Consider the following 131,294-nt stretch of genomic DNA (forward strand, 5'->3'; position numbering starts at 1 on the left):
TTCATTTAAAAAAGTGTATATCAGTATAATGTATGCATGTATCACTACAAGGCCTAAAACAAGCAGGTTCTCATGAAAATGAAAGAATGAGGGATTGCTCTGACCTATGATTTCAACACTCATATTCCTCCAAATTTCAACTCGTTTCAAACTTCTAAATTATTAACAAATAATCTCCAATACACAATGTTGACTTAAATCTTTTTCATTTTAAAAAAGCGAGACATTTCATCAAGTTGAGTGTGTAATGTGTATTTAAATAGTTATATATACAAAATGTGATCTCCGTTAAATTGTGATCACAGTGAAATCACTAGGCCTGGTTCCTCTCTGCGCTTCTTCCAAGGTTCCTGCTTTCTAGGGAGTTTTTCGTGGCTTCTACACCTGCATTGGGGTTTTAGGGGTTTTAGGCCTGGTTTCTGTAAAGCATTTTGTGACAACGGCTGATGTAAAAGGGTTTATAAAATAAATTTGATTGACATATCATGGCCGGTGAGTCCAGTGACTAGACGCTGATTGGTGTCTAGTCACTGGAGTCAGATGTGAGGGAGTTGGTTGATTGCCACATCAGTGGGCCTCTAGGATTACGGCTGGGCTGGTGTTCACCCTTCCAGTTTGCTCGAGGGGGGGATCAGCTGTCTCCAGCCTTCCCTCCAGAAATATGCCTTCTGCTCCTTGTACTCCACAGTACCAAGATCAACCTTTTCCCACATGCTTGTCTTTGTCTCCTCAAGTTAATCACAAATGTTTTCCACATTGGTCAGAAAGTTCTCTCTTTTGTCCTTATCGGTGAACTTTCTTTCTAGATCAACATTTAGTTGTGTCACTTGATCTCTAGTCGTGCACAATGGTGCTGTCACTTCTTGTATGGTCAGTGCCATTAAATCAAACGAGCATTCATTAAGAATCTATGAGATACAGAAATAGATGGATAATCACTTAATGTCAGGGTTTAAAACAGGCAAATCTGTGGAGAGAGAGTAAAGCACACAATTCTCCATTATTAACAATGCGGCTATTTATTCACTGTAATATATTCATTTCAAAGGTTTTAGATGGGGAACGGGGGCATGTTTCTATAGTAATTAAAATACAGTACATATCTGTAACACATGTGAAAACAACAACAAACAAACAATATTATCCCTCTTATTTGATAAAACAGTTTGTCTCTGAGGTCACACCATGACCATGGACACAAATGGTTCAATTGAAGGCAAAACGTACATATTCAGACAGTCAAATACACTTGTTTCATTAAAACAGTTCTGTTATGTTATCGGTCAGATAGTGTAGCAAAGCATCAGGTAGTGTGCTGACAACCAGTTGTATCAGAAATTGTTAACAGATATGGGTCCCATACCCAGTTACTAAAGGTGGGGAAATAAATGTTTAACTTCTCTTCTCACAAACTGATATAGCACAACTGTGACTTTGGCACCAACCTCAAACAAAACCATTTTGGTAACACTTTACTTGACACCCGGCGTCATAACAAGGATCATATCCATGTCATATGTCAGAACAGCTGACATAACTTGTCATAGCCTGTCATAATATGGACATAACACTGTCATGACATATATTTAGACCTGTCGTGATATATATTGCGTTATTTTATGGCTGGTTATGACACCTACATAAGCGTGTCAAAACACACAAAACCTCCCACACAAGGCAAACATTCCATTACACCATAGCCTACGTGTCAACACTATGTTAATGTTATATATTTTTTGTTGTTGTAATTTACCATATTAAATGATCTTTGTAATTGCGCACACATTGATGCACCTACCCCATTGCTCTGTTGCTGATGACTGAGATGAATGCAGGACCAGATTTCAGGAGCAGGACAAGACACCCTCTTTTTGACTGATGACTGATAAGGGCATTTATGATTCTGATGGTCATAATGCTTCTTGACTGTGTCATAAAGTCTATATTCTTAGTCCTAATAAAGTGACACATGCTTCATGACAGTGTCATAAAGTGATTTAAAATATGATGAAAAAAACATGACTGTAAAGAATTTATTACGACAAAGGATTTAAGAAACAAACTTTCAAATGAAAGGAAACTTCTTGGCAGAAAATAATAATTTGAATAAACGTTGATTTTGACACTCTTATGTAGGTGTCATAACCAGCCATAAAATAATGCAATATATATCACAACAGGTGTAAATATATGGGTCATGACAGTGTTATGACCATATTATGACATTATTATGGGTGTCAAGTAAAGTGTTACCACCATGCAATATTCAACAGAATGATATCCAACAACGACAACAATTAGCTAAGAAATAGCACCATTCAGAAGCACCATCAGGAGAGTAATAGCAACCTAGTTACTCCAATAGAAATCAGTTCCTTCATTGAGAGCTGACATTAAGGGCTGGTTCTGAGTGTGAGCCCAGTAGATGGATGAATGTGTAAGAAGGCAGTTACTGTCCATGTAGCATATTAGAGATTGACGTAAACTGGTTGACCATTAAAGGCACAGTAGGAAGGCCATGCTATCAGAGAGAATGATCACTCAAGGCCAGGGTGCATGGGAGGGTCTCTGTTCCGATGTAATCAGAGGTGGGAGGTGGTTGACTCAGTGATGAACACTGTGTTTCCACTCACTGTATACGTGACTAATACAGACTACCATGTAGCATCGTTCACATTGAAGAGGCTACGGTAGCTTTGCCTGTATCTAAACATGCACAGTAAGTACTACAGTATGAGAGAAGTGTTGAGGTTCGCTGCTAGACGTGAACTGAACCGATCATTTACCCTCGCTGGGTCCCGTAAAATGGCAATACAGAGGCGAGTAAACTGTTATGAACATGGACCGGACCGTGGGTCGAGAGTGTTGAGTAGAGTCTTCAAGACAAGTCTCAAATAATGAACATACATTATCCCTATGACTAGTCAGACGTTGTGCAATTCAAACCCTTTTCAAAAAGATTTTGTTCTGAGACAAAGCATTGACAAGATAACTTAGAAGACCAAGTGAGTTGGCAACAGCCACCAGATAATAAACATTACATTGGGTAAGTGACAGTAAAGTAGCAGAACAGTTTCATTTGTACAGTGTAGATTTAGTGTACACATAGAACAACGTCTGTAAATATACAAGTAAAGGTCTGTATGGACATAGTGGCTCAGGGTAAGACTGAGCCACTGAATAAACAACAGAGAAACACAACTAAGCTGAACAATGTACTTTGGCCAGTCCTGTGGCCAGCATGGCAATAGTAGTAGCACCAAACCCTTAAAGGATATACACTACATTACCAAAAATATGTGGACACCTGCTTGTCGAACATCTCATTCCAAAATCACAGGCATTAATATGGTAATATGGAGTTGGTCCCCCCCTTTGCTGCTATAACAGCATCCTCTCTTCTGGGAAGGCTTTCCACTAGATGTTGGAACATTGCTGCGGGGACTTGCTTCCATTCAGCCACAAGAGCATTAGTGAGGTCGGGGACTGATGTTGGGCGATTAGGCCTGGCTTGCATTCAGCGTTACAATTCATCCCAAAGGTGTTCGATGGGGTTGAGGTCAGGGCTCTGTGCAGGCCAGTCAAGTTCTTCCACACTGACCTCGACAAACCATTTATGTACGGACCTCGCTTTGTGCACAGGGGCATTGTCATGCTGAAATAGGGCCTTCCCCAAACTGTTGCCACAAATCTGGAGGCACAGAATCCTCTAGAATGTCATTGTATGCTGTAGCGTTAAGATTTCCCTTCACTGGAACTAAGGGGCCTAGCCCGAACCATGAAAACAGCCCCAGACCATTATTCCTCCTTCACCAAACTTTACAGTTGGTTAGGTGCACTGGGGCAGGTAGGGTTCTCCTGGCATCCACCAAACCCAGATTTGTCCGTCGGACTGCGATGGTGAAGCGTGATTTATCACTCCAGAGAACGGCATTTCCACTGCTCCAGAGTCTAATGGAGGATAGCTTTACATCACTCCAGCCGACACTTGGCATTGCGCATGGGGTTCTTAGGCTTGTGTGCGGCTGCTTGGCCATGGAAACCCATTTCAAGAAGCTCCCAACAAACAGTTATTGTGCTGACGTTGCTTACAGAGGCAGTTTGGAACTCGGTAGTGAGTGTTGCAACCGAGGACAGATGATTTTTACTCGCTATGCGCTTTAGCACTTGGTGGTCCTGTTCTGTGAGCTTGTGTGGCCTACTACTTCACGGCTGAGCCGTTGTTGCTCCTAGACATTTCCACGTCACAATAAAAGCACTTACAGTTGACCGGGGCAGCTATTGCTGGGCAGAAATCTGACTAACTGACTTATTGGAAAGGTGGCATCCTATGACGGTGCCATCTTGAAAGTCACTGAGCTCTTCAGTAAGACTATTTTACTGCTGATGTTTGTCTATGGAGATTGCATGGCTGTTTGCTCGATTTTATACACCTGTCAGCAACAGGTGTGGCTGAAATAGCCGAATCCACTAATTTGAAGGGGTGTCCACATACTTTTGTATATATAGTGTACGTACATAGCAACAGAGAGATATCCCAGCAGCTCATCTGGTCTTCACAGCAGTGCCCCCAAAGCTGGTATAAGATAGGGCACTTTCAGAGTGCGGGATAAAAGTACAGTTCTCTCTCTCTCTCACCCTCCCGCCATCTACTTCTCTGTCCACGGATGTCAGGCAGGCTGCTCTGCGGTGCGTTGGCTGGGCCGTCCCTCCCCCCTGTGGAATGTGCAGCTCAGTGGGTCTGGTCTGGGCCCGCTAGGGTTGGCTCCTGGTCTGGTCTGGGCCCGCTAGGGGTTGCTCCTGGTCTGGTCTGGGCCCACTAGGGGTGGCTCCTGGTCTGGTCTGGGCCCGCTAGGAGTGGCTCCTGGTCTGGTCTGGGCCCGCTGGGGATGCCTCCTGGTCTGGCTCTCGGTCTGGTTCAGGGGTCAGTGTCCTTGGCAGGTCTTACAGCACATCTGTCTGAAGTAGGGGCGGCTGCAGAACTTAAACCTGAGCACCAGGGGGCAGTACGCCACTGTGTTCACATCTTTGCACTCTGGAAGGGAAAAATATATAAAATACTCAAATTAAAATAATGAACCACTTAGATGGATATTTAGCCTGCAGGAGAATACAGTGACAAGGTAATTAATAGAGAGTTGAACTTAGACCTTCAGGGTCACCCTCGGGGATGTCCAAGGGTAGGCTACTGAGGTCACATTTGCTCTTGCACTGTTGCATGGCTGCCGGGCGCTGGAGGTCTGGGCACTCATTGGACGGCTGGCCGGTTTGTGCGAGACACTGCACAGAGCGCTTCTCCTGACCCAGACCACACCTGGCCGAGCACTGACACACAACAGAGAGAGAGAGAGAGAGAGAGAGAGAGAGAGAGAGAGAGAGAGTCACCAAACTAGGAGTACACGCAAATAAGCCATAGCAAAGATGGATAATAGATCACTTTACAAATCTGAACAGGAATGATTAACATTGTCAAGTATTTTTTCCTCACTTCACTAGATCAAACAAGAGGACCTAGGAGGTATAGTTGAATGAGAGTAGTTCAATACATAGCAGAGCCCAAGTTAGTCCCAGCAAGCCCCCCAGCCTTACCTCTCCCCAGGGCCCTGTGACCCACATGGGTGGTGGGCAGCGCTGCAGGTTACAGCGCACCCTGGTGGTGGGACGCCCATGCTTGGGACACTGGGACTCTGGCAGTATGTCTCCACTCTCCCCACGCTTACACAGAAGGACACGGTGCCTGAACCCTGGACCACAACTGGGATTACACTGGGGGGGGGGGGGGAGAGAGAGAGAGAGAGAGAGAGAGAGAGAGAGAGAGAGAGATATGGGGCAGAGGTTATTCAAGTCTGAGAGCTCTAACCTCTACAGCCTCAGAGCACACCCGTACAGTACAAAGCCCAACCAGCAGGTGGAATTGATTACACACAGAAATGTTGCATAGGTACAGAAAGTGTTGAGGTCAGCAACTACTCACTTTTTTTCTTAAAATCTCTAGATTCCACTAGTTAGATTAAATACAAAATAGTAGGGTTAGTTTATGGGGGGTATTTTGGGTATACCTCTGACCAGTCCAGGGCCAGCCACTCGGGGGGGCAGGTGTGGTTGCTGCAGGGTTCAGTGAGAGGTGGTCGTGGAGGAGTACAGGCACTGTCGTCCTGGACCTTCTCCTCTGTAGGAGAGATCTTCCTCTTACACAACACCTCTCTGGTCCTCAAGCCCCCGTTACAGCTGCGACTGCACTCAGACCACACCCCAGACCACCAGCTGGGGGAGACAGACACCCGGACAGATCTTAGTCTAGCAGGATGCCTTACTGTCCCACTACACTACCACACACGTGCATACACACATAGACACACACACACACACACACACATACTTAAACTGCGTATATAGGTTAATTACGTTACCAGGTCAGAATTTTTAAAGTTGTAGCAACAGCCCTAGCAATGGGGGGGCTTCACACAGAGGAGCTTCACACAGGCCGTGGGACTGATACACTGACACTCACCTTGGGGAGCATGGCTCAGAGTTGCAGGCTCGCTTCTTGTCTTTGGGTTTGCTCTTCTTGTCACAGAAGTGGTTGTAGACCACGGTGTGATCCATCTGCTTCTTACACACGACCTGCTGGGTCTGACCACCTGACAGACAGAGGGAGGTTAGAACACTTTTAGAATATAGTCAGAACTCCTTTGGTCGTTCATCTGATGCAGCTCACACTGTGCCCTTCACAGTGTACAACTTGTACAAGCCCTCCTCCATTCACTTGTTTTGCTGACATAAGGTCAAGTAAATGTGCTTTTAAGCAAAGTAAATGAGTTCTTATCAGGCTAGCTGCTTTGGATCATTAACCCGCGACAGAAAGAAAGCAAAGTTTGCCTAAGACCCGCATGAACGCCTGCAGTTTCACCAACCCCACAGTACCTCTGTTCATGAACATTCCATTCCCATGTTTCCCCAGGGCCAGACCAACCCCACAGTACCTCTGTTCATGAACATTCCATTCCCATGTTTCCCCAGGGCCAGACCAACCCCACAGTACCTCTGTTCATGAACATTCCATTCCCATGTTTCCCCAGGGCCAGACCAACCCCACAGTACCTCTGTTCATGAACATTCCATTCCCATGTTTCCCCAGGGCCAGACCAACCCCACAGTACCTCTGTTCATGAACATTCCATTCCCATGTTTCCCCAGGGCCAGACCAACCCCACAGTACCTCTGTTCATGAACATTCCATTCCCATGTTTCCCCAGGGCCAGACCAACCCCACAGTACCTCTGTTCATGAACATTCCATTCCCATGTTTCCCCAGGGCCAGACCAACCCCACAGTACCTCTGTTCATGAACATTCCATTCCCATGTTTCCCCAGGGCCAGACCAACCCCACAGTACCTCTGTTCATGAACATTCCATTCCCATGTTTCCCCAGGGCCAGACCAACCCCACAGTCCCTCTGTTCATGAACATTCCATTCCCATGTTTCCCCAGGGCCAGACCAACCCCACAGTACCTCTGTTCATGAACATTCCATTCCCATGTTTCCCCAGGGCCAGACCAACCCCACAGTACCTCTGTTCATGAACATTCCATTCCCAAGTTTCCCCAGGGCCAGACCAACCCCACAGTACCTCTGTTCATGAACATTCCATTCCCATGTTTCCCCAGGGCCAGACCAACCCCACAGTACCTCTGTTCATGAACATTCCATTCCCATGTTTCCCCAGGGCCAGACCAACCCCACAGTACCTCTGTTCATGAACATTCCATTCCCAAGTTTCCCCAGGGCCAGTGTTACGTTAGGAAAACTCTGAAGCCACCATGTACCAGTGTGTGTGTGTCATGTGTATGTATGAGAGAGGGAATATGAGAGGGAATATGAGAAAGTGAGGGGTATGCACTGTGCACGTATTAGTATTTCTATTTATTATGGATCCCCATTAGCTGCTGGGGTTCAGCAGAATTAAGGCAGTTTATACCATTTTAAAACAATACACAGATTTCAGAACACACTGTGTGCCCTCAGGCTCCAACTCCACCACTACCACATATCTACAGTTCAAAAGCCCTGCACAGCAGCTAAATGGATCATTAGTCAAAAAATAATAAAAAGAATAATATGCTTATATTTGTCATGTTATACACTTGTACAAGCGTAAAAAAAAATTGTTTCTTGCTTAACCCAATTTCCCCCTGAGAATCGCGCAGGGAGTGGGTCACTGCCAGGGTTACCATTGTCCAGTGCCCCTAGAGCAATTGGGGTTAACCCTTTACACTCGTACCTGCCTACGGGTTAGAAATGGCAGATTTGGTCACTGATAAACGCCTAAATTGAACAGCATTGGCAGTACAGTAACATTCTATACACGACATCAGAGCTCTGGCTCTCCGCTTCACAGCTCTGTATGGGTTTTGACTGAAGGCCCTTCTGAACTTGAGCGCCGCACACGACAATAAATTGCCTAATCCCTCCCCCTAATTCGGCAACTTTTGAAAATGTTTTCTTGGCTGAGTGAGAGAAATGCTGTAAATGAAGAGGATTCAATTTATTTTGAAAGATGAGACGTTGAGGATTATAATAAATACTGCTTCGATATCATACAAGCTCATGGGCTCTCATGAAGTGTTTGTTTTCGATTTTGTGGCAGAACACCCTCGAGTCCAAATGTGCACTTCATATTTCCATATGATAAAACTCATGCTATATAGAGTGTCAGCGTTTATGATCACTACGTTTGATGTACAGTTACAAGATGACATGGTGTCATATCCTGTGTTGTTCTGAACAGAATGAGCCTATGTTTGTCTATTGTGAAGAAAATTTGCCACGGTGACCGATTTGCTGCTGAACACTCACCTGAACTCCATTCTATGCACACCACAATTACGATCCGTTTCTCTGAATTGCTCTTTGAAAGCCTGTAAGGTCATATTTTATAACTCAGCTTGTCATGTTGGCAATAGAACAAGCTTTCAAATTATGCCCACGGTAGGCCTGTGGCAGTCATAAAATTGTCAGTCAGTGATTGTCAAGCAAATAACTGACGGTCTCACGGTAATTGACCGTTAATTAACGTAAACACATTTAGCAACTCCTGGCTTCCACGAATAGCCTACAATCACTGATGCAGACCTTTGGAACATTAACATTTTATATGTGTGAAATTTGTTTTGATTTAGAATGGACCATTATCATGCACCTGTCTGGAAACAGGGGCAGAGGGAAAAAATACATGTCATCTATGCACTTAAATAGCGAATGGAGGACGCTTTCCCGTGGTTCATTTTCATGCCAGCCAGGTAGGCTACTCCTGTTGTAAAGAGAAGCAATGTGCTTAATATTAGGAAAGTTGAGAAATTAAATATAGTAGGCTTAGCCTGTAGAAAGCTGATAGGATCCTCCTCTTTTTAAGAGGCCATCACTCTGTTTTGTCACGTAATTGCATAGCCTATAGGAATGTTGCGCAACATAAGCACATGGGGTCTCATGAAGTGTTTGATTAGATTTTAGATGACATTTGCACTGATGTCAGAGTGATAGAGTGCTGAGTACCAGGCAGTTAGCAAGTTTGGTAGGTTACTAATAACCATCAGCAGCAACAGTTAGGAGAAGTCTAATTACCGTGACTAAACGGTCACGTGGAACTTGATTGCCTTCATGACTCATGACCGCAGGTGTGGCAGTAATACAGTCACCGTAACATTCCTATGCCCACCTAACCCAGACTGAGATTTATAAGGGCACAGCAACAGACTTGTAATTTTATTCTTCACCTGGTCAGCTACGAGATTTGAACCAGGGACATTTTGGTTACTGGCCAAACACTCTAATCTCGAGGTGACCTGCAGCTCAAGAATATGAAATTAATATTGGCTAAGAGATTTATCGGTATAAATATGGCTTTGTGTGTATTTATCAACCCTCAAAATCAAATTGAATCAAAGTTTAATGGTAGAATACACTGTTTAGCAGATGCCATAGCGGTTGCAGTGAAATGCTTATGTTACTAGCTCCTAATAATGCAGTAAAATCATCAATCAATCAATGAGTAGGGATAGAGCCAATGTATAGTACAGTAAAGAGTATTAGAGCCAGGAGTGGTTGTACCCCCAGCGCAGAGTGCAGAGCAGCGGGACCAGGATGTGTAGTGCCAGGCATATCCACTCAAAAGATTTCTGCTGACTGGAGGGTTGAAGCGGTAGTGGATCCCTGGGTTCTCTTCCCTCACCAGTACCTACACACACACACACACACACACACACACACACACACGTCACATATGTTGTCACATAGAATGATTAGCATAACAAACACAGTAACACACACAGCTAGCCCGTTACCATGACGATGATGGTCATGTTGGTGGGCCCCAGGGCCTCCAGGGTCTCAGGTTGGTCAGTGGGCCGGCGGTAGTGGAAGGTGGTCCCTGCGATGTCGAACCTACGAGGGGTGTCGATGGTCAGCTTCCCATTGATAAAGAACTGTTCTCCTTTACTCTTCAGCACTGAAGCAGAGAAGAAACGAGAGCATGTATAGGTCCACATGGAGAAGTGACGTTTTCAATTAAAATCACGGAAGCGGGGAACGGAAGCAATTTTCCCCCATTGAAAGCAATTCAGCCAAGCCTGATCTCAAGCAATAACGGCACACATAGTTTAAAATAATGTTTATAGCTCCCGTCCAAATGTTGTGAATGATATATAGTCATGTCATAGTCACCAGTCAACTCCATTACACTCAAAAATTACTTCAACTTAAACCAGTGAATGCTAGCAATGGCTAGCTATTCTACCACTCTGCCCTTATGAGTGATAGCATGCTAATAGCACACCCTGCACACAAATATGTATATATTTAAGGGGTATGCAGTAGGTTGATAAAAATATCGCCAAAGTACACTACATGGCCAAAAGTATGTAAGGCCTTACCCAAACTGTTGCTTAAAATTTGCAAGCACAGAATCATCTAGAATGTCATTGTATGCTGTAGAGTTAATATTTCCCTTCACTAGAACTAAGCCCGAACCAGGAAAAACAGCCACAGACCATTCTTCCTACTCCACCAAACTTTACAGTTGGAATGCATTTGGGTAGGTATGGTTCTCCTGGCATGCGCCAAATTTATATTTGTCCGTCGGACTGCAAGATGGTGAAGTGTGATTCATCACTCCAGAGTCCAAAGGCGGCTAGCTTTACCCCACTTCAGCTTATGCTTGGCATTGCGCATGGTGATCTTAGGCTTGTGTGTGGTTGCTCGGTCATGGAAACCCATTTCATGAAGCTCACGACGAACAGTTATTGCGCAGACATTGCTTCCAGAGGCAGTTTGGAACTCTGTAGTGAGTGTTGCAACCGAGGACAGATTATTTTTACCCGCTACGCTTTTCAGCACTTGGCGGTCCTGTTCTGTGAACTTGTGTGGCCTACCACTTCGTGGCTGAGCCGTTGTTGCTCCTAGACTTTTCTACTTCACAATAACAGCACTTATAGCTGACCTGGGCAGCTCTAGCAGGGCAGACATTTGATGAACTGACTTGTTGGGAAGGTGGCATCGTATGACGGTGCCATTTTTAAAGCCACTGAGCCCTTCATCAGCGAGGCCATTCTACTGCCAATGTTTGTCTATGGAGATTGTATGGCGGTGTGCTTGATTTGATACACCTCTCAACAACGGGTGTGGCTGAAATAGCCGAATCCACTCATTTGAAGTATGTTGCATCAGACATTTCATACAACATTCCCAGCTAATGAGAAAACAGCCATGGTATTTAATCTAAGAGACTGAACAATTCGGGCAGGTAAGTATTAGTCAATTATAATAACAGCATTGATGATGTGACGATGCACTTACATTTTAATTCCAGTTTTGAGAGTCCGAATGCACACTAGAGAATAGAACATGAGTCATAACAGTATAACACATTGCGTGACACAGAAGAGACATGAACTCTCACCTAGGAAGTTGAGGGAGACGTTGAGCTCCTGGATATGAATGAACACGGATCCTTTGGGGATTCTGACCACCTCTTCATAACCTGGGAAGGGATCACACACACACACACCCACACACACACAAAGAAAGAAGAGAAAGGCAAGAGGTGGAGGTTTTATTCACTGACATACTGGAGGGAGAATGATGTATAAGTAGTGTTTTACTCTGTGGGACTTCAATGGAATAAGCAGAGCCTTTCGGATTCCAACCAAATTCCTGGGCAACGTTCAGCTCCTCTGCTAGAGTACAGTAACCATGTTTGAAGCCAGGCTGTGCTGTCCAGCCAGCCACCACAGCCCTGTAAATAACTTCAGCCTTGCATAAAAAAAACAGAATAAATAATTTAATAATCCATTCCAATGGTGCGACCGCTGAGGAAAGGAGAGGCTTGGCTTTTGACCCCTCTCTGGAGTAGCAGTCGGTGCTGTGAGTAATTTCAGTAACCCAGCTCTGTACTTGCGGTTCCTGGCGGCCGGAGAGGGAGAGGTTTTTCTGTTAACAATCAGGGGCCTGTGTGGTAAACAGAGAGCCAAAGAGCAATAAACCCCCAGCCCTTAACCCCTGAGTAACCCTCCACCACTGCCAGAGTTACAGACTGCACAGACTGCGAGAGAGAGACAGAGAGAGAGAGAGAGAGAGAGAGAGAGAGAGAGAGAGAGACAGAGACAGAGACAGAGACAGAGACAGAGAGACAGAGAGACAGAGAGAGAGAGAGGAAGAGAGAGAGAGATATGGGGGGGTTGAGAGATGAAGAGCAGGTAGACTACACAGATGGAAAGGAGAAAGAGAAAACCTAGAAAGATAGATGAGAGAGAACAGCTGACAGAGAGATGGAGGAGGTGATAACTCAGGTGAGAATGCAGACACCAGATGGGAGTAGTAAGGTTGCAGAGGCACAGGAGAATATGGCACCATCATCACTCTTAGGTGTAAATCACTAGATAGAACAACCTGCCCAGAACACCAGCCCAGAACAACCTGCCCAGAACACCAGCCCAGAACACCAGCCCAGAACAACCTCCCCATAACACCAGCCCAGAACAACCTCCTACGAACAACCTCCCCAGAACACGAACACTTGCCCAGAACACCTGCCCAGAACACCAGCCCAGAACAACTTCCCCAGAACAACCTCCCCAGAACACCAGCCCAGAACAACCTCCCCAGAACACCAGCCCAGAACACCAGCCAAGAACAACTCCCCAGAACACCTGCCCAGAACACCAGCCCAGAACAACCTCCCCAGAACACCAGCTTTGCTGCTTGGTTAGTGCCTGACAACTAACCCTATTTAAACCCTCCTAGGAGTGAGGATTGGTCTGAGCCTCAGAGACATAAAAAAAAACCTGTAGACATGACTGAGCACTCTGTGGCTCATAAATCAGCCCAGACCCAGAATAGACCTGTCAGGCGGTCGGGCAGGCTGTAGGCCCAGGCTGAGATGGCCATTGTGGTCCCAGCCACTGAGCTGCGGCCACCTCAGGAGGGTGTGTCCACTCTGAGGGTTCCAGAGGGGGGAGGTAGATGGGTGGAGGGAGGAGAGCTGCTGCTGTCGTGGAGGGAGAGGGCCTAGAATAGACCTGTCTGGCTCCGCAGTCGCAGGGCTACCACAACCCACACTGGCTGAACTTCACCTAAAATTGTCTGCCACGTGCCCACCTGCAATCCCCCCCCCCCCCCGAGCGGGTGCAGGAAAAACCCACTCACCCCTCCCTCATGGTCCCCTTATTATTAGAGCATATTTAGCTCCCGAGTGGTGCAGCGGTCTAAGGCTTTGCATCTCAGTGCTAGAGGCATTGCTACAGACCCTGGTTCGATCCCGGGCTGTATTACAACTGGCTGTGATCGGGAGACCCATAGGGCGGTGCACAATTGGCCCAGCGTCGTCCGGGTTAGGGGAGGGTTGGCCGGGGTTAGGGGATGGTTGGCCGGGGGTAGGGGAGGGTTGGCCGGGGGTAGGCCGTCATTGTAAAATAAGAATTTGTTCTTAACTGACTTGCCAGGTTAAATAAAGGTTCAATAAAACAAAAAATAAAAGAAGGCATAAGGTTTATGCAGTATCACGTATGACCCACGGCTCTATAATTGGACAGAGGACCACAAGCCTTCCAACCGTCACTATGATGGAATGATGGAACCGAGACCTCGGGAGTGTCTCCTGATCAGAACTGAGCAGCTATAGGCTGAGCCTTCCTCAAGCCCTCGACAACCGCTTGGTTTTCTAAGAGACTCTGATGGTTAATTCTGTGTCATCTGGTTGGGCTGTATCAGTTTTCCCCTGACTTGCTTCCACAGAATTCATCACGAACCATTAATCACGGCCAAAGTGTTTAGACTGGAATAGGTACCGGAAAAAAAGGTCATTCTGCACCTACAGGAGGGAGGGAAGGGGGGCAGGGCAAGGCATGTGCACTGTAGATATTCACCAGTAACTCTATATAATTAACTGTTAGATTAAGTAGCTCATGCAACTAGAGAGCTCGCATGTGAACAGATAATTATACATTACTTTCAGAATGTCTGAGGACTCCTAACTCACATTGCAAGGCAGTAGTCCAACACATATTTAGCTTGTGTCAGAATCCAAATGCACAAATGCATGCACGCGTTGTTAGAATTTCCATAAAACAATTAGGTTGCATAATCTCTCTTGTGGATGCCTCAAACGTAACTACATCTCATTCTCAGAACGTTGCTGGAGCTCCCTGGTCCAAAACACAGGCCCTTTCTTCTTTGACGTTTTATTTGTGTTTTTCAGTCCTATTCCCCAGTCTAATTGAGGTACAGTATGTGCTATTGGCCTGTTCTAGAAGTGGTGTTGGAGGGAGTGGAGCGTGCGAGGAGAGAAACGCAGCAATCGGGGTTTTTTAAAAGGAGAGACGTGTCCTGCTACCAAGGCTTGGAAAAGAACAGTCCCCTCAGTGTCTGTCAGTCCATGCCTGCCCTGCCCGAGAGAGGGGCCCACCACCACCCCCCCAGCCCTGGGCTCTCTGAACCCCCCACTCCTCAGCCCACAACCCCCTTACTCAGAGAGTTATTGATACCTCCTGCCACTACTGTAACTGTGCTCACATACTGTTCTGTATGCTGGGGTTTATAGTGTAACTCTTACTGTAGAGACCACCATAGTGCAGTAAGCTTCAAAGAACAGGATTAAGATTTCTTCCTAGCAGTATTGTGGTGAAGGGACTCCTGCTCTGTATATCACACCGTACCTCCTTCAGGCAGGGAGTCATTGAAGAGGCCCTCGATGGCCTCACAGCTGCTCCCGTCACCCCCGCACATCCGGCAGCGGTCCTCGCGCACGTCCGAGCTCAGGATCCGGTCACAGCCCACGTGCTGCAGGGAGACAGACAGGGGTCACAGGTCAGAGGGAGCAGGCAGAAGGAAAACAAAGGGACACAGACACAACCACTAGCCTCTATAGAGAGAATAGCACACAGCACATAGTACTTTCAGCAGCAGAAGTGAGGCTGATTGCAATGTTTCCCAGGTGCCTAACTAAAACACTGACACCACAGGATGCCAGGAAACGTTCCTAAAACACAACCTGTACTACCAACAGTCGGTTCAAGCCAACATAAACACAAATGTAGGTCTAAATTGACTCCTGCGCTGTACAGTAACTCTAACATGTGAATGGATGGATAGAGCAACCCTGGGGCACTTCAAACCCTGTTGACCCAGGCAGGTCTTAGTTCCATTAACTACCAATGTGGAAGCCATTTCCCCTTAGTAATGGGAGGACAGACACTTGTTCCAAGCCGGGCCCCAGCCCTTCAGACTGCTAGACTCTGGGCTCTGGGACACGTCCCCTGGTGAGCCTGGGCCAGGCCAAGCAGCCTACTTCAGCCTGCCCATGTTAGGAACATGTGTTATTTGAGCGACCACTAAACGCCATATGTTTCCAAGCCCACATCTTTCTCTCGCTGTTCCCTCTCTGTCTCTCTTGCCTCAAATCAAACTCTCTGGATCCTGCAAACAATTCTTACATTTTTATCCTCACTGTTTTCGTCTTTTTATGTTCACAATATATATAAGAAAAAGATGGGGCAAAGAAATAGGGAGATATATAATAAACTGTGAGAAATAATGAAAGAGAGTATGATGCATCGTAACTTTACCCCTATTTACAAGTACAAATGACCTCGACTAACCTGTACCTCCGCACATTGACTCGGTACCGGTACCCCCAGTATATAGCCTTTTTATTGTTATTTTATTGTGTTACTTTTTATTTTATTTTGTACTTTAATTTATTAAGTAAATACTTTGTTAACTCTATTTCTTGAACTGCATTGTTGGTTAAGGGCTTGTAAGTAAACATTTAACGGTAAGGTCTACTACACCTGTTGAATTCGGCGCATGTGACAAATAACATTTGATTTGATTTGATAAGGAAAGAAACAGAGAGAGCTAGAAAAAGAGCCAGATAAGAGAGATGAGAAGTGAGAATTCCAGAATAGGAGAGACCCAGAGAGAGACAGAGAGAGTAAGAAACACAGAGAGAGAGAGCGAGAGCGCGAGAGAGAGAGAGAGAGAGAGAGCAACAGAGGGAGGGATAGAGGGAGAGTGGCCAGCGGCTGCTGTGAATGTGTGTAACAGCCAGCAGTGCAGACAGCTGAGCTGGTGGGTCACTGAGTTCCTGCTGCACACAGAACAGAACAGGGCAAAACAGAGGAGAGCAGGAGAAGAGAAGAGAGAACAGAGCTGAGCTGTTGATAAACAGGCTTCTCTCTGAGTCTGGACAAGCCCAGAGACTCCACTCCCAACCCCTCCATGTGCCCAGGCCCTGAGACTGCTCCAAACAAAGCACAAGAGAGCAGAGTGATGGACGTTCAACTGCCTAATGAAATCCAGCTCTGCTCCACATAGCTGCAGGAAGCCACAAAACAACAATTCAGATGTTTTGTGGTTTGGTGTCATTCACTGCAGCAAGTGTATCTTGTTTTTTCCTCCTCCCCTCGTGGCCCAAAGCCACTCCGCTTCTTGACAGGCTCTGAAGCCATCCAAACACAACAGGACGGGGGAATAATTGGCATTGTTTGTGTGAGCAGTGAGCACCACCATCTGAAAGGGACTACTACTTCAGGGAAAATCCATTTGAATTCAATCACTTTTTGACAGAATCCCTTTTGATTTAAACAAAACTTTCCAGACATGTTTGCCCATGGAAGAAGTGGTCAGAAAGTGACATTTTGGACCTGAATGACAAAACATTCAGGAGATAAAGATGCTCCAACCATACCATGAGACATCCATGTCTTCATCACTGGAAAAGATAATCAGTTGAGTTTTATATAATTTAAAAGCTTACAAACAGTGTTGTCAAGCTATTTTATTATTTCTTGAAAAACATTAGGAAAAAAATATTTTTTTTGTGTAGTATTTAAACCTTTAACGCCAATATTTAAAGTGACGTTAACCACAGATTGTATAAAATTGTTGGAGTTTAAACCCTATTTCCCATCATCTAAGTTTTTGTGTTTTGCCGGTTGAGACACAACATGCTCTTGAATACAGGTCGGGTGTCATTTCAATAATAGAAATAGAATTAATAGAATGGACCTATCCCTTTAGACCACTGCAATTTAGTTGGTACACCATTGGAATGTGAATTGAACTTTTACCTTCTAATTACTACCAGAAAGAGGACTGCTGATCCACCTACCATCAAATGTTAACTGAAATGGTTATGTATATTCTATTGTCTATATTTCTATGATTTCAATAGGTTTCCTATGGAAGATTGACAGTATAACTTAAAACAACAGATATTCCCATTCAAGTCAAGATTCTCTGTGTGGAACTCCAACCGTCTTTGTGGTACCTCTAGTCTCTGGCAGCGATTGGAACTGCTGATCTGCGGTCAAGAACAGAGTTCATCTCAGCCTATGCTGCCCTTCAGTCACTAGACTTTTTGGCCCTGATGGAGACATGGATCAACCTAGAGAACACTGCTACTCCAGCTGCTCTCTCTTCATCTGATTACGTTTTCTTTCATAGTCCGAGAGCATCTGGTCATCGCGGTGGTTGCACAGGGCTGCTCATTTCTCCCTCACTCACTTTTCCATCTTGTCATTTTCATTCTATGCTGTTGTGGTGACCGTATTACCGCCAAACCAGCACTCATGAGTCATGACCGCAGTAAAATTCTACATGACCATTGAGTCATGATAATATCCTTTTATGCAGTCAGGACACGTGTTTGTAGTATCCAACTCCTGGTACTCAGGGCTCTATTGTCCCTCCAGCAGGTCCTAATGGCCTGGTACTCAGGTCTCTATTGTCCCTCCAGCAGGTCCTAATGGCCTGGTACTCAGGGCTCTATTGTCCCTCCATCAGGTCCTAATGGCCTGGTACTCAGGGCTCTATTGTCCCTCCAGCAGGTCCTAATGGCCTGGTACTCAGGGCTCTATTGTCCTTCTAACCACTCTGACATCAATGCAATAAAAAAATCACATCAAACACTTTTCATCAAAACAGTATTGTGGTTTCAAAACTCACCTCACTGTATTCAACAACAGGTTGAAACTGAGTGGAAAACATGATCATTGTGGATGTTGTTTCAAAGCCTAACACAACAAAATGGCCAGCGCTTTGTAAGGTGAAGATTCATTCAAAACACAATACACATATTAGAGCTTATACATATGCAAAGTTCTATATGAGCCCAAGTCTGAAAAAAACAACATAATTAAAATAATGATTGTGGAGTTCGTTATACAATACATAGCCTACCGCATATTACGCCCCCTATTTATACTTTTACTTTTGATACTTACGTACATTTTAGCATTTACTTTTGATACTTAAGTATATTTAAAACCAAATACTTTTAGACTAATTTAATGAGTGATTTCACTTTAGTAATTTTCTATTAAGGTATCTTTACTTTTACTCAAGTATGACAATTGGGTACTTTTTCCACCACTGCATACAGGGCAGAATATCACCTGTCACGCAGTGAGAGGCTTGGTTGATGTGGTTGATGCACTGAGTTAAATAACCGGACTGGAGTACCTGAACTAACAGACAGGTCTTTTTTTCTCCTGCTCCTGTTCATGCCCATTTGATAATGGGCCATTCTAAATCCAAACTAATTTAACATATTAGTAAAGACAATATTGCATTGAGAATAGTTTGATGGGTGATAATATGGTCACCTGATTAGAGAACAGTGTGTGCCGCCTGAGGCAACGAACACAGCTCAAGCTTTTTTTGCAATTTTCTGAAATCATCAATAGCCTTTACTCGCATCATGCAGTCCATATACAGTATGTTTTGATTTTCTAAGTCATTCTAAGGTTTGTATCATTAACATCTAAAGTTGTCAAATAACTCTAAATCTAGTGTAGCCTTTAGGACCTGTTTCAAATCATCACTTTTACGTTCACCATTCATTCGACCTTCATATGCCTTCATTCGACCTTCATATGCCTTCATTCGACCTTCATATGCCTTCATTCGACCTTCATATGCCTTTATTCGAACTTTATATGCCTTCATTCAACTTTCATACTCGCTCCGGAATGGGAAAAACATCATTTCTATTTTATTCAGCTAAGTTAAATTATATTTTTCGTACTATAACACAATGACACAGGACTTATAAGCATATCTTGTCAGCTAAAGGACCAAGCCTACAGCCTATATCATGGTGCATAGCCAGATAACATACACAAGGCCAAATCATATTCTGTTCATCTGAAATACATCTGAAATATTTATTGTTATGGTGTATATTAAATAGATGTATTAGACTGGTCAAAATGTACATGTTCCAAAGGCACACAGCAGCAGCTTGTGTGTGTGTGTGTGGGCCTAGAGATGCTAAATGAGTTTGTTTATAAATGGTCAATTACCATGAGACATGCAGTCTTTTGCATGACAATAACTAGCCGACAAAATGTCATGACCAGCACAGCCCTATCTGTCACTGTCATTTGTCCACTTAAGCTTAACATAGCTGTCATCTACCACCCACCAGGTGCCCCATAGATAGTTCCTCAATGAGCTTGAGACCTTGATAATCTAATTTCCTGACAATGGCTCACTGCTCTTCATACTGGGTGACTTCAACCTCCCAACGTTGTTTTCCCCTCCTTGCCTCTTTTGACCCTTTCCCAGTCTCCTCCCACTCACAAGGCAGGCACTACGCTTGACCTCATCTTTACAAGAGGCTGTTCATCTACTAATCTCACGGCAACCCCCCTTCAGCTCTCTGATCACCACTTTGTTTCCTTTTCGGTCTCCCTCTCCTCCAACCACTCAGTCCCTACCCAAAATGGTAATGTACCATCACAATCTTCGGTCTTTCTCTCCCACTACTCTCTCCTCTTCTATCCTATCATCTCTCCCTTCTGCTAAATCCTTCTCCCTCCTGTCTCCTGATTCTGCCTCTTCGATCCTACTATCCTCCCTTTCTGCATCCTATGACCTCACTAATCCTGCGACTAGTGACGTCCGGCCGACCGACAACCTGCATCACGTACTCTCACTATTGGTGTCCCCCAGGGTACGGTTCTAGGCCCTCTCCTCTTCTCTCTATGCACCAAGTCACTCGGCTCTGTCATATCCTCACATGGTCTCTCCTGTTATTGCTATGCGGGTGATACTCAACTACTCAACTACCTTCTGATACCCAGCTGGAGACACAAATCTCTGTGTGCCTGGCAGATATCTCAGCTTGGATGTTGGCCCACCACTTCAAGCTCAACCCCAACAAGACAGAGCTGCGCTTCTTCCCGTGGAAGGCCTGCCCACTCCAAGACCTCTTCATTACGGTTGAAAACTCCATGGTGTCACCCTCCCAGAGTGTAAAGAACCTTGGCGTGACCCTGGACAACATCCTGCTGTTCTCTGCAAACATCAAAGCAGTGATTCGCTCCTGCAGGTTCATGCTTGTGACGTCCCTCCCCTCTGTCTGCTGGGATCTCCTGTTTGGTAGTCTGTTGTTTCAGGAGGCCAGTGGGCAGAGCTGGGAGGATTGTCAGCTGATATGGCACACCTGGGCAGGTTTGGCCTGCAGACTATAAAGGGTTGCCACATCAGCCAACACTCTCTTCCCTGACTGGCAGGCTGGCTTCCACCACCTTTTGGTTTTCTGGTCTGTTTTCACCATACAACACGGTAAACGGTAAAAGTGCTGAATTGGTTGAACTCATTGAAAGTTATTCTGCACTGTTGTCTGATACGCCCTCTCGTACTCATCTCATTGAGCATGATGTTGATGTCGGAGATGCTTAGCCAATAAGGCATCACTTCTACTGTGTTTCTCCTGACAGGCGCAAGCACTTAGACGCAGAAGTCAAGTACACGTTGGATAACGATATTGCTGAATATTCTTGTTCCAGTTGGGCTTCCCCTTGTCTGTTAGTCAAGAAGCCTGATGCATCTTTTAGGCCATGCATAAACTATCTTAAAGTTAACAACATTACGAAGCCTGATTCCTTTCCTCTTCCTCTTATGGAGGATTGTGTTGATCAAGTGGATTCTGCAAAATTTGTGAGCAAGTTTGATATTCTAAAAGGGTACTTGCAGGTCCCCTTGTCTCCTAGAGCAAGGGAGATTTGTGCTTTCATCACAACGTCTGGACTGTATTCTTATATAGTTATGCCTTTTGGTTTGCGTAATGCACCTGCAACATTTCAGCGCCTCATGAACCGTGTTGTCTCTGGTCTGGATGGATGTGCGGTGTACTTGGAAGACGTGGTAATTTATGGTGACACCCGGTCTCAGCATGTCCAACGTATTCAAGCATTGTTTGATAGGTTGGCTTGGGCGCGTTTGACAGGTAATCTGGCCAAATGTGAGTTTGCTAAGGCAGCGGTCATTTATCTGGGAAAAGTGGTCGGTCAGGGTGTGGTTCACCCAGTGCATGCCAAAGTTGAAGCTATTGAGCAGTGTCCGCCTCCCATGACTAAGAAGGAGCTTATGCGCTTTCTCGGTATGGTTGGTTATTTTTAAAGCTTCTGTAAGAACTTCTCCTCAGTGGTAGCACCCCTGACCGACTTGCTTAAGGCTCAGGTGAAGTATATTTGGTCAGACAGATGTCAAGCTGCGTTTGAGAATGTAAAGACACTTGTGCTCTTCCCCAGTGCTTGTTGCCCCTTGTTTGAATGATCCGTTCATACTCCATGTAGATTTTAGTAATGTAGGAGTTGGCGCTGTTCTGTTGCAGGCAGATGTCCAAGGGGTGGACCGTCCAATTAGTTACTTCTCTAAGAAGTTTAACTCGTACCAGCTCAATTATTCTGTGTTAGAAAAGGAACCACTTGCGTTTATTTGAGCTGTCCGACATTTCGAATTGTTTGTTGGTTCAGGTGGCACCTCTCTCATGGTGTACACAGATCATAATCCCCTGATGTTTCTGCGGACCTTGCAGAACCCTAATCAGAGGCTTATGAGGTGGGTGCTGTTTTTGCAGCTGTACAGTTTGGACATTCGCCATATTAAGGGCAAAGAAAATGTCCTTGCTGATGCTTTGTCTCACGCTCTCATGCCATAGGTCTTTGTTATTGTTTTGGGCAACTTGCCTGTCCTCTCCTGTCTCCCTCTTGCTTTCCCGACTCTGTCTCTCTTTCTCTACCTCTTAAAATGTTCCTTAGGATCAGAGGTTGCTGAGGTGGGTGAGGGAGGGTTGTTTCTGTTCTGTTTTGTTTTTGTTTCAGGTTTGTGGTGGAACACCATTCTTAAGGGGGGGGGTCATCCCTCCCACTCTATCTGCTGGGATCTCCTGTTTGGTAGTCTGTTGTTGCAGGAGGCCAGTGGGCAGAGCTGGGAGGATTGTCAGCTGATATGGCACACCTGGGCAGGTTTGGCCTGCAGACTATAAAGGGTGGCCACATCAGCCAACACTCTCTTCCCTGACTGGCAGACTGGCTTCCACCACCTTTTGGTTTTCTGGTCTGTTTTCACCATACAACACGGTAAACGGTAAAAGTGCTGAATTGGTTGAACTCATTGAAAGTTATTCTGCACTGTTGTCTGATACGCCCTCTCGTACTCATCTGCTTGAGCATGATGTTGATGTCGGAGATGCTTAGCCAATAAGGCAGCGCTTCTAACGTGTTTCTCCTGACAGGCACAAGCACTTAGACGCAGAAGTCTTGGTCTGCAGGCTATAAAGGGTGGCCACATCAGCCAACACTCTCTTCCCTGACTGGCAGGCTGGCTTTGTCCATCTTTAGTTTTTTTGGTCTGTTTTCACCAGACAACGCCCTCTCCACTCATCCACACACTACTGATCCTACAGACGTCCACAGCTTATGTCACGTTTTGTATTTATTATTTAGTTTAATAAATGTATTCCTTTTTACGTTTAAGTCATGCATGGCCTCCCTTTGTTGTTCCTCTAATGACTCAGACATCAATGCAAATGTAATCGAAAATCTAATCAAACACTTCGAGAGCCCATGAGTTCATGTTGCTCAACATTTGTATGGGCTTGAGAAAACAGTATAAAAACAGGAGGATCCCATCAGCTTCCTATAGGCTAGGCCTACTATATTCATTTCTCAACATTTCAAATATTAAGCACATTGCTTTGCTTTACAACAGGAGTAGCCTACCTGGCTGGCATGAAAAGTAACTGTGGGAAAAGCGCCCTCCATTTGCTATTAAAGTGCATAGGTGGAAATGTATGTTTTTGACAGGTGCATGATAATGGTCCAATCAAAACTAATTTCACACGTATATTATGTAGTATATGTAAAGACAAGATTAAATTGAGAACAGTCTGATGGGTGACAATATTATCACTTGTGAATGATATATTATCACTTATCATCACTAATGTTATCACTTATTATCACTGATGCCCAGCGAGTGCACTCTAAGGCAAGAATAAGCGCATGCCTTTGTGCTACTTTTTCAAATCATAGTGGTACACATCATATAGCCTAGCCCATAGACCTATATGTTTTGCCAAAGTTTGTATCACAAATAGCCAAATAGCCTACAGAACCTAGTCAAACATATATTCTTATAAGCCCTTTCAAATCAAATCAAATTTTATTGGTCACATTCACATGGTTAGCAGATGTTAATGTGAGTGTAGTGAACTGCTTGTGCTTCTAGTTCCGACCATGCAGTAATAACCAACGAGTAATCTAACCTAACAATTCCAAAACTACTACCTTATACACACAAGTGTAATGGAATGAATAAGAATATGTACATATTGTCATGCCCTGACCTTAGTTATCTTTGTTTTCTTTATTATTTTGGTTAGGTCAGGGTGTGACGAAGGTGGTATGTGTGTTTTCGTCTTGTCTAAGTTTTTTTGTACATCTATGGGGTTTTGGTTTGTCTAGGTATACAGTGGGGCAAAAAAGTATTTAGTCAGCCACCAATTGTGCAAGTTCTCTCACTTAAAAAGATGAGAGAGGCCTGTAATTTTCATCATAGGTACACTTCAACTATGACAGACAAAATGAGGGGGAAAAATCAGAAAATCACATTGTAGGATTTTTTATGAATTTATTTGCAAATTATGGTGGAAAATAAGTATTTGGTCACCTACAAACAAGCTAGATTTCTGGCTCTCACAGACCTGTGACTTTGAATTGTAGACCTGCACCAGGCTGGGAAGACTGAATCTGCAATAGGTAAGCAGCTTGGTTTGAAGAAATCAACTGTGGGAGCAATTATTAGGAAATGGAAGACATACAAGACCACTGATAATCTCCCTCGATCTGGGGCTCCACGCAAGATCTCACCCCGTGGGGTCAAAATGATCACAAGAACGGTGAGCAAAAATCCCAGAACCACATGGGGGGGACCTAGTGAATGACCTGCAGAGAGCTGGGATCAAAGTAACAAAGCCTACCATCAGTAACACACTATGCCGCCAGGGACTCAAATCCTGCAGTGACAGATGTGTCCCCCTGCTTAAGCCAGTACATGTCTAGGCCCGTCTGAATTTTGCTAGAGAGCATTTGGATGATCCAGAAGAAGATTGGGCGAATGTCATATGGTCAGATGAAACCAAAATATAACTTTTTGGTAAAAACTCAACTCGTCGTGTTTGGAGGACAATGAATGCTGAGTTGCATCCAAAGAACACCATACCTACTGTGAAGCATGGGGTGGAAACATCATGCTTTGGGGCTGTTTTTCTGCAAAGGGACCAGGACGACTGATCCGTGTAAAGGAAAGAATGAATGGGGCCATGTATCGTGAGATTTTGAGTGAAAACCTCCTTCCATCAGCAAGGGCATTGAAGATGAAACATGGCTGGGTCTTTCAGCATGACAATGATCCCAAACACACCGCCCGGGCAACGAAGGAGTGGCTTCGTAAGAAGCATTTCAAGGTCCTGGAGTGGCCTAGCCAGTCTCCAGATCTCAACCCCATAGAAAATCTTTGGAGGGAGTTGAAAGTCTGTGTTGCCCAGCAACAGCCCCAAAACATCACTGCTCTAGAGGAGATCTGCATGGAGGAATGGGCCAAAATATCAGCAACAGTGTGTGAAAACCTTGTGAAGACTTACAGAAACATTTGACCTCAGTCATTGCCAAGAAAGGGTATATAACAAAGTATTGAGATAAACTTTTGTTATTGACCAAATACTTATTTTCCACCATAATTTGCAAATAAATTCATTAAAAATCCTACAATGTGATTTTCTGGATTTTTTTTCTCATTTTGTCTGTCATAGTTGAAGTGTACCTATGATGAAAATTACAGGCCTCTCATCTTTTTAAGTGGGAGAACTTGCACAATTGGTGGCTGACTAAATACTTTTTTGCCCCACTGTATATAGGTCTATGGTGGCCTGAATTGGTTCCAATCAGAGGCAGCTGTTTGTCGTTGTCGCTGATTGGGGATCCAATCATCAACCTATTTAGGTTGCCATTTTCTCATGTTGGTTTTGTGGGTTATTGTCTATGTGTAGTTGATTGTCAGCACTCGTTGTTAGATAGCGTCACGTTTGTTTTGTTTAATGTTTTTCCCTTCATTAAAAGAAGCATGTATGGTTATCACGCCTTGGTCTCATCGATATGACACATATAAATATATGGATGAGCGATGGCCGAACGGCATAGGCAAGTAGATGCAGTAGATGTTATAGAGTACAGCATATACATATGAGATGGGTATGTAAACATCATATAAAGTGGCATTGTTTAAAGTGACTAGTGATACATTTATTACATCCAATTTTTAATTATTAAGTGGCTAGAGATTTGAGTCAGTATGTTGGCAGCAGCCACTCAATGTTACCGATGGCTGTTTAACAGTCTGATGGCCTTGAGATACAGTAGAAGCTGTTTTTCATTCTCTCGGTCCCAGCTTTGATGCACCTATACTGACCTAGTTTTGATGTCTTCACTATTATTCTACAATGTAGAAAACAGTAAAAATAAAGAAAAACCCTTGACTGTGTAGCTGACTTCACTTTATTGAAGAAAAATGTACTTATTATGACTGAGAAGTGGTTGTCCCACCTAGCTATCTTAAGTTGAACGCACTTCACTGTTAGTCGCTCTGGATCAGAGAGTCTGTTAAATGACAAACATTTCAATGTAAATTTATCAGCCAAAACATGACAAAAAAAGTAGATAATGGTCTAAGCTACAACATATGCAAACATTATTAGATAATTACACAGACAATTGACGTTAAAGGTAAAAAAAATTTTTTTTTTTTTTTTTTTGTATTAAATAACTTATTTCCAGCAATTATAAAATAGTTTGACAATCATGTCTGTAAGCTTTAAAATTATATCAATCTCAACCGTTTATCTTTTCCAGTGACGAAGGCAAGGATGGTGGTATGCAAAATGTCTTTGACCACCATTATCTCCTGATTGTTTTGGCATTCAGGTATGAAAAGTCACTTTCTGAGCACTTCTACAATGGGCAAATATGTATGGAAGGTTTCGTTCAAATTCGTTCAAAAGGGGTACTGTCAAAAAGTGATTGAATTCAAATGGATTTACCATTCAGCAAGACTAGTAGAAGGATGGGAGGGAGGAAAAGAGGGAGATAAATGAGGGCTAGAAAGGACAGAACAGTCTCACCTTGCACTCTCCGTTCACACAGACATCCAGAGAGTCGTCCCGACATGGCGTCCCGTCCACCACAGCCGGAGCACGCTCTGTGTAGAAGTTATATCCCTCCGCCAGGCAGTTCAGAGAGCAGAACTTCACTCCACCTGGTCAACAGAGAAGAGGAACATGAAACAAATCAATACAGGCAAACAGTAACAGATCCATCATTCAATTTAGATTTCTGAGGTAAGCCCAAGTGGGACTTGAACCCGCAACCTTACGTCTGTCAGTCCAATATCTAAGCCATTACAAAAAGATCTTGACAAGAGCCCATGTGTTTTGGCAAGGACTTGACAATACCATAATAAATAAGTCAGAGGTTATTAAGAGCTGTACGTTTCATTAGGTGTCATGTAATACTCTTGGTAAACAACACAATCTAGCTTTTTAATCTGGCTGAGGGCCTCCTGAGTGGCTCAGTGGTCTAAGGCACAGCATTGCAGTGCTAGAGGCATTACTACAGACCCGGGTTCATTCCCGGGCTGCGCCGGGACGGTGCACAATTGGCCAGGCATCGTCCGGGTTAGGGGAGGGTGGGGCTTTACTTGGCTCATCGCGCTCTAGCGACTTCTTGTGGCAGGCCGAGTGCCTGCAGGCTGACCCCGGTTGCCAACTGGTTGGCGTTTTCTCTGACACATAGGTGCGGCTGGCTGGCGGGTATCAAAGAGCACGGTTAGGCAGGTCATGTTTCGGGGGACTCATGACTCTACCTTCGCCTCTCCCGAGCCAGTTGCAGTGATGAGACAAGAATTAAATTGGAGAGAAAAAGGAGAGTAAATAAAAAAGCTAGCTTGCGTTGACCAGAGAAGCAGCTGTGGAGGTCCCCTATAGAATCTCATCTGCAGCAGCCAGCAGAGACAACACCGAACTCAGCCATTTATATAGTACACACACTGTTTTCCACATCATTTCTTTGCTCAAACACGTATGCTGCTCTGCTGCCGTGTCGTGTTAGCAACATTAACGCCAACACAATAACAAATTGCTTTTTTAGCACTTCCAGACCTGATACCTCCTTTCGGGTGAAGCACAATACAATGAATCCAGCCGTTCACCTTCATTACTGAGAAACCCCGCAGGCTGCTCTAATGTGTCTGATGGCCACGCATGGTATTTTAATGAGCTTTTGGGTTTTTATGTTCGATGCAGTTAATTTGTTCTCCCACAGCTGTAAGGACTCGGGTGCCAAAAGCAGAGGGGGAGGTAGAAGGGGTCTAGAGGGAGGAGAGCACAGTTTGGATTGCTAACATCAAGAGAACAAGCAGCTGAATGTGATTAAGTCCCCCCCCCCCCCACACTCACCCACAACCACACAAAAGCTCACAACAAAAAAAACAGAGGGAGCTAACAGAAATAGTGCATCTCTCAGCAGATTCCCTGTGAAAGAGGAATGTGGTTATCATGCAGACTAGCACAAAAACTGACAGGGAGAGAGGAAAGAGAGGGAGAGAGGAAAGAGAGAGAGGGGGGGGGGACTGGGGGAGGGGGGGGGACTGGGGGCGGGGTTATTTGTGCACTGACAGGTGCTCTAATTTTGCCACTTTACTGAGCATGCCAGCGACCACACTGAGCTATCTTACTGGCTGACAAGGTCAATCAATGTCTCAGCACGGAAACACACCAGCACACCTGCTCCCACATACACACACATCCACACAATGCAACACAACAGAACCACACACATGGTCTCACTTTACTCACCATCACCACCCTTTGGTCAGCATTATAACCTGGCCAGGCTCTGGTCATGTGAGAGCAGGAATAAAGTGCTAATCATGCCCTAAACAACTGGCAGTCACAACCAGGACCAGGAAGCAGACTTTCCATCAAGTCTCCCAGTAAGCCTCTCTCAGCCAGGGTGTCATAGCCCACCACAACCCCCCTCACAACCCCCCTGCAGACTGGGTGAGCAGCCGTGCACTAACATATCAGTTTATGGGCCTTAACAAGTAATCTAATACTGCCATGGCTATGCACTAGCCAAATATACCCATTTCAAGCTAGTTCCACTGTTTGAAAAGCTCACTTTGGGCTCTGTTTGTGCTGGCACTGTAGGTACAGGTACACTATTTGCTGCCTGCGAGGCTAGCGGACGATAAAGTGGTGGGATGATGGAAAACTCTAACTCCCATGGTGCTGTGCTTTGGCATGCTTGCTTCCAGTCTGAAGGGAAACAGGTTTGGATGCTGGATGGATGGATGGATGGATGGATGGATGGATGGAAGGAGGCTGGCTGACTGACTGACTTGGGGGGCCTGCTGGAGGAAGGCTGCCTGCAAAGGTTGTTGGACTGAGTGCAACAATGTGAATGGCTCAGGCCTCTCAAAAAACAAATATGACTGCTAAAACGCAGCACGCTTTATTTAATGAACTGTCCTTGGCTGCCTGAGTCAAGCCCGACGGCTTGCTAGAGGTGTCTGAGTACAGGACAGAGAGAAGGAGAGAGGAAATGAGAAAGAGAGGGGGAAGAAAGCAGGATAGAGACAGAGAAAGAAAGAGGAATGGGGAGTGAAGGAGTGAGTGAGTGAGTGAGTGAGTGAGGGGAGAGAAGGGGGCTGGGATGTGGGATCTGGCCATAACGCAGGGCAAACCATGGCACAGCTAGTATTTTAACAGTTGCAAGGGATTTCCATTGTAAAATCAGCTGACTTGATGAAAGAAGCACTTGTTGCCTGGAGTTGGAGAGGGCCTCTCTGTAAGCCATTATGTTATTGGACTGGTAGATTAAAGGCAGTTATGTCGTCGAAAGTATTTATCTTTTGCGTCCAGCGCAGCGCTCATCAAGCACAGGAATTCCAGCTGGGGATAGACTTTCCAGAACAAGCATATGGGAGCCAGACAGTAAACTTTCTTCAGCTTTCCCCTCTTCTCCTCTCTTCCCTTTCTGGGCCCACTGTCTGGCAGTACTCTGCTGGTCAGCTCTCTCTATCTACTGCTGCTCAGCTCCCTCCATCTACTGCTGCTCAGCTCCCTCCATCTGCTGCTGCTCAGCTCCCTCCATCTACTGCTGCTCAGCTCCCTCCATCTACTGCTGCTCAGCTGCCTCCATCTGCTGCTGCTCAGCTCCCTCCATCTACTGCTGCTCAGCTCCCTCCATCTACTGCTGCTCAGCTCCCTCCATCTACTGCTGCTCAGCTCCCTCTATCTACTGCTGCTCAGCTCCCTCCATCTACTGCTGCTCAGCTCCCTCCATCTACTGCTGCTCAGCTCCCTCCATCTACTGCTGCTCAGCTCCCTCTATCTACTGCTGCTCAGCTCCCTCCATCTACTGCTGCTCAGCTCCCTCTATCTACTGCTGCTCAGCTCCCTCCATCTACTGCTGCTCAGCTCCCTCCATCTACTGCTGCTCAGCTCCCTCCATCTACTGCTGCTCAGCTCCCTCTATCTACTGCTGCTCAGCTCCCTCCATCTACTGCTGCTCAGCTCCTCCATCTACTGCTGCTCAGCTCCCTCCATCTACTGCTGCTCAGCTCCCTCTATCTACTGCTGCTCAGCTCCCTCCATCTACTGCTGCTCAGCTCCCTCCATCTACTGCTGCTCAGCTCCCTCCATCTACTGCTGCTCAGCTCCCTCTATCTACTGCTGCTCAGCTCCCTCCATCTACTGCTGCTCAGCTCCTCCATCTACTGCTGCTCAGCTCCCTCCATCTACTGCTGCTCAGCTCCCTCTATCTACTGCTGCTCAGCTCCCTCCATCTACTGCTGCTCAGCTCCCTCTATCTACTGCTGCTCAGCTCCCTCCATCTACTGCTGCTCAGCTCCCTCCATCTACTGCTGCTCAGCTCCCTCCATCTACTGCTGCTCAGCTCCCTCTATCTACTGCTGCTCAGCTCCCTCCATCTACTGCTGCTCAGCTCCCTCCATCTACTGCTGCTCAGCTCCCTCCATCTACTGCTGCTCAGCTCCCTCTATCTACTGCTGCTCAGCTCCCTCCATCTACTGCTGCTCAGCTCCCTCTATCTACTGCTGCTCAGCTCCCTCCATCTACTGCTGCTCAGCTCCTCCATCTACTGCTGCTCAGCTCCCTCTATCTACTGCTGCTCAGCTCCCTCCATCTACTGCTGCTCAGCTCCCTCCATCTACTGCTGCTCAGCTCCCTCCATCTACTGCTGCTCAGCTCCCTCTATCTACTGCTGCTCAGCTCCCTCCATCTACTGCTGCTCAGCTCCCTCCATCTACTGCTGCTCAGCTCCCTCCATCTACTGCTGCTCAGCTCCCTCCATCTACTGCTGCTCAGCTCCCTCCATCTACTGCTGCTCAGCTCCCTCTATCTACTGCTGCTCAGCTCCCTCTATCTACTGCTGCTCAGCTCTCTCTATCTACTGCTGCTCAGCTCCCTCCATCTACTGCTGCTCAGCTGCCTCCATCTACTGCTGCTCAGCTCCCTCCATCTACTGCTGCTCAGCTCCCTCCATCTACTGCTGCTCAGCTCCCTCCATCTACTGCTGCTCAGCTCCCTCCATCTACTGCTGCTCAGCTCCCTCTATCTGCTGTTGCTCAGCTCCCTCCATCTACTGCTGCTCAGCTCCCTCCATCTACTGCTGCTCAGCTCCCTCCATCTACTGCTGCTCAGCTCCCTCCATCTGCTGCTGCTCAGCTCCCTCCATCTACTGCTGCTCAGCTCCCTCCCTCTATCTACTGCTGCTCAGCTCCCTCCATCTACTGCTGCTCAGCTCCCTCCATCTACTGCTGCTCAGCTCCCTCCATCTGCTGCTGCTCAGCTCCCTCCATCTACTGCTGCTCAGCTCCCTCCATCTGCTGCTGCTCTGTTCTCTATCTGGAAGCTCCAGGTGTGTCTGCTCTAATATCAGCTCCCTCTATCTACTGCTGCTCAGCTCCCTCCATCTGCTGCTGCTCTGTTCTCTATCTGGAAGCTCCAGGTGTGTCTGCTCTAATATCAGCTCCCTCTATCTACTGCTGCTCAGCTCCCTCCATCTGCTGCTGCTCTGTTCTCTATCTGGAAGCTCCAGGTGTGTCTGCTCTAATATCAGCTCCCTCTATCTACTGCTGCTCAGCTCCCTCTATCTGCTGCTGCTCTGTTCTCTATCTGGAAGCTCCAGGTGTGTCTGCTCTAATATCATCTCTCTCCATCTGCTGCTGCTCTGTTCTCTATCTGGAAGCTCCAGGTGTGCCTGCTCTAATATCAGCTCTCTCCATCTACTGCTGCTCTGTTCTCTATCTGGAAGCTCCAGGTGTGTCTGCTCTAATATCAGCTCTCTCCATCTGCTGCTGCTCTGTTCTCTATCTGGAAGCTCCAGGTGTGTCTGCTCTAATATCAGCTCTCTCCATCTGCTGCTGCTCTGTTCTCTATCTGGAAGCTCCAGGTGTGTCTGCTCTAATATCAGCTCCCTCTATCTACTGCTGCTCTGTTCTCTATCTGGAAGCTCCAGGTGTGTCTGCTCTAATATCAGCTCTCTCCATATCTACAGACGCTTTCAGCCTGCAATGACCACCGAGCAGACACCTCTGTAATGATGTAACACAGCCTGCTGTGGAGGGGGGTACACACACATACTGTACCCACCTCCCCTGTAGGGTTTCCAGGTGTAGAATTTCCCCCGGAAAGTAACGTTGTCGAAGTCGGAGCACTGAATCTCCCGGAAATCCTGAGAGCCTGCAGGGCACTCCTAAAACAGACACACACAGAGTGGCACAGAACAGCTGTATGTCAGTCAAATCTCAGACCCCCACTGTATCCCTCCCTTGTCTCTCTCGCTGCCAGCAGTCATTTACAGTAATACTCACAGTAGCCTCTACACACACACACACACACACACACACACACACACACACACACACACACACACACACACACACACACACACACACACACACACACACACACACACACACACAAAGTGAGGGCTTTAGTTCTGGGCTGGGCAGGCTGCGGTTAATTAGGTCAGTCTGAGAGCTGTAGATCTGAGTTGAGAGCTGGGCCTGGCCAGGATGAGTATGTGATGGAACTGTAGGCCTTTCAGAGAGAGCTGCTGCTTCGCTCTGCTCCACCACTCACATCAATATTGCACGATCTGAAGCGCTTCCTCTCTCCCAGACAATACTTTCCACCAATGGTTGGCCTGGAACCAGAAAAGCAGAGGCGAAACACATCTGAGTGCAATTTAACAAAAACTCCCCAATGACACTGGCATCTATTCTCCTCCCGCCTGGCTGGCCGGGCTCTACCACCCTGTTTCAATCTCAAACAGTCTGTCTTTTTATTAGTTAGCTATCCAAGCCAATCAAACTCCTCAGTAGAAACACCAGAGAGAAGTCAGTTTGCCACTATCTGTGTTAACTTTATTACGGCTGTCATTGTCGCACGTGGGTGATTATAGTGGGGTGTTAAAATGATTGGTGGTAGACTGATGTCTCTCATCCTCAACAAACAGTTGTGCTTGGAAGTTAGGAAGAGCCAGTCAGATACAATCCTATGACTTTACAGGCTGGGAATCCAATGGCAAATCCCTATAGACAGAGTTGAGATCCACATCACCCGCCATTTGCAGCACCACTCACCTAGGGCTGTCACAATGGCGGATGGAGGAGGACACTCCTCCCCCACAGGTACGGCTGCACTCTTCCCAGGGAGTCCAGAGACCCCAGCCGCCGTCCACCCCCTCTGGCCTCGTCCCGTAGACCACACACACTCTCTTATAGCACCACTAAAGTACACACACAGGGGAAGGACAAGCTGTGGAACTATTGAAATGTTTTTTTTTTCTTTCAAATTAACATTTGCACACCAAACACCCCCATTTCTGCTAGTAATGGAACATCCCAGTGCTTACCCCTTTCTCTATGGTATTGGTTTGACAGATGGTTCCTTCGGCGGCGGGTATGCTGCTGGTGATGCAGCGGTTGCTCTTGCTCATGCACCACAGCTCACTGCAGACTTCCTGCAGGCACAGAGAGAGCTGTTAGAGTGCGTCCATTTCAGCTCATATAGAGACAACAGGCCCTGAGGAGCCCAGCCAGGAGGGCCCACTGACACGGAGCAGACGGAACCAGGTTGGTTCAACTACCTCTGGTCTCTGTGGTCTTAATGTATTTAACACTTATGGCGTTGTATTTTATTGTATACATATATGCTCTGACTACGTAGTGTCAATGATAATGACACTATAAAGTGCTATTTTGTTCCAGATGTCCGCTCACTCAGCTGTCGGGCCAATAAAATAGACTGTCTAATAAAATAAAGGTAGCACAAGACTTCTTCAGAAATTCTTAACACATGGGGACAAAATCCAGTGGGACTGGATAACAAGAAGGGGGGAAAAACTCTTGCTGGGAGACAAATAAATATCAGTCCAAATCCAGGGGCTACTCTGTCTGTCATCATGCTGCCCTGGTCAGGGTGGGCAGAGAGCCAAAGATATGCCAGAGGACAATCTGCACATGGTACTAATGGATCAGACAGTTGATTGGAGCATGGCGCTTGCAGCACTAGAGTTGGGAGTTTAATTCCTACACGGGCCACACATACAGTACTGAATGTATCTGCCTGGTAAAAATGACCATACAGCCTTATCAAGCGAGTTCGAGGAGGAGGAAGAAGATGAGGAAGGTGATTAGGTACCCCATATTTACACTGCCGAGACTTCACTCCATATTGGAAGCGGCACTGCTCATCTGCATCGTAGGCCTGGCCGGGGGCCGTAGTGGGGTACAAAAAATCCTGCTTGGGGGGGACGTTGTTGAGGCAGGAACCCATGCCTGAGCTACAGGGATACAAACAGGAGAAGACATTGAAAAAGAGGTCCCAACACAACAAAGATGGACGTCACCTCACTTGGAATGCACCCAGTTAATCTACCCCACAATAAACTCATGATCAACTGTATAACTCCTTATGCTTCCACTTTGTTGTACTGTATGTGCTGTACACTCACTCCAGGAAGTTGGTGATGTAGTCTCGGCTGCAGGCGGACCAGACGAAAGGGTTGGTCTTCATGGTGATATGTGCAGCCATCAGCTTGGCTGTCTCCTGACTACGGGAGCCACAGCCGTTGCCAACTCCGTCATGGTTCATCCCAAACCTGCAGGGAGAGAGAGGTACTGTGTTGATATATCACCTGGTTAACTGAGTATGTGTGAAATATTGGGGTATTGGTATCGGGCAAAAGGCATGTTCTTTACTCATATATCATCTCTGTTAAACTCGTATTAACACCATGAGCTCTGTCTCTGAGGTCTGTGCAGATTTAACAGACAGCAAAGTATCTCTGTGCTTTCACACACACACACACACACACACACACACACACACACACACACACACACACACACACACACAGTTAAAGACTAGGCCCGCCGTCTAGACAGCCCCAGGGTATAAGCACCCCATCCAGTTCAAAGGTACCTGGACTAGCCATTAGGGGGGAGCACCAATGGGTTTGCCACCTGTGAAAATACCTCTGAGGCCTGTGTGCGCACGTAGGTAAATGGCACACTCAATTACTTAGCAGAAATTGTGGATTTTCAAAAATGATACAAAGCAATGGCTTTCGAAAGGAAAACATCAGAATCCTCTTTCATGGCAGGGAATGAAGAGGCTTGGAAATGTCTGGTGGTGCATACACCTAGATAAATATGTATGCATGAGTAAGTGAGGCAGATCGGCTGGTATGCCAGGCCAGCAAGTAAAACAAAATGTCTTGGAGGGAAGGTACAAAAGAAATGCCGACTGCCAGGCACTGTGGTAGGCCCAGAATGAAATACTGTACCGGCCACACTCCTAACTTGTTCCACTTGTTATAAATAGCACATGACTGAAAGAAAATATAAAGTTATTAACACGTTCTCAATTGATGGAAATGACTCATGGAGGTAGTTACGTAACTTCTCCTTCTGGTACGGCTCTAATCTAACAGCAATCTCGCTAGTAGGTTGGGCTTTGGATAAGTTTAGCTCAGGTCAGCCCAGCCCAGGGGTGCTTGGGTAAGGGCAGGGGGCATGGGGGTGTAAGGGAAGAAAGGCAGGACCAGAAGCCAGGTACAGGGGCAGGGTCTCCTGTGTGGGGTCACAGGTAACACCAGTGAAAGAGTGGTCTGTTGAAACAGCGCAGGTCCATAAAGCAGAAACAGAGCCTAACGCCAAAGGGTGTGTGTGTCAAAGGTGTGTTTATGATGACTGTAACGAAGGCTAGAACTGGGGCTCTGATGATTTTCCTGGTCAGGTCCCGTGGTCAGTAAAAGGGTAATATAGGTGATGTGGGCAAGCTCCTTACGTGTGTCCTATTTCATGGGCGATGGTGAAGGCTGTGGCCAGGCCAATGTCCTCGTTGATGCTGCAGCTCCTCTCTGGCTCACACATCCCTCCCACTGGTGCTAGACCTGGAACAGAGAGACACACAATACTGTCACTAACATAGCCATACATGTCCATTCACATTCATACATACAGAGATTATGCAAATGTCAAAATACATACAGTTACATGCTAACACATAACATACACAGGTAACTGACAAAATAAAGGAAACAACATAGTGTCTTACACTATATATACAAAAGCATGTGGACCCCCCTTCAAATTAGTGGATTTGGCTATTTCAGCCACACCCGTTGTTGGCAGGTGTATAACATTGAGCACACCGCCATGCAATCTCCATAGACAAACATTGACAGTAGAATGGCCTTATTGAAGAGCTCAGTGACTCTCAATGTGGCAACGTCATAGGATGCCACCTTTCCAACAAGTCAGTTCGTCAAATTTCTGCCCTGCTAGAGCTGCCCCAGTCAACTGTAAGTGCTGTTATTGTGATGTGGCGAAGTGGTAGGCCACACAAGCTCACAGAACGGAACCGCCAAGTGCTGAAGCGAATAATGCTTAACCTCTTGAACCTCTGGGGGCAGTATTTCATTTTTGGATGAAAAACGTTCCCGTTTTAAACAAGATATTTTGTCACGAAAAGATGCTCGACTATGCATATAATTGACAGCTTTGGAAAGAAAACATTCTGACGTTTCCAAAACTGCAAAGATATTGTCTGTGAGTGCCACAGAACTAATGCTACAGGCGAAACCAAGATGATATTTCATACAGGAAATGAGCCAGATTTTTAAGGCGCTGTGTTCTAATGTCTCCTTATATGGCTGTGAATGCGCAAGGAATGAGCCTACACTTTCTGTCGTTTCCCCAAGGTGTTTGCAGCATTGTGACGTATTTGTAGGCATATCATTGGAAAATTGACCATAAGAGACTACATTTACCAGGTGTCCGCTCGGTGTCCATGGTCGAAACTATTGCGTAATCTCCAGGTGCGTGCATTTTTCCATTTTGAACAGAGGAGAAACCAAACTGCCACGAGTGACTTATCATCGAATAGATATGTGAAAAACACCTTGAGGATTGATTCTAAACAACGTTTGCCATGTTTCTGTCGATATTATGGAGTTAATTTGGAAAAAAGTTTGCGGTGGAATGAGCAATTTTACATCTAACTAAGATGTTCAGTGCAGTATTTTTCCATGTAAAAAATATGCATGAAAACGAGTCATCTCTCGTTGCATGACAACAAAGACTTTATTGACGAATCACTGACAAAGGGGCGTAGACTTCGGCTGAAAACTCTGGCCTCCAGAAAAAAATGTATGTGCCGGCACAACCCCCCAAAAAACGAATCGAAGTCAAAAACTAACAACAACGTCACTAAATCTCGTTATAATATATGCACGAACTCTACCAAACTGTTTTGGCTGGGAAGCCCTAAGACTGTGCTAGTCAGTCATGCTGGTCAGATGTGGTAGTTAAGATGAGATGTGGTAGTTAAGTACTTAATAGTGAGGGAGTGCAAAGTGAAAATGAGGGCAGTTTTCTGAGTCACATCCCCTCCCCTGGCTGCTCTAGATTATATATATAGTCTGACACTGAAGCTCAGTGCTTCCCAACAAGCGACCTGTGTGCAGTGTGTGTAACCAGGGTTAGCCCTCTCCTGGGCTGGGCGGGGGCAGGTTTGACCAGATGTCCTACCTAGGGTTCCACATGGCTTGTTCTTGTAGATGCAGATGTCGTACCTGGGAACAGCAAGGAAAATAAACCAGGCCATTTACTCAAATGAATAGTCTGCCAGTCGGTGCTTCCACACCCTGACAGGTACTCACACTTAAACATACAGTACATTGAGCAAAAAGCATTCACACACATAATCACACATACAGACTCTCTCTCACACACACACACGGTAGTGCACATGCACACAGACATCCACTCTTTCTCTCCTCTCTCTTCTCTCTCTTTTGTCTCTCCCTCCCTCTCTTTCTCCTCTCTCTCTCAGAGGCAGTTATGGACACACAACAGACTTGATAAGTGACTGATACGGTCTGAACAATGGCAGGAAATAAAAGGATGGTTACTGCAGTGTCCTCTGGACATTTTCAATCCCTCTTTGATAAAAGTTTTCATATAAAGAACCTATTTTCACAGATCTAACATCCCAAGACACTCCAAGAAAAGAGAATACAAGCGAGTAGGAACAGGGGCCCATGCATGGGCAGAGCAGCGTTTTTCAGTGAATGGTGCTCTGTTGTATCTCTCTACAGTATTGTGTTACTGCTGTTGCTGTTTTCCCCCTAAATAGAGCGCCTCTCTATTTCTGAAACTATACTTTGCTTCCTTGGCCCGGCTCAGGGCTGTCAGATTCAAGGCAGCTGTACTCTGATTCCTTCTCTCTCTCTCTCTCTCTCTTTCTCTCACTACCTCTTTCGTTCTTTCTCCCTCCCTCTCCACAGCGTTCTCCCTCCAGATGCTCAGTTGAGCAGAACAGCCTAAGTTTCGTCACTCCAGACAGGACCAGACACAAACGCACACTTGGCAAAAATGAGAGGCCATGGGGCAAGAGAAAGAGCCAGTGAACTCAGAGGGCAGGATATGGAATCAGTTCTTACTAAAACCCTAATCCAAAGAAGAATAAATTGAGCACAATATATTATCTTTTCCAATAGACTCAATAGTGGATCGTTAAGGAATTAGGCTAGAGAGGGTTTAATTATGTGTATTGACAATGCTAGCTTGTACCCTTTGGTACTAAGAGCTGTATTCTGTCTTAAGATCTGTGCACTTATCTCGAATTCTTGAGCAAGTCTCCCATTGAGGTCAATGAATGACTTATGTGAAAGTCTGAGTTGTGCATGCTTATCACACTGAATCACTAAGAATGTTCCGGCGCTGGGGGTGCTGACCTGGTGATGAGCACAGCAGTGTCGTGGTGAGCGATGCCGTTGTCTGGGATGGCATTCCCGTTGCCATTCCGGTTCTGGATGGATTTCTGCCACTTACAGAAGCTGTCCAGGGACTTCCCTGCATGGTGGTTGATCTCTAGAGTCGGCTGACAGAGACAGAGAGGGAATACAAACTGAAACCAACATAATCTGGAAGTGTACAGTGAAATAATCAAATGACTGTATAATCACCTTCAGGTTTTCATAGATGTGCCACTTTTACTATCTGCAACGACCTGACAATAATTTACAGGCCTGAAGGAGTAATGAGACAGACATTCCCCATGTGGAACAATAATACATTTTTACTACATGAACAGAATTGACCAGTTCAACCATAGCTGTGCAATGAGCCTAGTATTAAGCAGCCCAGCCCTCTGCCACGGGGCTATTGGACTGAGCTGATGAGGACAGGAGCTCCCTCTGCTTTGCTTTCTCGCTGCCATTAGCCGCCTTGGCAGGGGTGAGGGAATGCTCTCCTGGCCACAGCTGGGTAAGGCTCGTAACACAGGAATGCCCATGGTGGTGACATAACTAGTAATTGTCTCATCCCACAATCCTTCATCTCTGGGCTCAGTGGGCTGGCTAGTCTATTTTCTTTTCCAGGGGCAGTTTTCAGCTGGAAATGACAGACCCGCTCCACTCTTCTCAGCGAGACTACTTTTGGTCTTACCCCAACCTCAACAGACCGAACAGCAAGAATAATAATAATACTACTGCTAATGATCATAACATTTATTTATTCATTTCTTTCTTTGTCAGATGGCATATGCCCGGGGCAAATTACAGGGGATTATTTTCAGCTGTCTAGTATGAATCATACAGGTTGTTATTAGATTGCCACGGTGTCTTCACCGCAAAACCACTAGTCTCCCTCAGATACCATTTGAATCATCCGTAGGAAGGCTTATTAGGTCCACATTACGTCAGAAAGTGTAACCCTGTCCTGGCACTCAGTCTGACCGCATGCCGTTAGCAGCACGGGGCCTGGCTGACTGGCCTGGTGGACAGGACCGGGACCAGGCACTGACATGACCTTCATGTCAATCCCCAGGCAGTAGGTGGATAAGACACTGGGCCACAGTGAGGCGTGCCTGCCTGCCTGCCCGCCCTGCCTGCCTGCCTGCCCGCCCTGCCTGCCTGCCTGCCTGCCCGCCCGGCCTGCACTTTTTCTAGAGCCCTTTTTTCTAGAGCACTAATGTGCGTCATATCAACGACCCGAGAGGTCACCAGCAACAACAAATGCAGTCATGGCTGGGCTGCTTGGCAGGTCACTCTCTCTCCACTGCCACAAACGGCTCCGCTTACAAGTTTCCACCGAGAGCAGGGGAGGAAAGACACTTAAGCCAAGAATTTGACACAAACAAGGAGCTCATAGATGCTGGCCCGGGAAACCAAGCTGGACTGGACTGGGATGCGGAGCAGAGCAGAGGCAAGGTGGATGGATGCAGACTCCACTGAGTCCATTGAAAGGCAGAGATTTTTCCAGAATGGGTCTAGAAAAGAATACCTGGTCCTCCATGAGCAGGATGAGGCGGGTCACCACGATGTTCACTGCGTTCCCCAGGCTAGAATCCTGGAACAGTTTGGCAACCTGACCTCCAGGGAAACAAGAAAAGACCAGTCTTAAAAAGAGCTGACACATCATTCATCACTATCACTTACAACCCAAGGGAAAGACACTTGTCATTATTGACACGACTCGTGTAATTTGGGTTACTTTACAATGTGCTTCTGTAGTTTCCTCTGAATGGGCTTTTGTGACAAGATGGATGCAGAACAGTAAAATAAGGCCAACCATTCATTAAAGGCATTCCAGAAATGAGTGTGTGTGTGTAGCCATCTGAGCGACAGGGTGTGAAGTGATATCCTGTAAAAGAACTACTACTGCAGATGTCATGACCTCAGGTACACTATCTGCAGGTGAAGACAGGAGAACCATTCAACACAGTAACAACAATCCTCAACACAGTCACAATAAAGTAGGACAATAGGAGATTATGGGGCTTTTTCAAAAAGAAAATCAGATTCTTCCACCCTGCAAGTTGTAGTGATCTGACTCGATGTGAAACTTACAATATTCATGACAGCCAGGATGTACTGCTCGATGTCCCGGCGGCCGTGGTACCCCACCATCATCTTGTCGGCCACCACCAGTGTTTCTACGTAGCGCTCTCTGCTCACAGACCTCTTCAGGGGCAGCTGGCCTCGGCTGATGGGATTGGGAGGAGTCTTCAGAGTCCTCTGCCACCAGGCCATGCCTTTACCTGGCTTCTCATCTGAGACACAGTCACACAGACAGAGATAGGGGCTGATGGTACTGATAGAGGAAAGGGTACACGACCCGATAAGAGCCACTCCACAACATTTTGACTGATGGTAAGAGTGATATTAAGGTGAATGTATTAAAATTAGGTTATTATTCCCTGTAAATTGAGACTGCTGTACAGAGTATCATTAACTATGTTAATACAATCGTAAGTTGGAAGTTTAAAGGGTCCTGTTGTGCCCAGTACCCAGACAGCTCTACCTACCGATGACACCACAGGACTGGTCCATGTACTGGTGGCGAAGAGATGACCTCTTGTAAACCACATGGGGGCGGCCCTTCCCCCTCTCCGCCCTAGTGAGGTTTTCGGCCGGGGTCAGAGGCTCGACGAGGTACTCTTCACCACCCGCCACGATCACCCCCTGCTGGAAAAGCCAGGGGCCCTCTGAAGGTTGGTGGTGACGGGACAAGAACTGACATGCACGGAAGTCCCTATCTCTGCTGTCTGCCAGGCCATTTACAGTAGCACTGTCTACAGCCAGCCCTGTGACACCTCATCTCCCCTCAGTGGATACACTACACTGACACGCACACAAAACCCACACACATTCACATACAGCACATACGCACACACACATAACACACACATGCATACCAACACAACACATACACGCACACGCACACACACACACTTTTACACTCATCATTTTCTGTTGCTACTCTGTTCGTTATTTTACTCTTATTATGATTTATCCTGATGCCTAGTCACTGTACCCTGCCTTCATGTACATATCTACCTCAAATACCTTATTATTATCTATCCTGATGCCTAGTCACTATACCCTGCCTTCATGTATATATCTACCTCAAATACCTTATTATTATCTATCCTGATGCCTAGTCACTATACCCTGCCTTCATGTATATATCTACCTCAAATACCTTATTATTATCTATCCTGATGCCTAGTCACTATACCCTGCCTTCATGTACATATCTACCTCAAATACCTCGTTCCTCTGCATATTGATCTGGTACTCCCTGTATATAGCTCCACATTGATCTGTTACTGGTACTCCCTGTATATAGCTCCACAATGATCTGGTACTGGTACTCCCTGTATATAGCTCCACATTGATCTGGTACTGGTACTCCCTGTATATAACTCCACATTGATCTGGTACTGGTACTCCCTGTATATAACTCCACATTGATCTGGTACTCTCTGTATATAACTCCACATTGATCTGGTACTCCCTGTATATAGCTCCACATTGATCTGGTACTGGTACTCCCTGTATATAACTCCACATTGATCTGGTACTGGTACTCCCTGTATATAACTCCACATTGATCTGGTACTCTCTGTATATAACTCCACATTGATCTGGTACTCTCTGTATATAACTCCACATTGATCTGGTACTCCCTGTATATAGCTCCACATTGATCTGGTACTGGTACTCCCTGTATATAACTCCACATTGATCTGGTACTGGTACTCCCTGTATATAACTCCACATTGATCTGGTACTCTCTGTATATAACTCCACATTGATCTGGTACTCTCTGTATATAACTCCACATTGATCTGGTACTCCCTGTATATAGCTCCACATTGATCTGGTACTGGTACTCCCTGTATATAGCTCCACATTGATCTGGTACTGGTACTCCCTGTATATAACTCCACATTGATCTGGTACTGGTACTCCCTGTATATAACTCCACATTGATCTGGTACTGGTACTCCCTGTATATAGCTCCACATTGATCTGGTACTGGTACTCCCTGTATATAACTCCACATTGATCTGGTACTGGTACTCCCTGTATATAGCTCCACATTGATCTGGTACTGGTACTCCCTGTATATAACTCCACATTGATCTGGTACTGGTACTCCCTGTATATAGCTCCACATTGATCTGGTACTGGTACTCCCTGTATATAACTCCACATTGATCTGGTACTGGTACTCCCTGTATATAGCTCCACATTGATCTGGTACTGGTACTCCCTGTATATAGCTCCACATTGATCTGGTACTGGTACTCCCTGTATATAACTCCACATTGATCTGGTACTGGTACTCCCTGTATATAGCTCCACATTGATCTGGTACTCCCTGTATATAACTCCACATTGATCTGGTACTGGTACTCCCTGTATATAGCTCCACATTGATCTGGTACTCCCTGTATATAACTCCACATTGATCTGGTACTGGTACTCCCTGTATATAGCTCCACATTGATCTGGTACTGGTACTCCCTGTATATAACTCCACATTGATCTGGTACTGGTACTCCCTGTATATAGCTCCACATTGATCTGGTACTGGTACTCCCTGTATATAGCTCTATTCGTGTGTATTTTATTTTATTCCTCTTGTGTTGCTATTTTTATTCTGATTTGTATTATAATTTTTAACTCTGCGTTGCTGGGAAGGGCTCTTAAGCATGCATTTCACAGTTAGGTCTACATCCGTTGTATCTGGCACATGTGACAAATACATTTTTACTTGATTTGATATAGTACATACTGTAACTATCCCTGGCCTGGATGATAATCATATCAGTCTCTCATCAGCCTGGGCCTAAACAAACACAGGCTCTCACCTCGCTCCTAAACTGTTCTGTAGGTCAGATACATAGGGAGAGTGATCCTATCTGAGTGGGGATTCTTTCCGCAGAGAGGAGATGGGGAGACGCTGTAACACTTCCCCTGATTAGATCTTTTGGCTGCAGCCTCCGAGGGTCACACTGAGTCTCTACAATAGCGGCACACTTTCAGAGTGCACCTAATCCTGTAATGTGTTTAGTGATGCTCTCGTGGACACACAGCGGATTCCCTGCTGAATTAAGTTACGCTAGTCTGACCACAAGTAATTATGTGTGGGGTTTATTAACACTTTGTGAGCAGATTAAATCCTTGGTTGTATTTACCCCTGTTATTATGGGCCCAATTAGTTATTAGCTGTAACGACATCACAAGAATCAATGGACAAGGAGAATGCTTTTATCTGTCAAAAGGCATATTGGAATTGTATTATTTGACTGATTTCATTCAATCAAAAAGGTCTGCCGTGGGCGGTGGTGCTAGCTGGCTACTGAATGGTCGAGACGTACAGCTGTGAACATGCCTTAGTGATGTTATGAGTTGTGACCAGCAGGGGAAATCTGGTGATAAGAATGGGCTTTGGGAATACCTTGTTTACGCAGGTGCATTACTGTTCCAGGCCTAGAATAGTATGTGGCCAGACAGATGCCCTGGTCTAGTCCAGGGTCAGAGCTAACCTGGTACACAGAATCATAATGTTACACTCAGAGGAATCCTCTGGAGCTCCATTAGCCCTGGGTCCCCTGAGGCCAAGGACAACAGCACAACAACACAACAAGACAACAGGACATCAGGACAACAAGACAAGAGACTATAGGACAACAGGCCAGTGGTGCTAGCAGTACTAGATGGGTCAGGTTCTTACCAGGCCATTACAGTTGCTGAGAGCCACCATGCTGGAGTGGGGCTGACCCTGCAGGTGGCCTACATAGAGACACTGGGGGGCATAAGGGTGGCTCCAGGCCAGACGGCCCCTCCTCCAGTACTCCACACGGAACTGGTGGGACAGCAGGCCCCCCTGCAGGGTCAAGTTGAGGAAGAAGTTAGTTTTGGTGGTGGAGAGTTGGTAGTACAGCTGGGACAGGTCCTGTTGCTGGTCCTCAGCACTGCGGTGGCTCCGCCGGTGGTGGTTGGGGCTGTCTGCACCTCCATCCTCTGTGTCCAGGGTCTCGCCCTGCGGCCCCACACGAACCGGGATGACAATTTCATACTGGCCCAGGCTGGACAGGAACGTAGCTGGACAGAGACAGAGAGAGGAGAGAGACAGCGACAGAGCACAAATGTCAAATTTGACATTTCAATTCAACTTTGGTAAAATATACAGTATGTGCATTATCATCAAGGCTTAAAGCTCTCGAGGACAGGCCAGAGTCAGTCGTGATTAGTGAGATTCTTGAGGACTTCTCAGTCTACGCTATCCCTCCCAAGGCCAAAGGATGTCTCCATGGCAACCCTGAAATCGTATACTTCCTGTCTCCGGCTTTGCGCCCGGAGATTTATTGTCCAAACACGACGCTCCAAACACTGCACTAACAGGGGAAAGGTAAACAGAAATGAGCCCAGTTTTCATCAAGGCCTTTAGCCTTGTTTTGTGGAGAAACAGCCCTCCCCACTGAGAGTAAACAGGCAGGGATTAGTGTCTGTACCTTAAGTCTATGCCCGGCCTCTCTGTATACATGGCCAGGCCAGCATAAACAAACAGCAAGCACCATTACAGCTCCCCAGACCCCTCCAACCCCTAGACCCATTTCACATCCTTCAGCACATTCTGCAACGGCCAGTTATAGGAGCTTTGAATAACTCCCCTACACCATTTTAGACAACATACACAAATTGCCCCAAATAAAAAGTAGTATTTTCATGGTATTTACATAGGAAAGCCTCATGGAGGGCTGGAGTGGACTGGGCAGCATTCAGATAAAATAGATTGTTTCAAAAGTCTACCGTACCCCCAATCTCGCCTCCTCCATCACCCCCTCCACCCCTACGTGGATCCACAGCTGTACAGCTGCTCTACGTGCCCTGATTGCCTGCCTGCCTGCTTTGCTCTGTGGCGCTCTCTCTGCAGCGCAGCAGTAATCTGTCCAGACACAGCCACCTGATAAGCCTGTCTAATTAATGAGTGTGAGGCAGCTAGTGGGCTGACTTGGCTCCACCACTGTTTTCATAAGGCTGCCATACGGCTATCGGTCCTCTCCCAATGAACTGTGCCCACATGTGCAGGGTACTTCAAAAGGGAAATATGGCTGGTACCATGGAAATGAGGGGAGCAAAGTTGTCTGTACAGTATAAGAGTACAGTAAGTCTTAGTCTGGTCTGAAGGGTCACATGGCGTCTGATCCTCTCCCAGGTCCCCTACTGGTTCAGAGGCCCAGCCATATATAGGTCATCACACAGTGCTCATGTTATCACAAGACAACATTGAGCATAAAACTGATGGTAAGCTGCTCCCAGCCCATTTTGATATATTATCTAATCCCCAGGAGGAAGAAACTATCATTACTTACCAATAAACACAACCGGTAAAACAGAGAGGCCCATAAAAGAGTGCTCACCTTTTATCAAATAAACTGCCATACGCACTACCCAGGATTTGGTTTATTTGAGCTTTTAGAAGAAAGGAACCTTTAATTAGCCTCTTTAAAAATAGAAAAGGAAACAAGAACAGTGGCCCTTTTTACTGTAACGTTCCCAGAGAGGCTACTACCTCCCTTTCTCTTTTTCTCTCTCTCTCTCTGCACCAGATGTGCTGCAGCTGTCTCTAGATTGGGCAGAGTGGTGAGAGGCTCTCTGGTCTCTCTCTCCAGTCTGTCATCCATGCCTGGCTGAAAGAGTCAATCTCAGCCTCAGTCACCATAGGGCCCTGTCAGCAGTTCCTCTACTCAATGCTCATAACTCTGCTCTCAGCTCTGTCTGCCCTGTCTGTCACCATCTCTGTCTCCCTCCATGTCTCCTTGTCTGTCAGTATTTCTGCCAGTCTGTGTCTGTCTGCCTGTCTGTATCTGTCTGTCTGTCGGCCCGTCTGTCTGTTGGCCTGTCTATCTGCCTGCCTGCCTGCCTGCCTGCCTGCCTGTCTGTCTGTCTGTCTGTCTGTCTGTCTGTCTGTCTGTCTGTCTGTCTGTCTGTCTGTCTGTCTGTCTGTCTGTCTGTCTGTCTGACACGTCTCGGCCTGGGACAGTTGACTGTCTGAGTTATAAGACTGTGGTGCGGATCCTCAGTCTGAGGGAAAAGTTATACACATATACAGTGCATTAGGAACGTATTCAGATCCCTTAACTTTTTCCACATTTTGTTACATCACAGCCTTATTCTAAAAGGGATTAAATGACATGTTTTCCTCATCAATCTACACTAGCGGTCGACCGATTAATCAGCATGGCCGATTAATTAGAGACGATAAAAACGTTTTCATAACAATCAGTAATGGGCCTTTTTGGGCGCCGATTATGGCAGATTACATTGAAATCCACGAGGAAACTGCGTGCCAGCCTGACCACCTGTTACACGAGTGCAGCGTCAAAAGGACCTTGTGGCTGAGAGGAGCCAAGGTAAGTTGCTAGCTAGCATTAAACTTATCTTATAAAAAACAATCAATCTTCACATAATCACTAGTTAAGTACACATGGTTGATGATATTACTAGGTTCACTAGCTTGTCCTGCGTTGCATATAATGAATGCGACGCCCGTTAATTTTTAATCGAATCACAGCCTACTTCAAATTCGCCAAATCGGTGATGATTTAATAGGGATAGGCGTCCCGTCAACGGGACAGTTGTAAATCATGCAGCGCCTTGTGTCACGGTTTTATAGAAATAACACGTCGGTACATATAAGAGTCTTATATCGGCTGAAATCTTACATTTTTCTTAATATAACTGCACTGTCCAATTTACAGTAGCTATTACTGTGAAAAAAATGCCATGCTATTGTTTGAGGAGAACTCCTAACAACAAGCTGGACTTTTTTCACCTCTGAAGTTGAAATGTGTACATACATTCTGAAATCTTGCTCTGATTTATCATCCAACGGGTCCCAGAGATAACATGAAGTGTCGTTTTGTTAGATAAAATCCTTTTTCATATCCTAAAAAGGTCCATATAGCATGCACGATCGATTTTGTATTTCCACTCGTTCAATTTGCAAAGAAAGGAATCTGTGAAAATCTAACCCTAAATGTTGTTTCAACCAATCAAATCACATTTGTATGTATTCCTCAGAGATCCTAGAACGTAACCAGACTTCACTATATCATTTGGGGTGCAGTATATCCTATAGGACACCAAATTTGGTCAGAGAGCGACACCTTCATGGCACGACGATGACGCGGGTGGTCTTCACTTGATCGACTGTAATTTTGTCAAATAAGCACCAATCGGGGTCAAATAAAACTAGCTAGATAGGCAATGAGCTGTGCTTTACGGGAGTATCCAGAAACCTTGTGTCTGTCGGGAAAATGTAGCTGTTAACCTTGTGCGACAGCCAGCCTTTTCGTTTTGGACAAAAATTATAAGAATATTCAGAGTTATGAAGTTATGAAAACTGGTTGTTTGCACATGTTGAACTTATAATATGGCTACTAATACTGGAAAAGCTCAAAGTTCAAGTATACAGATTTGACGATATTCTTGCAGAAAATGTAATATGAATGTAAATGTCTCCTTCACACTAAATGTTATGTAGTTTGCTCATACTTCAAGTTATGCAATATGCATATCCTAGCTTCAGGGCCTGAGCTACAGGCAGTTAGATTTGGGTATGTCATTTTAGAGAAAAAAGCACACTCGTTTCCCTAACCATAAACATCAATACCTTTCTTAAAATCAATACACAGAAGTATAATTTTTTAAACGTGAATATTTAGTTTAAATAAATTCATGTTAGCAGGCAATATTAACTAAAGGAATTGTGTCACTTCTCTTGCGTTCATATTTAGTTCACATATAGTTAAAAGAAATTCATGTTAGCAGGCCATATTAACTAAGGGAATTGTGTCACTTCTCTTGCGTTCTCTTGCATTTTACATAATTATGACATAACATTGAAGGTTGTGCAATGTAACAGCAATATTTAGACTTAGGGTTGCCACCCGTTCGAAAATATACGGAACAGTTACGTATTTCACTGAAATAATAAACGTTTTGTTTTCGAAATGATAGTTTCCGGATTAGACCATATTTATGACCAAAGGCTCGTATTTCTGTGTTTATTATATTATAATTAAGTCTATGATTTGATATTTGATAGAACAGTCTGGCTGAGCGGTGGTAGGCAGCAACAGGCTCATAAGCATTCATTCAAACAGCACTTTACTGCATTTTGCCAGCAGCTCTTAGCAATTCTAGAAACACAGCGCTGTTGATGACTTCAAGCCTAACAACTCCTGAGATTAGGCTGGCAAAAGTGCCTATAAGAACATCCAATAGCCAAAGGTATATGAAAAACAAATGGTATAGGGAGAAATAGTCGACACATCATAATTCATATAATAACTACAACCTAAAACTTCTTAACTGGGAATATTGAAGAACTGGGAATATTGAACCACCAGCAAAAACCAAGCCATGAGTAACCAAAAAAGTGTTAAACAAATCAAATCAATTTTATATTTCAGATTCTTCAAAGTTAGCCACCCTTTGCCTTGATGACAGTTTGCACATTCTTGGCATTCTCTCAACCAGCTTCATGAGGTAGTCACCTGAAATGCATTTCAATTAACAGGTGTGCCTTGTAAAAAGTTAATTTGTGGAATATCTTTCCTTTTTAATGTATTTGAGCCAATTAGTTGTGTGGTGACAAGGTAGAGGTGGTATACAGAAGATAGCCCTATTTGGTAAAAGACCAAGTCCATATTATGGCAATAACAGCTCAAATAAGCAAAGAGAAATGACAGTCCATCATTACTTTAAGACATGAAAGTCAGTCAATACGGAAAATTTGAAGAACTTTGAAAGTTTCTTCAAGTGCAGTCGCAAAAACCATTAAGCGCTATGATGAAACTGGCTCTCATGAGGACCGTCACAGGAAAGGAAGACCCAGTGTTACCTCTGCTGCAGAAGATAAGTTCATTAGAGTTAACAGCACCTCAGATTGTAGACCAAATAAATGTCTCTCAGAGTTCAAGTAACAGACACATCTCAACATCAACTGTTCAGAGAACACTGCATGAATCAGACCTTCGTGGTCGAAATGCTGCAAAGAAACCACTACTCAAAGACACCAATAAGAAGAAGAGACTTGCCTGGGCCAAGAAACATGAGCAATGGACATTAGACCGGTGGAAATCTGTCCTTAGGTCTGATGAGTCCAAATTTGAGATTTTTGGTTCCAACCGCTGTGTCTTTGTGAGACGCAGAGTAGGTGAACGGATGATCTCCACATGTGTGGTTCCCACCGTGAAGCATGGAGGAAGAGGTGTGATGGTGTGGGGGTGCTTTGCTGGTGACACTATCTGCGATTTATTTAGAATTCAAGGCACACTTAACCAGAATGTCTATCACAGCATTCTGCAGCGATACGCCGTCACATCTGGTTTGCGCTTAGTGAGACTATCATTTGTTTTTCAACAGGACAATGACCCACCACACCTCCAATCAGTGTAAGGGCTATTTTACCAAGGAGAGTGATGGAGTGCTGCATCAGATGACCTGGCCTCCACAATCACCCGACCTCAACCCAACTGAGATGGTTTGGGTTGGACCGCAGAGTGAAGGAAAAGCAGCCCACAAGTGCTAAGCATATGTGGGAACTCATTCAAGACTGTCGGAAAAGCATTCCAGGTGAAGCTGGTTGAGAGAATGACAAGAGTGTGCAAAGCTGCCATCAAGGCAAAGGGTGGCTACTTTGAAAAATCTAAAATCTAAAATATATTTTGATGTGTTTAACACTTTTTGGGTTACTGTATGATTCCATGTTTTATTTGATAGTTTTGATGTCTTCACTATTATTCTACAATGTAGAAAATAGTACAAATAAAGAAAAACCCTTGAATGAGTAGGTGTGTCCAAACCTTTGACTGGTACTGTATATATTTCATGAAATGGTTTAATAACCCTGAACTAAATGACTTAATGCCACTACCACAATGGCTTACCTCATTATTCACTTATTTCAAGGGAAAAGGGAGAGAATATTATTTATAAAATAAAACAATTCTCCAACTACGCCATGTCTGCATATTTGTCCTCTCTTTCTTTTAAATAAACACAAAGACACTAGCCAAATATAATCTGCAGCTTGTCTAGAATTGCAGCAGCAAATATAGGCAGATTTCATGCCCTCAGCAAATTTCCCATTTTCTAATTCTGTTTTTGTTGAAGGTTTTAATCTAGAATGACTTAAAGGGGTTACCATTCTGTGAGATAACAACTTACACTTGGCCAGGAGTCAATATCCATTTTGGGAGACATGACTAGCGTGGAGGAATCTAACAGTGGTGCTGTAATGTATAAGGCCAGACGTACTGCAATTGAATTTCAAACCATTAACAAATTAAGCTATGACCTACTTGTTGCATTTTCCAGTGAATACTTGTGATAAATGCTAACTAATAAAAAAATATTACCGTCAATCATCAATGAAGCTGGTTTCATTTTTGTGTTATAAAAGTGTCCTTCTGGCCTCCCGAGTGGCGCAGCGGTCTAAGGCGTCACTACAGACCCGGGTTCGATCCCGGGCTGTGTCACAACCGTCCGTGATCGGGTGTCCCATAGGGCGGCACACAATTGGCCTAGTGTCGTCCGGGTTAGGGGAGGGTTTGGCCGGGGGGGGCTGTACTTGGCTCATCGCACTCTAGCGACTCCTTGTGGCGGGCCAGGCGCCTGCAGGCTGACAGTGCTCGTCAGTTGAACGGTGTTTCCTCTGACACATTGGTGCAGCTGGCTTCCGGGTTAAGCTGGCAGGTGTTAAGAAGCGTGGTTTGGTGGGTCATGTTTCGGAGGGCACATGATTCGACCTTCACCTCTCCTGAGCCCTTTGGGGAGTTGCGGTGATGAAACAAGATCGTAATTGGATCACAATTGTACATCACAAAAAGGGGGTAAAATACAAGAACAACAAAATTATACAAAAAAGTGTCCTTCGAGAGCTCAGTTTAAACAGAGAACCTAAATGAATGGGCCTGTCACGCCCTGACCTTAGAAATCCTTTATTCTCTATTTTGGGTTAGGTCAGGGTGTGACTCGGGTGGGCATTCTAGTTTTGTTATTTCTATGTCGGCCTGGTATGGTTCCCAATCAGAGGCAGCTATCGTTGTCTCTGACTGGGGATCATATTTAAGCAGCCTTTTCCCACCTGTTTGTTGTGGGATCTTATTTTGTGTATAGTTGCTGGTTAGTACTACATAGCTTCACGTTCGTTTCTTTCTTCTTTCTTGTTTTTTGCTGGTTCACATTAAATAAAGATGATGAACCCAAACCACGCTGCACCTTGGTCTGATTCTTACAACAACGTTCGTGACATGGCCTGTGGTGGTTTTTAAGGAAGCAGTGTGGCAGACAATTGGAAACATGACGTACAGGGTGCAGAGGTTAAGCATAGGAAATACACAATCAGTGCCTTGTTCTGCATGACAAGCCATGGACACTCTGGGTATTTACGTCCGAGCCTAAATGGGATTGGTCTGGCTGAGGAGTGGTGGGGTTAGTTTTAGGGGGTTGGCGCATGGCTCTCTGTCTCTGGAGTTGATTTGTGAGAGCAGGGTTCAAGTTTAGCAGGGCCACTGCCCTGGTGTGTGGGTCAGGTTAGAAGACGCCCTCCCCACTGTATGGAACAGCTCATTGAATTGGTCCTTTACCTATTTGAGTGAGGCACCAGGACTGGAAATGTTGAAGAACTTTCACAGTTCAGGATAGAGAATAATACAATATGATAGTAATAATAACATACTGCAATCATACTGTAGATTCAGGATCAACATTTATACATTTAAACATGTCCATTTATGTCAAACAGAAGAGAAGAATGGAGTCGACCCGATCTCTGCTCACCTTGTGACTGGGTGAACTTTTCAGCAGTCTGACTTTCTGCGACCTCGGTGGCAACCATGACGATGATGACAACAATGCAGGCCAAGGTCCTCCATAGCATTTCCATGGTTACTACAGCAAGCTTCAGTGCGGTCCCCAGGCCTCTGTCCCAACATGTCTTCTGCCCTCTGATGCCCCTCGCTCACCAATGGGACGCAGTGCACTCAAGGGCCATGGTAGCAGGATAGAGCTCCAGAGACTGTACTGGAGAGCTCTGGACACACAGCCTCTCTGCTTCTGTCTCTCTGGTAGAACCACGGTCAGGAGAAGATTCTGATAGAGAGACTGTCTCTGAGTACAGCAGCAGCAACAGCGGACTCTATAATGTCCTGTGGCCTCTCTGTGGAAGAGAAACAGGTTAGTGTGAGGGGAGAGTGGGGAGGGAGAGAGAGAGGGCATGAGATCCACCTGACCCAAATGGTTCCCCTCTGACAACACAAATATATCTAGTCTGTAGTCAGTGCCTCATAAACAGCCATCTCCCACTGCGTCTTCAGCTAATCAATCATTCCTCCTGTCACAGGAAAACTGTGGCTGACAATCTGACGACTAGGGTTTGCAAGTCTCGACCTGGGGGCCACTGTGTCTATTTTAGTGATCTGAAATGAGTTAAAGCAGAATGGAAGACATTGATCTTTTAAAACGCTGTGCTTAGGCCGTGCTTTTACACCTGCATTGCTTGCTGTTTGGGGTTTTAGGCTGGGTTTCTGTACAGCACTTTGAGATATCAGCTGATGTACGAAGGGCTATATAAATAAATTTGATTTGATTTTGATTTGAGTAGGGTTGGAAGTGGGTGCTACGTCAGTGGCTGTGGAGGAAAATGACCCACACTCACTTTGGGCCTAATGTGGCCTGGCCCCATTACAGGATAGAGGCAGACACAGCGAGAATAGGCCATTAGCCACAGATCAGGCATTTGTTGGGAAATCAAAAATGGCCTTTGAAAAAGCAACATTGGTTATTATTACATTAAAACACTGAAGATGTCCTTTTCACCATTGCACTTTGAAGTGTACAGAGGAGTTAAAAGCCTATTTACAGTAACATTGTGACTTTTGTTCCTAAGCCGTTTTGGCAATGTCATTAGGAGGCCCAAACCCAATCTTTGATACCGTTCCCTGCCACACTGCCCACCTCCCTCCATTCCCCCTCTATCGCTCTCTCAGTGTGTCTGAGTAAAGAACAGAGCAGAGACACTGGCTCAGATGGGATGGCTGGCGGCAAACCAACTGTAGGCAAAGGTAATCGGAAGCAGATGGGAAATTATTTGGCGACGAGCGTGAGGGAACAAGTTGCTTGCCTCCTGACAAAAAAAATACTAACAGGGAGTTCAAAGCTCAAGGGGCTGAAAGAGAGATGGGAGAGAGTGTGCTGTTCAGTCCAGCTGGGAGAGACATTCTTGAACACTAACACACTGGTTATGAATACGTGTAGGTTAGTGTGTGTTTGTATTTGTATGTGTAGGTGTATATTTGTATTTGTGTGTTTGGTTTTACTATCCTTGTTGGGAGCAGAAGCCCTCACAAGGATAGCAAAACAAGGAAAGTAGGGACATTTTGCCGGTCGCCACAAGGAAAAAAGCTTTTTTAGGGTTAGGTGTTAGGGTTAGGTTTAGGGGTTAGGTTTAGGGTTAGGTGTTAGGGGTTAGGTTTAGGGGTTAGGGGTTAGGTTTAGGTGTTAGGGTTAGGAGTTAGGGGTTAGGTTTAGGGTTAGGGAAAATATGATTTTGAATGAAAATTAATTGTTTGGTCCCCACAAGAATAGTAAAAAGAAGTATGTGTGTGTGAGAGAGAGAGGGGGGGGGGCAGTCCCCGCCCCTCCTGACACAGAGAGGTAAGTGGAGTAGATGTAGGCTTAATGTGCCTCAGGTTCCCTGGGTCCCAGTGCAGCAGTTCATGGTATAATACAGTCCTAAAACACTAAGGGGGCTTTGTGTTCCAACTTAAATGTGGAGCAACTGTAAGCCCCTCTCCTCTCTCCATCTCCACAGTCCTCCCTCACTCCCTCTCTTCGCCCCTTCCGACCCCTCCCCCCAGGCTTTTTTCAGTCATTTCCTGCTTGGCCAAACTCTCTTTTATTTTCATTACTTTTTGTTGGAGTCTAATTTTACTGTGGGGTTATTACACTTGCAGCAATATAGCAAATGTGTCCATTAAAACTATTTCTCATCTTGTTTACTTAATCAGACCCCCTATGATTGCCTTTGTGTTTTTAAACAAGGCTACTTAAAAGCTTTACTGACTGTCTTCAAGTTTTCCCTACACTAACCAAATCCTTGCTCAGTTAGGAAACATAACAAAAATTTGGTTGAATGGGGATTTTCACAATCTCTTGAAAGTGATTTTGTCATTTGTCTTTGGGGGTCTGTTTTGCAACAGTTTTCCTTTCAGAAAGATAATGTTGATGTGTTAAGCTTTTCAACATATCTACTGCATTGGAAAAGGCAGTGAAAAGTATGTTTTTGCAGACTATCTATAGTGATGTTGCTAGGAAGCGTCCAGACAGAATTTAAAATACTAAACAAACCCATATGACTCGCTCAAAGTAAAGGCTCTCAGTCTCTCTAAGAAACGCAGATGCTAATTGTCCCCTGCTCCTAACACCACCCTCACTGTGCTCCTTTGAAGACACCACTATGATTGTCCACTCCCCCCCTCTCTCCTTTCTGATATCAGACTGACTCTTCACTCCCTCATATTATGTCATTTCTGAGTTATATTCAAGTAGGGGAGAGTGTGGCCTCGCCTCTTCACTATACTGTAAACACATCGACACTAAGTGAAAGCTGGGAGATCATGCAAACACATAGATACTTGTATCACCCTTGACAGCAGTCATTCCCTCAGAAGTGGCTTCGAAAAACAAGCTCAATTCACATGACTCCTCCATGTTAAGCCTTCTACAACAAACAACAGATGAGGTGATACAAATAATAGGGAGAATAAAGGAAGGGATCTCAGTCTAAACACTAGTGGTATTCCTCCTTCAATCCCCCCAAAAAAAAAAAAAATCTGGAGATGAAAAGTGTGAACATAAACAATTAGGCTTGTCAGACAGCCAAGGATACGCACTCTGAAAATGAGCCGTAGTCTAAGACAATATTTTCTGAGAGCTGGCTTCAGGTGGGCTGACTCAGTCAGCAACTGTAGACCATACAGAAGAGAGGCAGTTTAAGCCTTGAGTTCTTGAGTTTCATATTTCTCATGCTACATCCTCACAGACAAAGAAAGACTACAGATTTGTCCATTCTCCTAAGTCAGTTGAGAGAGACCTAGGAACCTCACATGCAGATCAAACACTGGGCAGCCCTACCATGGTGAAGCTACTGGATGTGAAAGGCATTCACAATATGACCAAAACATCAATACGTGTTGTGACACAAATCCTTTCCATACCTTTTTTTTATTTAACCAAGCAACACCAACATTGGATTTTGTTACAAAAGACGCCACAAGCCTAATGTCAGCACTAGTTCACTTCTGGGTCAGTCTCATAAATCTGATCATTGGCTGAGGAAGAGGAGCACTATGTGGAGGGGGGGGGGGGGGGGGGGGTATCTGTATGGACTGCTTGTACCAGATATACAACTGTGTTCAATGTTCAATGAATCACTATGCAACTCCTTCAAGGTACTTGATTTGTGATTTTTTTGGTAAAATATTCGTTTGAGGTGTGTGTGTGCGTGTGCATGAGAGAGAGACAGAGAGTGACAGACAGATGTAACACAAACACACAAATATTCATCAAACACTTTTAAACAGTGCAGTAGTTCACTGATGTCTTGAAGAATCCACTTCTGCCTATTCTTTCTCCAACTCTTGCAGGAGCATTGCTTGCTCCTCGCCTGTCAGAAAACCTCATAAGACCAGGGGCATGTGCCATTTGACACTACATGCTGCTGCTCCCAGGCATCAGACAAGCACAGTCTCTCATCGCCCGCAACCTATGGGTTCAGCTTTTCAAATAACAGTATCCATTTCACTCAACTATATGGGGAAAGTGTTTTGGATCCCATGACAGTTTCTTCATTAACCTCAACCCAATTAAACAAAGAAATACAACCAACAAATGGTGTTAATATACAATTGAAAATATTCTACTTTACTGAGAAATCAACCCCATCACAAAATATCATGGTCTGACTCGACCTGATAATTCCATGGTCATTTTCGAGTTGTGAAAAATTACTTTAAATATATCAAATCGATATGGAAGACTTCTAAAGAAGCCGTCAAGCATTTTTTGCGGAATGGACTATGCTCTCATAATACAGCATACAGAGAAGTGCACACTAGGTTTATGAAAGATGCGTTTAAAATAAGTTTAAAAATGAGAGTCCAGTACCTTTTTCTTGTCCCTGTCCAGGTTCACTATGGTTGCCTCTCGGGGTTTCCGATGTCTTTCTCCTGTTCTCCTTTAAGACGTGTCAGTTGCCTTGAAAAGTTATGTCTGTATTGAGCCGAGGATCGTAGATGAGTGGACCTCTCCTGCTCCCAGGGTCCCACTGCCACAGCAACGCAGTGGATGCCTGCTCGTTCGCTCGCTCTCACAGCTGCGTACTAGACCAGGAAGTGAAAATGTTAATGCTAGCGTCCGTACGCACGGAGGAGCTACACCAAAGATTTTTGTCTACAGAAAACAGAGGGGGGGCGATGTGATGTTTATAACACAACTACAACCAAACGTATGCAACAACATATAAAGACATACATTTTGTTCCAATTTACGTTTACAATATGATATTTCGATGACAAAGTTCAACTATACATCATGCTTGCAAGAAAAGCGACTTCCATAATAACCTGGTTTAAGAGACGGGAGAGAGGCTGCTACATCTGGTTCTTATGGGGATTCTAATCAAAATAAACGTTTTATCAACGACAATGTTATTTTTGAGAAGCCACATTCATTTTGTGAAAAACATTTCTATAATGTGTTGGATTTCCTACTTTCAGATTTTTCGAACTCACTTCTTCGTTTGCTATAGAACATTCGCAGATTAAACACTGCAGAAACTCCGATTAGCTAGATAAAAGGAGATGTTTTAATCGGAGTACTCATCAATTACGATTTAGCCAAAATAGGCCTATAGCATTTACATGACTAATACCGGCATACACGTAAACCCAGAATGAGATTGCACTGTCAGGTCTGGTGTGGAGACGTTGCTGTATTAGGTTCTATATGACCTAGTAGTACCAGTGGGTTATTTTATGATGACAGTGTAGTTACCTGAATAGTTAAAGGAGAAGTTCACTTTATTTGAACCAAATCTCTATTTTCAATGTACATTTATCTGCAATGTATATTTGATCTGCAATGTAATAAAACATATGAAAAATAAAGAAAAATATCTGAATTGTAAATGTATCTGCAATGTAAATTTATCTGCAATGTTATATTCCATTTTGCTGCAGAGCTGGTAGGGGAAACCGTTTGATTTGCACAGAATGGATCATAGCATTACGGATAAAGTCAGAGTGACACAATTTCATGTGTACAACATCTAAAGACCTGCATCACTATACTGGTTGCGTTGTTGTTTCTAAAAGGAAGTATTTGGGTGTTTTTAAAGCCTTTGTTCCTATTTTTCTGTGCCCCTATAACTTCTGAACAAGCATGAAGAAGTAAGGCCTCCCGGGTGGCCCTCCCGACCAAGCCCTCCCTAACCCGGACGACGCTAGGCCAATTGTGCGTCGCCCCACGGACCTCCTGGTCGCGGCCGGTTACGACAGAGCCTGGGCGCGAACCCAGGGATTCTGATGGCACAGCTGGCGCTGTAGGCCACCCTCAACCACTGCGCCACCCGGGATCGCGCACCAGCGATCTGCCGGGCGCAGTGTGTGTTAACCAAGGTTGCCAGGTGCACGGTGTACCCTCCGACTCATTGGTGTGGCTGGCTTCCGGGTTAGATGCGCGCTGTGTTAGAGGGCAGTGCGGCTTGGTTGGGTTGTGTATCGGAGGACTTTCAACCTTCGTCTCTCCTGAGCCCGTACGGGAGTTGTAGCAATGAGACAAGATAGTAGCTACTACAACAATTGGATACCACGAAATTGGGGAGAAAAAGGTGTAAATAAAAAAATAAAATAAAAATTTAAAAAGCATGAAGAAGTATATCACTGGTAGGGTAAGTTTCTCAAAAACAATTAAGATCACAAATATCTAGGCACTTCTATAATAATGCCATTAACATCGGAAATAGAGATTTGGTTCAAATATAGTGAACGTCTCCTTTAATCCAGACCGCCCTCTGTAGTTGATTTGGAGCATGGCCTTCTTCAAACTTTTTTTTGTAATTGGCCAAGATACAGTGCATTCGGAAAGCATTCAGCCCCCTTTACATTATCCACATTTTCCCTCATCAATCTACACACCTAGCTACTGACAAAGCGAAAATAAGGTTTTTAGCCATTTTTGCAAATGTATTAAAAATAGTAAACAGAAATACCTTTTGCTATGAGACTCGAAATTGAGTTCAGGTGCATCCTGTTTCCATTGATCATCCTTGAGATGTTTCTACAACTTGAAACAACTTGAAACATGTGGTAAATTCAATTGACTGGACATGATGTGGAAAGGCACACACCTGTCTATATAAGGTCCCACAGTTGACCAAGTCATGAGGTCGAAGAAATTTTAAAAATGGTATTTATTTATTTCACCTTTATTTAACCAGGTAGGCCAGTTGAGAACAAGTTCTCCTTTACAACTGCTACCTGTCCAAGATAAAGCAAAACAGTGCGACACAAACAACACAGAGTTACACATGGGATAAACAAACGTACAGTCAATAACACAATAGAAAAATCTAAATACAGTGTGTGCAAATGTAGTAAGATTAGGAAGTAAGGCAAGAAATAGGCCATAGTGGCAACATAATTACAATTTAGCAATTAAACAATGGAGTGTAGTGCAGAAGATTCATTTTGCAAGTAGAGGTACTGGGGTGCCATCGAGCAAAACAATAAATAATAATATGGGGATGAGGTAGTAGGGTGGACTATTTACAGATGGGATGTGTACAGATAAGCTGCTCTGACAGCTGATGCTTAAAGTTAGTCAGAGAGATATAAAACTCCAGCTTCAGTGATTTTTGCAATTCGTTCCAGTCATTGGCAGCAGAGAACTGGAAGGAAAGGCAGCCAAAGGGGAGTTGGCTTTGGGGATGACCAGTGATATATACCTGCTACAGGTGGGTGCTGCTATGTTGAACAGTGAGCTGAGATTAGGCGGGGCTTTACCTAGCAAAGACTTATAGATGGCCTGGAGCCAGTGGGTTTGGCGACGAATATGAAGCGAGGGCCAGCCAACGAGAGCATACAGGTCGCAGTGGTGGGGCTTTGGTGACAAAATGGATGGCACTGTGATAGACTACATCGAATTTGCTGAGTAGAGTGTTGGAGGCTATTTTGTAAATGACATCGCCAAAGTCAATGATCGGTAGGACTGTCAGTTTTACGAGGGTATGTTTGGCAGCATGAGTGAAGGGTGCTTTGTTGTGGAACATTTTTTGAATTGGAGATGCTTAATGTGAGTCTGGAAGGAGAGTTTACAGTCTAACCAGACACCTAGGTATTTGTGGTTGTCCACATATTCTAGGTCAGAACCGTCCAGTTTAGTGATGCTAGACGGGCAGGTGGGTGGGGCAGCGATCGGTTGAAGAGCATGCATTTAGTTTTACTTGCATTTAAGAGCAGTTGGAGGCCACGGAAGGAGTGTTGTATGGCATTGAAGCTCGTCTGGAGGTTTGTTAACACAGTGTCCAAAGAAGGGCCAGAGGTATACAGAATGGTGTCGTCTGCGTAGAGGTGGATCAGAGAATCACCAGCTGTAGAGCTCCAAGAGCTCCAAGAAAGGATTGTCTCGGGGCACAGATCTGGGGAAGGGTAGCAGAACATTTCGGCTGCATTGAAGATCCCCAAGAACACAGTAGCCTCCATCATTCTTAAATGGAAGACGTTTGGACACCTAAAGGACTTTCAGACCATGAGAAACAAGATTCTGGGGTCTGATGAAACCAAGATTGAACTCTTTGGCCTGAATGCCAAGTGTCACGTCTGGAGGAAACCTGGCACCAGCCCTACAGTGAAGAATGGTGGAGGCAGCATCATGTTGTGGGGATGTTTTTCAGCAGCAGGGACTGGGAGACTAGTCAGGATCGAGGGAAAGATGAACGGCGCAAAGTACAGAGAGATCCTTGATGAAAACCTGCTCAGGACCTTAGGACTGGGGTGAAGGTTCACCTACCAACAGGACAACGACACCAAGCACACAGCCAAGACAATGCAGGAGTGGCTTGGAGACAAGTCTCTGAATGTCCTTGAGTGGCCCAGCAAGAGCCCGGACTTGAACCTGATCGAAAATCTCTGGAGAGACCTGAAAATAGCTGTGCAGTGACACTCCCCATCCAACCTGACAGAGCTGGAGAGGATCTGCAGAGAAGAATGGGATAAACTCCCCAAATACAAATGTGTCAAGCTTGCAGCGTCGTACCCAAGAAGACTCAAGGCTGTAATCGCTGCCAAAGGTGCTTCAACAAAGTACTGAGTAAAGGGTCTGAATCCTTATGTAAATGTGATATTTAACTTTTTAAAAATATATAAATTAGCAAAAATGTCTAAACCTATTTTTGCTTCATCATTATGGGGTATTGTGTGTAGATTGGTGAGTGAAAAAACAAATGAATCAATTTTAGAATACGGCTGTAACGTTAACAAAATGTGGAAAAAGTTAAGGGGTCTGAATACTTTCCGAATGCACTGTATTTGAATGTTCCATCTAACCATTAAAACCTCCGTCACAGACTCACTGCTGGAGGGTCGTGGTGGCAGGCTACAGGTGGAGACAAGAAGATTGGGGCTGCTGTTTCAGATGGCTGTATAGAGAACTGCTGTCACTTCATGTAGCTGAGGTAAGGAAGTAGGTTAGTTTCTCTGTGAAGATTCCAGACTGTATCGATCAACCGACATAGTTTTCCTGCACCCTCACACGATCACTGATGCCTCTGCTCTGTCACCAGGCTCAGCTACTCTCTCTCTGAGGCCAACCTGTCTAGCGTTGACTTCTCTTCCCTTGGTTCCAGTTAAATAGTTTATGGTGAGTGCATCTTAAGTCAGTCCTGTGTTTTTTATATACTTATTGGCAATAGAGTAAATAGGATTATATATTTTAAATCTTTATATAACAAGGCTATTGTCTTTCAGAGATGGAAAAATCTTAAGTTGAAATGCTATTACTTTAATCTACTTTGAAGTATACTAATACAATATTTTAGACTGAATTTATATCAATGATACATTTAAATAAACTATAGACTGTTCTGGAAATGTGTGTTCCCTTGTAACCAGTGCCTTGAACACATTTAAGTGTTAATACGTTTCTATTAGCAGAGTTTATGCTGTAACAAATGCTAAATGTTTTCACCACAGTGTGGCAAAGACATTCTAGCTGTGGCTTCAAAAGTAGAGATTATATTTATAAATAGTTATTTTCATTGTGTATATGGATAGAAAGCCAAAAGGGGGTACAGTTTTCAAGTGGACACACCCAAGGGTTCTGTGTGTGTTGTTTATTGCTTGTAACTTTCTTTTTGAATTATAGATTCTATTTTGAGACTCGTTGGCACGTATAATCAGATAATCATTACAAAATAGATTACCAATACTGTGCTTTGTATGAAAATAAGGTGCTGTCTTTTTCTATTATTTTTAAGAGACTCATTCTCATCTAGATGACAGACCAACCTTCTGTGACATTTACGGACCTACTGTAATCCAGTTCAACCAATGCAATGGAATATCTATGAAATACAACATGATTTGCCTGTCGAGATAGGTCCCTGGCTTAAACATGACTGGCTAAACTAGTGTCCTGAGGATCTGAGGACTTCTGGGTCCATGTGTAGCTCAACTCTTTATAGAGATGCCACAACCCAGATCACTGAGACTGATGTGTTGGCGTTCCAGGGAAAGAGTTAAGGCTTACAAATACTTCATTATACTCTTAGGTTTGGTCTTAAGCTCGACTGGCTAAATATAGTTGGATGAGGGGCCACTGTCCGAAACCCAACAAGGCAACAGTAAGCACTTTGCGGGTTACATGTTCATAAAACAAAAGCAGGAAACGAAATTCAAAAAGCTTGATTTGAAATCGACAATAATCTTCTACGTAGGCCCATAGGAAAAATATGCGCATTGGAGTCTCTTCGATTTTCCATTGACGTAAGCAATTTATAAGGTAGCAGTCTGGCCCACTGACTTCATTTGTACATTAACCTCCCATCATTTTAATGTAGACCTACGCTTGATGTTTGTAGGCCTATTTGTGTGGTTGTTTCTACAAAACACTGCAGGCGTTATTAAGCAACATGGTGTGGTTTATCTGTTCTAGAGGCCTAGAATGATAACAACATATTGCTGCATTGAATTGCTGCATTGAACACATGTATATATTTGGACATGTTTTGATAAGCCTAACTTATTAGATGTTCGCCTGATTTTAAAAATGTTGCTAAGTGCATAGTAGCCAAAGTAACGTAATGATTTAGGAATGTTTTTATTAGAGTAACTTACAAAACCGATACCCCTCCTGATATATAAAGTGTATTTTGTATGATCAATTGAATCCAATTCAAAGACAAATAATAACCCACACTTTGTTTGGTCTTACTATGATTATATGAAATACAAGGCAAATATGCATTATTATTGTTACAGTTCATGGCCATGAGCCAATTAACTAATTTAGCAACCCTGAGTCAACTGTTAATAGTTGATGAATGTCATGTTTTATAGCTAAACCAAAGACCCCCCTGCGTTATCCTCTGTGCCGCAGTGGGTAGGGCATTCCGTCTGTAGAGCTCAAACCCGCTCTTTAAAGCTACAGCCTTCAGCCTGCCGAGGCTGGTACTGTATGCCCTGTACTGGCTCAGCTGTTAACCACAACCAACCTCCAGGCAAAACACAGAGAGTATAGACCTACAGCTGTTTTCTATGTGGTCCTAATGTCTGTTCTGAGGTGGAAGGAAAGCAAGATGAGGGAAGAGAATTGGTGTGTTCAAAAGCAAACAGCATATTTATGCTCCAATTATTAAGTAGTGGTGAGACCTTTATGGTTTTGTTTGTGTTCACTCATAAATTCAGGAAACTAGAAAATAAAATGTGGACATTTCCTAGTCAACAACTCTCTTGTTGACAATACGTCTTCTTCTCTGACAGATTGGTTTTTATGCTTAACATCTTTCAATTTTCATTGTAACTGACTTTTATGGTTACTCTCAAGTACTTTACTCTGTCATTCAGGGTTTTAGCTGTTAAATTCAGCTCATATAATACCAGGATAAAAAAAGACAGGAAATAAAACTAAACACTAGTCAGTTCAGTTTGAGCCATTCACAACATGTAAAGGCCACTGTCCTTTAACCCGTGTGGTGAGGGGGGGGGTTTGAAGTTCTCAGGCCATGGTGGAGTCTATGTGCGTTGTGGCTCATTGCGGCTCTCTGTGGCTCTGTCTGTGTGTCCGCCGTGGATGTGGGCAGTCTGTCACAGGTACGCCCAGGAAACTGTGGTTGAATCACACTACACTTTTAAGCATAGACACAAGCTTCAGGTGATAGTCCTTACATTCTCCCCTTTTGACATACCACCACCTCAGAGAATCATTTCACCAAGCACAAGACTTCAGATCTCTGAAACAAAAATCAAATATTGGCCATGAAGAGTTCCCATAAGGAGCTAGTAGTAATTGTGTATCATGTAATTAACTGAAGTTTAATTTTGGCAGGTCATTTAACTGCAAACCAAACCAAGGAAAACCACCCTAACCTATGACTCACACCAACAGATTGGAAAACATGTTTAGCTAAACGCTTTCTTTTTCCAAAATGGGGGTGTCAATTGAAAAGAAAAAGGGGAAGTTATATGACGACCGCAAATAGAAAACTACATCAAAGTATCACTATGTTAACTGATTCAATGCCCATCTTTATTTTGTCTACCAAGCTCCTTTTTGTAAGTGTGTGTGATATGGTATCATGGTATCCATGTTTTGAAAGTTATCATGATACTCATATGTGTATTTCCCACCAACAGGCTTTTCTCGCTTGTTATCAAATAAAGCTAGCTCACAGTAGAACAGACACAAAATGCTGTGATGCTAACCTGTAGTCTACATATGGTTTATTTTACATTCCCTGATAGTCAGTTAAAAGCACAAGTTGGGGGCTTTACATCTGTTTGTTTTTTTTATTTTTATTTATCTAAAAAATATATGTTACCTTGATTTTCATTTAAATGAGTCACTAGTGTGTTGAAACGTTTTGGAAACAGCAGCACCTGCTCAATGGAAGAGTGAGAAACTAAAGAGAGGTTGGAGAAGGAGGATGGGGGCGGTTGTCAACTTCCTGTTGTGGCTGTGCTTAACACCAGCCTGTGCCGGTGCAGAGAAACACACACTCCCTATCTCAAATACTGCACACTGAACAGCCCAACCACACAAATACCTCATCTGGGTCCATAAGATGGAGGCTCAATGTGAGTTATGATAAAGGCTGAAGACTGTACCTCATCAACAACCTCAATTAGAAAAACACATATCCTGTAGTAATTTGAATATTGTTTTTTTAAATAGTGGTCATCCATGATTATTTTCCATTCTCCTTATATAGATCTTTAACCAGGAGCCTCCAACCATCTCCAACCCTTTTAACTGAGGAGTCTTCCCTCGTACTGCCTGAGGAGACTCAGACATGGCGACAGACCCTGCGGCAGAGCTGCCTTTCTTCTACGGCAGCATCAGTCGTTCGGAGGCTGAGGAGCACCTGAAGCTGGCAGGCATGGCCGACGGGCTGTTCCTGCTGCGCCAGTGTCTGCGGAGCCTGGGCGGCTACGTGGTCTCTCTGGTGTGGAACGTGGAGTTCCACCACTACTCCGTGGAGAAACAGCTCAACAGCACCTACTGTATTGCAGGTGGAAAGCCCCACTGTGGTCCAGCGGAGCTCTGTGAGTTTTACAGTAATGATTCAGATGGCCTGGTGTGCACCCTGAGGAAGCCCTGTCTGCGCTCCCCAGACAACCCCATCAGAGCAGGCGTCTTTGATAACCTGAGGGACAACATGCTGAGGGAGTATGTACGACAGACCTGGAACCTGGAGGTGAGGGTTGGCTAAATTACATTTGAGTAATTTCACAGACGCTGTTAACCAGAGCGACTATCACAGGATGAGAGGCAGCAGGGCCTGAAGTCACATAAACACTGTCTCTGATGTAGTTTCCTGTCTGACTTTGTATCTGTGTTCAGGGGGAGGCCATGGAGCAGGCTATCATCAGCCAGGCTCCACAGCTGGAGAAGCTGATCGCCACCACCGCCCATGAGAGGATGCCCTGGTACCACAGCAAGATACCTCGCCAGGAAGGGGAGAGGCGGCTCTACTCCGGGGCACAGCCAGATGGAAAGTTCCTGTGAGTCATGAAATGCATTTTAGTCAAACACTACACAAAGGTTCTAAAAACACCCACAACATATTTTGATTTGAGTTTTTATTAATCAGAGTCAGAGACAGGGAAGAGTCTGGAACCTTTGCCCTTTCTTTGATGTATGGAAAAACGACCTACCATTACCAGATCCTACATGACAAATCAGGGAAGTACTCCATGCCAGAGGGAACCAAATTTGACACTGTGTGGCAGGTAGGCTGTTCTCTCTTCTCCAATAAATGAGTCCAAGTTTATTATGTCTGCTACCTAATGTTTAAGACAAAGAGAGTTATCTTTCCATTGAAACTCTCCCTCCCTTCTGCAGCTGGTTGAGTATCTGAAGATGAAACCTGATGGGCTAGTGACAGTTCTGAGGGAACCGTGTGTGAACCGCAACAACGCCAAACGTACTTAGCTAACATTTTGTTCACAATTATCAAATTCTTCTTATTGTTTCACTTAACTTTGTCCCTCATGCCATTGAATTAATTTTCTTATTTCTCAAATCCATTTTCAGAGACTCCTGTTGTGCCCTCGGGGGTGAGTAATCAAGAACATTCTCCATGGTAGATACTCTCTTTCCAATGTATTTATTGAGGCATCTGCTAAATGGCTTATTATTATTATTATTATATTACTATTAAATACAGTACATTTCTTTCAGAGGCGGCCCAGAACAAATGGATACACACCGCCACCTGGAGGTAGGTCAATAACATTACAACAGCCACACGGTCTTTCTACCAAAACCCACACATACACAAATCACTAAATGCGTCTTTTTATAAAAAAAAAATATATATATAAAAATATAGAGACCTATTCATTTTCACACCACATGGGAAGTAGGCTACTAGGCCACACCGCTGCCCATTTAAAAGTAGATGCATCTAAAGTGTCTGACCTATATATATATATATTTTACCCCTTTTTCTCCCCAATTTCGTGGTATCCAATTGTTTTTAGTAGCTACTATCTTGTCTTCATCGAGAGACGAAGGTTGAAAGTCATGCGTCCTCCGATACACAACCCAACCAATGTCTTTAAGACATTTCCCTGTGGTTTGTCCCTTTCTTACAGTACCTCTGGGGGGCTCCAAGGAAATCAAGACTTCCCCCCCCACAGACCGTCCGATGTTGCCCATGGACTGCAGTGAATTTGTCAACCCTTACCATGACCCCAATGACCTGAAGAAGTTCTTCATCAATAGGGATCAGCTGATGATTGACGAGGTGGAGCTCGGCTCGGGAAACTTTGGCTGTGTCAAGAAAGGAGTCTTCAAAACAAATAAGTGAGAGGGGGGTTGACCTGCTTTTTGGATGAATCAAACCAGAACATCAGCTCCTGAGTTTAGAACCTATAACGTCAGCCTAGAGCCATTTATAACAATTGATAACTACCTTTTAGGTCAGAGGTTTCTCATTATTTTTACTGACAAAATTAGCTGATCAGGAAAAAATCTGGACCCCAGTTATAGGTTATAATTAGGAAAACATGGGGCCCTACTCATAACACCAATAATTCCTGTGTGGTTCCAGGGGCCACACTGATGTGGCCATCAAGGTGCTGAAGAGTGAGAATGAGAAGCTGGTGAAAGATGAGATGATGAGGGAGGCGGAGATCATGCACCAGCTGAGTAACCCTTACATCGTCCGCATGCTGGGACTCTGCCAGGCTGAGTGCCTGATGCTGGTGATGGAGATGGCTTCTGTTGGGCCACTCAACAAGTTCCTCTCCACCAATAAGTAAGGTCAATTATTTCACACGTGTAGTACAATATATAGTTTCATAAGGCATGTTATTCTCTTAGTAGTGACATTTATCATAGAGAGTTACGGAAATTCCATTAATGATAGCACTACTAATACTCAAACAATGCCATGACATACTGTAATTTCTCAAAAGGTTTATTTGAGTTCCCTTTCTGTCCTTCTACCTCTCAGGGATAAGGTCACAGTGGAGAACATTGTGGGTCTGATGCACCAGGTGTCTATGGGAATGAAGTACCTGGAGGAGAAGAACTTTGTGCACAGAGACCTGGCAGCTCGCAACGTCCTGCTGGTCAACCAACAGTTTGCCAAGATCAGTGACTTTGGTCTGTCCAAGGCTTTGGGTGCTGATGACAACTATTACAAGGTAGGAGTCTCTTGCACATGTCATGTGCTATAATCTTGGTCTGTTTTATATAGTCAGTTCTTAAAACATGATTCATGTGGTATGGTATGTGTGTGTGTGTGTGTGTGTGCGTGCGTGCGTGTGTGCATGGGTACATAGGCACGCACAGCAGGAAAATGGCCGCTGAAGTGGTATGCTCCAGAATGCATGAACTTCCACAAGTTCTCCAGCAAGAGTGATGTCTGGAGCTTTGGTGTCACCATGTGGGAAGCCTTTTCTTACGGAGGAAAACCATACAAGGTACAATCTGTACAGCACCTGCAAGACATATAACCACAATATAGTTAAATGTTTATACTGTATTATAAACTGGGTAGTTCGAGCCTTGAATGCTGATTGGCTGAAATCTGTGGTATAACAGACCGCATACCACGGGTATGACAAAACATTTCTTTATACTGGTCTAATTACATTTGTTACCAGTTTATAATAGCAATAAGGCACCTCGGGTTTGTGGTATATGACCAATATAGCACTGCTAAGGGCTGTATCCAGGCACTCCGTGTTATGTCATGCATAAGAACAGCCCTTGGCCATATACCTCATCCCCTCGTGCCTTATTGCTTAAATAACAACCTCCAACACAGTGCTGTCTAGATTAACTTAATCTGCGTCCTCACCAAATATGATCAGAAAATGAAAGGTCCGGAGGTGAACAGTTTCATTGCCAGTGGGAGCCGGATGGAATGTCCGTCTGGATGTCCAGATAGAATGTATACACTGATGAAGGACTGCTGGACATACAAGTAAGTGAGAAACTAGAGACCTATTCATTTTCACACCACATGGGAAGTAGGCTACTAGGCCACACCGCTGCCCATTTAAAAGTAGATGCATCTAAAGTGTCTGACCTTTCTCTTCTCAGACACGAGGACCGGCCAGGCTTTGTGAAGGTGGAGGAGTGCATGCGAGTCTTTTATTACTCCATATCCAACAAAACTCCTCCTGAGGTGACCGCAGACGCTGCTAAGCATCTCAAGTAGACCAGAGACAACAGACACTCTGTCCCCCCGCCATACAATGGATTCTTTGAGATAGACAAAGAGATTCTTATGAACTAGTCTGTGCACTAGCTGACAGCTTCAGCAACAGGCAGCTACAGTAAACAGCTAAACAAGCCTTATTGACACAAATGTGAGTTTGTAATTAAAGTCATTCTTGTGAGGATGCTCCTCTTCTGAAAGGTAGCTCAAGACTCCATCATCCGAGGTTTGGAATAGTTTGAAAGAAACGCTTCACGAAGAATTGTGCATGGTAAAATTACATTTTGAAAGTGTAATGATTCCTTGGTCAAATGTGAATTATATTGAAGTGCTTCAGCTCTGTATACATTCCTTAATATGTCATGATTAAAAAAATGTCACAGAATATGGTGTATCTATATCAAGTAATTGTGAAAAGAATTTGTGAATGAATTATGAAAAGTAAAAAGGCCAGAAACATCGGCTCAAACGGGCAACCTGCAGTTGCTACAGTACATCCATTTCTGGACTTATAACCCTTTGATTCTTGAAGAATATATCTTATAAATTAATGATATATACCCTTTGATTCTTGAAGAATATATCTTATAAATTAATGATATGTACCCTTTGATTCTTGAAGAATATATCTTATAAATTAATGATATATACCCTTTGATTCTTGAAGAATATATCTTGTAAATTCCTCATGAGCTTAGCTCAACTGTCGTACCCCATCAGATCCAAAATAAAAGTTTGTTTTACTCCAAAGTTTGTAAACAAAGTAAATGTAAACAAACACTATATAGCCTCAAAACATTATTAAACCTATACTGAACAACAATATAAATGCAACACACAATAGTTTCAAAGATTTTACTGAGTTGCAGTTCATATAAGGCAATCAGTCAATTGAAATAAATTCATTAGGCCCTAATCTCTGGATTCCACATGACTGGGAACACGATATGCATCTGTTGATCACAGATACTTTGGGGTCTGGATCAGCAAACCAGTCAGTATCTGGTGTGACCACCTCATGCAGCGCAACACATCTCCTTCGCATAGAGTTGATCAGGCTGTTGATTGTGGACTGTGGAAGTTGTTCCATTCCTCTTCAATGGCCGTGCGAAGTTGCTAGATATTGGAACTGGAACATGCAGTAGTACACGTCGATCCAGAGCATCCCAAACATGCTCAATGGGTGACATGTCTGGTGAGTATGCAGGCCATGGAAGAACTGGGACATTTTCTACTTCCAGGAGTTGTGTACAGATCCTTGCGACATGGGGCTGTGAATCACATGAGGTGATGGCGGCGGATGAAAGGCACGGCAATGGCCCTCAGGACCTCATCCTGGTATCTCTGTGCATTCAAATGGCCATCGATAAAATTCAATTGCGTTCGTTGTCCGTAGCTTATGTCTGCCCATACCATAACCCCAACGCCACCATGGGGAACTCTGTTCGCAACGTTGACATCAGCAAACCGCTCACCCACACAACACAATCTGCCCGGCACAGTTGAAACTGGGATTCAACCGGGAAGAGCACACTTCCCCAGTGTGCCAGTGGCCATCATCGAAGTTGAACATTTGCCCACTGAAGTCGGTTACGACACCGAACTGCGGTCAGGTCAAGACCCAGGTGTAGACGACGAGCACGCAGATGAGCTTCCCTGAGACGGTTTCTGACAGATTGCGCAGAAATTCTTAGGTTGTGCAAACCCACAGTTTCATCAGCTGTCTGGGTGGCAGGTCTCAGATGATCCTGCAGGTGAAGAAACTGGATAGTCCTGGGCTGGCGGGATTATACAGTGCCTTGCGAAAGTATTCGGCCCCCTTGAACTTTGCGACCTTTTGCCACATTTCAGGCTTCAAACATAAAGATATAAAACTGTATTTTTTTGTGAAGAATCAACAACAAGTGGGACACAATCATGAAGTGGAACGACATTTATTGGATATTTCAAACTTTTTTAACAAATCAAAAATTTTAAAATTGGGCGTGCAAAATTATTCAGCCCCTTTACTTTCAGTGCAGCAAACTCCCTCCAGAAGTTCAGTGAGGATCTCTGAATGATCCAATATTGACCTAAATGACTAATGATGATAAATACAATCCACCTGTGTGTAATCAAGTCTCCGTATAAATGCACCTGCATTGTGATAGTCTCAGAGGTCCGTTAAAAGCGCAGAGAGCATCATGAAGAACAAGGAACACACCAGGCAGGTCCGAGATACTGTTGTGAAGAAGTTTAAAGCCGGATTTGGATACAAAAAGATTTCCCAAGCTTTAAACATCCCAAGGAGCACTGTGCAAGTTTGAAGCCTGAAATGTGGCAAAAGGTCGCAAAGTTCAAGGGGGCCGAATACCTTCGCAAGGCACTGTACATGGTCCAAGGTTGTAAAGGCCGGTTGGACATACTGCCAAATTATTTTAAACAATATTGGAAGCAGCTTATGGTAGAGAAATTAACATTAATGTCTCTGGCAGCAGCACTGGTGGACATTCCTGCATTCAGCATGCCATTTGCACGCTCCCTCAAAACTTCTGTGGCAATGTGTTGTGTGACAAAACTACACATTTTAGTGGCCTTTTTATTGTTCACCCGCACAAGGTGCACCTGTGTAATAACTATGCTGTTTAATCAGCTTCTTGATATGCCACACCTGTCAGGTGGGTGAATTGTCTTGGCAAAGGAGAAATGCTCACTAACAGGGGTGTAAACAAATTTGTTCACAACATTTGAGAGAAATAAGCTTTTTGTGTGTATGAAACATTTCTTGGAAATTGTATTTCAGTTCATGAAACATGGGACCAACACTTTACATGTTGCTTTGATATTTTTGTTAAGTGTACTTTCACCAAGTGAAGGTTCTTCTTTATGAAGTAACGATAGAAGTAGCTGATAACGGGCTACATAAACACTGATAAGACAATTCAAAGGGGGAAACACAGCATGTACAGTTGAAGTCGGAAGTTTACATACACTTAGGTTGGAGTCATTAAACTAGTTTTCAACCACTCCACAAATGTTTTTTTAACAAACTATAGTTTTGGCAAGTCGGTTAGGACATCTACTTTGTGCATGACACAAGTAATTTTTCCAACAATTGTTTACAGACAGATTATTTCACTTATAATTGACTGTATCACAATTCCAGTGGGTCAGAAGTTTACATACACTAAGTTGACTGTGCCTTTAAACAGCTTCTCTGATAGGCTAATTGACATCATTTGAGTCAATTGGAGGTGTACCTGTGGATGTATTTCAAGGCTGTGGATGTATTTCAAGGCCTACCTTCAAACTCAGTGCCTCTGCTTGACATCATGGGAAAATCAAAAGAAATCAGCCAAGACCTCAGAAAAAAATTGTAGACTTCTGATAAAAGAATGTATAAGGTTTAAGATAAATTATTAAATTATTATATGCGGGAAACTTAACCATTAGGGATGAGAGGTTATGTAACATGGATAAGGAGTAATTAAAAATATTAAACATAAGTTAGGTTAGACTGGGAGAGAGAGGAATGTGTGTGTATGCCTAAGAAAACACCTAGTAACAATTAAACTATGGTTGAACCGACCCGGCTATAACTCTGAGAATGTGCGATAGGACAGGGAGTACCCCTCCAGTTTTCCTTTATCTGGGGGGGACTGGAACTGTCAGCTGGGTAGTGATAAACTGTGGTGGGAATTTGGGAGAAGAAGATATCTCTCCTAATGTTAGTGTGCATGTGTGTGTGTAGGTTAGTATAATGTTATAGAAGGAATATCTTTGTATATGAACGGCAGAGCTCTCGTGAATAAACCTTGATTTGACTAATTGTGAGCTGGGAATTCTGTCTGTTTAATTTAAACCAGAACTTTACACACTCTGGGTTGCAGACCGATTAGAATACTTGAAAATTCTATATCAACTTCCACAAGTCTGGTTCATCCTTGGGAGCAATTTCCAAACGCCTGAAGGTACTACATTCATCTGTACAAACAATAGTACGCAAGTATAAACAACATGGGACCACGCAGCCATCACACCGCTCAGGAAGGAGAAGCGTTTTGTCTCCTAGAGATTAATTTACTTTGGTACGAAAAGTGCAAATGAATCCCAGAACAACAGCAAAGGAACTTGTGAAGATGCTGCAGGAAACAGGTACAAAGTATCTATATCCACAGTAAAACAAGTCTTTTTTCGCCATAACCTGAAAGACCGCTCAGCAAGGAAGAAGCCACTGCTCCAAAACCGCAATAAAAAAGCCAGACTACGGTTTGCAACTGCACATGGGGACAAAGATCATACTTGTTTGGAGAAAATTACCATCGTTATGTTTGGAGGAAAAAGGGGGAGGCTTGCAAGCCGAAGAACACCATCCAAACCGTGAAGCACGGGGGTGGCAGCATCATGTTGTGGGGGTGCTTTGCTGCAGGAGGGACTGGTGCACTTCACAAAATAGATGGCTTCAGAAAACGTATGTAGATATATTGAAGTAACATCTCAAGACATCAGTCAGGAAGTTGAAGCTTGGTCGCAAATGGGTCTTCCAAATGGACAACAACCCCAAGCATCACAAAGCCCTGACCTCAATCCTGTAGAAAATTTGTGGGCAGAACTGAAAAAGCATGTGCGAGCAAGGAGGCCTATAAAGCTGACTCAGTTACACCAGCTCTGTTAGGAGGAATTCACCCAACTTATTGTGGGAAGCTTGTGGAAGGCTACCCAAAACATTTGACCCAAGTTAAACAATTTAAAGGCAATGCTACCAAATACTATTTCAGTGTATGTACATTTCTGACCCACTGCGAATGTGATGAAAGAAATAAAAGCTGAAATAAATCATTCTCTCTACTATTACTCTGACATTTCACATTCTTAAAATGAAGTGGTGATCCTAACTGACCTGAGATAGGACATTTTTACTAGGATTAAATGTCAGGGATTGTGAAAAACTTAGTTTAAATATATTTGGCTAAGGTGTATGTAAACTTCCGACTTCAATTGTATGTCAATAACTGTTCCATGGATGTGTGTGTGTGTGTGTGTGTGTGTGTGTGTGTGAGGGTGGGTGGGAGGTGTGAGGGAGGGTGAATATGAATATGTTTAGGAGGGCGGGAGAGAATGGGTGTGTGGATGTATAGGGTATAGGTTGTATGCGAACAAAGGAAAATAGCTATATGGATGGGTGTAAGGGTGTCTGAGGGGAAGAGAGGGTGGGGGGGGGGTTCTTGAACATTCAAGAGATTATCAGAGGATGTGGTTTTCACTTCAAAAAAGGAGAAGTGTCATATTTAAAGAGGAGCTGGGTTAGAGAGGCATATGCTGGTGTAGGCATCCTGATAAATAAGTAAATAAGAACTTTCCCTTATATCCCAGCACACGGACCAAGAAGGCCATTTTCTAATTTTGAATTGTACCTTACATGGTACAATTCAAGGAACCTCAAAGAGACTGAAAATGTTAATCTCCACAAATCATTTACAGGAAACCTAGAGATTACTATTCCCAACTACAAAAGACTACTCCTTTTTTCTCAAAGTAAGAAATGCTATTCAAGAATTGACTACAGTTTTATTTCCAGAAATGCACTCAACAATATACTGGGTTAAAAAATACATGAAATAGTGATATTTGATCATTCTCCTGTATCATGCTTAATTACATCAATAGAAAATTCCTTTAGTGATATAATGTGGAGAATGAACAGAGCACATCTTCAAGACCTGAAATGTATTAAATACGTAAACAAAAAAATAAAGACCTTTACCATTACAAATATAGACATATAGGACAGAATAGCCGACCACCTAAATAATTTTGGATACTTTTAAGGCGTACGTTAGGGGAATGATAATCTCATACTCTGCAAAAGTTAAATCTGAGTTTTAAATTAAACTGAAGGAAACATTTGAAATATGTTAGAAAAATACCAAAAAAATCTTTACAAGGCAAAGAAGAAAATATAATGAATTTAAGCAGGAGTATGATGTTTTACTTTTGAAGAGAGCCAAAAACTAAACTCAAATGAAGCATACTATTTAATGGCAAATAAACCTGGTAAACATTTTGCAGCCCTCACAAAACTAATAAATGCCAAACCAGTTATAATTTTAAATGATAAGGACACAAATGCTTGAATTATAAACAACAACTCTATTCATAACAATTTAAAAGCTTCTATGAAATGTACATGAATCAGAATTAAACAACAGTTTGATTGATCATACAGCCTTCTTAGACTCAAAAACCCTGAACCAACTATCAGCAGACGAACCCCCCCCCCCCCCCCACAAATTTCAAATCACACAAAAATAAATATTATACACTGTTGAAGCATTCGCACGGAGAAAAGCACCAGGTATGGACGGCTTTCCCATATAATTTTATTTGAGTGAGTTTTTAATTGAGGGTTACTCAAATGATAACACACGTCACTCAATTCAGTGGTTCCAAGTTCCATGTATCATACAGTTATTTCAGTTATATTAAAACCAGGAAAATCCGGAGAGTCCCCTGCAGATTATAGACCCATAAATGTAATAAATTATGACAATAAAATAATAACAAAACTCAAAAGCAATAGAATGGCAAAAGTCATGATACATATTAATCAATCAGGGTTGGGTTAAAATAGACATTTACAAACAAATACAAGAACATGTTTCAGTATAATGCAATACACTAAAAAAACAAGATATAGATTTATCAATAATGGCTGTTGATGTCGAAAAGGCTTTCAACCGGCTTGAATTACCTTTTCTATTCAAAACCAAGTTTACATCTGAAATAATAGATTTTATACAAATATTATATAAATATCCTAAAGCTAAACTATACACAAATAATACATTATCTGATTAATTTGCTTTAGAAAGGGGCACAAGACAGGGATGTCCTCTCTCACCCCTCCTGTTTGCAGTGGCAATTGAACTGCTTGCAGAAAGAATTGGTGAATGCACCAATTTGTAAGTCGCTCTGGATAAGAGCGTCTGCTAAATGACTTAAATGTAAATGTAATTAGACAGGAACCAAACGTAACAGGTATCAGTATTGGTAAACATGAATAAACTAACTTTATTTGCAGAAAGCACAAAAAGTATTCAATATTTAGGATGCTTAATAAGTGACAACAAACAAAGATAATTGTATCCCATTACTCAACAACATGAAAGCAGATCTAATTAAATGGAACAATATTCCCATAAATCTTACAGGTAGAATAAACCTCTTTAGAATGGCATGGCTCCCAAAGTTTCTATATTCTATATTTATTTTTCCTACCTAAGACATTATTTTAAAAGTGTACTTGACCTAACAGACTTTATATGGGCAAATAAACGTCACAGAATAAAAAGCAAAGTTTTACATCGGTGTGGTTTTAACTTTCCAAACCTGTGACTTTATCAACTCGCCCCCAAGGCTTTTACTTGCGACATATTGTTAAATGCACTAAAGAGGAACAATGGGTGCATATTGAAGATGTCATGCACATCCCCATAACATTTTCACGTGTCTATTTTCAATCGATAAAGCTAAGAACATGAACAACTTCATAACACTATAACAATATAACAATATGGAAGAAAATGTAACAGATTCTACTAGAACCAATATCACTCCTCTAAAAACACACCCATATGGAAAAGTCTTTGGATAGCTTTTCAGAATTAACTGATAAATTGACCCACATGGGAAAATAAACAAAGGCATAGAAACCGTAAATGACTTGGTAATAGGAAATACATTTATTTCCATGACAGAATTAAAAAGCCATTTTGGACTGACCAATGTAGACATTCTCAAATACATGCAACTTAATTAAATACAAACAAAAACCTGTCAAGCTCACTTAGATCTTGCTGTGGAACTGTGTGTGTGTGTGTGTGTTTGTGTACTGTGTTTGTATGTCCTGAATGTAAACACATTTTGCTTTCACAATTTAACATTTGTTAAACAGCACCGGTAGGCTACTGCAACCAGGAAACTCAGAAATGTCCAACTTGCTAACAGACTGGCCCTAGTTATACACGTGCTGTGTACACCAGTTATCGAGTAAAAACGTCCACATTTCCGAGGTCAGACTATCCTTGAACGCGGCACTAATATAAAACGAAATACTGTATGTTTTATGTGTGTTTTTTAAATTAATTAATGTATTTTATTAACCACAAATCAATACAGAAAGTACATGAGGGAACACAAGTACATATAGACTACATACAATGGACAAATGGACAATCGCACTAGGGGGTACAATATCACATTACAATTACACAAGGACCTTAAGGGACATACATACACTTACAATTATAACAGCTTTTTTGTTAGTAGAGTATTTAACTGTGTTAAAATACAGTTCAATTTCTTTTTGTAGGGTGAGAAAATGTGTTTTTTGTTTGTAAATTTACATTTGTGTATATGAAATTTGGCCAAAAGAATAATGAAATTAATTACATAAAAATGTTTCAGCTTATTTCTATCGTATGTAAAGAATCCAAGCAGTACATCTCTCCACAATAGTGTAAAATCTTCATAAATGGGTTCAATTATAAATCTACTGATGTCTTGCCACAATTTTCTTACATGAATACAATGCCAAAAAGATGCAACACTGTTTCTGGGTGGTCATTACAAAAGGAGCAATTTGAGTTGATGTTTTCTTTAAACTTCTTCATATAGTGGTTGGCGGGATAATATCTATGAATAATTTTAAAGGAAAGTTCCTTAATTTTGTTAACAAGTAGGTATGTGTGTGGCAACATCCAAACTTTTTTCCAACAGATATTATCAATAAATCCATTCCAATAAGGCATGACATAGGGTATAGATACAACATCCTGCTGAAACAAGGTTCGTATCACTCTGTTGTTGAATGGACCAAAAGAGAAACAAATCTTTCCTACTGATGAGTCAACAGGGTCAATAGAAGATCAACAGGGTCAATAGAAGGTAGGCTCTGAGGGTCAGGTCTTGACACATTCATGAATAACAGAGCAACACCTGAGGGAATGACATCTAAAACAATGGCTTATAATAACAATAGAGGGAATGGCTTATAATAATTTCTTTACCAGCTATGGAAATACCTTGTACAGGACTATTATTTAAAGAATTTGCAAGAAGTTGGGTGATTAATAAAAACAGGTACGGGGAGATAGGACAACCTTGCCTATTCCTCTCTTTAACTCACATCTAGGTGAGGTGCCATATTTCAATTTGATAGAGCTGTTACCATTTGTATAGAGAGTCTTAATAGCCTTACAGAAAAAATCCCCAAAGCCAAGTCTCTCAAGGGAGTGGAAGAGAAACGGATGCTCTACTGTGTCAAATGCTTTATAAAAATCTAAAAATAATATGAAGCTATCCTCAGTTATTAGGTCTGTGTTACGGATATAGTTATCCTGTGTGTGTGTGTGTATCCTGTGTGTGTTTCTTTTCTCTCCTTCTCCCCTCACAGGTGAAAACCATCACTCCCCAATCAGTCAACAATCAATCATCAATCAGAAGACACACCTCCTCCTATTTCCTACCCTATCACAGTTCCTTCCCCATGGTTTAAAAACCCCATCATTTGTTTGCTCTAGCAATCTCTCGCTCAATCTCTAGCTCAATCTCTCTGTAAATGCCATGTCTGTAGGTCTCTGTGTTTCACTCTCGCTTTGTGTCTTAACCTCTCTTTTGTTTAAGCACCTCATAGCACTTTGTCATCACCTGTGAGTATTGTTTTTGGTTATGGTGTTTGCTTGTTGCTGGTGGGAAAAGGGGGAAACCAAGACAAGTCGCCCATGGGCATACACTACCCGTAGGTGAACTTTGTCAAATACACTAGTTAGAACTGGGCGGACCACCCACTGTATTTTTGGTTAGTTAGTTAGCTGTTGTTAAAGTAGGCTAGTCTAGCTTAGGGGTGTTTTTGAATACTTATTGTTTCTTTCCTTGGGTCCAGCTCAGCCCCTTTTCCTGCTCCCCCCATTACCGTGTGTTTATAAATAAACCTAGAGTTTGACGGTAGATTTCTGTTGTCGTGGTTATTTCGTGCACACTTTTACTTTGTCACAATAATAATTTGCATGAGTTATGTTACGGGTCTCATTACCATCCCCCCTAGACTGTCGGGCCAAAAGGGATTCGTAACAGTCTGAGTAGTCAAGTATGTCTAATACTAGTCTGACATTGTTAGAAATATGTCTGTTCCTCATGAAGCCAGACTGTTTCATCAATGATTGCATCCAGGACTTCTTTAATTATTTTTGCAAGACAAATTGGATGCCAGTTATCAATGAGCAGCACTTCTTTTTTTAGGCTTAGGTATCAGTGTTATTAACCCCTGACTCATTGTAGGAGGGAGAACATTGTTTTTAATACTCTCTAAAATACTTCAAATACGAAGGGAGCTACTTGTTCAGAAAATGATTTGTAAAATTCTGATGTAATTCCATCAACACCTGGTGATTTATTGTTCTTTAGATGTTTGATATACTCTATAATCTCCAACTTTGATGGGTTCATTACACCGTTTAGATTCTATATCACTGATAGAGTGAACATTGTTCAGTGAGTTAAAAAAAACATATCTATGGATTCCTGACAGTACGTAGAGCTATACAATTTTCTGTAAAAATTGCTGCAGTATTTAGCGATTAATTTTTGGTCATCTGTAATAACACCATCAATGTTTAATTTATGGATAGTGTTATTTTTAGAGTGAAATGTCTAAAGTCTAAAGAAATAGGATGAATTATGTTCTCCCTCCTCAATCCATTTTTTCCTAGATCTAATAAAGGCCACTTCTGCTTTTAATCTATATATATTATCCAGTTTATTTTGTAACGCAATTAGTTCCATACGAAATACTGTATGTGCGCCTGCTTGGTCCGTGTAAAGTGACGTAAAATCAGAGGAAGTGCTTGTTATTTCTTCTTTTTTTTGGTAGGGAGGGGCTTATTTTAGTTGCCTTAGTAAAGACTTAGCGCTATGTTCAGAACTACTGACGTTATACATTAATTAAAATGTAGCCGTTGTTATATATTTAAAAAGGATTAGCAAAGTTTATTATATTCAAGACAACACAGCAAGGGAAGGAGCATTATAGCGTAACAAGTAAGTGATAACGTTAGCCTATCTAAGTTCGGGGAAAGTGGTTGCGTTTACGGTCAGCTCGTTTTGGAGCAATTTACTCCCATTATTTCTACGTTAAATTATATAATGAATAACATGTTTTAAGGAGTAGTTTGTGGTTACATTTATCATGCGAAAAGCAAGAAGTACGATTGTATCTTTTTTTCTCATGAATAAACTTGGCGCGGTCATCTTTGAAGCATCGTAGCATCAGCGCTCCGGCTACCGCTAGGATACATCATGGACTAACGTTAGCTTCTATACTTAGTTTGTTTCAATTTTGCTCCTGACCACTTCATCTGTCTGCTGGCTAGATATAGTCATATTAATAACCTCAATATATGACATGTCGTTATTGTCTGAGGTCACTTCAAAAAGTTGTGCTAGTTGTACATGCTATCTCGCTTTCCTGAACCAGGCCTTAATGTATTGTGAAAAGTAGGAAATTACTCATAGCTTGCAACAAATTGTAACTACATTCTAACAACCCTCACTTTTTGCAACGTGGTAACTAACTCTGTGACGATACTCACTTTGCAACATTGTTGTTCAGGTTATGTTGGAGGACAGACTTCCTTGAATTTACCACTCTTTGGACAGCAGTCATAGATGTGTTATATATTTTGGTTAGTTAAATATGGTTTATTAATTTGATTAACTGTTTAATCCGTAGATTTTTTTACATTTATTAATTTTCAATAATGGATTGAGACACCACAAACACTTACACTATTATGCATTTGTACCAAACAACAAAACTAATGGTGATGCAGATTTGTGAAATGTTACAGATTTATAGAAGCGCCACCAATAAATACATTGTGGGCCTACGTTGTTGGCATTGCAGCACCAGACTGAATACTGCACGTTACTGCTAAATTGGACAATATGGAATATATGTGAATCTGACACAAAATCATCCCCCCCCCCCCTCTCTGATTAGACCCTTCAGCCTCAGGACCAAAACCATCTGTGAGAAAAATACAACCATTGTATAACTGCTCCACTGTTGTTTATATCTCCTTGTTCTAACCAGTAAATCATTCATTAAGACATAAACAAACTGACACATGCAACAATGTCCATGGCCCTGAAGCAAGTCTTCAACAAGGAGAGGACATTCCGGCCAAAGCGTAAGTTTGAGCCCGGGACACAGCGCTTTGAGCTGCACAAGAAGGCCCAGGCGTCTCTGAATGCAGGCCTGGACCTGAAGCAGGCGGTGGCGTTGCCCCATGGAGAAGACCTTAATGACTGGGTGGCTGTTCACGTGGTGGACTTCTTCAACCGCATCAACCTCATCTACGGCACCATCAGCGACTCCTGCACCGACCAGACCTGCCCCGTCATGTCCGGAGGGCCCAAGTACGAGTACCGCTGGCAGGACGAGCACAAGTACAAGAAGCCCACAGCCGTGCCAGCCCCAAAATACATGAGCCTGCTGATGGAATGGATCGAGGTACAGATCAACAACGAGCACATCTTCCCCACCAACGTTGGTATGTACAAAGAACGATAACTATGTAGATGAGATCTGTTATTTGGCTATTCATGATGATGATAAATAGGTCTGAATCATCTTCATGGGCTGAATTCCTTGAGTTCTCTGTCATAAAGTGCAACAGCTGTATCAGTTAATCTACTATAATTCAGAAGTTCTTAACCTTCCGTTCTTCACTTCCTCCCACCACACAACTTTGCGTCTGACTAGCTGTAGAAACAGCCAAGCAATGACTTTAGAAATGGTCACACAATCTACAGTAGGGTATAAATAGGAATGCATGTACACATGTCCCCAGGAATGCATTTTAAAATGCTATTAGATTAGTGTAAGAGGATAGACTGATAACTTCATCTATTCTTGATGGATGAAGGGAAATATGAATCCTCTGCCCTAGGTGTGGTAATTTCCAAGGCTCACATATCTCAATCAAGTGATACTCCAGTACACAAGAAAATAACATCCCTCACTTGATTCACAAAAACATAGAATATTTATACCAATTGTATTTGCACCCAATGTAATATTTAAAGTAGAGAATTAATCTGACAATTAAACTGAACCAACCACAGAGATGAGGTTGAGAGCATGACCACATTTGTGTTTACTTTACATGTCACAGGAGGACACGTCTTCATCTTTTTTGTCATCTTATGTTTGCTTTTTGAAGGTACTCCCTTCCCAAAGACCTTCATGCAGGTAGCTAAGAAGATTTTGTCTCGCCTGTTCCGTGTGTTTGTCCACGTCTACATCCATCACTTTGATCGTGTGAACCAGATGGGTGCAGAGGCCCACGTCAACACCTGTTACAAGCACTTCTATTACTTTGTAACAGAGTTTAACCTCACAGACCACAAGGAGCTCGAGCCACTGGTGAGTGAGAAAAAAATGATTGAATTGTCTGTCTTGTTGAAGTTGTAATTTTCATATATTTTCTTACATATTACATGTTTGTTTTGCAAATGAAGCTGAAAGGGAAGTTATGATGCCAATATTGCACCCTAGAATTGTGATGTTTACAAGCACATTTGTGTACTTTTGCTATCATAATGTTGCCATCACTCCTGCCCCTACAGAAAGAGATGACATCACAGATGTGCCACTAAGGGAGCCCCATTGACCACTTGATAAATTCCAGCTTGAAGACTAGTTCCGTCCCATATAGAAGACTGAAACAGGAAACCAAATCTAAAATAGTCTATTTTTTATAAACAAGTAATGTTATCTTTTTTAACCATGTAGGTTTGTCTAACCAGGAACCTTGTAAGGCATTCTCTTCATTTTAATTTTTAGAAAATGAGCACAGTATTAAGAGATTTTACTTTAAAAAAAAAGTTGAATCAGTCCTGTAATTTAGTTCTTGTTCTCTTATCTAAAATGAATATGTTTTTGTACATATCTAAGATTGTAGTATGTGGAGACATTAAATGTACTCCGTGTTCCTGCTCTAAACTCAGTGTCATATGTTTAATTATGAAATGGGTCGTTTTGATGCTGATTAGACGAGCAGCGTTCGAAGCCGTGCAGTATTGTCATACATTTGTATTTTTCCCGGAATATACATTCAAACTGGTATATTGTTTGTGTATTACATCTATTCAATTGTGTTGTTTTGTAAAATAACTGAGAACAAGGCCTGTGGAGTGAGGCCAATCAACATAGTAAAACAGTCATGCAGGTCTTAAGTTAGTCCACAAGGTGGCGAAAGGAGCACACATAAATACGGCTGGTGAAAGGGTTGAGTTTATATTGTAGCAGGAAGTCCATTCAGTGTTGAATACCCCCACTCAAATGAAAAACATATCTGCCTACCTTAGTACTATGGAAATACAGTTTTAAGGACACCTTAGGCAATATAAAGTTACTTTTTAAGTTAAGGTTGTCTGTTGGAAGTGATTTGATCTGGACTAGCCCTATGTTTGAGTCAAATAATATACCAAACATAGGAGTCCTGAAGTGAACTGAATGTTTCATCCACGTGTGCTGATTGTTCACTTATCTCCTTTGTTAGTATTGTCCCAGTTTGAATAAGGAGAAATGAAATGAATGCCATTTTGCAGGGTTCCCCAACTGTTGTTGGACCTAAAAGACTTAAAAACACCAACGCAGCTCCTTGTCATTTTAATTCTGGAAATCTTTTCCAAAGTATTCCCGTGCACAATAGAGACAGTTGAAGTCAGAATTTACATACACTTAGTTTGGAGTCATTAAAACCCGTTTTTCAACCACTCCACACATTTCTTGTTAACAAACTATAGTTTTGGAAAGTTATCTACTCTGCATGACACGTCATTTTTCAATTGTTAGTCAATTATAAGTGAAATCATCTATTACAATTCCAGTCGGTCAGAAGTTGACTGTGCCTTTTAAACAGCTTGGAAAATTCCAGAAAATGATGTCATGGCTTTAGAAGCTTCTGATAGGCTAGGTAACATAATTTGAGTCAATTTGAGTTGTACCTGTGGATGTATTTCAAGGTCTACCTTCAAACTCAGTGCCTCTTTGCTTGACATGGGAAAATCAAAAGCAATCAGCCAAGACCTCAGAAAAAAAATTGTAGACCTCCACAAGTTTGGTTCACCCTTGGGAGTCATTTCCAAACGCCTGAAGGTACCACGTTTCATCTGTACAAACAATAGTACGCAAGTATAAACACCATGGGACCACGCAGCCGTCATACCGCTCAGGAAGGAGACGCGTTCTGTCTCCTAGAGATGAACTTACTTTGGTGCGAAAAGTGCAAATCAATCCCAGTACAGCAGCAAAGGACCTTGTGAAGATGCTGGAGGAAAATGGTACAAAATTATCTATATCCACAGTAACACGAGTCCTATATCGACATAACTTGAAATGCCGCTCAGCAAGAAAGAAGACTGCTCCAAAACCGCCATATAAAAGCCAGACTATGGTTTGCAACTGCACATGGAGACAAGGATTATACTTTTTGGAGGAATGTCCTCGTCTGATGAAAAAAAATAGAACTGTTTGTCCATAATGACCATTATGTTTGGAGGCCGAAGAACACCATCCCAACCGTGAAGCATGGGGGTGGCAGCATCATGGTGTGGGGGTGCTTTGCTGCACTTCACAAAAGAGATGTCATCATGAGGATGGAAAATAATGTGGATATATTGAAGCAACATCTCAAGACATCAGTCAGGAAGTTAAAGCTTGGTCACAAATGGGTCTTCCGAATGGACAATGACCCCAAGCATACTTCCAAAGTTGTGGCAAAATGGCTTAAGGACAACAAAGTCAAGATATTGGAGTGGCCATCACAAAGTCCTGACCTCAATCCCATAGAAAATTTCCAGGTGAAACAAAAAGGAGAGCCGTCTTTGGTAAAGTCAAACAAAGATCAACCTGTTTTAAGACAAGTTGCAACAGCGAGACAACCTCCAGCATGGGAGCATAGAAACATGTCTAACGAGCCATCTCTGAGCAGGCCACTATATCACACACATTCTGTAAACATAACAAAAGACATAACACAAGGAAGTGAACTACAGTCTCACAGAATACAATAATAACCCGTGTGTCCTCATAACTGGCACCTTTGGACTGGCGCCAACACCATCAGCAGATAGAACTGTCCATAACATTCGAGTCTCGTGACCATCAACCTTGCACAAACAGAACCATGTGTATTACAGAAAGAAAAGGTATATTGCAATGTGCTAATAATCACTTAACTGAATATGAACTTCATTCATCTTAAATGTCCCATTACACAAGCCCTACAAGAAAGCTAGCACAAAGCATGCTTCTCGTGGCAACTTTATAGTTGGTAACAAATAGGTAAACAATAGAAAGAACATGACCTACAAGTATGGGTCATGGCAATAATTCAACATATTTTCCACAACCATTGAATTTGAACATATCAAATATTTTTAGTGTAGTATATGTATGATCCATTTTTAGAACTTGCTCAAGCTTGTTTTAAACATTGTGAGACAGCAATCCATTGCACATGACCAAAATAAATGTAATCACTCTTTTACTCATTGTGTCAATGTTGCTTGGGCTTAACTTGCTCTTTAAGCAACAGGGAAGATAACAATTATTATAAAAATCCTCAGAGAGAGTTATTTCATTATCACTGCTGTGAGAGAACATTGATTGGCTGTGTATCACCTCAGCAGTTTCTGAAATGTGCCGATGCTAAATCACGACTCACAAGATAGCATTGTACTTGGTGAGGACATATATCACATGAATACACATTGGACATGGCAAAATGTATAGAATTGCAAGAAAATTTACTTTGAAACTGCTAAACTTTCTCTGCACCTGTGACAAAATGTGTAGAATTGCAGGAAATAAACATGATGGGTGTGAACAGTGTTTGTCATGAACAGTTATTGCGCCCATAGAAATAGACGTGGGATGTTCCCCAATGCTGGAAGGGGGGGCTTGTGTGAAAATATTTGGGAACCCTTGTTTTAAATAATCCCACTCCTCACCAAAAATTAAAAAACGTTCCTAAACAACACTTGCACTTGACCCCTCCTAGCTCTGACTTTTCTGATAACTACTTTATTGAGGAAATGAGTACTTACTATACTTGTGATGTGTGGTTGTCCCACCTAGCTATTGTAAGAATAATGTACTGTAAATTGCTCTGGATAAGTGTCTGCTAAATTACTAAAAACGTAAAAAATGAAAGCAATCCACTCTCGCCCAGTTCCATTTCTATCCCCTGTCCCTTCTCCTAAAACCAATCACTCAGATTTCAGATGACTAGTAATATCAGATCTGTGAAGGGTGAAGGAGACGAGAAGGTGTTAGGAAAGACGGAAGCTATATGAACTGAATGTGAATCAGACCTGTAAAATACACACGTCACCCCAGCCCATATGATAAACTGTCTGTTGCTGTGTTTCGGGGGCGAGTACTCAAATGACTGGATTATTCGAGAAATGGGTGGAGACAATCGTGAGATTATAAATACTTGGGCTGCGATTCGTTCCACCTTCCACACACTCACGATCTGGCAAATCCTCGAACATCACTGGGGCTTTAACGAAAGCAGTGTGTCAAACAACGGTGTTTACGCTGGAGCTCTGAAAAAAGACAAGAGGGTAAATTAAACGTAGTTTTGTCGATAAGAGGCTCTTTACTTTTGCTTGACGTCCTTTCTGCTCGGCGTTAAGCGAAATGAATGCTTCTGGCGGTGGTTTATTGACAGCGTTAGCATAGCTACAGTAACAGTTAACGTTAGCTATCTGTCTAGCCAAGTCGATTAATTGACTTAAAATGTCATACCATATTGTTTCACGCTTATTTTTTTATCGGGTGACGTTGGTATTTAATTATGGGTAGGATATTGATGTAATTGATTGATCTTAGCTAGCTAGTTGACTAACTGCGTATTCGTGTTACTGTGCAGTGATCCAGCAGTGTCCAGTGTGCAGTGTTTTCTTCTAGTCTGACTAGTGTTCATTTGAGCGTGTTTTTAATGTCAGACAACCGGCCATGCTGCCATACTTGTGAACTAAGTATTCTTAAATTGTTTCACCTCATATCTATATTGATCAATGGTTTAGGCTATTATTGACCACTATTCCCGATTGTTGTCTAACGTTATGATCTACATGTTTTTAACAGTGCTCCGGTTAAGCCCTGCATCATCTTGACCAGAGAACGCAGGGATCATTTGCTTCAGTCTCTAAAGAAACATTTTGTTTCGGGAGAGGGTACAATTTGATAGTACTTACATGCTGCAGCCGCCATCAGTCCTTCATAATAATCTTTAATCGATGCAAAATGGTGCAAAATAAGATCACCGAAGTCACTGGATTCCATCGCTCTTTCAAGGTTAGTTAACGTTGCTGTTTCTATTAGGTTGCGTTGGTTACAAGATGTAGAAGTGGGACTAGGCTGCATCTTGCAATATGTAACCACATTATTCTATATTTAATGACGTCCGTCTTCCCATTTTGGGTGACAAACGTGTGTCCTTGCCACGAATGTTCAGACTTCACAAGTGCAAATATGGGTCATGACTGAGTTGTCTAGGGAACGGGTCTACTTGGACAATGTTAACTGGCACAACAGATTGATTGTAATTTGGTTCAGATGCTGTTATTGGATATGAAGCCTTGGTACAAGTGGGCAGTGCACATAATTTTTCACTGGACACCGTCAGCTGTGAAATTCTTTCCAATATTGTAGTGAATGCCATGAGACCATGGCCACTGGAGCTAATGGGTTGATCATTTTATCAGTCTTATGGGTCATTTTGAATGCTGAACTGTTATTAGTTGAAATTCACACATGTGTTCTCATCTAGGGCCCAAATCCCTTTGCGGGTGATGAATTCACAAATGGTTCCCTCCTTAATTCAGACTTCAATTTTGATTTGTCAAATAGACATGGTAAGTGTGCCTTTTTTTTGTTTGTTTTTACTAATCACTTACTCCAAGAGGCCAATGTCAACATCCTGGGACACCAACTCAGTAGTAGCATTTCCTATGTTAAGTAGCACCCTAGTATTCATACAGATGTTTCTGATTGTGTAGATATTACCTCCAGCAAGCCTATTGACATCCCTGATGCCAAGAAGAGAAATAAGAAGAAAAAGCGTTGCAGGGCAACTGACAGCTTCTCTGGACGATTTGAGGGTAATTTTCTTATCTCATCTAAAGGACAGATTCTCTAGATTATGGTACAACATATTTAATCTCTGATTTTTTAATTTTTTTAATATAAATTTGTCCCACTAGATGTCTATAGCCTGCAGTCAGAGGTACTTGGAGAGGGGGCTTATGCAAGGGTACAGACCTGCATCAACCTCATCACCAATAAAGAATATGCTGTCAAGGTAAGATGTTTCTCATGCTGCACAAGTTCTCTAAAAAGGAACCCCAATATAATTTGTGCCTGAACATGTTATTGTCTTGAGTGGTTTGTTTCAAATTTGTGAATGAGGATGGTTTTTTTAGGAATGGTTGAAAGCTCTCCCAGGATATTGAGTCCCTCAGAGGATAATGTTTGAAGTGTGTCACGCTCCTGACAAGGGCCTGTGACTGCTGTCATCTTACATTTCACTTCCTTGCTGCTTTGGCATGTGATCAATATGAAGATAACTGCACATGGTCACCTGATTATTAGCCCCACTGGGAGGAATTGCTATGGAAATGTAGACCCTGAATCAATTTAATGGTTTTAGTGGTATAACCTATAGATACACTTGAGGGTGTGGACTACATCAATGTCGTCTCCGGAATCTAAATTTGTAGCATGTACTCTTGGAAATGTACTTGTTTGGGACATTGTTCAATTCCCTAGACAGATGTCGTCATTGTTTGTTCTGTTCAGCCTTTTGAAACGGATGTCTGAGGCTCTCACTCAGTGTTGTGCTTCTGCTGTGGTTTTATGGGCACTGGGGGCCTAGCTACTGCTAGCACAAACTTCCCCTCAGTGTTTTTCTGACTCAGCCAGCCAATCCGAGCCAGCGGAAGGCTACATCCACCCCCTCTCTTTGCTCTCATTCGTCAGCCAGGCTCCTAGTGGTGAGAACATTGTGTACTGGCAGCAGTGCCAAAACACGTTGAGGGTTATGACCTAGGGTGTTTACACTTTTTTCTGTTCCTCTAGAATAAAAAAATAAATATTTTTTTTTTACATGAAGGGATGCAGATTGGAAATGTTTTGGATTCCTGTGCCTTGCTGCTTTTTCTATTTTGCCTTGAGCAAGTAAATGTTGTGAAATTCAATTTTGGCAGTTTTTCACTTTGCAGAAGTGTTGTAAGATTTAGTTTGTTCCATATTTTGTGTGGATTCCTTGTATACTGCTGTATACTGTTACTTTTGCATCCAGTATATTAATGGTATTTGTTCCCTTTCTAATAAACATACTGGTGTTAAATAGTTTACTATAGAGGAATCCTTTGAGGAGGATTCTATGGGGAGGGGTGTGGGAGAACCAATGACTCGAGGTCTAGGCGGGGACTTCAACTGCCCAGATGTCCTTGCCAGCCACCCCTCCCCCTCGACAGCTGGATGGGGGGCTGGGGCTCCTGGTGTTGCAATCCCAACAAAATCCAAAGCTGCAGGAAAACAATCTCAAAGGGAAGGGGCCTGCCTGGCTAGCTGCGTCCTTGGGTCCTGCATAAGGATTGCTCCTGGGCGTTCATGCATCTGATTTACAAACCTGCAGTATGACTCAATGGGGCCCTCCTAAAGCCATGCTGTGGGGATTTATAGCCCCTGGAGGTGATCGGTGACTGTTTGCAACAGGGCAGTAAAACCCCCACAACCCTCCAAGGACAAAGGGTGCTCACCCCCACAGCGGTAGCTCTTCATTTAGCTGTCAATTTTTCCATTATCAGTTAATCGATACTGGTGTCTGCTCTGCTACTCGTTGGAGGTTGTGATCAGGAGAAAGTCACTGGTTGGGTGCGGACTCTTTTTAAAATAGTCCCTAGGCTTTGGGAACACACAGGCCCCTAATCCTAGACAGTCATTGTGCTCTGACCCCGGTGGAGTTCAATGGCAGCCCTAATCCATCTAGCAGGAAGAGCGTCACGTACGCCCTCAGACAATGAGGGGGTGGCTGGAAAATTCAGGCCTTTGCTTTTGGTGTCAGCAGTCTCCCTTGGCTGCGCAACAAGCTGGGCTGCCAGGCAGCAACCCACAGCACCACTAGAACTATATTTAGTCGTTGCTCTATTGTCAATACAACTCTTTGGGAACCCTTTGCCTTGTAATTTCACGGCACAAGCATGGAAGGTTGGAATATGGTATACAATATTTAGAGGTGTGGGGCCTTGATTCTCCACCCGTTGGCTCTCTGGGTGGGTAGGCACTTGGTAGACCCCAGAAGTAGGTTAACCCTTCATCCTAACTGTGCCTTAAGGTTAGAAGGTGAGAAAAGTGAACCTAAGGGCTCAATGGTATATTTCCAGTCCTTACACAGTATATTAATAGGATTTTATGCATGTGTGATTGTTACCCCAGTGGAATTAACCCAGACTTCTCCATTCCAGATCATTGAGAAGAGACCCGGTCACAGCCGCAGTCGCGTCTTCAGGGAGGTGGAGATGCTGTACCAGTGCCAGGGTCACAGGTAAGATTACTACTTAGACGCCCAACCACAGGGACTTCTGAATAATATATTTTAGTGGAAAGCAGCTTACCTCATTAGACCTTCATGTTACTGTAAATGAGCAATTCCCTGAGCAAAGTCTTTATAGTTAAATCTGAAGAATCTCTTTAAGTAATGACTGTCGTGTGATTAGTTTTGACCAGTGTCCTGTCCTTCACTGCAGAAACATCCTGGAGCTGGTGGAGTTCTTTGAGGAGGAAGACAAGTTTTACTTGGTGTTTGAAATGCTGAGAGGGGGTGAGTGCTTCTAACAGGGTTTAAAGGCTTTCAAATTAATATGCACCACTTCCTTCTGCATGTTTCTCACATTGAATTTCTTAGTGCGTCTTAATTAGGGTGGAAAAATTACTGCAGCTTTCTATAAATTCCCTGGTTTTCCAGAAATCCCGGTTAGAGGATTCCTGGAATGAGGAGGAAATCTGGTATCATGCAACCAGGATTTCTGGAAAACCTTGGAATTTATTGAAAGTTACAGGAATTAAGCAACCCTAATCTTAATACGGGCACTTTTAATACACACCAATGTGATAGGGTTGAGCAGGGTAACAAGTGTGGTGTTAACCTGCAGGTACAGTCCTGGCTCACATCCACAGGAGACTACACTTCAGTGAGCAGGAAGCCTGCGTTGTGGTGCAGGACATCGCCAGCGCTCTGGATTTCCTGCATAACAAAGGTAAGTCTGCTACAACCAGGTTGAGCCACAGACCAGGGCTTGCCTGGCAGGCCAAGGGATGGGGTTTCATATGGGGACTGGGAAGGGCCCTGGCATCTGGAGATGGGCTGGCTGTCATTTATCATAGGGGCTTTACAATGCAACTCTAGCTGATCTGGTTTCAGCAGATAAAAGGCTCGGCCCACTAATCTACTTCTGGGTAGAATCACAAATGGTTCAAAGGTCTCGCGTGTTCCCTCAACACCTGGGCTGTTAAGTCAAAGCCATGGTTCCCATGTGATCCCTAGCAGTGGCCCAGGCTGGTCATTTGACACATGCTAAAACACATGCCCCCCCCCGTCTGTCTATTGCCTAATTATGCATGCATCAGAATGACTCTGCGTTTCATTTTTACAGGAATGGCACATAGAGATCTGAAGCCGGAGAACATCTTATGTGAGCATGCGGACAAAGTACGTTTCCATTTACAGGTGTCTGATTTGTAGATATGTGTAGCCACTGGCGTATTGGCCACTCTAATCTGAAAGTATGATTACGCAATAAGGCCTGGGGGGGGGGGGGGGGGGTGTTATATGGCCAATATACCACGGATCATGGCTGTTCTTAATGTCTGGCACAATGCAGAGTGCCTGTACATAGCTCTTAGCTGTGGTATATTGGCCATATATCACAAGCCCCGAGGTGCCTTACTGCTATAAACTGTTTACCAATGTAATTAGAGCAGTAAAAATAACTTTGGTCATACTGTGGTATATGGTCTGAATACTTCAGCATTCAGGGCTCGATCCACCCAGTTTGATTGGCCATAAATCGCCTTCTGCCATCACTCAATGGAGCCGTAGACCACAACCAGCACCCTGGTCAAATACTTTGAGAAACAGTAGAATTGTTTTTAACATTTCTAAAACGTGCCCATTTCCCTTCCTTTGTAGATCTCGCCTGTGAAGATCTGTGACTTTGACCTGGGTAGTGGGATCAAGCTAAACAGCGACAGCTCTCCCATCTCCACCCCAGAGCTCCTCACTCCAGTAAGTCTGTCTACTACACTCTGTTCAGCCAGTCTAGTTTCGACTCCATGTAAATAGGCCTGTGGCAAGGCTTTGGGCAGGAAACTGAGATTCTATGGAAAGCAGAGGTGGTGTGACTATTGGGACATGGTACAGCAAAGCCCAAGTGAGGGCTTTCTTGTGCCTTTGTCTGAGGCAGGGTGGTTTCACAATTCTGCTCCCTATGTAGATTGGCTTGCCTGTACGGTATTGGACAAGCCCAGGTGGTGTCACTTGCAGGAAGCCCTCTCATTGGGAACCAGGGAGAAGGTGTGCTGGTATCTAAGGCCAGGGACAAAGTTAACTGTCGGCTGGTTTCATTGTAATGATGGGGATTGACTCTCAGCCCGTGTATAAACACACCTTTGGCACGCTCTCCTATCTGGCAGCTCTTATGCTTAGGTATCTGAGAAGCACTTATCAGCGGCATTCAGATTCCTGAAAGTTTAATGTCCACATCCTGCTACTTATCAGTGGAAATGGTGAAGCACCTGGGGCTAGGCCATGATGGGTTAAGCCAAAGTTTCATTAAAAATAAAAACTGCCTTTAATTCCTGACCGGCACAATGTTACTGGAATTCTTCAAATGTAAAGGGCAACTATCCCATTCTGTGCCTCTCCTGTCAGAGGGAGATGGATGTGAGCAGGTGACCCAGATAACCAGGCTAGATAGAGGGAGAAATGTAGGAGGTGGGGGGTTTTCATTGTAACCGGACCTAGCTTGGGTAGCCTGTTGGCAGGCTGACTATTTGTGGGTATTATAGTTTGGCCCATATTGAAGACAGACTGGGTGGTGTAAGTGCTGAGTGGTCTCCTCTGTGATCTTGGGTCTCAGCTCTCAGGGCAGTCTGAGGATAGCCCCCCCCTCTGGTTTCAGACTGGTCTTTGTTGTGAGAGATTGACCTGGCCCTGGGTCAGACTGATGGACAGCTTTGAATAAAGATATTTTGTCATTCCTGTGTGAACTAGATATAATATCCTTGAGGCAAGGTTACGGGGAACAGATTGCACGTTTGCGCAGACCGTGAGGCCAAACCATGCTACAGTATGTGGAAGTGGTTGAATGAGAAGCTTATTTTAACAGTAATTGGAACGAGACCATGTCTCCTGTCACTGATCTTCTGCTACATTCCCCTGGTAGCACTTGAGCTGTAACATGCAGAAACTGAAATAACATTGCCGCCCACCCTCTGGTCTCTGCTCTTGCACTGTAATCTCTACCCACTTTCGCACCACACGTGTGCAAGCCTGCATTTCTCTTTGTATTCATAACACAAAAGCCTCATGTCTAACGGTTGTTCTAGATAAATTGCCCTTGTGCCTACTAGCAACTGTGCTTTGATTGGCTGAGCCAGGGGGAGAGTGAAGGAGTGCGGGGGAGTGGTGTGTGTGTACCCAGCTCTGCTCATGCGCCTCTCCCTTGTTTTTTCTAGTCTCTGTTCAGGCCATTCTTATCTGATTTTCTTTCCTGATATACTTTTCCCCACATCCCCACACTTAGTGTGTTATTCCCCAATGTTTCATAGTATTTACACACACAAAAAAAACCTTGGTCAACCAAAAGCCGTCCTGTTCTTTCCACCAATCGATTGGTCGAAATGTTTAAATGTATTTTTCTGTGGTAACTACATATGCACTGAGCTTGTCTGCTTTAAGCACACTGATTAAATAATTAAGACATAAATGACTGCCGCTTGATGGTCACAGTTAAATAAAATGACAGCCTGTGACTGGCACATGTTTAAAGAAGTCCGATGTGTGGATGACATGTGACTTATTGTGAAACTTCAGTTTCATTTTTTTTTTTTTTTAATGTGATTGCATTTCAAAGCGTAAATGATTGATTCAGTAGCCTATATATTGAAAAACGGGTCTAAGTTAAGGTATTAAGACTGAACAGGACACTCTTAGGCCTACAGCTTGACGGTGGTTATACAAGGATACTATACAAAGCCTATTAATGATAACATTATGTATTATAATCATAATTCTAACAATGAGATCAAGAAAAAGGATGGTACATGCAGCGCTTGCGCCTATATGTGTTATGAGGTTATGTTAGAAAACAAGTTTGGAACTAGGTAAACACAATTATAACTACCATTCTGTTCTAACAAACATTTTTGTAAGGCAAAGGCTGTTTTCTCATTGCTGCCTCTGAATTGTTCTCATCCCAATATCCTGGTTGACTTTGCTATTATGCACATAGCAATACAGGGAAAGGTGGCAATTTTACAGTGCACTGAAGATTGTTTCAGAACCGGACAGGGAACACATCCGACATTGGAGTGTACATTTGTTATAAAATATTAGATTTATTGTGTTGCATCATAATTAGATACTATAACCATATAATATTTCAGTATCGTGTCTTAGAGTGGACTGTGCCATCCTCTTGGCCTCTGCAATGGAAGTGTCCACTGAGACACGTATGTATCAGACAAGTCCTGTGCACGATGGGATCTATTTATAAGTGCAAATATTCTCTGTTGCCAACAGCCTGTCGACTAACTGGTCAGTCCTATAGAAAGCACCCTTAGGAAATGTTGTGGTTACTGTACTTGTAGCGGTTGAGCCTTAAGGGGGTTTACTTTCAGGGAATGGTCTCTTTTCTGAGAATCATGTTCAAGTGGTTTCCTGGTGTAATCAGGTCTGCATGAGGCTGTGTGCAGCAGTGAACACATACAGGCATGTGGTGCAACTTAAAGCTTCAATTGAACTTTTTGGGCTTCCTGACCAAACTCACATGTGAGTTTTCTAGATCTGTCATTCTCATTGAAAGCAAGTCTAAGAAGCGGTAGATCTGCTCTGTGCTCTATTTCTATGCTCTCTGTTTTCTGTCTTTTGATTGTGTACACCAGCTGAAATTCAATATTTTTGGTTAAATGAAAAGGTATTTCATAGTGGTTTAGCTAATAAAATAGTTCTGTAAACACTATACAATGCTTTGTCACACTGGAATTTTAACACTTATTTTAACAAACTGGAAATGGGGCAGGAATTCTGTTTACTGCAGCTTTAAGGGGAATTCACAAGTTTTCTGACTTGTCAGGCGCTGAAGTGCTAATGAAAGACTTCTTTCTTTAAGCGGTCAAGCAAAGGCAGCTGTGTTATGAGTTGACTGGTCATATGGTTAGGAAAGCTCCAGGTTGCGGTGAGGATTTGTTGGCAGAAATCAATGTTGGCTGATTAGCCACCATCTCTGTCACCGCAGGAAGGATTAAAGAGTCGAAGACTGATGGAAGTCTTCAATAGTATTGCACCAGCAGGATGAAGTATATCTGCTGCTCTACAAATCAGTTGAGCAGAGCTTCCTCACCTTTATCATGCCCTGAGCAGTCATAAGCTGGCTACTGGGCTTAGCCATGTTTTTGAAGGGGGCTCTGAAACATGAGTACTCTTTTGATTATCATACTCTCATTCCTCCTCAAGCACCTTGGTGAACAAATCTATTTTGTTCCATGATGCTGTTGCTAGGCAGGACAAGCCCATTTTGGTGAGTTCTGATGTCAAAATAAATGGTCATTCAAACCTACTTTTTTGTTTGTTTTAGTTTTCTTTAGTCACTTGTTTTAGGATGGTCAATCTCCTGCACAGCAACTCCGCTCCCAATAAGTGTAGACCTTACAGTGAAATGTTTACTTAAGAGCCCCTAACCAACAGTGCAGTTAAAAAAAAATACGGAAACGAATAAGAAGTAACTAAAGAGCAGCAGTAAAAAAAATAGCGTATGTGTATATATCTCACACACGGGGTGTGCCGGTAGTCAATGTGCGGGGGCACTGGTTAGTTGAGGTAGTATGTACATGTAGGTAGAGTTAATTAAAGGGACTATGCATAGATGACGAGAGTGGTGGGGGGGGGCAATGCAAATAGTCTGGGTGGTCATTTGTTCAGGAGACCTATGGCTTGGGGGTGGAAGCTGTTTAGAGGCCGAGCAGTTGCCATACCAGGCAGTGATGGTGCAGCTGTAGAACCTTTTCAGGATCTGAAGACTTGTGAATGTTGACCTGTCTAAAGGTCTTACTAACATCAGCTGCGGCGATGATCAGTCGTCCGGTACAGCTGGTGCTCTCATGCATGTTTCAGTGTAATTTCCCTTAAAGCGAGAATGAAATAGTTTAGCTCGTCCAGTAGGCTTGCGTCACTGGGCAGCTCTCTGCTTTGCTTCCCTTTGTAGTCTGTAATGGTTTGCAGGCCTTGTCACATCTGTCGAATGTCGCAGCCAGTGTAGTACGACTCGATCTTAGTCCTATATTGACGCTTTGCCTGTTGATGGTTCGTCGGAGGGCATAGCGGGATTTATTATAAGCTTCCGGTTTAGGGGTCCCGCTCCTTGAAAGTGGCAGCTCTAGCCTTTAGCTCAATGCGGCTGCTGCCTGTAATTCATGGCTTGACTGCGCCCAGCCCAGAGCTAACTAACCCTGCCGTCTGTTTCCTGCAGTGTGGCTCGGCAGAGTACATGGCCCCTGAAGTGGTGGAGGCCTTCAGCGAGGAGGCCACAAACTATGACAAGCGCTGTGACCTGTGGAGCCTGGGGGTCATCCTCTACATCCTGTTGAGTGGCTACCCACCCTTTGTAGGCCGCTGCGGTAGCGACTGTGGCTGGGATATGGGAGAACCCTGCCACACATGCCAGGTAAGGAAGAAAGCCAAGGCCACCTCTGGCTGACCCAGATTCTTTCATTTGTTTAGTGTGCTTTCCAGAAACTATCCTGTTTGTTTGTGGAATTGTGGCATATTCCTAGGTGCACATTAACAAGACTGACTTGCGCACAATTGTGAAATTCAAGCTCTGAGTTTCCTTACTATGTGATGGTAATGAAAGTTCTTTATCACTAGAACATGTTGTTTGAGAGTATCCAGGAAGGGAAGTATGAGTTTCCAGAGAAGGACTGGGCTCACATCTCCTCAAGTGCCAAAGACCTGATCTCCAAACTTCTTGTTAGAGATGCCAAGAACCGCCTGAGTGCCGGCCAGGTTCTGCAGCACCCCTGGGTGCAGGGGGTAAGTCTCACTCTCTACACCCCCCAGGCTCTTTGAATTCTACATACATTTCAGTGGGTAGAATGGGTGGGGTTTCCTTTGTCTAACCACCTGCTAAAACATTTTTTCTTTTTTTAGGGATTCTCTGACACACTGCCAACATCCATCCTACCTCAAAGGTTAGTTAATATTTGGGTCCCTGAGGGATATGGGCTATGTTCTTTAGTGTAGTGTAGCCTAGCCTGATCACCTCCATTTATAAGAAAGTACAACTAGTGTAACTAAAATGTCAACTTCTGCATTAAGATTTTTGTTTGGTTTGCTTCTTCTACCCTTTCAGGAACAGTGCCAAGGACCTGACGTTCTTTGCTGGCAAGGCAGTGGCCATGAACCGGCAGCTGGCTGAGCAGGCTGTGATGGCAGAGCAGCAGCAGCTCGACGAGGCTCCCACTGTCATCACAGCCTGCTCCACTTCCATGCACCTCTCCCCTCCATCCAACTCCAAGCTGTCCAAGCGCAGGCAGAGCCTGTTAAAGACTGGGCCTGTCTCTGCCGCCGAGCTCTGCCAGCTCCTCGCCCCCCTCGTCATCACGTCATCTGCCTGAATCACCGCCTTTGACCAGCCGCACCCACTGATTCAGATCTCCAGATGACCGCTCGCCCTGGCCCCTGCCTCGCCCCCTGCCTCGCCCTGGCCCCAACTCAACCACACTTTTACTGACTGCAGGCTTGTCCCCCTCTTTAACAGGAGAGACCGCTGCCATGCCTGGCTCCTAAAGTATATTTCGGAGGGCAAAGATGAAGAGCCGGCAGCCCAAATGCACACATGCCCAAAATTCCTGATCAGTGCAGCTCCACATATGCGTCCTCTATTAATTGAAATGTGATGGTAGTTGGAGAAATGGCTTGAGCTGCGCTGAGAATTAGAAAAGTACAACACTGCTGTGTACACTTTGGACTCTGTTAAATGCTTCACTGCCTTCTGCCCCATAGCAGCACTTGTAAAGCACATTAGCCAGGGCCTGCATACATGGCACATCCAGGCTGAGGGGGGGCCCCTTTTCAAGCTGTTTTTCTTTTGAGTCTATGGCAGAACGCTTGAACCAAGCTCAGACGCCAAATGACTACCTGTTGTGCTGCTTCCACATGTTATAACTGGATCCACTGTGAATGAAGTTTATCTGGAATGTTCTCCATGTCTGAATGTCCCATCAGCAGATGCATACACGCTGATGCAATGGCCAACATGAAGGGTTTTACATGTGGAGGTATTCAGTGGAAAGAGTTCAGAAGGCTGGAAGCCAATGCTGCCAGTGTCAGTCGCAGTCCATTGTTTGGATAAATTCCTCTTCAACTGAGCCTCCTCTGTGGAAGGTCTAAGCCCACAGTACAAAATGTTGTGGCTGTGCCCATGAGCCTCTAGTACCAGAGAATGTATCTATAACCAGCCCTTATTACGCTACAATGCAGTTTCATAGATGACATGAATTATGCCAAACTACCAATCGCCATGCATCATTCAATTTTCATCTATTCTTTCTGATATCAGGGAATTCCTCCTGAATTTCTACAATGCAATAGGGGTTGAATGAAATGTTGCGCCTGCCTCTGCGGAAGGTGCTTTATGCACTAACCTAAAGTTCTTGGCACATGCAACTCATTTGATACCAGAACATGAACTTTGTTGTCCTGATGCTACCCTCAATAAACATGGAACAGGAAAATTGCAAATTTGGTTCCCCATGCCAAAGCTTCCCATGCCAAATTGTTTACTAAGTGTTGTCATCAAACTATAAGATGTATTAATGTAAACATCTAAAGTTATTTGACTGCTATGTAAAGGAAATATGCCATGGCTGTCATAATAATCTGTCTAATTTAGCAGAGTTAGAAATGCTGATTTTAGCCGACGTGACTTGGCTAATGTATTTGGATTTGTTCAGGGTTTAATCAGGCTTTTCTGTTAAGAGGTTAACCTGCTATTGACCTCGATAATGTGACACCCTCAGAATGATTCCAAATTGCATCACAACTGCAAAAACCTCATTTTGGGAGAAATAATTTTCATTTGACATGGTGACGGAGATGATGGAAAAGTCTAAATGGCATAGCATTCCAGAAAAGTCTTCCGAGGACATGTAGCTGTATTGAGTTATTTAAAAAGTTCACTATGTTTAACTCCATGTTAATGTTTAACTGTGCCACTTCTTTTTTAAATTTTTTTTTTTTTTTTTTACACGTGTTTTTAAGCTTTTAGTTTTTGATGTCAACCTCATGCAGGTGCTGTTCAGGTGGAACACCAGATGTTCCTTTTTTTTAAATACCTTTTTTTAAAGTGTGAGGGAAGTTTTATCTGGAGCTAAATTAATGCCCAGTGACAGTTCTTTTAATGTTATTTTGTAATGCGAAAGTGTTGGCAACAATCTGTTTGGAAACCAGTTTGGCTGTTAGGAAATTGACAAATTATATTAGTGATGGGTTCTCAAGACACTGTAGCCAATGCCAAAAAGTCATGAAAACAAGTGACAACGTGCGTGTTCTCATCACCAAGGAGTACAACGACTAAACTCATGACTGTCCATGTAGTGTTACCACCACTGCAGTTTGGTAATCTTGGAAGAAATGGCTCCCTTAGTGTCAAAAGGCCCATTATGCTGATTCATGGGACACTGATTGTGATCTTTCTGAAACCTTTCTACCAATGTATGTTTCTGGGGTTTTATGTCTTATAGTAAGACTTACTTGAATTTGTGTATGCAGCTGTTCTTTGTTTGGGGAAACTAACTTGCTATCAAGAATCTGAGAAAAAGCATTAAGCTGCGTAAGGCATTTTTGGGGGGTTTATGAAAATGCCTTTTCAATTGAGTTTCTGCCTGCCTTTATTTTTTTCTCTATCAGACAAGTGTCTCCCTATTTTGTTAGGGTTGTGGTTCTCTGAAATGCACAGATGTAGTACTACATCTACGGTGTGTTCTTAGTCATAACCATTTCTACTGTTGCACAATGCAGTAGTTTTGGCCTTTCTAAATGATCTTGCAACAATGTGTAAAATGAGACCTTGAAGTGGACAGTCTTAATCCACTCCCCCACTATTTGAATGGTGCTCACAGGGAACGCATTTAAGATTTGAACATTGGAACATATGTATAAATATTTCAGTTTGAGGGAGGTAACGTAAATGTTTATCTACGTGGTTCTCTACTCAAGCCTTCTCTTCGGAGTTGTTGCCCCTTGTTTTTAACTCTTTTTGTCCCAGCCCAAAATATTAACAGGATTTTTATTTTTTACAAATCATACTTCTGAGACATTGAATTGAAATAAGCACTTTACTGTAACATGGGACTGATTTGCAGTTCACGCAAAGAAACATGACTTGCAGAATTTTTTTATTTTTTTTTCTAAATACAATAAATTGCTTTGACCAAGTATTCTCCACTTATTCTGCTATTTGTCTGAGGAATAGTTAGAAGCCTAGGGGCCAGTTCAACGATAGAACTGATGAACCAGTCCAACATGTTTTCACTTATTCTGCTATTTGTCTGAGGAATAGTTAGAAGCCTAGGGGCCAGTTCAACATGTTTTCACTTATTCTGCTATTTGTCTAAGGAATAGTTAGAAGCCTAGGGGCCAGTTCAACGATAGAACTGATGAACCAGTCCAACATGTTTTCACTTATTCTGCTATTTGTCTGAGGAATAGTTAGAAGCCTAGGGGCCAGTTCAACGATAGAACTGATGAACCAGTCCAACATGTTTTCACTTATTCTGCTATTTGTCTGAGGAATAGTTAGAAGCCTAGGGGCCAGTTCAACGATAGAACTGATGAACCAGTCCAACATGTTTTCACTTATTCTGCTATTTGTCTGAGGAATAGTTAGAAGCCTAGGGGCCAGTTCAACGATAGAACTGATGAACCAGTCCAACATGTTTTCACTTATTCTGCTATTTGTCTGAGGAATAGTTAGAAGCCTAGGGGCCAGTTCAACGATAGAACTGATGAACCAGTCCAACATGTTTTCACTTATTCTGCTATTTGTCTGAGGAATAGTTAGAAGCCTAGGGGCCAGTTCAACGATAGAACTGATGAACCAGTCCAACATGTTTTCACTTATTCTGCTATTTGTCTGAGGAATAGTTAGAAGCCTAGGGGCCAGTTCAACGATAGAACTGATGAACCAGTCCATGTTTTCACTTATTCTGCTATTTGTCTGAGGAATAGTTAGAAGTTCCTAGAACTGGAACCAGCCATGTTTTCACTTATTCTGCTATAGAACTGAATGAACCAGTCCAACATGTTTTCACTTATTCTGCTATTTGTCTGAGGAATAGTTAGAAGCCTAGGGGCCAGTTCAACGATAGAACTGATGAACCAGTCCAACATGTTTTCACTTATTCTGCTATTTGTCTGAGGAATAGTTAGAAGCCTGTTTTCACTTATTCTGGGGGAATAGTTAGAGAGCCAGTTCAACGATAGAACTGATGAACCAGTCCAACATGTTTTCACTTATTCTGCTATTTGTCTGAGGAATAGTTAGAAGCCTAGGGGCCAGTTCAACGATAGAACTGATGAACCAGTCCAACATGTTTTCACTTATTCTGCTATTTGTCTGAGGAATAGTTAGAAGCCTAGGGGCCAGTTCAACGATAGAACTGATGAACCAGTCCAACATGTTTTCACTTATTCTGCTATTTGTCTGAGGAATAGTTAGAAGCCTAGGGGCCAGTTCAACGATAGAACTGATGAACCAGTCCAACATGTTTTCACTTATTCTGCTATTTGTCTGAGGAATAGTTAGAAGCCTAGGGGCCAGTTCAACGATAGAACTGATGAACCAGTCCAACATGTTTTCACTTATTCTGCTATTTGTCTGAGGAATAGTTAGAAGCCTAGGGGCCAGTTCAACGATAGAACTGATGAACCAGTCCAACATGTTTTCACTTATTCTGCTATTTGTCTGAGGAATAGTTAGAAGCCTAGGGGCCAGTTCAACGATAGAACTGATGAACCAGTCCAACATGTTTTCACTTATTCTGCTATTTGTCTGAGGAATAGTTAGAAGCCTAGGGGCCAGTTCAACGATAGAACTGATGAACCAGTCCAACATGTTTTCACTTATTCTGCTATTTGTCTGAGGAATAGTTAGAAGCCTAGGGGCCAGTTCAACGATAGAACTGATGAACCAGTCCAACATGTTTTCACTTATTCTGCTATTTGTCTGAGGAATAGTTAGAAGCCTAGGGGCCAGTTCAATTCTGATAGAACTGATGAACCAGTCCAACATGTTTTCACTTATTCTGCTATTTGTCTGAGGAATAGTTAGAAGCCTAGGGGCCAGTTCAACGATAGAACTGATGAACCAGTCCAACATGTTTTCACTTATTCTGCTATTTGTCTGAGGAATAGTTAGAAGCCTAGGGGCCAGTTCAACGATAGAACTGATGAACCAGTCCAACATGTTTTCACTTATTCTGCTATTTGTCTGAGGAATAGTTAGAAGCCTAGGGGCCAGTTCAACGATAGAACTGATGAACCAGTCCAACATGTTTTCACTTATTCTGCTATTTGTCTGAGGAATAGTTAGAAGCCTAGGGGCCAGTTCAACGATAGAACTGATGAACCAGTCCAACATGTTTTCACTTATTCTGCTATTTGTCTGAGGAATAGTTAGAAGCCTAGGGGCCAGTTCAACGATAGAACTGATGAACCAGTCCAACATGTTTTCACTTATTCTGCTATTTGTCTGAGGAATAGTTAGAAGCCTGGGGGCCAGTTCAACGATAGAACTGATGAACCAGTCCAACATGTTTTCACTTATTCTGCTATTTGTCTGAGGAATAGTTAGAAGCCTAGGGGCCAGTTCAACGATAGAACTGATGAACCAGTCCAACATGTTTTCACTTATTCTGCTATTTGTCTGAGGAATAGTTAGAAGCCTAGGGGCCAGTTCAACGATAGAACTGATGAACCAGTCCAACATGTTTTCACTTATTCTGCTATTTGTCTGAGGAATAGTTAGAAGCCTAGGGGCCAGTTCAACGATAGAACTGATGAACCAGTCCAACATGTTTTCACTTATTCTGCTATTTGTCTGAGGAATAGTTAGAAGCCTAGGGGCCAGTTCAACGATAGAACTGATGAACCAGTCCAACATGTTTTCACTTATTCTGCTATTTGTCTGAGGAATAGTTAGAAGCCTAGGGGCCAGTTCAACGATAGAACTGATGAACCAGTCCAACATGTTTTCACTTATTCTGCTATTTGTCTGAGGAATAGAACCAGTCAACATGTTTTCAATTCTGCTATTTGTCTAGGGGCCAGTTCAACGATAGAACTGATGAACCAGTCCAACATGTTTTCACTTATTCTGCTATTTGTCTGAGGAATAGTTAGAAGCCTAGGGGCCAGTTCAACGATAGAACTGATGAACCAGTCCAACATGTTTTCACTTATTCTGCTATTTGTCTGAGGAATAGTTAGAAGCCTAGGGGCCAGTTCAACGATAGAACTGATGAACCAGTCCAACATGTTTTCACTTATTCTGTTATTTGTCTGAGGAATAGTTAGAAGCCTAGGGGCCAGTTCAACGATAGAACTGATGAACCAGTCCAACATGTTTTCACTTATTCTGCTATTTGTCTGAGGAATAGTTAGAAGCCTAGGGGCCAGTTCAACGATAGAACTGATGAACCAGTCCAACATGTTTTCACTTATTCTGCTATTTGTCTGAGGAATAGTTAGAAGCCTAGGGGCCAGTTCAACGATAGAACTGATGAACCAGTCCAACATGTTTTCACTTATTCTGCTATTTGTCTGAGGAATAGTTAGAAGCCTAGGGGCCAGTTCAACGATAGAACTGATGAACCAGTCCAACATGTTTTCACTTATTCTGCTATTTGTCTGAGGAATAGTTAGAAGCCTAGGGGCCAGTTCAACGATAGAACTGATGAACCAGTCCAACATGTTTTCACTTATTCTGCTTTTGTCTGATTTGTCTGAGGAATGAACCAGTTGTTTTCACTTATTCTGCTATTTGTCTGAGGAATAGTTAGAAGCCTAGGGGCCAGTTCAACGATAGAACTGATGAACCAGTCCAACATGTTTTCACTTATTCTGCTATTTGTCTGAGGAATAGTTAGAAGCCTAGGGGCCAGTTCAACGATAGAACTGATGAACCAGTCCAACATGTTTTCACTTATTCTGCTATTTGTCTGAGGAATAGTTAGAAGCCTAGGGGCCAGTTCAACGATAGAACTGATGAACCAGTCCAACATGTTTTCACTTATTCTGCTATTTGTCTGAGGAATAGTTAGAAGCCTAGGGGCCAGTTCAACGATAGAACTGATGAACCAGTCCAACATGTTTTCACTTATTCTGCTATTTGTCTGAGGAATAGTTAGAAGCCTAGGGGCCAGTTCAACGATAGAACTGATGAACCAGTCCAACATGTTTTCACTTATTCTGCTATTTGTCTGAGGAATAGTTAGAAGCCTAGGGGCCAGTTCAACGATAGAACTGATGAACCAGTCCAACATGTTTTCACTTATTCTGCTATTTGTCTGAGGAATAGTTAGAAGCCTAGGGGCCAGTTCAACGATAGAACTGATGAACCAGTCCAACATGTTTTCACTTATTCTGCTATTTGTCTGAGGAATAGTTAGAAGCCTAGGGGCCAGTTCAACGATAGAACTGATGAACCAGTCCAACATGTTTTCACTTATTCTGCTATTTGTCTGAGGAATAGTTAGAAGCCTAGGGGCCAGTTCAACGATAGAACTGATGAACCAGTCCAACATGTTTTCACTTATTCTGCTATTTGTCTGAGGAATAGTTAGAAGCCTAGGGGCCAGTTCAACGATAGAACTGATGAACCAGTCCAACATGTTTTCACTTATTCTGCTATTTGTCTGAGGAATAGTTAGAAGCCTAGGGGCCAGTTCAACGATAGAACTGATGAACCAGTCCAACATGTTTTCACTTATTCTGCTATTTGTCTGAGGAATAGTTAGAAGCCTAGGGGCCAGTTCAACGATAGAACTGATGAACCAGTCCAACATGTTTTCACTTATTCTGCTATTTGTCTGAGGAATAGTTAGAAGCCTAGGGGCCAGTTCAACGATAGAACTGATGAACCAGTCCAACATGTTTTCACTTATTCTGCTATTTGTCTGAGGAATAGTTAGAAGCCTAGGGGCCAGTTCAACGATAGAACTGATGAACCAGTCCAACATGTTTTCACTTATTCTGCTATTTGTCTGAGGAATAGTTAGAAGCCTAGGGGCCAGTTCAACGATAGAACTGATGAACCAGTCCAACATGTTTTCACTTATTCTGCTATTTGTCTGAGGAATAGTTAGAAGCCTAGGGGCCAGTTCAACGATAGAACTGATGAACCAGTCCAACATGTTTTCACTTATTCTGCTATTTGTCTGAGGAATAGTTAGAAGCCTAGGGGCCAGTTCAACGATAGAACTGATGAACCAGTCCAACATGTTTTCACTTATTCTGCTATTTGTCTGAGGAATAGTTAGAAGCCTAGGGGCCAGTTCAACGATAGAACTGATGAACCAGTCCAACATGTTTTCACTTATTCTGCTATTTGTCTGAGGAATAGTTAGAAGCCTAGGGGCCAGTTCAACGATAGAACTGATGAACCAGTCCAACATGTTTTCACTTATTCTGCTATTTGTCTGAGGAATAGTTAGAAGCCTAGGGGCCAGTTCAACGATAGAACTGATGAACCAGTCCAACATGTTTTCACTTATTCTGCTATTTGTCTGAGGAATAGTTAGAAGCCTAGGGGCCAGTTCAACGATAGAACTGATGAACCAGTCCAACATGTTTTCACTTATTCTGCTATTTGTCTGAGGAATAGTTAGAAGCCTAGGGGCCAGTTCAACGATAGAACTGATGAACCAGTCCAACATGTTTTCACTTATTCTGCTATTTGTCTGAGGAATAGTTAGAAGCCTAGGGGCCAGTTCAACGATAGAACTGATGAACCAGTCCAACATGTTTTCACTTATTCTGCTATTTGTCTGAGGAATAGTTAGAAGCCTAGGGGCCAGTTCAACGATAGAACTGATGAACCAGTCCAACATGTTTTCACTTATTCTGCTATTTGTCTGAGGAATAGTTAGAAGCCTAGGGGCCAGTTCAACGATAGAACTGATGAACCAGTCCAACATGTTTTCACTTATTCTGCTATTTGTCTGAGGAATAGTTAGAAGCCTAGGGGCCAGTTCAACGATAGAACTGATGAACCAGTCCAACATGTTTTCACTTATTCTGCTATTTGTCTGAGGAATAGTTAGAAGCCTGGGGCCAGTTCAAGTTCGATAGAACTGATGAACCAGTCCAACATGTTTTCACTTATTCTGCTATTTGTCTGAGGAATAGTTAGAAGCCTAGGGGCCAGTTCAACGATAGAACTGATGAACCAGTCCAACATGTTTTCACTTATTCTGCTATTTGTCTGAGGAATAGTTAGAAGCCTAGGGGCCAGTTCAACGATAGAACTGATGAACCAGTCCAACATGTTTTCACTTATTCTGCTATTTGTCTGAGGAATAGTTAGAAGCCTAGGGGCCAGTTCAACGATAGAACTGATGAACCAGTCCAACATGTTTTCACTTATTCTGCTATTTGTCTGAGGAATAGTTAGAAGCCTAGGGGCCAGTTCAACGATAGAACTGATGAACCAGTCCAACATGTTTTCACTTATTCTGCTATTTGTCTGAGGAATAGTTAGAAGCCTAGGGGCCAGTTCAACGATAGAACTGATGAACCAGTCCAACATGTTTTCACTTATTCTGCTATTTGTCTGAGGAATAGTTAGAAGCCTAGGGGCCAGTTCAACGATAGAACTGATGAACCAGTCCAACATGTTTTCACTTATTCTGCTATTTGTCTGAGGAATAGTTAGAAGCCTAGGGGCCAGTTCAACGATAGAACTGATGAACCAGTCCAACATGTTTTCACTTATTCTGCTATTTGTCTGAGGAATAGTTAGAAGCCTAGGGGCCAGTTCAACGATAGAACTGATGAACCAGTCCAACATGTTTTCACTTATTCTGCTATTTGTCTGAGGAATAGTTAGAAGCCTAGGGGCCAGTTCAACGATAGAACTGATGAACCAGTCCAACATGTTTTCACTTATTCTGCTATTTGTCTGAGGAATAGTTAGAAGCCTAGGGGCCAGTTCAACGATAGAACTGATGAACCAGTCCAACATGTTTTCACTTATTCTGCTATTTGTCTGAGGAATAGTTAGAAGCCTAGGGGCCAGTTCAACGATAGAACTGATGAACCAGTCCAACATGTTTTCACTTATTCTGCTATTTGTCTGAGGAATAGTTAGAAGCCTAGGGGCCAGTTCAACGATAGAACTGATGAACCAGTCCAACATGTTTTCACTTATTCTGCTATTTGTCTGAGGAATAGTTAGAAGCCTAGGGGCCAGTTCAACGATAGAACTGATGAACCAGTCCAACATGTTTTCACTTATTCTGCTATTTGTCTGAGGAATAGTTAGAAGCCTAGGGGCCAGTTCAACGATAGAACTGATGAACCAGTCCAACATGTTTTCACTTATTCTGCTATTTGTCTGAGGAATAGTTAGAAGCCTGAGGGTTTTCACTTATTCTGCCAGTTCAACGATAGAACTGATGAACCAGTCCAACATGTTTTCACTTATTCTGCTATTTGTCTGAGGAATAGTTAGAAGCCTAGGGGCCAGTTCAACGATAGAACTGATGAACCAGTCCAACATGTTTTCACTTATTCTGCTATTTGTCTGAGGAATAGTTAGAAGCCTAGGGGCCAGTTCAACGATAGAACTGATGAACCAGTCCAACATGTTTTCACTTATTCTGCTATTTGTCTGAGGAATAGTTAGAAGCCTAGGGGCCAGTTCAACGATAGAACTGATGAACCAGTCCAACATGTTTTCACTTATTCTGCTATTTGTCTGAGGAATAGTTAGAAGCCTAGGGGCCAGTTCAACGATAGAACTGATGAACCAGTCCAACATGTTTTCACTTATTCTGCTATTTGTCTGAGGAATAGTTAGAAGCCTAGGGGCCAGTTCAACGATAGAACTGATGAACCAGTCCAACATGTTTTCACTTATTCTGCTATTTGTCTGAGGAATAGTTAGAAGCCTAGGGGCCAGTTCAACGATAGAACTGATGAACCAGTCCAACATGTTTTCACTTATTCTGCTATTTGTCTGAGGAATAGTTAGAAGCCTAGGGGCCAGTTCAACGATAGAACTGATGAACCAGTCCAACATGTTTTCACTTATTCTGCTATTTGTCTGAGGAATAGTTAGAAGCCTAGGGGCCAGTTCAACGATAGAACTGATGAACCAGTCCAACATGTTTTCACTTATTCTGCTATTTGTCTGAGGAATAGTTAGAAGCCTAGGGGCCAGTTCAACGATAGAACTGATGAACCAGTCCAACATGTTTTCACTTATTCTGCTATTTGTCTGAGGAATAGTTAGAAGCCTAGGGGCCAGTTCAACGATAGAACTGATGAACCAGTCCAACATGTTTTCACTTATTCTGCTATTTGTCTGAGGAATAGTTAGAAGCCTAGGGGCCAGTTCAACGATAGAACTGATGAACCAGTCCAACATGTTTTCACTTATTCTGCTATTTGTCTGAGGAATAGTTAGAAGCCTAGGGGCCAGTTCAACGATAGAACTGATGAACCAGTCCAACATGTTTTCACTTATTCTGCTATTTGTCTGAGGAATAGTTAGAAGCCTAGGGGCCAGTTCAACGATAGAACTGATGAACCAGTCCAACATGTTTTCACTTATTCTGCTATTTGTCTGAGGAATAGTTAGAAGCCTAGGGGCCAGTTCAACGATAGAACTGATGAACCAGTCCAACATGTTTTCACTTATTCTGCTATTTGTCTGAGGAATAGTTAGAAGCCTAGGGGCCAGTTCAACGATAGAACTGATGAACCAGTCCAACATGTTTTCACTTATTCTGCTATTTGTCTGAGGAATAGTTAGAAGCCTAGGGGCCAGTTCAACGATAGAACTGATGAACCAGTCCAACATGTTTTCACTTATTCTGCTATTTGTCTGAGGAATAGTTAGAAGCCTAGGGGCCAGTTCAACGATAGAACTGATGAACCAGTCCAACATGTTTTCACTTATTCTGCTATTTGTCTGAGGAATAGTTAGAAGCCTAGGGGCCAGTTCAACGATAGAACTGATGAACCAGTCCAACATGTTTTCACTTATTCTGCTATTTGTCTGAGGAATAGTTAGAAGCCTAGGGCCAGTTCAACGATAGAACTGATGAACCAGTCCAACATGTTTTCACTTATTCTGCTATTTGTCTGAGGAATAGTTAGAAGCCTAGGGGCCAGTTCAACGATAGAACTGATGAACCAGTCCAACATGTTTTCACTTATTCTGCTATTTGTCTGAGGAATAGTTAGAAGCCTAGGGGCCAGTTCAACGATAGAACTGATGAACCAGTCCAACATGTTTTCACTTATTCTGCTATTTGTCTGAGGAATAGTTAGAAGCCTAGGGGCCAGTTCAACGATAGAACTGATGAACCAGTCCAACATGTTTTCACTTATTCTGCTATTTGTCTGAGGAATAGTTAGAAGCCTTCAGGGGCCAGTTCAACGATAGAACTGATGAACCAGTCCAACATGTTTTCACTTATTCTGCTATTTGTCTGAGGAATAGTTAGAAGCCTAGGGGCCAGTTCAACGATAGAACTGATGAACCAGTCCAACATGTTTTCACTTATTCTGCTATTTGTCTGAGGAATAGTTAGAAGCCTAGGGGCCAGTTCAACGATAGAACTGATGAACCAGTCCAACATGTTTTCACTTATTCTGCTATTTGTCTGAGGAATAGTTAGAAGCCTAGGGGCCAGTTCAACGATAGAACTGATGAACCAGTCCAACATGTTTTCACTTATTCTGCTATTTGTCTGAGGAATAGTTAGAAGCCTAGGGGCCAGTTCAACGATAGAACTGATGAACCAGTCCAACATGTTTTCACTTATTCTGCTATTTGTCTGAGGAATAGTTAGAAGCCTAGGGGCCAGTTCAACGATAGAACTGATGAACCAGTCCAACATGTTTTCACTTATTCTGCTATTTGTCTGAGGAATAGTTAGAAGCCTAGGGGTCCAGTTCAACGATAGAACTGATGAACCAGTCCAACATGTTTTCACTTATTCTGCTATTTGTCTGAGGAATAGTTAGAAGCCTAGGGGCCAGTTCAACGATAGAACTGATGAACCAGTCCAACATGTTTTCACTTATTCTGCTATTTGTCTGAGGAATAGTTAGAAGCCTAGGGGCCAGTTCAACGATAGAACTGATGAACCAGTCCAACATGTTTTCACTTATTCTGCTATTTGTCTGAGGAATAGTTAGAAGCCTAGGGGCCAGTTCAACGATAGAACTGATGAACCAGTCCAACATGTTTTCACTTATTCTGCTATTTGTCTGAGGAATAGTTAGAAGCCTAGGGGCCAGTTCAACGATAGAACTGATGAACCAGTCCAACATGTTTTCACTTATTCTGCTATTTGTCTGAGGAATAGTTAGAAGCCTAGGGGCCAGTTCAACGATAGAACTGATGAACCAGTCCATGTTTTCACTTATTCTGCTATTTGTCTGAGGAATAGTTAGAAGCCTAGGGGCCAGTTCAACGATAGAACTGATGAACCAGTCCAACATGTTTTCACTTATTCTGCTATTTGTCTGAGGAATAGTTAGAAGCCTAGGGGCCAGTTCAACGATAGGGCCAGTTTTCAATTCTGCTATTTGTCTGAGGAATAGTGAAGCCTGAACCAGTCCAACATGTTTTCACTTATTCTGCTATTTGTCTGAGGAATAGTTAGAAGCCTAGGGGCCAGTTCAACGATAGAACTGATGAACCAGTCCAACATGTTTTCACTTATTCTGCTATTTGTCTGAGGAATAGTTAGAAGCCTAGGGGCCAGTTCAACGATAGAACTGATGAACCAGTCCAACATGTTTTCACTTATTCTGCTATTTGTCTGAGGAATAGTTAGAAGCCTAGGGGCCAGTTCAACGATAGAACTGATGAACCAGTCCAACATGTTTTCACTTATTCTGCTATTTGTCTGAGGAATAGTTAGAAGCCTAGGGGCCAGTTCAACGATAGAACTGATGAACCAGTCCAACATGTTTTCACTTATTCTGCTATTTGTCTGAGGAATAGTTAGAAGCCTAGGGGCCAGTTCAACGATAGAACTGATGAACCAGTCCAACATGTTTTCACTTATTCTGCTATTTGTCTGAGGAATAGTTAGAAGCCTAGGGGCCAGTTCAACGATAGAACTGATGAACCAGTCCAACATGTTTTCACTTATTCTGCTATTTGTCTGAGGAATAGTTAGAAGCCTAGGGGCCAGTTCAACGATAGAACTGATGAACCAGTCCAACATGTTTTCACTTATTCTGCTATTTGTCTGAGGAATAGTTAGAAGCCTAGGGGCCAGTTCAACGATAGAACTGATGAACCAGTCCAACATGTTTTCACTTATTCTGCTATTTGTCTGAGGAATAGTTAGAAGCCTAGGGGCCAGTTCAACGATAGAACTGATGAACCAGTCCAACATGTTTTCACTTATTCTGCTATTTGTCTGAGGAATAGTTAGAAGCCTAGGGGCCAGTTCAACGATAGAACTGATGAACCAGTCCAACATGTTTTCACTTATTCTGCTATTTGTCTGAGGAATAGTTAGAAGCCTAGGGGCCAGTTCAACGATAGAACTGATGAACCAGTCCAACATGTTTTCACTTATTCTGCTATTTGTCTGAGGAATAGTTAGAAGCCTAGGGGCCAGTTCAACGATAGAACTGATGAACCAGTCCAACATGTTTTCACTTATTCTGCTATTTGTCTGAGGAATAGTTAGAAGCCTAGGGGCCAGTTCAACGATAGAACTGATGAACCAGTCCAACATGTTTTCACTTATTCTGCTATTTGTCTGAGGAATAGTTAGAAGCCTAGGGGCCAGTTCAACGATAGAACTGATGAACCAGTCCAACATGTTTTCACTTATTCTGCTATTTGTCTGAGGAATAGTTAGAAGCCTGGGGCCAGTTCAACGATAGAACTGATGAACCAGTCCAACATGTTTTCACTTATTCTGCTATTTGTCTGAGGAATAGTTAGAAGCCTAGGGGCCAGTTCAACGATAGAACTGATGAACCAGTCCAACATGTTTTCACTTATTCTGCTATTTGTCTGAGGAATAGTTAGAAGCCTAGGGGCCAGTTCAACGATAGAACTGATGAACCAGTCCAACATGTTTTCACTTATTCTGCTATTTGTCTGAGGAATAGTTAGAAGCCTAGGGGCCAGTTCAACGATAGAACTGATGAACCAGTCCAACATGTTTTCACTTATTCTGCTATTTGTCTGAGGAATAGTTAGAAGCCTAGGGGCCAGTTCAACGATAGAACTGATGAACCAGTCCAACATGTTTTCACTTATTCTGCTATTTGTCTGAGGAATAGTTAGAAGCCTAGGGGCCAGTTCAACGATAGAACTGATGAACCAGTCCAACATGTTTTCACTTATTCTGCTATTTGTCTGAGGAATAGTTAGAAGCCTAGGGGCCAGTTCAACGATAGAACTGATGAACCAGTCCAACATGTTTTCACTTATTCTGCTATTTGTCTGAGGAATAGTTAGAAGCCTAGGGGCCAGTTCAATTCGATAGAACTGATGAACCAGTCCAACATGTTTTCACTTATTCTGCTATTTGTCTGAGGAATAGTTAGAAGCCTAGGGGCCAGTTCAACGATAGAACTGATGAACCAGTCCAACATGTTTTCACTTATTCTGCTATTTGTCTGAGGAATAGTTAGAAGCCTAGGGGCCAGTTCAACGATAGAACTGATGAACCAGTCCAACATGTTTTCACTTATTCTGCTATTTGTCTGAGGAATAGTTAGAAGCCTAGGGGCCAGTTCAACGATAGAACTGATGAACCAGTCCAACATGTTTTCACTTATTCTGCTATTTGTCTGAGGAATAGTTAGAAGCCTAGGGGCCAGTTCAACGATAGAACTGATGAACCAGTCCAACATGTTTTCACTTATTCTGCTATTTGTCTGAGGAATAGTTAGAAGCCTAGGGGCCAGTTCAACGATAGAACTGATGAACCAGTCCAACATGTTTTCACTTATTCTGCTATTTGTCTGAGGAATAGTTAGAAGCCTAGGGGCCAGTTCAACGATAGAACTGATGAACCAGTCCAACATGTTTTCACTTATTCTGCTATTTGTCTGAGGAATAGTTAGAAGCCTAGGGGCCAGTTCAACGATAGAACTGATGAACCAGTCAACATGTTTTCACTTATTCTGCTATTTGTCTGAGGAATAGTTAGAAGCCTAGGGGCCAGTTCAACGATAGAACTGATGAACCAGTCCAACATGTTTTCACTTATTCTGCTATTTGTCTGAGGAATAGTTAGAAGCCTAGGGGCCAGTTCAACGATAGAACTGATGAACCAGTCCAACATGTTTTCACTTATTCTGCTATTTGTCTGAGGAATAGTTAGAAGCCTAGGGGCCAGTTCAACGATAGAACTGATGAACCAGTCCAACATGTTTTCACTTATTCTGCTATTTGTCTGAGGAATAGTTAGAAGCCTAGGGGCCAGTTCAACGATAGAACTGATGAACCAGTCCAACATGTTTTCACTTATTCTGCTATTTGTCTGAGGAATAGTTAGAAGCCTAGGGGCCAGTTCAACGATAGAACTGATGAACCAGTCCAACATGTTTTCACTTATTCTGCTATTTGTCTGAGGAATAGTTAGAAGCCTAGGGGCCAGTTCAACGATAGAACTGATGAACCAGTCCAACATGTTTTCACTTATTCTGCTATTTGTCTGAGGAATAGTTAGAAGCCTAGGGGCCAGTTCAACGATAGAACTGATGAACCAGTCCAACATGTTTTCACTTATTCTGCTATTTGTCTGAGGAATAGTTAGAAGCCTAGGGGCCAGTTCAACGATAGAACTGATGAACCAGTCCAACATGTTTTCACTTATTCTGCTATTTGTCTGAGGAATAGTTAGAAGCCTAGGGGCCAGTTCAACGATAGAACTGATGAACCAGTCCAACATGTTTTCACTTATTCTGCTATTTGTCTGAGGAATAGTTAGAAGCCTAGGGGCCAGTTCAACGATAGAACTGATGAACCAGTCCAACATGTTTTCACTTATTCTGCTATTTGTCTGAGGAATAGTTAGAAGCCTAGGGGCCAGTTCAACGATAGAACTGATGAACCAGTCCAACATGTTTTCACTTATTCTGCTATTTGTCTGAGGAATAGTTAGAAGCCTAGGGGCCAGTTCAACGATAGAACTGATGAACCAGTCCATGTTTTCACTTATTCTGCTATTTGTCTGAGGAATAGTTAGAAGCCTAGGGGCCAGTTCAACGATAGAACTGATGAACCAGTCCAACATGTTTTCACTTATTCTGCTATTTGTCTGAGGAATAGTTAGAAGCCTAGGGGCCAGTTCAACGATAGAACTGATGAACCAGTCCAACATGTTTTCACTTATTCTGCTATTTGTCTGAGGAATAGTTAGAAGCCTAGGGGCCAGTTCAACGATAGAACTGATGAACCAGTCCAACATGTTTTCACTTATTCTGCTATTTGTCTGAGGAATAGTTAGAAGCCTAGGGGCCAGTTCAACGATAGAACTGATGAACCAGTCCAACATGTTTTCACTTATTCTGCTATTTGTCTGAGGAATAGTTAGAAGCCTAGGGGCCAGTTCAACGATAGAACTGATGAACCAGTCCAACATGTTTTCACTTATTCTGCTATTTGTCTGAGGAATAGTTAGAAGCCTAGGGGCCAGTTCAACGATAGAACTGATGAACCAGTCCAACATGTTTTCACTTATTCTGCTATTTGTCTGAGGAATAGTTAGAAGCCTAGGGGCCAGTTCAACGATAGAACTGATGAACCAGTCCAACATGTTTTCACTTATTCTGCTATTTGTCTGAGGAATAGTTAGAAGCCTAGGGGCCAGTTCAACGATAGAACTGATGAACCAGTCCAACATGTTTTCACTTATTCTGCTATTTGTCTGAGGAATAGTTAGAAGCCTGGGGCCAGTTCAACGATAGAACTGATGAACCAGTCCAACATGTTTTCACTTATTCTGCTATTTGTCTGAGGAATAGTTAGAAGCCTAGGGGCCAGTTCAACGATAGAACTGATGAACCAGTCCAACATGTTTTCACTTATTCTGCTATTTGTCTGAGGAATAGTTAGAAGCCTAGGGGCCAGTTCAACGATAGAACTGATGAACCAGTCCAACATGTTTTCACTTATTCTGCTATTTGTCTGAGGAATAGTTAGAAGCCTAGGGGCCAGTTCAACGATAGAACTGATGAACCAGTCCAACATGTTTTCACTTATTCTGCTATTTGTCTGAGGAATAGTTAGAAGCCTAGGGGCCAGTTCAACGATAGAACTGATGAACCAGTCCAACATGTTTTCACTTATTCTGCTATTTGTCTGAGGAATAGTTAGAAGCCTAGGGGCCAGTTCAACGATAGAACTGATGAACCAGTCCAACATGTTTTCACTTATTCTGCTATTTGTCTGAGGAATAGTTAGAAGCCTAGGGGCCAGTTCAACATGATTTCAACTGAGTTAGAACCAGTCCAAGAACTGATGTTTTTCACTTATTCTGCTATTTGTCTGAGGAATAGTTAGAAGCCTAGGGGCCAGTTCAACGATAGAACTGATGAACCAGTCCAACATGTTTTCACTTATTCTGCTATTTGTCTGAGGAATAGTTAGAAGCCTAGGGGCCAGTTCAACGATAGAACTGATGAACCAGTCCAACATGTTTTCACTTATTCTGCTATTTGTCTGAGGAATAGTTAGAAGCCTAGGGGCCAGTTCAACGATAGAACTGATGAACCAGTCCAACATGTTTTCACTTATTCTGCTATTTGTCTGAGGAATAGTTAGAAGCCTAGGGGCCAGTTCAACGATAGAACTGATGAACCAGTCCAACATGTTTTCACTTATTCTGCTATTTGTCTGAGGAATAGTTAGAAGCCTAGGGGCCAGTTCAACGATAGAACTGATGAACCAGTCCAACATGTTTTCACTTATTCTGCTATTTGTCTGAGGAATAGTTAGAAGCCTAGGGGCCAGTTCAACGATAGAACTGATGAACCAGTCCAACATGTTTTCACTTATTCTGCTATTTGTCTGAGGAATAGTTAGAAGCCTAGGGGCCAGTTCAACGATAGAACTGATGAACCAGTCCATGTTTTCACTTATTCTGCTATTTGTCTGAGGAATAGTTAGAAGCCTAGGGGCCAGTTCAACGATAGAACTGATGAACCAGTCCAACATGTTTTCACTTATTCTGCTATTTGTCTGAGGAATAGTTAGAAGCCTAGGGGCCAGTTCAACGATAGAACTGATGAACCAGTCCAACATGTTTTCACTTATTCTGCTATTTGTCTGAGGAATAGTTAGAAGCCTAGGGGCCAGTTCAACGATAGAACTGATGAACCAGTCCAACATGTTTTCACTTATTCTGCTATTTGTCTGAGGAATAGTTAGAAGCCTAGGGGCCAGTTCAACGATAGAACTGATGAACCAGTCCAACATGTTTTCACTTATTCTGCTATTTGTCTGAGGAATAGTTAGAAGCCTAGGGGCCAGTTCAACGATAGAACTGATGAACCAGTCCAACATGTTTTCACTTATTCTGCTATTTGTCTGAGGAATAGTTAGAAGCCTAGGGGCCAGTTCAACGATAGAACTGATGAACCAGTCCAACATGTTTTCACTTATTCTGCTATTTGTCTGAGGAATAGTTAGAAGCCTAGGGGCCAGTTCAACGATAGAACTGATGAACCAGTCCAACATGTTTTCACTTATTCTGCTATTTGTCTGAGGAATAGTTAGAAGCCTAGGGGCCAGTTCAACGATAGAACTGATGAACCAGTCCAACATGTTTTCACTTATTCTGCTATTTGTCTGAGGAATAGTTAGAAGCCTAGGGGCCAGTTCAACGATAGAACTGATGAACCAGTCCAACATGTTTTCACTTATTCTGCTATTTGTCTGAGGAATAGTTAGAAGCCTAGGGGCCAGTTCAACGATAGAACTGATGAACCAGTCCAACATGTTTTCACTTATTCTGCTATTTGTCTGAGGAATAGTTAGAAGCCTAGGGGCCAGTTCAACGATAGAACTGATGAACCAGTCCAACATGTTTTCACTTATTCTGCTATTTGTCTGAGGAATAGTTAGAAGCCTAGGGGCCAGTTCAACGATAGAACTGATGAACCAGTCCAACATGTTTTCACTTATTCTGCTATTTGTCTGAGGAATAGTTAGAAGCCTAGGGGCCAGTTCAACGATAGAACTGATGAACCAGTCCAACATGTTTTCACTTATTCTGCTATTTGTCTGAGGAATAGTTAGAAGCCTAGGGGCCAGTTCAACGATAGAACTGATGAACCAGTCCAACATGTTTTCACTTATTCTGCTATTTGTCTGAGGAATAGTTAGAAGCCTAGGGGCCAGTTCAACGATAGAACTGATGAACCAGTCCAACATGTTTTCACTTATTCTGCTATTTGTCTGAGGAATAGTTAGAAGCCTAGGGGCCAGTTCAACGATAGAACTGATGAACCAGTCCAACATGTTTTCACTTATTCTGCTATTTGTCTGAGGAATAGTTAGAAGCCTAGGGGCCAGTTCAACGATAGAACTGATGAACCAGTCCAACATGTTTTCACTTATTCTGCTATTTGTCTGAGGAATAGTTAGAAGCCTAGGGGCCAGTTCAACGATAGAACTGATGAACCAGTCCAACATGTTTTCACTTATTCTGCTATTTGTCTGAGGAATAGTTAGAAGCCTAGGGGCCAGTTCAACGATAGAACTGATGAACCAGTCCAACATGTTTTCACTTATTCTGCTATTTGTCTGAGGAATAGTTAGAAGCCTAGGGGCCAGTTCAACGATAGAACTGATGAACCAGTCCAACATGTTTTCACTTATTCTGCTATTTGTCTGAGGAATAGTTAGAAGCCTAGGGGCCAGTTCAACGATAGAACTGATGAACCAGTCCAACATGTTTTCACTTATTCTGCTATTTGTCTGAGGAATAGTTAGAAGCCTAGGGGCCAGTTCAACGATAGAACTGATGAACCAGTCCAACATGTTTTCACTTATTCTGCTATTTGTCTGAGGAATAGTTAGAAGCCTAGGGGCCAGTTCAACGATAGAACTGATGAACCAGTCCAACATGTTTTCACTTATTCTGCTATTTGTCTGAGGAATAGTTAGAAGCCTAGGGGCCAGTTCAACGATAGAACTGATGAACCAGTCCAACATGTTTTCACTTATTCTGCTATTTGTCTGAGGAATAGTTAGAAGCCTAGGGGCCAGTTCAACGATAGAACTGATGAACCAGTCCAACATGTTTTCACTTATTCTGCTATTTGTCTGAGGAATAGTTAGAAGCCTAGGGGCCAGTTCAACGATAGAACTGATGAACCAGTCCAACATGTTTTCACTTATATTCTGCTATTTGTCTGAGGAATAGTTAGAAGCCTAGGGGCCAGTTCAACGATAGAACTGATGAACCAGTCCAACATGTTTTCACTTATTCTGCTATTTGTCTGAGGAATAGTTAGAAGCCTAGGGGCCAGTTCAACGATAGAACTGATGAACCAGTCCAACATGTTTTCACTTATTCTGCTATTTGTCTGAGGAATAGTTAGAAGCCTAGGGGCCAGTTCAACGATAGAACTGATGAACCAGTCCAACATGTTTTCACTTATTCTGCTATTTGTCTGAGGAATAGTTAGAAGCCTAGGGGCCAGTTCAACGATAGAACTGATGAACCAGTCCAACATGTTTTCACTTATTCTGCTATTTGTCTGAGGAATAGTTAGAAGCCTAGGGGCCAGTTCAACGATAGAACTGATGAACCAGTCCAACATGTTTTCACTTATTCTGCTATTTGTCTGAGGAATAGTTAGAAGCCTAGGGGCCAGTTCAACGACTGATGAACCAGTCCAACATGTTTTCACTTATTCTGCTATTTGTCTGAGGAATAGAACCCAGTTCAACGATAGAACTGATGAACCAGTCCAACATGTTTTCACTTATTCTGCTATTTGTCTGAGGAATAGTTAGAAGCCTAGGGGCCAGTTCAACGATAGAACTGATGAACCAGTCCAACATGTTTTCACTTATTCTGCTATTTGTCTGAGGAATAGTTAGAAGCCTAGGGGCCAGTTCAACGATAGAACTGATGAACCAGTCCAACATGTTTTCACTTATTCTGCTATTTGTCTGAGGAATAGTTAGAAGCCTAGGGGCCAGTTCAACGATAGAACTGATGAACCAGTCCAACATGTTTTCACTTATTCTGCTATTTGTCTGAGGAATAGTTAGAAGCCTAGGGGCCAGTTCAACGATAGAACTGATGAACCAGTCCAACATGTTTTCACTTATTCTGCTATTTGTCTGAGGAATAGTTAGAAGCCTAGGGGCCAGTTCAACGATAGAACTGATGAACCAGTCCAACATGTTTTCACTTATTCTGCTATTTGTCTGAGGAATAGTTAGAAGCCTAGGGGCCAGTTCAACGATAGAACTGATGAACCAGTCCAACATGTTTTCACTTATTCTGCTATTTGTCTGAGGAATAGTTAGAAGCCTAGGGGCCAGTTCAACGATAGAACTGATGAACCAGTCCAACATGTTTTCACTTATTCTGCTATTTGTCTGAGGAATAGTTAGAAGCCTAGGGGCCAGTTCAACGATAGAACTGATGAACCAGTCCAACATGTTTTCACTTATTCTGCTATTTGTCTGAGGAATAGTTAGAAGCCTAGGGGCCAGTTCAACGATAGAACTGATGAACCAGTCCAACATGTTTTCACTTATTCTGCTATTTGTCTGAGGAATAGTTAGAAGCCTAGGGGCCAGTTCAACGATAGAACTGATGAACCAGTCCAACATGTTTTCACTTATTCTGCTATTTGTCTGAGGAATAGTTAGAAGCCTAGGGGCCAGTTCAACGATAGAACTGATGAACCAGTCCAACATGTTTTCACTTATTCTGCTATTTGTCTGAGGAATAGTTAGAAGCCTAGGGGCCAGTTCAACGATAGAACTGATGAACCAGTCCAACATGTTTTCACTTATTCTGCTATTTGTCTGAGGAATAGTTAGAAGCCTAGGGGCCAGTTCAACGATAGAACTGATGAACCAGTCCAACATGTTTTCACTTATTCTGCTATTTGTCTGAGGAATAGTTAGAAGCCTAGGGGCCAGTTCAACGATAGAACTGATGAACCAGTCCAACATGTTTTCACTTATTCTGCTATTTGTCTGAGGAATAGTTAGAAGCCTAGGGGCCAGTTCAACGATAGAACTGATGAACCAGTCCAACATGTTTTCACTTATTCTGCTATTTGTCTGAGGAATAGTTAGAAGCCTAGGGGCCAGTTCAACGATAGAACTGATGAACCAGTCCAACATGTTTTCACTTATTCTGCTATTTGTCTGAGGAATAGTTAGAAGCCTAGGGGCCAGTTCAACGATAGAACTGATGAACCAGTCCAACATGTTTTCACTTATTCTGCTATTTGTCTGAGGAATAGTTAGAAGCCTAGGGGCCAGTTCAACGATAGAACTGATGAACCAGTCCAACATGTTTTCACTTATTCTGCTATTTGTCTGAGGAATAGTTAGAAGCCTAGGGGCCAGTTCAACGATAGAACTGATGAACCAGTCCAACATGTTTTCACTTATTCTGCTATTTGTCTGAGGAATAGTTAGAAGCCTAGGGGCCAGTTCAACGATAGAACTGATGAACCAGTCCAACATGTTTTCACTTATTCTGCTATTTGTCTGAGGAATAGTTAGAAGCCTAGGGGCCAGTTCAACGATAGAACTGATGAACCAGTCCAACATGTTTTCACTTATTCTGCTATTTGTCTGAGGAATAGTTAGAAGCCTAGGGGCCAGTTCAACGATAGAACTGATGAACCAGTCCAACATGTTTTCACTTATTCTGCTATTTGTCTGAGGAATAGTTAGAAGCCTAGGGGCCAGTTCAACGATAGAACTGATGAACCAGTCCAACATGTTTTCACTTATTCTGCTATTTGTCTGAGGAATAGTTAGAAGCCTAGGGGCCAGTTCAACGATAGAACTGATGAACCAGTCCAACATGTTTTCACTTATTCTGCTATTTGTCTGAGGAATAGTTAGAAGCCTAGGGGCCAGTTCAACGATAGAACTGATGAACCAGTCCAACATGTTTTCACTTATTCTGCTATTTGTCTGAGGAATAGTTAGAAGCCTAGGGGCCAGTTCAACGATAGAACTGATGAACCAGTCCAACATGTTTTCACTTATTCTGCTATTTGTCTGAGGAATAGTTAGAAGCCTAGGGGCCAGTTCAACGATAGAACTGATGAACCAGTCCAACATGTTTTCACTTATTCTGCTATTTGTCTGAGGAATAGTTAGAAGCCTAGGGGCCAGTTCAACGATAGAACTGATGAACCAGTCCAACATGTTTTCACTTATTCTGCTATTTGTCTGAGGAATAGTTAGAAGCCTAGGGGCCAGTTCAACGATAGAACTGATGAACCAGTCCAACATGTTTTCACTTATTCTGCTATTTGTCTGAGGAATAGTTAGAAGCCTAGGGGCCAGTTCAACGATAGAACTGATGAACCAGTCCAACATGTTTTCACTTATTCTGCTATTTGTCTGAGGAATAGTTAGAAGCCTAGGGGCCAGTTCAACGATAGAACTGATGAACCAGTCCAACATGTTTTCACTTATTCTGCTATTTGTCTGAGGAATAGTTAGAAGCCTAGGGGCCAGTTCAACGATAGAACTGATGAACCAGTCCAACATGTTTTCACTTATTCTGCTATTTGTCTGAGGAATAGTTAGAAGCCTAGGGGCCAGTTCAACGATAGAACTGATGAACCAGTCCAACATGTTTTCACTTATTCTGCTATTTGTCTGAGGAATAGTTAGAAGCCTAGGGGCCAGTTCAACGATAGAACTGATGAACCAGTCCATGTTTTCACTTATTCTGCTATTTGTCTGAGGAATAGTTAGAAGCCTAGGGGCCAGTTCAACGATAGAACTGATGAACCAGTCCAACATGTTTTCACTTATTCTGCTATTTGTCTGAGGAATAGTTAGAAGCCTAGGGGCCAGTTCAACGATAGAACTGATGAACCAGTCCAACATGTTTTCACTTATTCTGCTATTTGTCTGAGGAATAGTTAGAAGCCTAGGGGCCAGTTCAACGATAGAACTGATGAACCAGTCCAACATGTTTTCACTTATTCTGCTATTTGTCTGAGGAATAGTTAGAAGCCTAGGGGCCAGTTCAACGATAGAACTGATGAACCAGTCCAACATGTTTTCACTTATTCTGCTATTTGTCTGAGGAATAGTTAGAAGCCTAGGGGCCAGTTCAACGATAGAACTGATGAACCAGTCCAACATGTTTTCACTTATTCTGCTATTTGTCTGAGGAATAGTTAGAAGCCTAGGGGCCAGTTCAACGATAGAACTGATGAACCAGTCCAACATGTTTTCACTTATTCTGCTATTTGTCTGAGGAATAGTTAGAAGCCTAGGGGCCAGTTCAACGATAGAACTGATGAACCAGTCCAACATGTTTTCACTTATTCTGCTATTTGTCTGAGGAATAGTTAGAAGCCTAGGGGCCAGTTCAACGATAGAACTGATGAACCAGTCCAACATGTTTTCACTTATTCTGCTATTTGTCTGAGGAATAGTTAGAAGCCTAGGGGCCAGTTCAACGATAGAACTGATGAACCAGTCCAACATGTTTTCACTTATTCTGCTATTTGTCTGAGGAATAGTTAGAAGCCTAGGGGCCAGTTCAACGATAGAACTGATGAACCAGTCCAACATGTTTTCACTTATTCTGCTATTTGTCTGAGGAATAGTTAGAAGCCTAGGGGCCAGTTCAACGATAGAACTGATGAACCAGTCCAACATGTTTTCACTTATTCTGCTATTTGTCTGAGGAATAGTTAGAAGCCTAGGGGCCAGTTCAACGATAGAACTGATGAACCAGTCCAACATGTTTTCACTTATTCTGCTATTTGTCTGAGGAATAGTTAGAAGCCTAGGGGCCAGTTCAACGATAGAACTGATGAACCAGTCCAACATGTTTTCACTTATTCTGCTATTTGTCTGAGGAATAGTTAGAAGCCTAGGGGCCAGTTCAACGATAGAACTGATGAACCAGTCCAACATGTTTTCACTTATTCTGCTATTTGTCTGAGGAATAGTTAGAAGCCTAGGGGCCAGTTCAACGATAGAACTGATGAACCAGTCCAACATGTTTTCACTTATTCTGCTATTTGTCTGAGGAATAGTTAGAAGCCTAGGGGCCAGTTCAACGATAGAACTGATGAACCAGTCCAACATGTTTTCACTTATTCTGCTATTTGTCTGAGGAATAGTTAGAAGCCTAGGGGCCAGTTCAACGATAGAACTGATGAACCAGTCCAACATGTTTTCACTTATTCTGCTATTTGTCTGAGGAATAGTTAGAAGCCTAGGGGCCAGTTCAACGATAGAACTGATGAACCAGTCCAACATGTTTTCACTTATTCTGCTATTTGTCTGAGGAATAGTTAGAAGCCTAGGGGCCAGTTCAACGATAGAACTGATGAACCAGTCCAACATGTTTTCACTTATTCTGCTATTTGTCTGAGGAATAGTTAGAAGCCTAGGGGCCAGTTCAACGATAGAACTGATGAACCAGTCCAACATGTTTTCACTTATTCTGCTATTTGTCTGAGGAATAGTTAGAAGCCTAGGGGCCAGTTCAACGATAGAACTGATGAACCAGTCCAACATGTTTTCACTTATTCTGCTATTTGTCTGAGGAATAGTTAGAAGCCTAGGGGCCAGTTCAACGATAGAACTGATGAACCAGTCCAACATGTTTTCACTTATTCTGCTATTTGTCTGAGGAATAGTTAGAAGCCTAGGGGCCAGTTCAACGATAGAACTGATGAACCAGTCCAACATGTTTTCACTTATTCTGCTATTTGTCTGAGGAATAGTTAGAAGCCTAGGGGCCAGTTCAACGATAGAACTGATGAACCAGTCCAACATGTTTTCACTTATTCTGCTATTTGTCTGAGGAATAGTTAGAAGCCTAGGGGCCAGTTCAACGATAGAACTGATGAACCAGTCCAACATGTTTTCACTTATTCTGCTATTTGTCTGAGGAATAGTTAGAAGCCTAGGGGCCAGTTCAACGATAGAACTGATGAACCAGTCCAACATGTTTTCACTTATTCTGCTATTTGTCTGAGGAATAGTTAGAAGCCTAGGGGCCAGTTCAACGATAGAACTGATGAACCAGTCCAACATGTTTTCACTTATTCTGCTATTTGTCTGAGGAATAGTTAGAAGCCTAGGGGCCAGTTCAACGATAGAACTGATGAACCAGTCCAACATGTTTTCACTTATTCTGCTATTTGTCTGAGGAATAGTTAGAAGCCTAGGGGCCAGTTCAACGATAGAACTGATGAACCAGTCCAACATGTTTTCACTTATTCTGCTATTTGTCTGAGGAATAGTTAGAAGCCTAGGGGCCAGTTCAACGATAGAACTGATGAACCAGTCCAACATGTTTTCACTTATTCTGCTATTTGTCTGAGGAATAGTTAGAAGCCTAGGGGCCAGTTCAACGATAGAACTGATGAACCAGTCCAACATGTTTTCACTTATTCTGCTATTTGTCTGAGGAATAGTTAGAAGCCTAGGGGCCAGTTCAACGATAGAACTGATGAACCAGTCCAACATGTTTTCACTTATTCTGCTATTTGTCTGAGGAATAGTTAGAAGCCTAGGGGCCAGTTCAACGATAGAACTGATGAACCAGTCCAACATGTTTTCACTTATTCTGCTATTTGTCTGAGGAATAGTTAGAAGCCTAGGGGCCAGTTCAACGATAGAACTGATGAACCAGTCCAACATGTTTTCACTTATTCTGCTATTTGTCTGAGGAATAGTTAGAAGCCTAGGGGCCAGTTCAACGATAGAACTGATGAACCAGTCCAACATGTTTTCACTTATTCTGCTATTTGTCTGAGGAATAGTTAGAAGCCTAGGGGCCAGTTCAACGATAGAACTGATGAACCAGTCCAACATGTTTTCACTTATTCTGCTATTTGTCTGAGGAATAGTTAGAAGCCTAGGGGCCAGTTCAACGATAGAACTGATGAACCAGTCCAACATGTTTTCACTTATTCTGCTATTTGTCTGAGGAATAGTTAGAAGCCTAGGGGCCAGTTCAACGATAGAACTGATGAACCAGTCCAACATGTTTTCACTTATTCTGCTATTTGTCTGAGGAATAGTTAGAAGCCTAGGGGCCAGTTCAACGATAGAACTGATGAACCAGTCCAACATGTTTTCACTTATTCTGCTATTTGTCTGAGGAATAGTTAGAAGCCTAGGGGCCAGTTCAACGATAGAACTGATGAACCAGTCCAACATGTTTTCACTTATTCTGCTATTTGTCTGAGGAATAGTTAGAAGCCTAGGGGCCAGTTCAACGATAGAACTGATGAACCAGTCCAACATGTTTTCACTTATTCTGCTATTTGTCTGAGGAATAGTTAGAAGCCTAGGGGCCAGTTCAACGATAGAACTGATGAACCAGTCCAACATGTTTTCACTTATTCTGCTATTTGTCTGAGGAATAGTTAGAAGCCTAGGGGCCAGTTCAACGATAGAACTGATGAACCAGTCCAACATGTTTTCACTTATTCTGCTATTTGTCTGAGGAATAGTTAGAAGCCTAGGGGCCAGTTCAACGATAGAACTGATGAACCAGTCCAACATGTTTTCACTTATTCTGCTATTTGTCTGAGGAATAGTTAGAAGCCTAGGGGCCAGTTCAACGATAGAACTGATGAACCAGTCCAACATGTTTTCACTTATTCTGCTATTTGTCTGAGGAATAGTTAGAAGCCTAGGGGCCAGTTCAACGATAGAACTGATGAACCAGTCCAACATGTTTTCACTTATTCTGCTATTTGTCTGAGGAATAGTTAGAAGCCTAGGGGCCAGTTCAACGATAGAACTGATGAACCAGTCCAACATGTTTTCACTTATTCTGCTATTTGTCTGAGGAATAGTTAGAAGCCTAGGGGCCAGTTCAACGATAGAACTGATGAACCAGTCCAACATGTTTTCACTTATTCTGCTATTTGTCTGAGGAATAGTTAGAAGCCTAGGGGCCAGTTCAACGATAGAACTGATGAACCAGTCCAACATGTTTTCACTTATTCTGCTATTTGTCTGAGGAATAGTTAGAAGCCTAGGGGCCAGTTCAACGATAGAACTGATGAACCAGTCCAACATGTTTTCACTTATTCTGCTATTTGTCTGAGGAATAGTTAGAAGCCTAGGGGCCAGTTCAACGATAGAACTGATGAACCAGTCCAACATGTTTTCACTTATTCTGCTATTTGTCTGAGGAATAGTTAGAAGCCTAGGGGCCAGTTCAACGATAGAACTGATGAACCAGTCCAACATGTTTTCACTTATTCTGCTATTTGTCTGAGGAATAGTTAGAAGCCTAGGGGCCAGTTCAACGATAGAACTGATGAACCAGTCCAACATGTTTTCACTTATTCTGCTATTTGTCTGAGGAATAGTTAGAAGCCTAGGGGCCAGTTCAACGATAGAACTGATGAACCAGTCCAACATGTTTTCACTTATTCTGCTATTTGTCTGAGGAATAGTTAGAAGCCTAGGGGCCAGTTCAACGATAGAACTGATGAACCAGTCCAACATGTTTTCACTTATTCTGCTATTTGTCTGAGGAATAGTTAGAAGCCTAGGGGCCAGTTCAACGATAGAACTGATGAACCAGTCCAACATGTTTTCACTTATTCTGCTATTTGTCTGAGGAATAGTTAGAAGCCTAGGGGCCAGTTCAACGATAGAACTGATGAACCAGTCCAACATGTTTTCACTTATTCTGCTATTTGTCTGAGGAATAGTTAGAAGCCTAGGGGCCAGTTCAACGATAGAACTGATGAACCAGTCCAACATGTTTTCACTTATTCTGCTATTTGTCTGAGGAATAGTTAGAAGCCTAGGGGCCAGTTCAACGATAGAACTGATGAACCAGTCCAACATGTTTTCACTTATTCTGCTATTTGTCTGAGGAATAGTTAGAAGCCTAGGGGCCAGTTCAACGATAGAACTGATGAACCAGTCCAACATGTTTTCACTTATTCTGCTATTTGTCTGAGGAATAGTTAGAAGCCTAGGGGCCAGTTCAACGATAGAACTGATGAACCAGTCCAACATGTTTTCACTTATTCTGCTATTTGTCTGAGGAATAGTTAGAAGCCTAGGGGCCAGTTCAACGATAGAACTGATGAACCAGTCCAACATGTTTTCACTTATTCTGCTATTTGTCTGAGGAATAGTTAGAAGCCTAGGGGCCAGTTCAACGATAGAACTGATGAACCAGTCCAACATGTTTTCACTTATTCTGCTATTTGTCTGAGGAATAGTTAGAAGCCTAGGGGCCAGTTCAACGATAGAACTGATGAACCAGTCCAACATGTTTTCACTTATTCTGCTATTTGTCTGAGGAATAGTTAGAAGCCTAGGGGCCAGTTCAACGATAGAACTGATGAACCAGTCCAACATGTTTTCACTTATTCTGCTATTTGTCTGAGGAATAGTTAGAAGCCTAGGGGCCAGTTCAACGATAGAACTGATGAACCAGTCCAACATGTTTTCACTTATTCTGCTATTTGTCTGAGGAATAGTTAGAAGCCTAGGGGCCAGTTCAACGATAGAACTGATGAACCAGTCCAACATGTTTTCACTTATTCTGCTATTTGTCTGAGGAATAGTTAGAAGCCTAGGGGCCAGTTCAACGATAGAACTGATGAACCAGTCCAACATGTTTTCACTTATTCTGCTATTTGTCTGAGGAATAGTTAGAAGCCTAGGGGCCAGTTCAACGATAGAACTGATGAACCAGTCCAACATGTTTTCACTTATTCTGCTATTTGTCTGAGGAATAGTTAGAAGCCTAGGGGCCAGTTCAACGATAGAACTGATGAACCAGTCCAACATGTTTTCACTTATTCTGCTATTTGTCTGAGGAATAGTTAGAAGCCTAGGGGCCAGTTCAACGATAGAACTGATGAACCAGTCCAACATGTTTTCACTTATTCTGCTATTTGTCTGAGGAATAGTTAGAAGCCTAGGGGCCAGTTCAACGATAGAACTGATGAACCAGTCCAACATGTTTTCACTTATTCTGCTATTTGTCTGAGGAATAGTTAGAAGCCTAGGGGCCAGTTCAACGATAGAACTGATGAACCAGTCCAACATGTTTTCACTTATTCTGCTATTTGTCTGAGGAATAGTTAGAAGCCTAGGGGCCAGTTCAACGATAGAACTGATGAACCAGTCCAACATGTTTTCACTTATTCTGCTATTTGTCTGAGGAATAGTTAGAAGCCTAGGGGCCAGTTCAACGATAGAACTGATGAACCAGTCCAACATGTTTTCACTTATTCTGCTATTTGTCTGAGGAATAGTTAGAAGCCTAGGGGCCAGTTCAACGATAGAACTGATGAACCAGTCCAACATGTTTTCACTTATTCTGCTATTTGTCTGAGGAATAGTTAGAAGCCTAGGGGCCAGTTCAACGATAGAACTGATGAACCAGTCCAACATGTTTTCACTTATTCTGCTATTTGTCTGAGGAATAGTTAGAAGCCTAGGGGCCAGTTCAACGATAGAACTGATGAACCAGTCCAACATGTTTTCACTTATTCTGCTATTTGTCTGAGGAATAGTTAGAAGCCTAGGGGCCAGTTCAACGATAGAACTGATGAACCAGTCCAACATGTTTTCACTTATTCTGCTATTTGTCTGAGGAATAGTTAGAAGCCTAGGGGCCAGTTCAACGATAGAACTGATGAACCAGTCCAACATGTTTTCACTTATTCTGCTATTTGTCTGAGGAATAGTTAGAAGCCTAGGGGCCAGTTCAACGATAGAACTGATGAACCAGTCCAACATGTTTTCACTTATTCTGCTATTTGTCTGAGGAATAGTTAGAAGCCTAGGGGCCAGTTCAACGATAGAACTGATGAACCAGTCCAACATGTTTTCACTTATTCTGCTATTTGTCTGAGGAATAGTTAGAAGCCTAGGGGCCAGTTCAACGATAGAACTGATGAACCAGTCCAACATGTTTTCACTTATTCTGCTATTTGTCTGAGGAATAGTTAGAAGCCTAGGGGCCAGTTCAACGATAGAACTGATGAACCAGTCCAACATGTTTTCACTTATTCTGCTATTTGTCTGAGGAATAGTTAGAAGCCTAGGGGCCAGTTCAACGATAGAACTGATGAACCAGTCCAACATGTTTTCACTTATTCTGCTATTTGTCTGAGGAATAGTTAGAAGCCTAGGGGCCAGTTCAACGATAGAACTGATGAACCAGTCCAACATGTTTTCACTTATTCTGCTATTTGTCTGAGGAATAGTTAGAAGCCTAGGGGCCAGTTCAACGATAGAACTGATGAACCAGTCCAACATGTTTTCACTTATTCTGCTATTTGTCTGAGGAATAGTTAGAAGCCTAGGGGCCAGTTCAACGATAGAACTGATGAACCAGTCCAACATGTTTTCACTTATTCTGCTATTTGTCTGAGGAATAGTTAGAAGCCTAGGGGCCAGTTCAACGATAGAACTGATGAACCAGTCCAACATGTTTTCACTTATTCTGCTATTTGTCTGAGGAATAGTTAGAAGCCTAGGGGCCAGTTCAACGATAGAACTGATGAACCAGTCCAACATGTTTTCACTTATTCTGCTATTTGTCTGAGGAATAGTTAGAAGCCTAGGGGCCAGTTCAACGATAGAACTGATGAACCAGTCCAACATGTT

General features: G+C 43.0%; 4 protein-coding genes across 5 annotated transcripts; 3 read left to right on the forward strand and 1 right to left on the reverse strand.

Annotated features, from left to right (window-relative positions):
* Positions 1–1,254: 1,254 nt before the first annotated feature.
* LOC115144956 (A disintegrin and metalloproteinase with thrombospondin motifs 10-like) lies at positions 1,255–57,714 on the reverse strand. The gene is made up of 25 exons (XM_029686125.2): positions 57,533–57,714; positions 53,147–53,525; positions 45,027–45,397; positions 41,806–41,965; positions 41,348–41,550; positions 40,782–40,865; positions 39,233–39,378; positions 38,025–38,068; positions 36,280–36,385; positions 34,943–35,089; positions 34,630–34,771; positions 33,842–33,949; positions 33,570–33,715; positions 33,067–33,130; positions 32,575–32,677; positions 27,022–27,155; positions 15,209–15,332; positions 11,956–12,036; positions 10,343–10,506; positions 10,110–10,236; positions 6,512–6,641; positions 6,060–6,264; positions 5,590–5,766; positions 5,151–5,325; positions 1,255–5,035 (listed from the first exon to the last, which is right to left on the reverse strand). The coding sequence occupies exons 2-25, from the start codon at positions 53,250–53,252 to the stop codon at positions 4,926–4,928; spliced, it is 3,357 nt and encodes a 1,118-aa protein (XP_029541985.1). The 5' UTR covers positions 53,253–53,525; positions 57,533–57,714; the 3' UTR covers positions 1,255–4,925.
* A 4,268-nt stretch (positions 57,715–61,982) lies between these two features.
* On the forward strand, positions 61,983–70,203 carry LOC115144959 (tyrosine-protein kinase ZAP-70-like). The gene is made up of 14 exons (XM_029686127.2): positions 61,983–62,099; positions 62,208–62,284; positions 65,853–66,338; positions 66,485–66,645; positions 66,735–66,873; positions 66,986–67,067; positions 67,178–67,200; positions 67,325–67,364; positions 67,741–67,951; positions 68,199–68,405; positions 68,604–68,796; positions 68,935–69,075; positions 69,469–69,581; positions 69,701–70,203. The coding sequence occupies exons 3-14, from the start codon at positions 65,934–65,936 to the stop codon at positions 69,816–69,818; spliced, it is 1,833 nt and encodes a 610-aa protein (XP_029541987.2). The 5' UTR covers positions 61,983–62,099; positions 62,208–62,284; positions 65,853–65,933; the 3' UTR covers positions 69,819–70,203.
* A 10,510-nt stretch (positions 70,204–80,713) lies between these two features.
* Positions 80,714–84,596, forward strand: LOC115144960 (MOB kinase activator 3A-like). 2 transcript variants are annotated; one of them, XM_029686131.2, is made up of 4 exons: positions 80,714–80,894; positions 81,856–82,408; positions 83,081–83,283; positions 83,487–84,596. In XM_029686131.2, the coding sequence occupies exons 2-4, from the start codon at positions 81,991–81,993 to the stop codon at positions 83,514–83,516; spliced, it is 651 nt and encodes a 216-aa protein (XP_029541991.1). In that variant the 5' UTR covers positions 80,714–80,894; positions 81,856–81,990; the 3' UTR covers positions 83,517–84,596. The 2 variants fall into 2 exon arrangements, with proteins under 2 accessions (XP_029541991.1, XP_029541990.1); XM_029686130.2 differs by having other exon boundaries at positions 81,949–82,408.
* Positions 84,597–87,191: 2,595 nt separating this feature from the next.
* LOC115144962 (MAP kinase-interacting serine/threonine-protein kinase 2-like) lies at positions 87,192–101,653 on the forward strand. The gene is made up of 14 exons (XM_029686132.2): positions 87,192–87,494; positions 88,021–88,230; positions 88,706–88,790; positions 88,935–89,036; positions 89,139–89,236; positions 91,404–91,483; positions 91,686–91,759; positions 92,091–92,195; positions 92,592–92,647; positions 93,128–93,223; positions 97,686–97,880; positions 98,084–98,248; positions 98,366–98,406; positions 98,568–101,653. Exons 2-14 carry the CDS (start codon positions 88,180–88,182, stop codon positions 98,830–98,832), a joined length of 1,413 nt encoding a protein of 470 aa, XP_029541992.1. The 5' UTR covers positions 87,192–87,494; positions 88,021–88,179; the 3' UTR covers positions 98,833–101,653.
* Positions 101,654–131,294: the final 29,641 nt, after the last annotated feature.

This window comes from Oncorhynchus nerka, linkage group LG17 (genome assembly GCF_034236695.1).
Source record: "Oncorhynchus nerka isolate Pitt River linkage group LG17, Oner_Uvic_2.0, whole genome shotgun sequence".
Lineage (NCBI taxonomy): Eukaryota > Metazoa > Chordata > Actinopteri > Salmoniformes > Salmonidae > Oncorhynchus > Oncorhynchus nerka.

Excerpts from the sequence above, each read along its gene's own strand:
- LOC115144956 (XM_029686125.2), bottom strand. The coding sequence starts at position 53,252 with ATGGAAATGCTATGGAGGACCTTGGCCTGCATTGTTGTCATCATCGTC. Across the intron at positions 45,398-53,146 it reads AAAGTTCACCCAGTCACAAG|CTACGTTCCTGTCCAGCCTG; the intron begins GTGAGCAGAGAT and ends GTCTCTGTCCAG. Across the intron at positions 6,265-6,511 it reads TCTGAGCCATGCTCCCCAAG|CTGGTGGTCTGGGGTGTGGT; the intron begins GTGAGTGTCAGT and ends TGTCTCCCCCAG.
- LOC115144959 (XM_029686127.2), top strand. The coding sequence starts at position 65,934 with ATGGCGACAGACCCTGCGGCAGAGCTGCCTTTCTTCTACGGCAGCATC. Across the intron at positions 67,201-67,324 it reads CTCCTGTTGTGCCCTCGGGG|AGGCGGCCCAGAACAAATGG; the intron begins GTGAGTAATCAA and ends CATTTCTTTCAG. Across the intron at positions 68,797-68,934 it reads CTGATGACAACTATTACAAG|GCACGCACAGCAGGAAAATG; the intron begins GTAGGAGTCTCT and ends ATGGGTACATAG.
- LOC115144960 (XM_029686131.2), top strand. The coding sequence starts at position 81,991 with ATGTCCATGGCCCTGAAGCAAGTCTTCAACAAGGAGAGGACATTCCGG. Across the intron at positions 82,409-83,080 it reads CATCTTCCCCACCAACGTTG|GTACTCCCTTCCCAAAGACC; the intron begins GTATGTACAAAG and ends TGCTTTTTGAAG. Across the intron at positions 83,284-83,486 it reads ACAAGGAGCTCGAGCCACTG|AAAGAGATGACATCACAGAT; the intron begins GTGAGTGAGAAA and ends CTGCCCCTACAG.
- LOC115144962 (XM_029686132.2), top strand. The coding sequence starts at position 88,180 with ATGGTGCAAAATAAGATCACCGAAGTCACTGGATTCCATCGCTCTTTC. Across the intron at positions 88,791-88,934 it reads TGATTTGTCAAATAGACATG|ATATTACCTCCAGCAAGCCT; the intron begins GTAAGTGTGCCT and ends CTGATTGTGTAG. Across the intron at positions 89,237-91,403 it reads ATAAAGAATATGCTGTCAAG|ATCATTGAGAAGAGACCCGG; the intron begins GTAAGATGTTTC and ends TCTCCATTCCAG.